The sequence below is a fragment of the Triturus cristatus genome, chromosome 4_1 (genome assembly GCF_964204655.1).
Source record: "Triturus cristatus chromosome 4_1, aTriCri1.1, whole genome shotgun sequence".
Taxonomy (NCBI): Eukaryota; Metazoa; Chordata; class Amphibia; order Caudata; family Salamandridae; genus Triturus; species Triturus cristatus.
The window spans coordinates 165,786,832-165,931,010 of record NC_140585.1 but is presented as its reverse complement, the minus strand read 5'-3'; the positions used below and the strand labels follow the sequence as shown (position 1 = coordinate 165,931,010).

The following is a 144,179-nucleotide window of genomic DNA, read 5'->3' as shown; positions in this document are numbered from 1 at the left end:
GTTATGTTAAGGAATTTTCTAAAGCGCGTATACCAGAGGGTGTCTTGGTGCTATCTGAGATGGCAGGCTTGAGGCAGTATCAGAGGTTAAATAGCTAAGGGGTCTATTAGAATGGCGGTCGGAAAATCACTCCGACCGTCATGGTAGCAGGTATAGACCGACCGCCAGGACCGCGGCATAACCGCCGATCCAATTAGTATGCTCCGCAGTCGAAATCCGACCACGGCGGTAACATCACGGCCTTTAACATTGCGGCGGTTGCTGCTGCCAGCAGCACCGCCGCGATGTCGAAATGAGTATGTCCTGCATATCCTTGCACTGCGTGGCAGGCACTGCACAGTGCCTGACACCTGGTACAGGGATATGTAGGGAGTACCATGGGTACCTCCCCAGTCCACCCACACCCCCCAACACATTGGGGGCCCGCAATGGGCCCCCAGAGACATTCTCCGCATGTCTTTCCATGGCAGTTCCACCGCCACGGAAAGGCTGGCTACCGCCGGCATCATAATCATGCCAGCGGAGCCTGGCCTAGCATCGGCTCCATCTTAGCGGTCCAGCTCTGCCCGCCAGGCAAGCGTGCTGATTGCTACCAGCGGAAAAGTGGAGTGCGGTCATCACCGCCATGCTAATTTTCCGGCCTTTTTCCTGGTTTCGATCGCGGATGGATGGCCGCGGCCAGCCCGGTGGTTACCACCGCCGGCATGGCGGCGGCAATCCATCCGCCATCCTAATAGATCTCTAAGTTTTATCTCCTTCCTAAATGCCATTAACGCATGGATGGCTCCGATATGCAATGTCAGACTATTTTAAAGTTTGGCCATTCTGTATATAATGCTTCTGTCACCCCATTGCATCTTTTTAAATTGAGGAACGGATAAGATGTTAGCATTAGCACAGCAGCAAGTTTAGTTTACGAAGTTCCTGGGAAATAGAGTGCAACTTATGGAGGTTAAGGATCATTCTAGCAGCAGCATTGTGAACCGACTGTAGTCACCTCATGTGTTTTTCTAGAATGTTTAGATACAGACTGTTGCAATGGTCCAATTTTAAATAGGACTAGTGCAGTACTCAGGGTTTCCTGTGCCTGTCAGGGATGAATGGCAGGATTTTCCTGATTAGTTTTAAGATATAATGAGCTGAGGACGTTATATCCGATACATATTGAGGTTGAGACATATTGAGGTTGTCGTCAATAATGACTCCCAAGTTCTTAGCTATAGTGACAGGAAGGGGAGGAAGAGGAATATTTTCCAGCCACCAATTAAGGGACCAAGCTGGAGAGGGATTCCAGAAAACAATAATCTCGGTTTTACCTGAATTAGGTTTCAGGCAGTGTCTACTCATCCAGCCACTAACCACCTTAATAGTGTCTGCATCTTAGAAGGCCCAACGTATCATTGTTAGCAACAGCAATTATCAATTGTGTATCATCGGCATACGATGTTACCTCCAAGTTGAAACTTTTATTAAGAGGGGCCAGCTTGGCTACAGAAACATTAAAGAGTGCTGGGCTCAATGATGATCCCTGAGGGACTCCACAAGGCAAGGATTTGAGAGGGTTAGAATTGAATTTCCATAGAGATACTGTTTGCGTTCTATCTCTAAGGAAAGAGGTGAATAAGTCCAATGCTGTACCCTTCACTCCTATTTCCTCTATGCAGTGGACGAGAGCAGTATGGTCTACTGTATCAAAGGCAGCCGATAAGTCGAAAAGAATCATTACAATCAAACTTTTCTCAAGAGTCACCTGCAGAACCTCTCACCTGTTGCTGGAAGGTGCCATGTTTCAGTGAACAGATGAAACTATTGATACTGCAGGGAAATCCAGAGAGCTAGTTCACACTAGATTGCACTGTGGGTCTAAAGTTGAACTTGTGACAAGCCTCCTGTGATTGAAAATCATAGGCTTGTATCAGAAGAACCAGCTCTGTAGAGTTGTGAATTTCTCCATTAAGCAGGGCCGGACTGGTAATTCCAGGCACCGGGCAATCCCCCGGTAGGCTGGATGGGGTGGGGGCAGTTTTTTTGACAGGAGGCTGTTTTTTTGACAGGTGGCCGGTTTTGTTTTTATAAAGTGATAAAAGCTGAGCACATCATATATTCCTTTACTCGCCATATCGAAGGCATGTGATCGGCAGCCACCTGCAGTTAGTAGGTTGCCGGTCCGGTGGTGATGTGTTAGACTCATTCAGAAGTTCTGCATTGTCCTCTGGCATGGCTGACGACTGTGGCCCTGGCTGGGGCGAGCGTGTATTTAGATTCTGGCCACCTTAAGTTTGCGGTTTATTTCTCAAAACTACTGGAGCTATGGGGGGGGTGAAATTTTAACAGGTTTCTGACAGGCTTTACTATGTTGTACGAGAGATTATTGAACCTGCCTTAGCCTGCGAGGATAATGCAAAATGGTGCTCAGCCTGTCCCTGTGTGAGTCAGCTGACTGACACAGTGTGACAGGCAGCTGAGATGCCTGGACCTGTGTGTAAATTGTCTTGTTCATGTTGGGTCCTCAAACATCCCTCCTGTTGGGCTGAGGTTCCTACATCATGTGGACAGACATAGGCCCTGGAGTCCTGATGCTCTCCTGATTGATTGCTGGCAGGGAAAGGGGCCAAAGACTGGCAATGATTTTTGGTGCTGTGCTGCAGTTTTAAGATTTTCAGTTGTTCAAATGTGTGTCATTTCTGAACTTTATGTTTCCCTCGTCTTCAATGCTTGATTTTGCTCGTGAGAAAGTGTCACTCATAGTCGTTGAAATGTCACTCATAATTCACTGAAATTATGAAAATGTCACACATAGGAATCTGAAACCTTGGCAGCTATGGTGATGTGACATGAGTCAGAGAGAGTCACAGACTAGTCTGACTGTCTGTCTGACCCAGCGGAGTTCAGACAGACTACTACTCTGTTGTGAAAAATCACAACTGAAGTTGTGCACCATCCGTGACCCGCTGCAGCCAGGTGAATTTAATAATTAGGAGGAGGTGCGGCAGCGAGATGTCTCCTCCGCCGCTGCGTTTACGCGCCACTCTTCAGTTCACCCTTAGGGTGGGGCGCGTGGGTCATGCCGCATGCACATTGGGGCTCGCGCAATTAAAAATGCACGTGACTGCTGAGGCATGCCAGAGACGACTGAGACAGAGACAGGGGCACCACCGTTGCGACCATAATTTAAATATTTCTAGCCCCCCTGGCTGTCTGCCGCCTGCAGCAGGTGAGTCAGGGATGTGGGCACTGGCAGTGGGTGGGTGTCACAACCGGGCTGGGCGGCTGACCCAGTTCTAATCTGCTCAGTAAATTGGGGATTTGATTGTGAGCAGCGGAGCGAGGTCAGGTGGCTTGAGTTGTGCACCATCGGGGGGGGGGGGCATGACTGGCTGCAGGCAATAAGTCAGAAATTTTAATTATGATGGTTGTCACCGTCAGCCCTGTGACAATCATCATGATTAAAACTTCGGATTTGGTGCGCGCAGCGCAACTGCATGGTGCGTGCCGCGATTAAAGTAGCCGGAGAAGGAAGGTAAATGCAGGCTGCTTCGTTCTCCTTCTTATGTAACTGGTACTCGCTACTGTGGCCATGACCCATTTCAGGGAGGGGTGTTATTATTTGTTATTTGGTGTCACTGTCTTCTTCCCATATCACGTGGTACGTAGTGGGCAATAAAAGTGACGGCTGAGCACTTGATACATGATGCCTACCTATGTATGTGCCTGAGTAATGTGCTAGTTGGAAGTAAAGTGCATTTCTTTGATGTTTATAATGTGTTTTAGCTTTTGTATTCAGATTAATGATCCAAATGTCTACATTTTTGTGGTATTTTACACATTATACAATTACCTTTTTAACAAACTCTGATCTTTTCTATGGCCTATATTCAGTGTTTTTTAAAGTGCATTGTTATCATTACCATTTGGTGTGAACTAAGCCTCGCTGCTTGTACCAAGCTACCAAGTGGCACATTGGTAAACCTCTCAGAACCCAGTCTGAGGCTAAGAGTGTTTAGTCTTAATACAACTGTGGTATTTCTCCCACATAATTGATTCCCCACAGCCTCTATCTGTTTGATTAACTCATGCAAAAATCAGTACTTTTTTTCAAATAGGTGTGGGGGGTTTGATTAGGCTACGTATACCACATGTGAGTCTTTTTAGTTTACTTCTCAAAGAACTTTGCATAAATTGAGCTAAACATGTTCTCAGTTTCCAATAACAACTCCTATAAGTATCCATAAAACTCTCAGAAATTCATCTTGTTACCATAGTCACTTTCATGGTCTCATAGAACCTGATCCTGAGTTTGTCGATGCAGGTATGACCCCGAAACCAGATGGGTGTTTTCTTCGAGTACTTGTTGATTATCTCCACTTGTCATGAATGGGACGAGGATAGGAGGGACCTGGGGGTAATGGTGGCTTCTCCATAGGCTTCCCACCTGCCTGATGAACATACTCCAGTGACTGTAGCAAGAGTGACCACAGAGACTCCAGTACCAACAAGCATTGGCTGTCTGTACACAATTTCATGGTCTTATGTTTGCTATAAACTTCTATCTAAATTCCATCCATTATTGACATTATTAGAAAAGACTTTACTTATTAATAAATGTAATGTTAATATTTCATTGTGGACATTTTATAGTTTTAGTATTACTTACTGAGGATTCTCTGCTTCAGATTAGTTACCATGTGTATGAAAAGCTTCTTGTGAGCCAACACTGGAGCAGGGGGAGGGATGGCAACCCAGTCTGAAATAATAATAATAATATTGAGTTACCTGTTGATTGTTCCTACACACAGAGAGGCAAGAGAGCCGTGTTGTGGTATTTTCATGCCATGCACTGACATCACAGCGCTAGCACGCGGCAAGGGGCAGGAGATCGCTTCTATGCCACCTGAAGCTTAAAGTGCCAGAGGCAGTTGTTACCGCACTTGGCGCAAGGGCCAGTGATTGAGACAGTGCATTTGAACTCTGTTGTCTGTCTCACATTCAACAAATGACACAAGTCAATTATCAGTGGTTGCTCTTCATTGAGGTCAAGATTATGTATTCTGAAGAGAAGGAATGGAAGTGTTTTCTGGTCTATACCCCAATAGCGTTCAGTAATCGTTCGTTTCCATGTGCACCTGCCTCTTGACCTCACGTTTCTCCTCCGGAGTGATAAATTGCATTGTTGTACCGTACCATAGATCACAGACTGACGTGGAAAAGAACGCAGTGGTGTTTGGGACATCTCTGCACCCAGAGCAATAACATCACAATGCCATACAGTTGACTGCCCTTTTGATGGCTTCTTCACGTGTCCTGTGCAAGAGGCTGCGATATGTTTTGGGGTCAATTTGTAGGCAGAGGGTACGGTCTTACGATTTATCACTGGCTTCTTAATAACTTCGAAATGACCTTTGACACCAGGCATGCAGTGCCACATGTGTGGGCGTTACACTTCTCAAACTTTAGGGAATTTTGACTGACCTGTATGAGAAACGCAGTGATGTTTTCACATGGGTAATTCTGTGAATGTCTTCAGGACGGGTGGTGTTTCGAGGATGTATATGATTGACCTATATTTGATACACTAGTGCTGTGAAGTGTCCACAGAGTCGTAAGTGATTTTATGCTCATGTGATATGGCCAGAGTGTCATCCTCCTTCCAAGGCAGCATTAAAAGCGGTGCCTTTAGACGGTGCTGGGGTACTGTGTATGTGCACATCTGGCTCACTGTGAGGCTGTCCAGATGGATTTTGCTTTAAACTAGAAGCAGGGCTGTGTTTCTCAATTAATGTGCTGTCAGTCATTTTGCGTGGGTTTCTGGGTGCCTTCTGTGTGCCCTTTTTACAGTGTGTTTGTGTGTGACATATATGGTCCGGTACGGCCTACCGCCCCCTCCTTCCCTCTGCTGTGACAGAAATCAACTTAAACCTTTGTTTGGAATAGGGGGTAGTAGACCCCCGATATTATTTATTAACAAAACACACATATTTGCAAACAAATATACAATTACGCAGAAATAACAAGACAGGATTCGGTACATTTGATTCATTCCTAGCTTTAACAAAACTCTAATACATATCCTAGTCTAAGCATATTGCTGACCACATTTCTGCGTATTCCTTTGGGCCTACGGCAAGGTCAACACGCTGGCCCCTCCCCCTTTAATCCAAATTGTCCCGCGCCCCCTAACCAAGGTGCGCATGCGCAGGGGGCCCAGCTGACCCGGAAGTACTTCCCACCAGGCAACCCCCATACGTTCAAGACTTACTCCATAAAGGGGCCATGCAACCGGTTGTAACTGCCCCTGGAGTCTGGTGAGAGCCACATGTCCCTCCCCTCTGGGCGCCCCACTTAATAAGGCGCCCCAAAAGATTAGTAAATTTAGTCTGTCCAACCGATGACCTTACCGCCTGACTCGAAATACTGCCTAAAACACGACCAAAAAAAGGCATTTATATTCACTACATTCAACTCATCTTCATAATTGACACCCTGTGGAAAAACACATTAACCATACTTTGCTTCAAAACAAACATCTATCTCAGGGATGGTGGGTGGGGAAAAAAGGTTAGAGATCCTCCCGAGGGAGGGGGCACACGCGACGGGTGTGCTACCGAGGGGAGCGGAGTGCAAAGAGACTGCACTTCGCGCTCCCCCCGGTTTTAAAGGATGGCCCAGCCACCAGCTGGAACTCGTTTACGGCAAAGGGTCACCCGCGACCCGGAAGTGATCCGATCACTTCCGGGGCGTGGAGGAGCCTTCCATGACCCGGAAGTGATCCAATCACCTCCGGGGTACGGACCCCAACCAATGCGGGGGCACCGGGATGGGTGAGAGATGGGGGCACGGCCGACCACCAAAATGGCGGCGGGGCCGATGCCGGCCCCACCTTTCTCTATGGTCCGGTACGGTCTACCGCCCCCTCCTCCCCTCTGCTGTGACAGAAATCAACTTAAACCTTTGTTTGGTCATAGACCCCCGATCGTATTTATTAACAAAACACACATATTTGCAAACAAATATACAATTACGCAGAAATGACAAGACAGGATTCGGTACATTTGATTCATTCCTAGCTTTAACAAAACTCTAATACATAATGTTCCTATCCTAGTCTAAGCATATTGCTGATCACATTTCTGCGTATTCCTTTGGGCCTACGGCAAGGTCAACACGCTGGCCCCCCCCCTTTAATCCAAATTGTCCCGCGCCCCCTAACCAGAGTGCGCATGCGCAGGGGTCCCAGCTGACCCGGAAGTACTTCCCACCAGGCAACCCCCATACGTTCAAGACTTACTCCATAAAGGGGCCATGCAGACAGCGCAGCTTACTTACTCCCGCATGCGGGGTGGCCAACCAGCCAATGAAAAGCGTAACCCCCCTTTGGCCCCGCACCGTTCCAACTAACCGGTTGTAACTGCCCCTGGAGACTGGTGAGAGCCACATGTCCCTCCCCTCTGGGCGCCCCACTTAATAAGGCGCCCCAAAAGATTAGTAAATTTAGTCGGTCCAACCGATGACCTTACCGCACAGGCCTTTATAGTAGACCGACTATCAGGCCCCCCCCAAAACCCAAGGTCATACTCACCATTGAAATTGGTCCAGCCAAGCTAAAATGTTGCCCAGGAATATCTCGTTCCCCAACCGAGAAAGGTGCACCCCATCTCGCAAGTAGCAGGCGTCCCCCTTTATGCACTCATGAGCAATAACTTGTAATCTGGGGGTCCTGAACAGCTTGTCTATTTTATTATTGATCCTCTGAACCGAGTGATTGAGAGCCCTCACTGATTCCCCTCCCCGCCACTGAAGCCTTGGTATCATGTGTGACCACACAATAACCGCACCTGGGCAGCGCCTGACCAGCCATGCTGACTCACCGTTTCAATCAGGATCCTCCTATTTAGGTGCACCAAGTCGTTACCACCAAGATGTAAAATGATAGCGTCGGGGGAAGTGCCTAAGGAAGCAAGCATGTGACCTATCCGTTCCCTGAACCTGTCGAAACGCAGCCCCCCGTGCCCAAAAAAGGAGACCCTGAAACCTAACCGCTTTGCGTGCGCTGCCCCATTTCCTGCAATAAAAAAGTTACTTAAACGAGAGACATACGAATGGCCGAAAATACACGCATGACGTTCCAACTTGGCGGCCGGAGAATTGACTTTTGTCTTGGTCGCGTCTTCTTGTTGGTGAGGTGTCGCTGTCTCTCTTCCTGCGTGACAGGCCGAGGGAACTGACAATAAAACAGGGAAAATAGTGCCATCAGTACCATCGTCATGGAATGTTATAACATATGCACTCGCACATAGCGCCTGAAACAGTTGGAGGACCACCGCCCAATCTTCTGTACCTCCCCTTCCCCAAGGCCCCGTGCGACTGCCTCGGTGGCGGCACCTATTCTGAAGGAATGTGTTCCAAAATCACTGGGATCCAGCCCCGCTCTGCCCACCGTCATATCCAAGACTCGTTTAAATTGAAATTTGGTCAGCAGGTCCCCCCCGTGTGCATTAACAGTGGGCCCCTCCTGTAACTTGGTCTGAATGGCAAAAACGCTTCCATACGTGACACCGGGCAGCAAGGGTTCCCCGGTGCCCGCCGCAGAACCACTACCTGCCCCCTCCCTTCCTGATCTGTCTTGGATCTCCGAATAGTAGCCTGCAAGGCATCGTTATGCAAGCGTATGTCATTGAGCTGCAGGCCTCCCCCCAGGTCCCGTTTATTCTTAGCCACCAATTCCCCTATCGTAAAGGCACCATAGAAAGCTAAGGTGAAAGCTGCCTTGAACAATAAACATTCCGTCACGGTAGTGCAGGTCTGCTCTAACACACCTAAAATTGATGCCAAGGTAGTAAGACCTATCAGGCATCTAGTGTCAGGTGCGGACCCCTGTAAGCGCTGCCAACCTTTCAATGCTTTGCGCACTATGAATGTCTGAGTAGGGTCCCACCTGCCGTTCATTTGTGCAAAAAAGGAAATGGCTGCCATGTGTCTCCTAGCTGACCCCACTGCCCACCCTTCATCGCGCAAGGTTTGCAAGTAAGCGCACACCCTAGCCGAATCCGCCCAATGCCCCTGGTCCTTTAAGAAATTGCAGTATGCCCCAAACGCCCCTTCATATGCCTTCCTTGTTCCTGGCGCTAGGCTAGCTGCCACCAAGTGGGGGCACCAATCTGCCAGAGCTGCTCGGGGAAAGGCGTTGGGTGTGATGCTGCTCCCGGGAGATGAGATCTGAAAACCTGCATCTTGAAACGAGACAATGCGTCAGCGGCGTGATTCAATACCCCCGGGACATGTTTTGCCCTAAACTGTAGATTTAACTGCATGCATTTCAAGACCATCTCCTTGATTAAATGGAGGATCATTTTACATTTTGCTGACTGACTGTTTATGCATTCCACCACCGACATGTTGTCGGACCAGAAAACAACAGCTTTGTTTCCAAGTTGTTCTGGCCAGACGAACAATGCCACCCAGATGGGGAACAATTCAAGGAAACCAATGTTCGCCGTGAGTCCAGCGTCAATCCACCATGCCGGCCAACGCTGCGCCACCCACTGCGTGCCCAGAATGGCGCCGAACACCTCACTGCCCGCGGAGCCTGTCATTAAACCCAACTCTGCACAGGAGGTGATTGGGCCGGGCCACAGGACAGAGCCATTGAAGTCCCGCAGAAATGCCAACCAAATACGCATATCCTGCTTGACCTCTTCGCTCAGTCGGGTGTGGTGGTGCTCCTGCTTCAGGCCAGACATTGCTTGCGCAATGGATTTTGAAAAATGGCGTGCCATTGGTATGATACGCAATGCAAAATTCAGTTGACCTACCATTTGCTGCAACTGATGCAACGTTACCCTTTTGGTTTCTAGACATTGCCTCAGTGAGTCTTCAAACCTTTTCACTTTGTCATTGGGAAGCTGTGAGCACCCCACGACTGAGTCTCGCTCGATCCCCAGGAACTCTATGACCGCAGCTGGTCCAACGGATTTTCCCTGTGCTAGTGGCACCCCAAAACTCTTCATCAGTGCACAAAATTGCTCCAGCGCCTGCCCACACACCGTGTTCCCTGGTGGCCCCAGAAAAAGGAAGTCATCAAGGTAATGCAGCACATGCCTATGCCCCGTCACCTGTCTGAAAGACCATTCTAGGAAAGTGCTAAACATTTCAAAAGATGCGCACGACACAGAACACCCCATAGGCATGCACATGTCCACGAAGAACTTGCCCTCGAACTGGAAACCAAGTAGGTGGAAATCGCTCGGGTGAACGGGCAGTAGCCTAAAAGCCGATTCTATGTCCGATTTAGCCATCAACGCCCCTGGGCCCAAACCCCTCAAGAGTTCAATTGCCTGATCAACAGATGCATAACGTACAGAGCAGAATCCCTCATCAATGGAGTCATTTACCGACTGCCCCTTTGGCGCTGATAAATCAGCCTGAATTCTCCTGGTTCCTTCTTTGGGACCACCCCCAGGGGAGAACACACAAAGTTATGCACAGGAATCTTGTCGAATGGCCCCGCCACTCTGCCCAATCTACATTCTTTCTCAATGTTGACCGCCGCCACCCTAGTGTTCTGCGTGACCGACAATTGGTTCCTGCAAAAGGGGGGACCCACAAAATCCGCCACTGGGATTCTAAACCCTTCCCTGAAACCTTCCACCAGCATCCTTGCCGTGGACGTGCATTTGTATCTGTTTAACCAGGGCATCATTGCGTGCAGAAGAATCGGGGACCTAGCTTTGCTGAAAACACCTTCAATCCAATTTTTTGGCCCCTCTATCCCTCTGTTTTTTAAGACATTTTGCCTCGGCATGCCCTGAGTTGCCACAGAAACTGCACGCGTGTTTAAATCTGCATGTCCCTGGTGGCCTATCGCAGGTGCGCCTATTGAAGTCCCAACAGCATCCCTTCTTCCCAGCCCCCCCACCTGGTGCAGATGAGGGGAATGACCGAAAGGGCTGCAGCCTTGGCGCATCCCTTGCAGGCTCTGCTGTCAGACCGCCCAAATGATCTAACCAAGCTATCCCCTCCACCTGATTCCATTTTAGAGTAGGATCGGATGCCCTGATGCGCCTGAATTTTTTGTCATATTCCAACCACCCCGTGCCCCCCTTCGTTGCCTGCGCCGTGCTGATCCTAGACAAATAACAAGACATTGCGGGCGCCTCCTCCGGGAAACTCTCCGTCATCACAGCCATGTAAATATTGAACGCCAGCATCCAATGCCTGATGTTCTCCTCCACCCTGTACTTCAGCATTTCATTCGCCCATTCACGCGCAGGCATATAATCTTTCTTCCTCCTCATCTCTTCCCTCTCAACCTCATCTATTAATAGTGAAAAAATGTCAATATACGTCCCCTTCCAAATTCTCTCCTTAACCTCCTGTGACAAATGGCGGGACAGAGATTCATACGATGTGCGCGATTCGCCCGCACCTAACAACGGCAATGTCTGCGGCTTACCATGCGAAAGTCCTGCAGTGTCTTTGGGGATCACGACCAATGGAACTTCTTTAAGCTTGCTTTGGTCGATTAGCTGCCTTGCCTTTTCCAGTGCGTCCGCCCTGGCAACACCGGCTGCACTCAAATTCAACCCCATGCCCCCAAGCCAGGGAAGCACGGCTGCTAGGCTGGAGACAAAATCAACCGGAAGTGTTGGTACCCCCCCAAGTGTGATTGGAACATTTAACGACACATTGGGCACCCCTGGCACTGGTACCCCCCCTGTGAGGCTAGGAGTTACTGGTGCTGGTGGCGAAACAGTATGCGTCTGGGGCACTGGAGGTAATGCAGGGACCACGGGACCTGGCATCCCTATCGGTTCTACGGGTGAAGGTGCGCTTGCCGGTGGGTTAGGGGACGCGGGCACTACAGGCAGAGCAGGGCCCCCCCCTCACCGCTTCCAGGGACAACCTGCGTTCCCTTCTTTGCCCTATTCTTTTTAGGCAGGGGCGGGAAAGCTTCTCTAGGGGGTAAAGCGTCCCTGCGTGACCTCCCCGAAGACCCCTCCTGTGCATCCAGCCTGTCCGCCAGCTGTGCCATGGTGCTATCCATCTCCCCAATCTTTCGCATCAGGGCGTCTAACACATTCCCGATATCTGGACGCCGTTCACCGTGCTTAACCGTTGGGGGCATGGCCACCTACTCTGACAACTTTTACCGCTTGTTGTTGGAGGAAAACACGACCGGCCACAGCACCCACGCTACCAGAGCCTCAATACTGGCTAGCCCAGCAAGGCAGGTGAGCAATCGGCTCCAACCCGCTTGGCTCCTAGCAGCGCCAGGATGCAGGTCCTGTACGTGTCCTCAGGCACCCTCAGTGACGGCAGGCCCTCTCGTCCTCGAGCGTCCCTCCCGATGCGTGCAAAAAACGGCAGTCCCTCCTTCGATAACTCCCGCCGAAATGAGATCTCTGACGCGCTGCTCCGTGCTCTCTCACGCTCGTCGCTGCCAGGAAACCAAATTGCACTGCGGAGACCGGCGAGACCGCAGCCGACAACACTGTATGGGAAACGAAGAAAAAAGGTTAGAGATCCTCCCGAGGGAGGGGGCACACGCGACGGGTGGGGAGCGGAGTGCAAAGAGACTGCACTTCGTGCCCCACCCTGGTTTTAAAGGATCGCCCAGCCACCAGCTGGAACTGGTTTCCGGCAAAGGGTCACCCGCGGAAGTGATCGGATCACTTCCTGGGCATGGAGGAGCCTTCCATGACCCGGAAGTGATCCAATCACCTCCGGGGCACGGCCCCCGACCAATGCGGGGGCACCGGGACGGGCGAGAGACGGGGGCACGGCCGACCACCATAATGGCGGCGGGGTCGATGCCGGCCCCACCTTCCTCTCTTCCAAGCAGAGTCTATTTTCGGCTGTGAATATAGCCACATGTGACTATGCACCAAGGTGTTATGGGTGTAGCTATGCTGAGTGTCTTGCATGTGTGGCTATGCTCAATGTTAACTTTCATTCGAGTTTGTCTGTGTTTTACATTCACTTTACATTTTCTTTTGACAGCGGGTAAAGAGTGTCCCTTGCATCCTTAGTCATAGGGTGGGGGGTCGTGGGTGGCTCCACAAAGATATCTGTGGGTTTGTGAATTAGTGCTGCAGGAGTACTACTTACATACTGACCAATGACCTTGTGAGTTAGCCCTGAAATGTCTACCTGCTTATTGGTAAAAGTGCAAAGAGGGCACAGTCCTTTCTCGTGTATCTTTGCATATAAACAGTGCTTTAAATGGGCCGGTACTCACCGGCACTGAGTACCGGCACCTCTTCATTTCCTCGGATTCAGTACCGGCACTTTTCCTTGAGTAAAGAGAGTACCGCTACTCACGAGGGCCTGGCTTTGAAGCAGGTGGCGCTCCGGTCATCCATCACCTCGGCAGCACCTTCTACTCTTAATCACAGTGGAAGGCTGGGATGGGCTCGTACAAGAGAACAGCTGCTCTTGTCACGCGTGCACAGTGATCTGCATGCCACACCTCTGCTCTGATGGCAGCCATCAGAGCAGAGGTGTGGCTGCAGGGAGGTTAGTTTATCCTCTGTTCTTCCACAGCGGGCGCAGACAGGAGGCTGTAAAACCTAATGGGCGAGGGTGTGAGAGGCATTGTTCATGGTAACACAGTGCTACAATGTCGCTTCTGTCGCAGGAAGAGCTATTTGTAAACTGCTGCCATTAGAAGTTTTTACACAGATTCGCAGTACATCTATCACAAGACAAGATGTTGAGCACTATGTAAAAGTCAAATACTTGATATTATGCATCGACAAAACACATAGAAAATGTTTTTCAAGTTGCTTTTGCCTGTGGTGGTATTTTCAAGAAGCCTGGACAGAACAAAAGGTTTGCGCTTGCTTTCACTGTATATAACTATTGTGTTACAACTAAATTACCTATTTGCATGTGTAAATAATATGGGATCTCGGTACCAAACTCACTGATCCCTGTGAAAAATGTGATATGCTCTTTGAACAGAGATGTTTGTAGCCAGCGCTAAACCATCTGGGCTTACATGCCACAAGGAAGTATACGGCTGTATTTTTATCAAATCCAATATATATAATGTATGACTAGGTAAGTGCATGTAACTCACACTCGTGGTTGCAATTTATTGCAGACTGTGATCGGACGGCAAAAGCAGGACAACTAAAATCGTTCCTCTATTTTGCACCTCAAGGTGGTCATTGGTACAATATATTTTGGTACAAGCACAGTCCCATCTCCTGACTGAGACTTCATGTCAGTAGCCATATTTTGATTCAGACAGACCCTCGTGCCATCTGTAACGAGATGTGAATGTCTGTTGCTTTTAAAAAAAATATTTATTTCATCAACATTTAAAAATGCAAGAATACATTTGACATTTACTGTAGTAAGTATATGAGGCAGATAATGTTATTATCTAAAATAACATACATGGGATTGCAATAAATACTGCAAAGTAATGTCAACAAAAGATTTTAAAGCAATTCAAATTATCCAACAGAGACGTTTTTTCAACATGTGTGCTGTTACATATATGGGTGTATATTTTAATTACACAGAGTATATTCAGAGAACCCAGTTAGATACCGTTATTTATCTAAAATCACATGTGCAACCTGTTTATTCTGTCCACCACTCCTTTTCAATCCCATAATGGAATGTTGAAATGTTGAGCCACCAGCAGCAACTTCACCAGTGTCTCTGTGTCAACATTTCTTATCCAGTGGCAGTGAGAGAGAGAATATGAAATGAAATACCAGTATTTGTAAAGCGCACAGTTACCTCCGAAGTGGTGTCCTGGCGCTGGGGACCCTCGGGAAGATTAAGCGAGCTATTGCCCAAAGTCACATGGTGCTGGGCTAACCTGCTGCCAGGGATCGAACCGTGAACCCCATAGTCCGTAGTCAGGCACCCTGGCCGATGCGCGACACCTCTTCCACATATGCTGCTTACTGAAGTTACACAAAGTATGTCCCTTGGAAAGCCACTCTGGTTTCCATTTTAGACAGAAATACCCACTAGTGCCGAGAATGAAAAGCGTGTCTGATGAATTACTCGCTTTTTTGCAGCTAAGCATTTACTAATCTTATGAAACAGGAAGCCAGTGCCTTTCTCTTAAGTAAGTAAGATTGGGGCACCATAAGTAGCAATAAAGTGGATAAACCTGGTGGTTAATGCACTTGTCAGAAAGATCTGTGTGCATTCTAATGCCTAGAGGGTCATTGTGCCTGCTGGAAAGCACAGCATGCAACATGTAGATCAGAGATTTGTTTTTGTTTTTATGTAGATAGCTCAGTTGGATACTGTTTTTGTTGCATAGATCCTAGTCTTCCCTGTGGGTCACAAGTTAAAATCCTTGGCATATATCTTAGATAATTATGCCCCTGCAGCAAGGACCTGCATGCAACAACAAGGCATATATATACAACCTTACTGTTTTTTTCTCAATCTTTTCACTTCTTAAGGTTGCTAAAAAAGGGTTACTTTGGGTAGTAATAAACACGTATTAGTAAGTGCTATATAAATGGTTATTAGTGTGAAAAATGAATGCATATTTCTTGCATAAAAACCTTTGAAAGGTCAAAAACATAGCCCCGCCCCTTGTTCCGCCTTTGGCACCGCCCTTATGCCCGCCCTAAGCTCCATCACCAGTCTATCCCTCCTTTTGATGAGTACCTGCACTTATTTTTGCCCATTTAAAGTACTGCATATAAATATTCCTTAACGATTCCCATTTTAGATATTTTGATGACAATTCTCAAAGGCATTTAAAAGGGGGCATCCTGTGCAGGCTTGGCTCTAGCGTTTGGGCCGGGTGGGCCGGGCCCACACACACATGAGCCTGACCCACTGAAGCATGGGCCTTGGCCCTCACAGTGACGCAGGGGCGTAACACAGGCCCCCGCAGCCCCCACGGTGCGGGGGGTGGGGGCCCCCTCAGCACAATACTCAGGCTCAAGAGCTCGGATTAGATCCAGAGTGGGGGCCCCTCCGTGTACGTGGCAGGGGGGCCCCCTCAACCTTTGTTACGCCACTGCAGTGACACCTGAAGGCCAATACAGAATCGCCACTTTAATTTATACGTTCCTCTGGACGTTGTTTTTCTTCTGGTTCTAGGAGTTGCGTGATTGGGCATGGGCTCTCTCACAGGCACTTCCAATCCTGCATCTCCTTTTAGAAAGGTGGGCTGATCCCCAGCCCACTCGTGCAGGTGCAATAGGGGCATCGGATTGGGACAAATCCTTTCTGTGGCACCGGGTAACCTTTGCCTACTGTCCTGCTGCGTGGACATCTCTTTTTATATTCAGCGCAGCTTGTTTATCCTGATTCACCTTTCCTGGCCCCTGCAGCTGCTTCTCAGATTGGGCTGTGACGAGGAACCAAGCAGGTAAGAGAATGTGAGGCTATTTGTTCCTATTTTTAAAATCGGAGAAGTCTCAGCAGGACACATACTTCGTGTATGCTTAATTTAAACAGTTTTTATCATTATCACGGCCAGCTCTGCCACTGATGCACAACAACAATAAAAGATGTCCAGATAACTCTGGTGATTTATAATCCTGCAGGAGAGCAATGCTTTGTCTGTTGGTAGCTTTTAAATGCAGATAAACTGTATTTTTATGTGGAAGCTCAGTGGGTTACTGCCTTTGTCACAGAGATCCTTGTGTTACTTGCAGTTCAGAAGTTACAATCCTAACACAGGACAGTGACCAATAAACTGTCATCAAAGAGCTGCATGCAAACCTAAATGGTATGGTTAGAACTTCACTTTTTTTTTACTTGTGATATAGTTAGAACTTCCCCAGTCTTTCATTATTCTAATGTTGCTAAAAAGATCTTATTTGGGCAGATATGCATTTTTATCAGTAAAGCCAACGCCCACCCTCTGGAGTACTCTTCAAATCCTGAGTTTGTGCTTCTCCAGACCAAACCCTCTTAAAATACACTGCCCACCAGTATGGATGACGTGATTCCTACACTTTGTAATCCTCATTGGCTTATGTGACATTCCCTGAAGACTGATTTACATACTTTTATGATTCATTGTCTCTGTTTAATGTGTGTGTGATGTAAAGTACTGTGACACCCTACACTGATATGAGTAGCGCTATACAACAAATGAAATGCATATGAGAGAGGGACTACGGAAAGATGAGGGGCACTGGTGGAGGATGGCAGTGAGGGAATCCGAGGAGGAGGTCATAGGGTGGGGGATCGAGCTACGGAGAGATGAGGCGCATTGGTGGAGCTTGGCAGTGAGGGCGTGTGAGGAGGAAGTCATAAGGGAGAAGGGTTATGGGAGATGAGGGGCGCTGTTGGAGGGTGGCAGTGAGGGAATCCGAGGAGGAGGTCAATAGTGGGAGAGGCTATGGAGAGATGAAGGACACTGTTGGAGGGTGGTAGTGAAGGTAATATGGAGAAAGAGGTTATTGGTGGGCAGCAAAAAAGGCTCTTGCACCAGCGCTAAAGCCGGCCCTGTCATGACCTCTCTGTTTGTTTTGTTTATTTAATGAGTAGTCTTGTCATTAGGGTAACTGTGGAACATACTTTAAAGTACGTGCTAATAACTTTACTGCTATATTCGATGTTTTAGGTTTAAAAATGATTTTACAAATGTTTTTCACCAGGAATAATGAAAGTGGAGCCAGATGGTGGCTGATATGGGGCTGGGGCCCAAGGTCAGCTGTGAGATAAGGTGCACTGGAGAGGGGTGGTAGAAAAGTGGATAATCAAGTCTGGAACGGAGAGCGTTGCAGAGTCCGGGGTCAGGTGGAGGTAGTAATGAAGAGGGATTCTCCCTGAAGGCTCGCACAGAGGGAACACGAGTAGTGTCACTTGCCTGATACTCCCACCTCAGAAACCACCTCGTCCCATCAAAGAGACATTACATTGAAAAAAACACTTATTGAGAGTGATAACATTCAGAAAGAGATTTTGAAATAGTGCAGTTTACTGGGCCTTGTAAGGCTGAAAAGAGATAAAAGAGGGCCCAGAAGCAGGCCTGGCTAGACATATAAGCGTCAAATAGGGTCCGCAGTGGCCCACGCGAATCCTCCCTTGGCCCACCCAAATAATAATTGCTGGAGCCAGGCCTGATCCTGGGTATGATGTCACAATAGATCTAAAGCCCCAGCTGACGTCAAACAAACAATCATTCTAGAATGCCACTTGTTGGTGATTGTCAGGGACACAGGCCTTGAAATAAGGGGGCTGTGTTTTTTCTCTTCACAGGATGCCCTTTGAAGAGTGCATTAAGTAGAACTACAGAAGTGCCATTTTACATACACATAAATTGAGAATCGGGCTGGCATGTGTAATTTGAGGGTGTGACATCCACCAATCCCTGGTCTCCTCATTCTCTGCATCATTGATCGGTGCCTGAGGCATATTTAACTCTATGTGAGAGTATGTAGCCTTCTGGCTAGAGTGGTCGACCTCGAAGCTGGGGAACCAGGTTCAAGTTTTGGCAACGACGCTCAACATCCTGTGATTCTTGGCAGATCACTTAATCTCCCTGTGCCAAACAAAAATGAATGTGTCCTTGTGTAACGAAACTGGTGCTCATGTAAAGCGCTCTGATACCCGATGTCTCGAGTCTAGTTCGTGCTATATAAAACTCTTCCATTCCATCTCCTTAGATAATTAACCAATAATGGTTTTGCAGTTTTTTGTTTTTTTTGTCTTTGTATTCCTCATATACCAATATGAGCATTCTAGATGGAGAATCCCGCCCACTCTCCTCTTCCCATGATGTTCCGACTCTGTTGTTTAGACCTGAGGAGAGATGGGAGGGAAAAATCCGTCTAGTAGCAACTGTTTTCTTACTCCACTCCATTCCGTTCAATCTACATGACTCTTCAAAGGTTTGGAGACAAAGAACCAACAGTGCCCAGGTGAAATCATTGGAATACTCTCATCTGTTCCGCCATGCCACAAGGGCCGCCCAGATTCTATCATAGCTTGTACTATCACAGGCCATATCAGATTCACTTATGTATATGAGATGTTTCAGACACTCTGAGAAATTAGGGGCATTCTAATTTTTCCAGGCCCTACATATTTCTCGCCTTGCCAGGATGATAACATAAAAAATAAATTTGGACGCAATATCGTTAAGATGGAGATCTATAGTTAATCCAAACAAAATCATCCCGGTAGTAACCACTATTTGTGTATCTAGTACCTCAGCCAAAAAATCTTGTATTTTAAACCAATAATTTTTTAACATTGGGCATTCTACAAACATGTGCAGAACATCGGCGGCCAGCAGTTTGCATCTCGGACAATGGTGTTCTAGACTTGAGATTTTTACTAATTTTTTTGGTGATATATACACTCTGTACATTGTGAAGAGGTGATTTCTCTTGAGAGGGGCAGACTTAACCACTGTATGGAGCATAGTAAAGGAGTCCGCCCACAGTTCCTTTAAATTGTTAAAGTCTGGATCAATAACATTACCCCACAGCCTTTGGAGTTCAGATTCTGTCACTCCCTCTACCTCAATCAAGGCCCAATACCAAAATGATAGCTCTTTTTTCCATCTGCCCTTTCTACTTACTAGATCTAACTTCGGATTGGAAATATTAGGATCCCATGATATGGTAGCCCACCATCATGAGAGCTGGTAATACTTAAATCTAGTAAGTGTTCCACCAGTCAGACTAGAAATGGATTTCCAATCTAAAAGTGCTGAATCCTTTTGCAAATCGCTCCAATGTGTTAATCCTGCTAATTTAAGGGGGCGTGAAAGCTGATCCTGAAGGCAATCTGGTGTCCCCGGGGAATCCCATATAGGGGCCTTGGGGGCATAGTAGGGAATTCCCAGCCTTTTCCTAATATACATCCAATTTTTCAGGGCCGTGCCTAAAATTTTTAATCTCACCCTTTTGTAGTACTTACAATCACCGTATTTAAACAAAAAGTATTACTGCCCTTGGGGGATACCATGAAGAAGTGCCTGGAACAGTAGACCTAAGGAGGAGGCGTCCGTCTTATCTGCCAAGAGTCTAAAGTTTTTGAAATGGAAGGAGTGGCAATATATAAATAAGTCCGGTAAAGCTAACCCTCCAGTTTTCAGATTTCTCCTCATTTTCTTCCAGGAAATTCTCGATGTCTTTGTATTCCATATACAAGAACCAATTTCCCCCTGAACTTTGGCTATATCAGATGGACTGAACATTAGTGGAATAGAATTAAGTAAGAAAGTAATTATAGGTACAATAATCATCTTAATTAAATTCACTCTCCCAAAGATGTTCAACGGGAGGCCTGACCAGCGTTGCAGAAGGCTACACACATCCTTATAGACTCTATTTAGGTTTACTTTGGGTATCTCTGAGATATCCTGAGCCAAATGTATTCCAAGGTACCTCATGCATAATTTTACCCCAGGAGCTGCCACCTCCTGATTCCATTGCATGATCTCAGTTTTTTCCTTATTTTTCTTGTAACCTGATATTTTCCTAAAAGACTCTGCCTGATCGAATAACCTGGGAATAGCTTCTTCTGGATTAGAGGTGAACATTAAGAGATCATCAGCATATAAAGCAAATTTTAAAGTAAGATCTGCTATCTTGAAGGATTTAATGACAGGGTCTGATCTTAACTGGCAAACCAAAGGTTCAATATATAAATTGAACAATAGCGGGGAAAGAGAACACCCCTGCCTTGTTCCATGTGAAATATGGACCCAGTCTGTAAGGAGACCATTTATCAGGATTTTTGCCCTAGGAGTGGAATAAAGTAATCTAACTGATGTTATAAAATTTTCTGGGATTCCAAAACCAGACAGTGCCAACCATAGATATATCCAATTGACTTGGTCGAAGGCCTTAGCTGCATCGATGGCTACAATAGTCAAAGGACATTTTTTATCGATAGCAACATCTATGGCAGCAATAACCTGAAAAGTTAATTCATTTAACTGCCTACCTGGAATAAAGCCTCTCTGGTCTCTGTGTACTATAGATTTTATAACTTTTACCAATCTCGCCGCCAGAACTCCAGCAAAGATCTTGTAGTCTGTGTTCAGCAGTGAGATTGGCCTATAAGACTCGATTGTTACGGGGTCCTTATCCGGTTTCAGGATCAGGGTAACTGTGGCTTCTGACCAAGTTTGTGGAGTTGTCTCGCCTGACATGTGTATCTTATTAAACAAAGTCGTAAGAACGGGGGCAACTTTATCTAGGCCGATTTGGTAGATCTCTGCAGGGAGTCCATCTGCACCAGCTGCCTTCCCTTTTGCCATTTTTTTTATCTGGTTATGGACTTCGCCCTCTTGTATTTCTGAGCTCAGGTAGTCTCTATCTGCCTCTGATAGCTGTGGTAGTTCGAGCTGATTTAACCATTCTTCTGCGCCTTGAATTGGAGGACCTATCTCTTCTGCATAGAGATCCTGCATGAATCGTTTTGCCTCCCCAGAGATCAGGGCATTGTCATGGGAAATGGCCCCTGTGTCACGCATAGTTAAACCCTTGATCAGATTTCTGGCCCTATCAGACCTAACCTTTCAGGCAAGTAGTCGTCCACATTTCTCCCCGTAGGAAAAGTTTTGCAGTTTACTTGCATCCCATCTATCTTTGACTATTTTATCAATATTGGCCTGATATTCGACTCTCAAGGAATCCAGCTCATTCTGTATAGTGGCTAGATTAGCCTGCTGATCTAACGAGGCCTTCTGCAGCTGTTGTTCTTTCTGTTTTATTTTAGTGAGGCGGTCTTCTTCCTCTCTTCTTCTCGCTTTATTTCTCCTGATCATTAAAGTGGTTAAATGCCCTCTCAGACAGGCCTTAAAGGCCTCCCATACCGTTTGATCCGTCGCAGTACCACTATTTATCCTGAAGAACTCAGCTACCTCAACCTCTAGGTCCACTTTCACTTCCTCTTTTAAGAGTATTGATCTATCCAGAGTCCACCTTCTTGATTGATCACCTTGCTTAAACTTGATCTTTAATTCCACTATAGAATGGTCCGAAAGTATGGCTGGGATATAGGATACGGTTTCCACCCCAGGAAGTAGTGTTTGGTCTAAAAGAAAAAAGTCTATTCTAGAATGATGTCTATATCTGCGACTATAGAAAGAATAATCTCTGCTGCTGCCATTTCTCACCCTCCAGATGTCAAGCAAGTTAAAATCTTTCATGATATTTTTTAGCTCAATTTGTGATTTACGTGGAGGGATAAATTTGGCCCTGGAAGTACGATCCAAAGTTTCATTAAAGATCAAGTTGAAGTCCCCTCCTATAATGATAGGTGTTTCATAGTTCAGGAGACTCATTTTTAGACTAAATAAAGCCCCTGGAGAGTCTAGATTAGGCCCGTAGTAAACTGTGCATGTAAATCGAGAGCTATCTAACGCTAAGGATGCAGTCAGCCATCTACCTGAACCATCGGTCTCAAACTTCTCTACCCTAATCCTGCTGTTTACCCGGACTATAATTGCCACTCCCCTGGTGTTTCCACTCTGATCAGAACAGAGAAGGGCCTGAATCCACTTTTGATTCCTGAATGCTCTCTTACATTCTTGTGGCTCCAAATGGGTTTCTTCGAGGAGACAGATGTCAGCCTTTGATTTATTTAGAAATTCGCAAATTCTAAAGAGTTTCCTACTTTCCCTTAATCCATTGACATTCCAGCATACAATTTTTATTTTATTAGCTGTACCTGTCATAAAGGAGGATACTCTGAGATAGGAAGCTCGAAGATGCCCCAGATCTTTTTTCTACAAAGGAGTTGCGTCATGTTTTTTTCAGCCTTTATGGTTACATGAGGAATATTTTTTTTCTTTATTATCTCCACCCCCCCTGCACCCACACCGCACCCTTGAGAAACATGCCCTTACAAGCCTTGGCGATCATGTTGCCCCTTGGGAGCCCTTCCCCCCGACTTGGGATTTGCCTCTGTGTCATAAGTGAATACAATGAAGCGTAGTACTAATTGAACCGCCTACTACCCCCTTTTGTTTATGTTTATTTATTTAACTTTTTTTTTTTCCTTTTCTTCTCGTTTTCTTCCTCCTCTCTTTCCCTTCCCTCTCTCCTTTCCTCCCTTTCTTCCCCCTTTATTTTCCCCCTCTTCCCCTTTCCTAACCTCTAACTACCCTATGTGTTCTATGTGTATTCTATATCCATGGTTAATCTATGACTTCCTATCATGCTGACTACCCCCAATTTTATCTCACTTTCTCCTCTTTCTCTTTTTAAAGAAACAATGGCCAGTAATGAAATAGGTACAGAAAAGGTACAAGATAACCAATATGTAATTCTAGCCTTGGGTCTCCTTCATACTGATTAAAAAAGTTTCAACCTCCTGAGGCGAGATAAAATTATATGTTCTGTTTCTCCAAACCACCCTCAATGATGCAGGGAATTTCATTAATACCTGAGCCCCTTGACTTCTTAAATCTGCCATTCGAGACTCCAACTCCCACTGCCTTTGTGCTGTAACTACCTACATCAGAGCGTATGAGGTATTTAGTGGAATCTATCTGCAAAGAAGGATCTACAAGGGCCCTACCCAGTATCTGCTCCTTTATAGCATAGGTATGGAAATTAACCAATATCTTTCAGGGAGCTTTTCTATCAGGGTGCTCTCTAAACGGGTCCCTGTGAGCCCGCTGTATTTCGCTCTCTATATCTATATCTGGTTTGTCTTTTAGCACTCCCTCTCTCAGTAATCTACATACCAGGGATTTTACATCTCCATTTTCAGCCCCTTCAGGTATTTTTAAGAATTTTAGATTGTTCCTCCTAGCATAGATCTCTAATCTTTCCATGTCCATTTGAAGTGATCTGTTCTGTAATTTTAGCTCCAATATATCTTTTGATTGGACCTGGGAGACTTGGGCAAGGGCAGCAACTTCCCCTTCCAAGACCTCTGTTCGTGAACATATATCGTCTAGTTTATTCTCCAAACTGGTGCACTTCTCATTGATCTCCTTCTGGTTGCCCTCCGAGATTTCAAATTTGGGCAGTAATTTAGAAAGAAGATCTTCACGTAGAGATTGGAGGAGTAACTCGAGCTGAGCTGGGACTGGTTAGTTCCCTTTTCCTTGTCTTGAGTCTCCCGAGAGACTGATGGAGAATTATCGGAGATGGAACCGGCTTCTAGCATTGGGCTATGCTCCAGCGATATCTGACGTATTGAGTCCTCCTCTTCCACTATCGTAGACTCAGGTTCCTCTGCACATAAGTCTGTTTCTGGCTCAGAGAGCAGTGGGGAATACCTATTGTCAAATATAACCGGAGCCTGAGAGGTTGAGGGGGGAGAACCTGCTTGCCCACCTTAGCCACCTTATCTACACTGGCGACAGGGTTAGGAGTGATATTAAGGGGAATCTTTGGGCAGTCATTTTTTCCATTATTTTGAAATAAGACTTCAGTGAGGGAGTGGGCTTAGCTGTGTTTAGGCAGATTTTAGATTTCTTCGCCTCCTCTATCTTACTTCTCTCTCTCCTCTCTCTCTTTTTCTGTCATGGAGTTAGGGGGGTAGGCCCCGCTACCTCGCCAGAGGGAGGAAAGAACTGCTCCTTCTCAGGCTGAGAGCGGAGGAGGTATCTATTCCTCGCTACTGGGGGAGCGGTTCGGGCTTGGGCTTGAGATATCTGTCTCCTACCTACCCTGCCTTCTTTCCGACCAGTCTCTTCTGTTTTTCTTCCCTGGTGGGTTTCCTGTTCTGCAGGGCACTCTTCAGAGAGGGTTATTTGGGACTGCTCTATCTCAAAGTCCATCCCTCTGCCACTCTCGCCCCCTCACATCCAAACCTTACAGTAACCTCGAACTGCCCTAAGGGTGACCCTCCACGGGGCCCACTAATTTCAAAGATGCTACCACCGCTGACACCCGCGGCACCAGCTAAGCAATACACATCTCTCCCCCAAGCGCCCGGCACCAACCTCGTGTCCGTAGTCAGCGTTCTAAACCGGCTTGCTGCGCAATGCAGAGGTCGAAAATTGACCCTTGCCACGACCATACGAGTTCTGCGCCAGAACCTTGCTCTTCGTCCACTGTGGGCGCCGGCTCCTAGACCCGCTCCAAGCCCATCCTCCTTTACCGACGTTGGCGTCAGCGTCTCTGCGCCCATCAGCCGCTCCCCCTTCGATCTTCCCCGGGTCTCGCAGGCAGGAATTGCCGAGAAGGAGAGTGGAAAGAAAAAGGAAATGTGGGGTAAATTTTCTTATGCTTTTTTTTTTTTTTTTTTTTGCGGCTCAGATTCTCTGCATTCTCACCGCTTCATAACGATTGTGCACCTCAAGGCAAACTCCGACAACAGGGCATCATCGAGTCAGGAACAGAGCTCCCGCAGCCGGCGTCAGCCCGCCGCCATGTTCCTCCACCTCATTCAACCAATGGTTTTGCAGTTTGACATTTATTAAACTACTAACATAAATCATTAGAGTTTAGAAAGCGGCAGAAAAAGTGACAGGTGCATGGTGTGCAGTAAGCAGAGATGTGCAGAGCACGTAATATATATAAATAACTACAAAGTAGCTAAAGAATTAGCATAAAGTGTAAAACGTACAAAAAATGAAACTCACCCAACACTGTCTCTCTGAAGCAGCCTCAAAATATCACAACAGTGAGGTACAACCGGAGAGTTACAGGGATTCAAGTGGCCTACGGGTGGTAATATTGACTAAACAGCAATATGGCCTTACGTAGGGGTGGTTCCTCCTCTGGCGCGTTGTGGCGTAGCCTCGCCCCCAGTGTGAGGCATTGTGCATGCCCATAATGCAAATATTAAGCATGACTCACTGCCGAGCCCCGTTCTGTTCAAGGACTGTGCCCCGCCCCCTGGCAGTGGTGCACAGAGATGGCTAATGCAGGTGATTGGCAATTCTGACAGTAGCACCAGCTGAAGCTTAAAACGCATGTCGGGTTGGACAGTGCTCTGACTCTGGCCAACCCTACATTTGCACTTCAGGCTTTGACCCAGCGCTCTGTTAGGATGCCAGGGAAACCCAGCACAGCCCCTTGGTCTACAGTGCAGCGCTGGCTTCACCTGTCTGCGCCAATCAGGGTTGGATTGGGATTAGCAATATGCCCGGGCACGCTAAAAAAAGTGGCCCACATTTGCATATTGCCTTTCCTCAAAACACTGCTTCGGCAAGACAAGTAAGGCCACTTGTGTTCAAGCCCCCTGGCACCGCTTATTTTGCACACATTTATTGGCCGGCCCAGCGAGATAAAGGGAGTGACACCTCTGCCCGTTGATAAAAGGGAGGTAATGGTTGCCCATCTGCCTTCAAAAAGGCCACTAAGGGCTCTGCTGGGTCGCTGGTGACATCTGAACACTCCAGACACAGCCCAAATCAGCACCCAGGCTGCCAAGAAAGCAGCCACAGCTGGATCTTTGATACAGGACCCTCGGCAATCGCCCGAATGCCCGCCTTACCAATACGACCCTGGCGCCAATCCTTGCTTTGCTTTCATGCCGCTTAATTATAAAAGTATGAGAGCAAAGGTTGGATTGGTTCTGGGCAGAGTAGCCTGTCCTTGAGGCGGCCCATGCATTCAAAGCAGCACTGGGCGAGATGAAAGCATACACATGACCAATGCCACGTGAGACGATGGGCACCCTTTCTCGCCTCATGCACCGCGCCTGGGGCAGCATAGTGCATGAGGAGAATGGAGAATGCAGTCGCCTTCAGCCTTTCACTCTGGTTGCATTCCAAGGCCAGCAGGGTGAAAAGAGCATTTAGTGAGTTTGCTGATCCTTCCTCAAGCTGTGCTGTGCCATACTGTACAGCACCAGTGACAGGCATGCTTCATGAAGGTTTGTATAGGCAAGCATGCCTGTAAGTGTGAGCGCACACACAGTTTTGAAGAAGTTTAGTCCAGGGTGCAGCTCCTCAACTCTGGTACTTCAGATAAATCATCAGCATACACAAAGTGCAGCGAGTGATAGTCTTTGCATAATCTTCAGCAGAGTAGGCCACACAACTGAGAACACAGTGAAGGAGGGCCCTGGCGGAGAGGGGGACTTTACTAGTGAGGGCCGACCTAATGGAGTTATCCGCAGGATCAGTAACGACAAATGCCTTTGGCAACAAATACTTATCACAGAGGGTCCCCATCCCGGCTGCTCTGCAGGGAAGGATGTGACACTCCTTCCGGTTGTTTTAATATCCTTATGTGGCGCTCTTACCGCCCTGTGCCTTCAAGGGGGTACAAAGCACATGTTCTCCTAGTTCGCGGGTGGGGGTGGGTAGTAAAGGATATGCTCTGTCACCTGATGCTTGACTTTGCCATTTGGCCCACAAGATGATTTATTTTTACTGAACTTTACCACCTCATGTTCTCATTGATACAGATGGGACTCAAACCAGTGAAATTGTTCTATTTAATATAAGGTTCTAGTAATGTTTCATTTCAGCATCACTATTTAAAGTGGTGAGTTGTTTGGTGTCGCCACACAAAACCATGTAGGAGAACACCTAGTGTATATGGTAAAGAGTACCTGCATGGTCCAGTGAGGAGATGCGTGCTTTTTAGGTCAAGCCTATAGCGGCGGCACCCATGCGCTGCACGCTTTGCGAGGCATATGGTAATGCAGTATGGAGTGGAAGCTCCGTGGAAGTTCCGCCCACTCTATGCCCATTTTTAGGTCTCGGACTAGGCAGCGCATGCGCTGTCTCGTCGAGTGATGCTGTATACAGTATAGTGGGGGAAGCTCCGCCACCTTTCCGTCCATGTTTTTCATTGGCTTCAATCAGAAATGCTGCATTCTGATTTGTTTCTGGCTTGTTTGTCCCTCCTCCTGATGGCCATGTCGTCATTTAAATCCTTACATGGCCATCAGCCCCTTTACTTTGCAAACTCTTTCGTTTCTCTGCCCCCCCTTCCCTCCCGCAGTCTGTAACTTCTTTGGCCACCCCACCCACCCCCCCACTCCCGATCATGCCGTCTTGGAGTCACGCACTTTTGGTTATAATGCACTAGGGCTCGCGTAATACGAGTCCTATTGCATTTAGAACTGCTTGTTTTCTCGTCTGATTGGCCGGCTGAGTCGCGCACTTTATTTTGCCTGACCTGTCCAGACAGCTAGATTGCGCATGCATCATCCAGCAGACGCTAAACAGACGCTCCTGCGCATGAAGCATTATTTTTTCTCGCTCCCCCGGCGCAAGACGGAACACACAGACTGGTAAGTTTTCAGAGTCCTCTTTAACAAGCACAAAGAGCAAGTTAGATTGTCAGATACTCGTTCTGAGGCACCGACATCTGTGCACAACAGCACCAACTCAAATACATGTGATGACATGACAATGTACAAGCTAAGACCAAAGTAACCAGTGACCTGTATCGACATACATACTTTTATGGACGACTCCAAATACCATATGAGCATTAGCAAAGGCATATTCCATATATGCATTGATTGCTGTCCTAATGAGTACATGCATGAAGGTGCAGTTACTCCCACAGACATGCATGCACTCATGCGCTTGAGCAGACATCTGAAGCTAACACATGGGAGAGACAGGGAAAGAAGAACACACGTGTGCAGACATGCCGCCAGGGTCCTGTTTGCCGCTCTGCCACTCCTTCTCAGGTGCACGCAGATAAATAACGCACACACAGGGCAGCCTGGACAGACCAGCTCAGGGACTCGCTTCACCGTACCTGAGGTAACCATGTCACAGAGCACTGTCATTGTGCATACCTGAGTCTAGCATTGCCTTGGTGGCTGCTCAGTGGACTTTGAATGAGTCAGAGATTTTCCACCCAGTCTGCCCTCGACGTACATGAAGTATATCTAAAGCGTGGTGCCCGGGTCGAGACAGGGATGAGGGGCTGCAAGCAGCGGGCTCCATTGTTGACTGTGTTGATTGATTTGGGCGAGCTGCACATAACAAAAGAAATGCGCAGCCGCCATTCTGGAACCTGACACATGCCTTGTGCTTGAAAAAATAACACAAAGCGTGTCTTAAATGAAGGTGCTTTAAGGAGAATATATTATGGCGTGAGCAGCGTTAATAGCGTGACCATCATTCTTGAATCAAAAAACATAACATAAGTTAAAGCGCGGCCGCGCAGCGTAAAAAATATACGCGGTTGCAGGAAAGCATGTTGCAGGATAGTTAAAGGAGGATAAATGAGTTTCTAATGCTGGCTACAGATTATCTTAGAGGTATTGGTGTATATTGGCACCCAAGAAGCAAGAGCAGCTGTAGTACATGTGTGCTAGAGGTAGCATAGCATGTTGCTCCTATGCGGGAGACTGTGACCTGCATTGGTGGTTGGGAGAAGTCTGTGGATGGCTGCTGCTGCTGCTTGGACAGAATCTTGAAACAGCTTCCACCAGAATGTAGCCTTCTCAGCCATCACCTGCCCTGTACACGGGCCCACTGGGCCAATGGAAGCCCCAAGGGGAGGCCCAACCTCTCTGTAGGTTGACAAAGTTATGTGACAAGAAAAGGCATTTGAGAAGGAAAGAAAACCAAACTGTGCAGTATATTATGAGATTAAGGGCAAACTACGCAATGTATAATGTCACATTATTGTTACACTATTTTCAGTTCTTCACAGACTGACACGTCGGTTTCTTACAACATCCATTCACATCTAGAAGAGCTTATTCACAATATAACTCACCAACAATTAGCAATGTAGGCTTTTGTGCAGGCGCAGAAACACTGCTCAATAGAGTGCATTCTACCTCTGGAGTGCGACAGATAGTGCAAATCCTATGCAAGAAGGCACTTGGTGGAAAACAAGCCTACATTTACGTGCTTACTGCAAATTTAAGAGGTGCCTTATTTATTCAGCCATCCCGCTTACATTCTAAAACCTGTCTTCAGGTTTGGGTTTAACATGTGTTTATGGTACAGGAAGTCTGGAGGCACCACTTTTCATAGCAGAATTCTGCATGCCAGATTAGCACGTTCGGGGCCGAACTTTAAAGCAAAATCAGCAATAACAAAAATGTTCAAAGCAGACACAGGCCGCAGGAGGACAGAAGTGTCTTGAATCAAGCCTTAGCTGGGAGAAGCTGACAAGCCTCACTTGCTGACCCCTGAACTGTAAAGTGCAGCCACGTTCTAGGAAATGTTGCACTGAGCAGAAATGGGGGAATGAGGTTTCGTCACGGTTGCTGCCCCCTTCAGCTGAGGGACCTAGGATTACAGCTCTTGCGACACACTTCTTCCCATCCATGACATGTGAACCTTGGAGGGCTCAACAAAACAAAGGGGGGGCGAAAAAGGGCTTTTGAAAGAAGGTCCAGCTAGATGTGCCCAATAATGTCAAACAAGAAATCAAAGCTGTTCCTTAAGGTTAATGAGACGGACCAAGAGAGTATGCAGGTGGCCGATGTGTGTAGTGTTTAGTCGGATATAGGAGCCCTCATACACCCGTCTTGGTGTCGTGAATCACGCACCCTTTGGGATGTGAAGCGTCATCATTGGGCTGCTCCTGCGTTGGGCCGGCTGGTGCAATGCTCAACGGGCTCTTTTGAGGAGCACTTTTATGGAGATCTTTTATCCGGTCAGCCGATAGGTGATTGAGGGTAGGGGGCTCTATTGTAATGTAGATGAAAGAGTAAGTGAGGACGTTAAAATAGGTAGAGGAGTGCCAACTTAATCAGTTTATTCTGGGGCCTTCTTACCTAATTAAAAACTGTGTGAGGTAGAGTGTGGGTGCCTAGAGTAATGTGCTAGGTGGTCAACACTGCCTCAAACAGGGCAGTGTTGACCACCTAGCACATTACTCTAGGCACCCACACTCTACCTCACACAGTTTTTAATTAGGTAAGAAGGCCCCAGAATAAACTGATTAAGTTGGCACTCCTCTACCTATTTTAACGTCCTCACTTACTCTTTCATCTACATTACAATAGAGCCCCCTACCCTCAATCACCTATCGGCTGACCGGATAAAAGATCTCCATAAAGGTGCTCCTCAAAAGAGCCCGTTGAGCATTGCACCAGCCGGCCCAACGCAGGAGCAGCCCGATGATGACGCTTCACATCCCAAAGGGTGCGTGATTCACGACACCAAGACGGGTGTATGAGGGCTCCTATATCCGACTAAACACTACACACATCGGCCACCTGCATACTCTCTTGGTCCGTCTCATTAACCTTAAGGAACAGCTTTGATTTCTTGTTTGACAACCTTGGAGGGCTCCAATACTTAATAAACAGCAAGCGGGTGCTGTGGGTGCTGTGCAGTGCTTAATTTGAGCCTGCGGTTTCCGGTGCTCAGCACCGGCACTTAATTGGTTTATGGTGCTCGGCACCAGCACTTAATTGATAACACCACACTTAGGACAGTCTGCCATATGGCTGCGGTGCTCATCTAATTTAGAGATAAGCAGAACAATGGCTGTTTATGGATAAAATATACATTAAAATGACTAATATCTGCCTCCTCCGCCATTCCTTTATCTTTGGGGACCCGGAATAATCGGAACTGTCGCACCTGAAGTAAGAGAGAGATGGTTAGTAGTTGCTTTGGCAGCGATGACAGGGGTTATGGGTGGTGCAAGCTGCAGTGGCCTCCTGGTCAGGGCCCTGGCACTTAATATTTTACAAATTAAGCACTGCTGTGAAAGGTTATTTTAGCATGCTCTTGAAGTCAGAAAATACGGTATGAACCTTAAAGACAACAAGTCTTTAGTGCTTCTACTACACACTAGGAAATGGTAGGTAGTTGGCTTCAAAGAGGAACATAATCTTATCCCACTTATAGCCCAGCATCCCACATCCTTTCATAAATAATTTTCCCAAATTGCATTTCTGGAAATCAAAATAGAGGTACGACGCTTCATTCTCTTTCATGTGCCACACTGCTAACTTCTATTTTGCAGTTGTTTGTCTTACGCAGTGAAATATAGGAGATTCTATTCATTTGATTTACTTGTAGAAGATTGAGGAACACGTTACTTCTGTTGGTGCTGTGATTGGTGTTTATCTGCAATGTTTCTGTCCCTGTGATCTGTTCACAGTGAATTCTCTGATTCCCTATGCTTTTAGCTGCGGTGCTCTGTGCACTCACTGGAGCAAGCTTTGCGCCTAATGAATTACTCTGCAGTGTGCTTGCTTTGTGTGACTCATACTCTTCACTGCAGCGTGTTTTATGCTGCACGGTGCTCCATAACCAATGCCTCCTATGCTTATTATAACAGGTGCAGGGTGGATATTTTTTTTCTAGTACACCTGAACGTCAGTTGCTAAGGTTTCAGATTGCTTACGTGAGACATTTTCATAATTTCAAAATTCTATGGGAGCATGTGGCTTGCAGTACTTTTCCTGAATGTTCTCAAGATTTCTGATGTGTGTTAGGAGCACCTGGATGATTTCTTGAAAATGACTGAAACATGGGGTAATTGGAAGTGAAATTTAGAAAGAGCCCTAAAAGCCTTTACAGGAACAGGTGTTGGTGGGAAAATGCTGCATTCACTAAAGAGTTAGATTAACTAAATCTAACAAAAATGCAATGCAGTGCCAGTCTCCTAGTACATGCCTTTTTGTTGTTGGAACATAATCTTTCTGGGACCACAATTGTGCATTCGCAGAGCCAATAGCTCTGGCTAAACACTCATAAGGTCCCAAAGGCGACGCTGGCACAAAACACATGATGACCCTTGGGCAGGAACTTTACATATTTCACTCCTTATATTAAAACTCCGTTGTAAACACGTTGCATGACATGCTTTCCTGCAACATTCAATGTGCCATGCATGCTTTTACTTTCCAATCAGCCTGGGAAAATGGTGGCCGCTTCATTGAAAGGAAATAGGCCTCGCATTTACAAGAGTTTGGCCTATTGACATTGTAAATGAAAATGCTTTTTATTTATGTATTAATTAAAAAAAAAAGGCATTGTCATTTACAATGCCAATAGCTTAAACTCTGATAAATCTGAGACCTATTGCATTGCAAATGCTTGTTTTCATTGGCTCGTGTCATTGTCTTTTGTAAATGCTGCCTTCTGATTGAATATGAGGCATGTTGGTCCCTACTTATTATGGCCATGTCGTCATTTGTACCCTCCCATGGCTACTGGCCCCTTTGCTTCAAGTGTTACACAGTACGGTACATGTTATTTAGACTGTGAGCACTACTTTGTCCGTGCCTTCTCGTCCCCTTCTTACTCCCTACCTCTGCACGCACTCCCATTGTCCATGCTCCCCCCCTTCCGTTGTCTGTGATGCAATGCAATAGGTCTCACGTAAATGCGAGTCCTATTGCATTGCAAATGCTTGTTCTTGAAAGGCACGATCAGAGCCAATCTTTAAAATACACACGAAGGCGGTGAGTTTATTTCAAACGCTCAAAAGAACATTTGATGTCAAAGGCGTGAATGTGGGCAAGATCTGACAAAGCCGTCAATATCGAGGGGAAACCGCTGTCTCCAAAGCCGAGACCACTGATGGACAAATATGCATTTCCGAGGTTTTTGAGAATAAACAAACCTAGAGTGGTTAGGTTGAAAACCACACGGCCATTATTGCCAGTTAAAAAAAAAAAAATTCTGGATTACATTCAAGTCAAATCTTTTCGCTTTCCTCCTCGAGTCAGGAGTCGTCAGGAAAGTACAACATTAGTATCAGCAAATTAGGCGGAATATTCAGATGTATTTATTTTTTCAACACAGATAATTATGCTGGTATTGAGAAAAGCACAATGTTGTGCATTTGCAGGGCCAAGACGTGCGTTCATCTTAGATTTCTCGCTGTCATCACAAAGCAGCGGCTTCCGGCTGTCAGCGGCCTTTCTGTCCTGTGCAGATGAGATAGAATTGGGATGGTTTTGGGCCTGTCAGGTAAAGGACTCGAGTTTCAGCTCAAGTGTCAGGGCAGGCGAGGAATCCATTATCCCAGCCATGTATCACTGCTCAATTCACAACTCCCACTCTTCTCAGCCACCTACATTCACAGCAGGCTACAATTTTCGTGGGCCTCATGTATGAGAAGTGGCACATCGCTGCGTGAAAGCAGCGATGCGCCACTTCTCAGTGCGCTCTCCTTGCAACACCAATGATGCGTCATATTTACAATATGACGCATCATGTCGTAAGGAAGGACAGATATGTCAGTATAACTGACGTATCTGTCAGCGCAAAAAGTGGCGCATTGCTGGAGTTGTGTCGGAGGCCCGACGCAACTCCAGCAATGTTCCTTTCACATGAGGCAAGCCCCATGTGAAACGGCCTGCGTCACTCTTACGCCTGCCATGAGGCAGGCGTAAGGTTGTGACACATTGGCGTCCTCGAAGTGGCGCAAAGAAATCTCATAGATTTCGCTGCGCCACTCCTACGACCCTTTCTTGCGGGGGTACGCCCACCCTGCATACATTATACCTGACGCAGGTATAATGTTGCGCAGGGGCTTACGAAGTGACACACCTGCCTAGATGCGTCACTTCGTAAATATGGCGTATTATTTACGCCACCACTGCGTCACTAAATGTGACGCAACGGCGGCGCAAATCTGGCGCAAGGGGCTCATAAATAAGCCCCTTCATGTTTTGTGCCCAAGTGCTTTGGAGAGGCTATGGCTGTGTGATTTTCTTACCCTATACTGTAGCATTAATCAACTGAATAGCAGTTTACTGTAATCTTTAATTAGTAACTTAGCAACAAGGCATCCTATGGAATGGCTATGAAATCGTTGAAGGCTACTAGTTTGTGCTGAGAAGTGGCAAAAGCAAGATGGAAGGCGCTAGTATTAGTTGCCCATGTTGAACATTGTTGACCCTCCCACACCACACCCAGTAGCGTAGCCACCGTGTCACGGGTCCAAGTGTAAAGAAGGGAAATGGGCCACTGCCTGCTACTTGAAGTATAAAATTCAGCAATACTTATGGTTTAGAGGGCCACAGTGGGTCCTGTTGCCACTGCACCTACTGCACCAATAGAAGTTACGTCCTTGCCCCCCCCGCCCATAAATGTGGTATTCCTACTTAAATAAATGCACCCTACCCACTTTAAAAAGGTATTTTTATATTGGGTGTGCTGTCATGTTTGTGTCCCTATATAGCTTTGTCAATAATGTGCCCTAAATGGCGCTGACTATATTGATCCCAGAAGGATAACCAGCTGTGGCGGCTCTGCCAGAATTTCACTATGTTATTTGAAGGCTGCACAAAGATCTTATCAGCAAACACTTAAGTCCCCAAACTAGTTGCTCAAGTTTGAAAAAACAACATAATGATGTTAGTGTGTACTGAAGCTAACCGGCTTTCCTTAAAGAATATAGATTTGGAAATGCAGATATATAATCAGTTTGACTGTACGGTTAACAACAATTAATAAAAAATTAATAAAAACATAATTAAATCTGATGAAGTTAGTGTCATTTCCACCACCTCTATACAAACATTGGCAAAGCCAATAGTTCTGGTATTCTGATATTGGTAAACCAGCAACTTTTGTATTTACGTTTTTTCAAACATATGCAATGCACATTAAAAGTGCAAAAGTAATAAAATCTTTAAACAAAAATGTCTTCCAGAGGTGGAGTGCTTATGTTTGCCCCCCAAAAAATATTGACTCATCACAAAAATAAATACATTGCTTGAAAACAGAGATTGGCCTACCAGTCTTGGCACCGAAGTAAAGTGCTTTCTTGGCAGACAATAGAAAGACCACAATTGCTTAAAGAGTGTTTAGTGTGTGGGGTGGGGTTGACGGAAGTGAGGGCTGAAGGGGGGGTTGGTATTACTTCTTGTATAGGATGACAAATCGAATGTCTATGTCATTAACGAGAGACTGGTATAGCAGTGGTTGTTTCCTGCACTTTTCTTTTTATCTAAGACCTAATAAATACATATATTGTTAGTAATGTTTATTATCTGGCCCTATACATCATAAATGTTTGCTCGAGCGTAGAAGTGAGTTTGCCTTCAAACTATGACAGAGATTTTTTTTGTCGGAATGCACTAAATGTGTTTTAATAAAGAGATGTTCACAAAATGACATGTATTACACAAAATATATTACCCCAATATCTAAAATAGCTTTTTTGTGATGTATACCTTGCACTGAAAAGTCGAGCAGAATAACAACTGTAGACTTATTTAAGGAGAAAAGTTCTTTCAGAAAGACATTTTCTACTCAAATAGATTTACAGCAAGCACAAATCACAAGAAATATCTTGTTATGGAAATAATGAAAAAGTTGCAAACTTCACATGATGTGAAAATCAGGAATCATGCTAGATTATATCAGTGTAACCAAAAATTGCACACACCTATTTCATAATCATATTTATCGTGTTTCCTGAAGTGAACATAGGCCCTAGGCTTCTCAGCGCTACCAGAAAGACACTATTGGAGGAATAATAGCACATTAGTGTGAGGATTGCCAAGTTTTAACTACATGCCAAACTGTGAAACAATACATTTTATTGACAACATACTTTCAGGGAGAATCATCCTTGAGAATTGTAAATAATTTAGATCATCGTTTTTTAGGTCAAGCATTCAAAACCTCTTGTATGTACTTTAGTATATACATACATGTGTATGTACTGTGTGGGCTCTGGAGATCATCCCTAGGACTTGTCTGCTTCCGCTTAGGGACTTTTTTCTGTTCTACAGTCTTTATTTAACTGTCTTGATAGAAAACGACCAGTAGAGGTCAGTAAAATACCAGAATTGCTTTCTGCTTGTGCAACTGCCTCTATTTAACTGTCTTGATAGAAAATGACCCGTAGAGATCAGTAAAATACTAGAATTGCTTTATGCTTGTTCAACTGCCTCTATTTCACTGTCTTGATAGAAAACGACCAGTTGAGGTCAGTAAAATACCAGAATTGCTTTATGCTTGTTCAACTGCCTCTATTTCACTGTCTTGATAGAAAACGACCAGCAGAGGTCAGTAAAATACCAGAATCACTTCAGCATTCTCGTGATTCCAGTCCATAGAAATTGTCCTCCATGAGCAAACGTAGACAGTAATCTTGTTTTCAAATCTTGTATTTTCAGTGATATGACCAGTGAAGACCCTGATTTTACATTACAAACAGAGCTTTGGGCTATACCATTTCCCGCTGAAAGGCAATATTTCTCTCCATGTGTTCCCATACCTGGCGTGTCTCGCAGTTTGGTGCTTACTTTCACTCCATGTTAAAGAGCAGTAGATGTTTCAGCACCCAGGCTTATGTGCTGCATAGCTAAATACATATAAGGTCCCAAAGGCGAGACCGATTGCATTGCAAATGCTTGTTTGTTATATGTTACTGTTTTGGACTCGGCAGAGGCGCTGTGTAACATCCATCCATTGAGGCAGCTGCCTGATAAATATTAATTGCAGAATGCCCCCTAGGCCATTTTCATTTATTATTCTGGGTCGTCAGTTATGCAGACTGAGTGCAGCACAGTACGTTGACTGTCACCTGTGTCAGAATAATATTATCGAATTACATCGAATTGTACGTGGTAAGAGGAAAATGCAGACAAAATGCTTAAAGTTGTCAGAAAATTTAGGCTGGTCGCAAGAGGAAAAGGCAGGTCTGATTGCACCAGAGGGGAAGATATAATTACTTTCCATTCATGAGTGACAATATTTATTTTGTATAATCAAAGCACTTCTCAAGTCTGAGAGCTTTCTAGTGGTACAGTGTTGCAACTGTTTGCATAGCTCACTCCCTAAAGAATCTCTCGGAGCTTCAGTGGTTACTACTTAACACAGACGTGTATGCGATTTTTGTATGGACTTCTGGATGATGGAATTCAAAGTCATCCCCGCAGATATCCGGATTTGGGGCCCGCAGTTTGAAATCAAAAGTGTGAAGTTGGGCCCAGGGCTTTAAGTGGGCCGGGTCTCTCCGGTACTGAGCCCAAGTAGTTTTTTAAAGGAAGCCTCGGAACGGGTCTCTATCGGTCAGCCGCGGTCGGTAGTAGGAGTAACTGCAGTGCGGTGACGTGGGGAGGGGGAGGGGGAGGGGCAGGGTGGGGGTTAGTAAACTATGGATTACGGAGGTTTACAGGTAAGTTACCATATAAATTCATAAAACGAATTTCGTTGCGTGCACTGCATCCCCAAATGCGATGCAGTGCACGCAACGAAATTAGTCCTGGAACTGGTCCTCCTCCTGCCCTTGGAGTAGGAATGACAAATACATAAGGTTGCAATATCATAGGGGTGATGTCACTCATGTTTAAATTACTCACTGAGTTCATAAGTGTGGCGATGAATTCCAATCCTGTATTCGCACTTCAAAAGCCAGCCACACTGCCCGTCTGTTTATCATTTTTTTTTTAAATCACCAAGCTTTGTATGTGATTCGCAATTCTTAAAATTAGAAAAAACATTTTGAAATAATTTTATAAAACGGTGTCAGTTGGTAATAATGTTTTGGAATTGTTGGAATAGACAAATACAACGTTCCGTGAAGATTTACCAAGGTTTTCTGCGGCGCGTGGAGCTGAACAAGAAGAAATGTAGCAGCGGTCTACCTTGTTTTATAAGCCTTCGGCTGCAGACAAAAAGAGCGTTGACGAAAACGTTAGGATATATATGTATATATACACACACACACTCATTTCCCTTATTAAACGAACATATATAATGATCAGTCCATGATGTACCAGTCGCCTATGTAAGAACGGCTTGCAGTGCAGCTGCCTGTCATGGTCCCTCTGGGTGAGTTCATGGAGAGTTGAGTTATTGTTCTCTAAAGGCACAGATCAGGCACTGAAAAGAAATGTTGAAACTGTGTGTTTTTTTTTCATCTCACCCTTTCCTCTGCTGTCAGTCGTGACTTCAGTTGGTGCCTTTCCTCACCAGTGCAGACAGAGAGAACCCCCCAGCCTGCATAGCTCCTCGAAGCATAGTCTTCACGATTACTAACAGTGGGACCTTCAGGCTACAGAGATGATGGCACCTTCTCCAAAACTGCAGTAAGTTTCAGGAGGGTACTCAGAGAACAGAAAGAATGTAGGCAGTCCTCTGTCTTCAAGATGCTGTAAAACTTCATATTATTTATTGTTATAGGGACATTAGACAGGAAATAGACTGGATGCTGCAACTATTAACTCATGCAAACTTGCCTGCTGCCTCGTGGGTGCTGGGCTAAACTCTGCTCTGAACTAGAAACCTCTCCTTCTGAAATACAGAATGAGTCACTACACTATACCCCCTTCGATGCTCTGAATTTATTGTATGTCTAGAGACCTGCCAATGTACTGTCTCTTAAGGTCTTACACCCCAGTGTGTCAGAATCGGGCCCTTTGGGTGCTGGGTGATGAAAGTTGCTAACACTTCATTAAGACACCCTGGGGAATGTGTCATCATCTCCCAGAGGCTGAATAGCATCAACGTTTTTGAATGGAGAAAAATGTGGACATATTTCCCTCAATTTCATATTATTTGAGCCCAACTATAGATGTATTAATGCAAGAGAAGGCACATAGTTCATTTTTATTATATAATTTTAACATCTTTCGCAAATCTATGTACTTAAGTCTTAAGATAATGATGCTGCTGTCTGAAAAATGCACTTCACTGGAAATATTTGAACAGGTTTCCAAACTATTTCAGATCCAATGTAGGTGTAATGGGGAGGATTGCTACATTGCACACGGTTCAGAATAAATATGCGGTGGTGCTCAGAATATTTGCAGATATTCAATTAGATTGTTGATACAAATAGATAGAATGGAGTGGGGGGAGGCAGACCTCCACACTACTCGGGTGGTGGAGGCCCAGCTTCCAACAGAAAGGCAGCAGTTAATCTATCAAAGCGAGAGCTTTGTCCATTGCTTGGTAAAGCATTCGTGATGAAAGAGCTTCCAAAGCATGGAGGTATAACTTTGGCGAAATTCCTATCAGTCGGAGCTACACGACGCATCAGCAGCTGGACCTCAGGCTTGTGGTCTGTTTCAACAAATAGTTTTGAAATATAGTTCGGTGTAGTGTCAATCAATCAATCAAACAGGATGTTGAAAGTGTAGATAATCACCTGATAGTGTATCTAGACGCTTGCAGGCCCCGGAGTCTTATTGGAACTGCCAGGTCTTGAGGGCCATTCGGATTTCCGGAAGTGAGGTGATGGTACGGACTTGCGTTGGAAGGCTGTTCCGGGTCTTTGCTGCAATATGGGAGGAGGAGAGTCCTCCACTTCTGCTTCTGTAGATGCGGGGAGTATGGGCAACTGAAAGGGAGAGGGAGCGTAGTCTTCTCAAAGGTTGGTGGAAGTTCAGGCATTGGATAATGTAGGCGGGTCCTTGATTGTGTAGAGCCTTTTGTGCATGGGTCAGCAGCTTGAATTGGCATCTCTTCTGTACCGGGAGCCTGGGGAGTTTCCTGAGGTGGGGTGTGATGTGGGTGTATCAGGGAAGGCTGAAGATGAGTCTTGCTGTGTCGTGAATATATTTTTTTATGAGGCGCAGTATTTGAACAGTCACTATTTCTTTTTACTGTGAACCAGTGTTTTTTGATTGAGATGTGTTCTGAGACCCATACTTAGGTGGTCGCAATACTTGAGGCTTGGTGCACTTCAGAGCAAGATGGAAGACTAGACATGTTCAGCATGTGCTCCGTTCAGCTAGCAACTAATATTTTCATAATCCTGACTCAATCAATCAAATATTTGTAAAGCACGCTACTCACCCGTGAGGGTCTCAAGGCACTGAGGGCAGGGGGGGAAGGGAGCAGCTACTGATCGAGCAACCAGATCTTGAGGAGTCTCCTGAAGGTAAGCAGGTCCTGGGTCTGTCGTAGGTGGATGGGGAGGGTAATCCATGTCTTGGTTGGGGGTGTAGAAGGTGAGTTGCTTGTTGAGGTATGCTGGTCCGGCGTTGTGGAGTGCTTTGTGAGCATGGGTGAGGAGCTTGAAGGTGATCCTCTGGTTGACGGGGAGCCAGTGCAGGTCCCTCAGGTGGGCAGTGCTGTGGCGGGGGATGTCGAGGATGAGGCGTACGGAGGCGTTCTGTATGTGTTGGAGTCTCTTCTGGAGTTTGGCTGTGGCACCCACGTAGAGGGCGTTGCCGTAGTCCAGCCTGATGGTGACGAGGGCCTGGGTGACCGTTCTTCTGGTTCCCGTGGGGATCCATTTGTAGATCTTGCAAAGCATACAGAGGGTGTTAAAGTAGGAGGAGGAGACGGCGTTGACTTGTTGGGTCATTGACAGAGAAGAGTCCAGGATGAAGCCCAGCTTGCGTGTGTGGTCGGTGGGTGTCGGTGTGGTTCCCAGGGAGGCCGGTCACCAGGAGTCATCCCAGGCGGAGGGGGTGGAGCCGAGGATGAGGACCTCCGTCTTGTCCGAGTTCAGTTTCAGCCGACTGCTGTTCATCCATCCAGCAACAGCCTTCATCCCTTTGTGGAAGTTGGTTTTGGCAGTGTCGGGGTCTTTGGTGAGGGATAGGATCAGCTGAGGTTGTGCGATCGGACGATGTTGGCGAGCGGTGTCATGTAGACATTCAAAAGGGTCGGGCTGAGGGATGATCCTTGGGGTACGCCGCAGGTGATCTTGGTGGCTTCGGATTGGAATGGAGGGAGGCGGACCTCTTGGATTCTGTTGTTGAGGAAGGAGGTGATCCAGTCCAGGGCTTTGTCGCAGATCCCTGCGTTGTAGAGGCATGTGCGGAGGATGTGGTGGCAGACGGTGTCGAAGGCGACTGAGAGGTCCAGGAGGATGAGGGCCATGGTTTCACCATTGTCCAGCAGGGCCCTGACGTCGGTGGCGGCGCTGAGGGCAGTTTCAGTGCTGTGGTTGCTGTGGAATCCGGATTGGGATGAGTCCAAGGTATTGTTTTCATCGAGGAATTGGGTCAGTTGTCTGTTGACGATCTTCTTGAGGTCTTTCGCTGGGAACCAGAGCAGGGAGATGGGCCGGAAGTTCTTGAGGTCCTTTGGGTCTGCCTTCGGTTTCTTGAGTAGGGCATTGATCTCTGCGTGTTTCCAGCTTTCTGGGAAGGTGGCGGTCTTGAATGAGCTGTTGAAGTTCTTAAGGAGTTGGGGGGCGATGATGGAGCTCGCTTTGTTGAAGATGTGATGGGGGCAGGGGTCTGATGGTGCGCCGGAGTGGATGGTATTCACAGTCTTGATAATGTCTTTGTCGTTGACTCGGATTCAGGAGATCAGGCGGCCGGTGTGACTGGGGGGTGGTGCGTCTGGGGTGACGGCGGCTGTTGGGGAGGTCTGGGAGTTGAAGCTCTCGTTGATGTCTGCGATCTTGTGGTGGAAGAAGGTTGCTAGAGAGTCGCAGAGGTCTTGTGATGGCGGGATGTCATTGGAGCTGGAGCTGGCGAGCTCCTTCACGATGGTGAAGAGTTCTTTTCTGTTGTGTGCGTTGTTGTCGATGCCTTCCTTGAAGAAGGTCATTTTGGCCGTTTAGATGAATTGGTGGTGTCTGCGGCTGGCGTTCTTGAGGGCTGCATGGTTGTTCGGTGTTTGTTCGTGGCACCATTTCCTCTCTAGTCTTCGGCAGGTCTGCTTGGACTCCTGGAGGTCGGCGGTATACCAAATGGCTCTTCTGTCGGTGCGTCTGTTTGAGGGTTTCTTGATTGGGGCGAGAGTGTTGGCACAGTCATCGATCCATTGCCTGAGGTTGCGGGCGGCTGTGTTGGTGTCAGTGTGGTCAGTTGGTGGGTCTCGGGCGATGGTGGTGATTAGCTGGTCTTCGGTGACCTCGTTCCAGCTGCGCTGGGGGGTTCTTTGCTGGTGGTTGTGTGCGGTGGTTTTCATAAAGGAGAAGTGGATGCAGTGGTGGTCGGTCCAGTGGAGTGAGGTGGTGTGGCTGACGGAGACATGGCTGCTGGCGGAGAAGATGGGGTCGAGCGTGTGTCTGGCGGAGTGGGTGGGTGTCGTGACGAGCTGTTTGAGGCCAAGGTTGGCGAGGTTGTCCAGCAGTGTGATGGAGTTGCTGTCGTTAGTGTTCTTGAGGAGGAAGTTCAGGTCGCCGAGGAGGTTGTAATCTGTGGAGGCCAGGGCGTGTGGGCTGACGGCATCTGTGATGTAGTCAATGAACTGTGCCCGGGGTCCGGGGGATCTGTACACGGGGGTTCCTCTGAGGGTGGTGTTGGGATCGATGTGAATCCGGAAGGGCACGTGTTCGGCGGGGTAGGGAGGTGGGAGTGGAGGCTGTCGGGGGCGGGGCCGCAGGGGGCAGTGGCGGGAAAAGTACAGGGAAAACAAAAAACAAAGTGCACAATCACAATAACAGTGGGGCAAAAGGAATAACGCAGGGACCAGGCAAGTAACAGTTGGGAGGAAGGGAAGTAAGCACAATCCAGAGCAGCAGAGGCAGGCAAGAAAAAACGGGAGAGCGACCTGGGGAGCGCTGCAGGCACAAACTCCTGCTGTAGAGGACTTTGAACCGGAGCGGAAGCGACTGCTGGCCTGAGCTGCTGGGAAATGCTGGCCTGGACCAGAGGTCAGGGCAAAACCAGCGCTGCCCTGCAGCGGTCAGCAATAAGTAGGGGAGGGGGGCGGGACCAGGGTAGGGAGGCAGGGGCAGAGGCTGTCGGGGGGCGGGGTCGCAGGGGAGCAGTGGCAGGAAAAGTACAGGGAAAACAAAAAACAAAGTGCACAATCACAATACCAGTGGGGCAAAAGGAATAACGCAGGGACCAGGCAAGTAACAGTTGGGAGGAAGGGGAGGAAGCACAATACAGAGCGGCAGAGGCAGGCAAGAAAAATGGGAGAGTGACCTGGGGAGCAATGCGGGCATGAACTCCTGCTGGAGAGCGCTTCGAGCTGGAGCCGGAGCGACTGCTGGCCTGAGCTGCTGGGGAGTGCTGGCCTGGACAAGAGGTCAGGGCCACTCCTCACATGCATCAACAAATAAGATACAGCAAACACAAGGAGATGATGGCCGGAGTGCTAACACTTTTCAGACACTCACCTCCAGTCACAGATCTGGGTTGAATCCATCATTGTTCTTTAGCTCACTTCACCACCCCAGATCAGACCCAGCTATATGCAATTCAGTCTTGACCCTGTGCCTCATGGGAACAGTCCCGCCCAAACAGCCAAGACAGGTCTTCACTGGACCGTAAACAAGCATACTGGTATCAGTTTCAGGGTAGCATCCCTCATCAGCCAGGCTGCTTGAATCCAGTGGCAAAGTGAGCAAAGGACCCACGGCTGGGCATACCCTACCAACCTATGGTGAACAAAGCAAACACAAGGAGATGATGGACGGAGTGCTAACACTTTTCAGACACTCACCTCCAGTCACAGATCTGGGTTGAATCCATCATCTTTCTTTAGCTCACTTCACCACCCCAGTTCAGACCCAGCTATATGCAAATCAGTCTTAGCCCTGTGCCTCATGGGAACAATCCAGCCCAAACTGCCAAGCCAGGTCTTCCCTGTACCGGAAACAAGCATCTTTGGACCGGTATCGGGGTAACACCCATCATCCGCCAGGCTACCTTGAAATCAGTGGCAAAGTAAGCAAGGGACCTACGTTTGGGCATACCCCATGATGCCAGATGGTCCAACATAACCCCTAATCAACCCTGGCCAGATATTGAAGTTCAAAATAAGAGGAACTCACAGTCCAAGAGACCCAAGATAGCAGCTGAGGCTCTGGCCTGGCTGCCTGGCTTACCTGGAGTGGCGTGTCAGGAGATGCCGGTGGGGAAGAGGCAACTGCCAGAGGAAGAGGACCACTGCTGGGGGCAGGGAACTGTATTTGGCACCAATGGTGCAGAGTGCTGGCGAGCGTTGTGGGAGCAAAACAGTGTACCCCAAAATTTGTACACCCCAAAATGCACGTCAATCAGACTTTCCATATTAACTGGATCGATGGCGGTGTTGAACCTCAGTTTAATGAGGCAATGTGACCCTGTCCATCAATTGTGTGTCATTTGCTTTCTTGCCCTTAGAGCGCCGGGTATGCCCAGACGTGGGTCCCGGGCTCGCTGTGCCACTGGATTCAAGCTATCCTGGCTGATGAGGGGTGAAACCCCGAGGTTGTTCCTAGGATGCTTGTTTTCGGTCCAGGGAGGACCTGGCTTGGCAGTTCGGGCCGGACTGTTCTCATGAGGCACAGGGTCAAGACTGATTTGTATATGGCCAGGTCTAACTGGGGTGGCATAGTGATCAAAAGAATGATGGATTTAACCCAGATCGCTTGACTGGGGGTGAATCTTTTGATTTGTTCTGCATTCCGTCCATCAATTATGTGTCTTTTGCTTTCTCACCCTTAGTCTGCCCGTGTTGCCCAGACGTGGGTCCTGGGCTCACTGTGCCACAGGATTCAAGCTACCCTGGCTGATGACGGATGAAACCCCAAGGCCAGTCCTAGGATGCATGTTTTCGGTCCAGGGAGGACCTGGCTTGGCAGTTCGGGCTGGACTGTTCCCATGAGGCACAGTGTCAAGACTGATTTACATATGGCCAGGTCTGAACTGGGGTGGCATAGTGAGCAAACAAATGATGGATTTAACCCAGATCTCTTGACTGGGGGTGAATGTTTTGATTTGTTCTGCATTCCGTCCATCAATTATGTGTCTTTTGCTTTCTCACCCTTAGTCTGCCTGGTATGCCCAGACGTGGGTCCTGGGCTCACTGTGCCACAGGATTCAAGCTATCCTGGCTGATGACGGATGAAACCCCAAGGCCAGTCCTAGGATGCTTGTTTCCGGTCCAAGGAGGACCTGGCTTGGCAGTTCGGGCTGGACTGTTCCCATGAGGCACAGGGTCAAGACTGATTTACATTTGGCCAGGTCTGAACTGGGGTGGCATAGTGAGCAAACGAATGATGGATTTAACCCAGATCTCTTGACTGGGGGTGAATGTTTTGATTTGTTCTGCATTCCGTCCATCAATTATGTGTCTTTTGCTTTCTCACCCTTAGTCTGCCCGTGTTGCCCAGACGTGGGTCCTGGGCTCACTGTGCCACAGGATTCAAGCTACCCTGGCTGATGACGGATGAAACCCCAAGGCCAGTCCTAGGATGCATGTTTTCGGTCCAGGGAGGACCTGGCTTGGCAGTTCGGGCTGGACTGTTCCCATGAGGCATAGGGTCAAGACTGATTTACATATGTCCAGGTCTGAACTGGGGTGGCATAGTGAGCAAACGAATGATGGATTTAACCCAGATCTCTTGACTGGGGGTGAATGTTTTGATTTGTTCTGCATTCCGTCCATCAATTATGTGTCTTTTGCTTTCTCACCCTTAGTCTGCCTGGTATGCCCAGACGTGGGTCCTGGGCTCACTGTGCCACAGGATTCAAGCTATCCTGGCTGATGACGGATGAAACCCCAAGGCCAGTCCTAGGATGCTTCTTTCCGGTCCAAGGAGGACCTGGCTTGGCAGTTCGGGCTGGACTGTCCCCATGAGGCACAGGGTCAAGACTGATTTGCATATGGCCAGGTCTGAACTGGAGTGGCATGTTGAGCAAAAGAATGATGGATTTAACCAAGCTCTCTTGACTGGGGTGAATGTTTTGATTTGTTCTGCTTTCCATCCATTAATTGTGTGTCTTTTACTTTCTTGTCCTTAGTGTGCCGGGTATGCCCAGACGTGGGTCCCGGGCTCGGTGTGCTACTTGATTCAAGCTATCCTGGCTGACAAGGGGTGAAATGCGAGGCCGTTCCTAGGATCCTTGTTTCCGGTCGAGGGAGGACCTGGCTTTACAGTTCGGGCTGGACTGTTCTCATCAGGTACAGGGTCAAGACTGATTTGAATATGGCCAGGTTTAAACTGGGGTGGCATGGTGAGCAAAAGAATGATGGATTTAACCCATATCTCTTGACTGGGGGTATATGGTTTGATTTGTTCTGCATTCCGTCCATCAATTGTGTGTCTTTTGTTTTCTCGCCTGTGTTAAGGCACCTCCTAAAACTACAAAAAAATCAGAAATACAATTCATTAAGTAAGTAGATTGGGCCCCCTCAATAACTGTGTTATGGATCAATGAAATGTTAAAGAGCTTTATGCCCAGAGGCTCTTGAATGCTATAAAGAATATACAAATATTAGACATTGTGCTATGTCAAAGTGAGAAGCAAAATGAAACAAGCATTTGCAATGCAATCGTTCTCGCATTTACACAAGTTTGAACTATTGGCATTGTAAATGACAATGCCTTTTATTTATGTGTTTTGAAAACATGCAAGCGGTGCGTTAACAAGCACCTTGTGCCTATAGTCCTTGCTTACGAGAAGCAAGGCTGGCAGTAATTGCGCCTGTTTTACTGACAGCCTTACTTCTCGTAAGCCAGGACTATAAGTACAAAGTGCGTGTTTACGCACCTCTTGCTGGTTTTCAAAACAAATAAATAAAAAGCATTGTCTTTTACAATGCCAATAGCACAAACTGTCCCAAATACGAGACCTATTGCATTGCAAATGCTTGTTGAGCTCTGAGGGCAATAGCGAGGGAATCACTGGTGGAAGTGGTCATTGTGGGGCGCCAACTAACATTGTGCACTGGGCGCCACCAGCGCTAAAGTCAGCCCAGGACACAGACAGTAGGCAACACTGCAGAGACACATTAGATTTGGCAATGTGTGTTTAATATGACACTTAACGCTACTGTTCAGCCTATTATAAAGTGCCCCGTTTTAGAAGACAATGACATTAGGGGCATGTACTTAAAAATGGTTCACCCAGAATCCTACAATACAAAGATTAAAGACTCATATCTGCTGTGTCAGCAGTCAGCAATTTACCCACTTATCTAAATCTAGGTTGAAGCACTGTTTGTCTAGTCATCTGACATGAGATTCTGTCAATTTCAAAATCTGTCATACATCTTGAAAATTATTTAGTGGCTGGATATTACTAAAGAGACTGTGATCTGTCAATACACTTGATTTTTTTTATATAGGGGCTGTAGTACCTCGCTTTGTGCTTTAGGAAGCTTTTGTAAGCCAATGTACTTCATAAGGTAGAGGATCTTCAAGGTAATTAGCAATATCTTATGTATAAAGTAGTAGAAAGTTTGAAGGTGATTTAGAAAGCTTTTTTCATGATTTAAACTTGTGTAAATTGAAAAAGAACGTGCACTTGAAACTAGTGCAAATTCACAAAATAAATTATTTCTTGCACAAAACGTATACTGAGGATAATTGTGCACATGCATCCGCCCCTACACAACTTCGTACTTGTGGTGAATGAAAGCATGTTGAAGTACACATCAACACACACTCCTCATTCACAGAGTGATGCACACCTTTATGCTCCCCGTTGCATTATGGGAGTCCTAACCTGCCTCGGGACTAACAGCAATGCATGCCTTAAAGGTCCTAGTACATTAATGTTCATGCAAGAGAAAGGCGATGATTTACAGGATTACATTCCCACTCTTAATGTAATGGTAGGTATTTGGTGCCAGCTGCTCAAATATCGGAGCACCCCGCCAGTGCACTTAATAAAGACTGCAATACCTGATCAGTTAGTTTAATTTATCACAAAGAAATTGAAAAAAATGCATTGTGTTTTATCTGAACACACAATACTAAACTTAATAACCAATAATTTCACTGTACTAACCACTAATCCTGTTAATTGCCGTAAAGCACATTAACACCTCCCTGGGGTACTTTTGTGCTATTTAAATGCAATTAAAATACAGAGCAATCCAATGGTTTCGCTACAGGCATGAAGCTATGTAACATCTCAACGTTATGGAAATTACGTACTATTTTACTTACGAAAATTACGTAAGCATTGATATTTAAGAAAATACAGTGTGCCTGTGAAGACAGTGCAGAGGAACGCAGTTATTAACAGTGTCTCCAAAGGCAGTTATTTTTGTCAGGGCCTCTCAGGAGCCGACCTCTTGTCATTCATCCTGCATCTCACTGTCCTGCCATTTCCTGCAGACAGAGGGAGAAGGTGAAACCACATGTTATGCGGGGTGAACGCAGGAAAACCCCAGCGTCGGAGTTATTGGCATTATCGATACCAATGTTTTTATCGAGCCATGCTGCAGGGTGCTATACCCTATGTGGCCGAAAGAGGTCCCACAACATGGCTGGGTAAAACACATTGACATTGATAATGCCAATAACTCCAAGTCCAACAAATGCAATACCTATTGCAGTTTTAATGCTTATTTACAATAGCTTGCATGTGACCCCGTACCCTGCATATCCCATCATCACATTTGGATATTTAACCAGAAGCACCTCGCATGCTTTTTTAAGCAGATTAGGTTGCTGCCTTGCTGGTTCTTATCAGAGGAAGGAAGTGACGAGCTCCCTGAGTTGTTTCCTACCGGAAGCAGCTGTCCATAACTGTGCTCTTAGTTTCCTTTCTCCAGTATGCCAAATTAGCATTGCTCTTAAGGGAATCAGACGTTTAAATTTCTAATTACACTAAAGTTCACCTCCTTCATAGTTCTTTCTGTAGGTTTTGCAGTCCCTCATGTTTTGCCAGCAGTACAGTACAACCAGCCTGGCGGGGCAGTAATTTGTTTAATTTGCATACCCGTAGTGCACCTGCCCTGAAATTGCTGTAATGCTGGTATTTTTCCATGTCCAGATGTTTTTTTTAAGAAGAAGGAGTAAGTAATGTTGAAGGGAAGCTACCACTAGCATAGTACTTACAGATATCTAGTATGGGCTGGCCACCCTTAGTAAGTAATTTTTTTAAATATAGACTTTATATACCTCCCCATTTAACGTTATGTTTGTGGTTGCTTCCTCCGCAGCATGCGAGAATGCAGATTGGTCTGGGCCGGAGGACAAAAGTAGTCTGTGCAGTATCCATGGAAGGACACAAATGATGACATTGCTCTCATAAGGAGGGACTAATACACCTACAACCTATCGGAATGCAGCATTTAAGACACAAGCCAATGGAAAGTGGGTGGAGCTTCCACATTATGCATGCCTTGTAAAGCAAGCAATGCATTCGCTCTGCGACGCTAGGCGAGACCTAAAAAGAAATGGACAGTTTTCTGTCTCACCCTCAAAATTTTCTGTCTCACCCTCAAAATTGAGTGTGCATTGCTTTCACATATGAAATTATAGAAAGCAAATCAGAACACATGAAATACAAACATCACATTGCCTTAACATCCTAGCACTACTAACCCACTACATAAACAATTATTACAATTCAGCTTCATTGCGTGTAGCAGAGTTTGCAAGGAGAGGCAGAGTTTGCAAGGAGAAAAGGATCGACAGGGGGAAAAAGCATGATGAGTGACAGAGATGACTTCCATTTTAAGCAAGATGGCGAACACATTAAAACGTGGCCTATATAACATATATCATAAAACCACACTTCTAGACATCATAGAAACTTTGTTCTAAAAAAATAGCACTTCACCAGTGTATAAAATCAAGTGTAAAAATGCATTCTGCACGTTGTTAATAATGCAAAAATATATACGGTTGTAAAAAATCTCTCACAAATCCCCCTGTGATTATTCTATAATTACTAAAAACACATGATTGATAAAAGCTAAACTAATCAGGAATTCTTAGTTCACTTTCTGTTTCTTTTTGGTTGACTGTTTCTTTCTGGTTGACTCCTCCAACACCTTATAACACGATTTCAATTTCTTCTTCTCTCTTTCATGCTCAAAATTGTTTTCATCCTTAAACCTATAATTGTTAAACAATAACCCAGAAAATGAGCACAAGAGAAACAAGACAATTGCATAAATCATTATTAAAGGGGTTAAAATAAGTCTCAATGTTCCCCCTCACAGATTATCAATAGACTCACCAACTGTTAGAATTTGGGTTACTGGTTGACAGTCAGGGTAAGGCACAAGCAAACCCCAAATTAACCTGTGCTCATACCCCAGGCTTAAATTAGTGTAACGTATTTGTGCAACACTTCAAACAGTAAAACGGTGACAACACTACACAACAATGTCCCACACCAGGTTGGAAAAAAGCGCTTAATTAAAAACATAAAACAAGACCAAAACAGCAAATATTCAATCAGGAGAACAAACTGGAGTTATACATTTTTAAAGAATAATCTGTAAAATAGCACCTGCAACGGACAAGGCACCAACCATGGCTTTCTGTTTGCTCTGAACCAGGTCAAATTCAAAAGTTCAGGCCAGCCGCGATGAAGCTTGAGTTGGATACAGTCCCAGATTAGTCCAGCTGAAGTTTTACCTTCTCAAGTTTTGTGCCAAGAGTCCTGTTCACATTGGAGAGGGTCTTGAGGAGCAAGGAAATTGTCACAGGCTGCAGTCAGCATGGGAAGAAGTGGTGGCAGGGTGCTGTGGATGGGCCAAAGCTTCACGCAGAGGGTCCCTCGTCGACTGTCACTGCTGATGAATGAACAGATGAGCAAGTTATGCGGTTCCAGGGCAAACTGGCCAGTTACTTGTTGTGAAGAGCCCAAAATGTTGATTTCAAGAACTTGGGGAGCCGCACCAAGAGTCCAGGACCTGAGATGCACCTCTTGGGTTCAGGAAGTCGATGAAGACAGGTCCAGGAGCTATTAGGGAGAATTGATGTCACTTAGAGCACAGATCCGAAGGCCAGCAGGCTTGCCCTTTGAGTTACTGTGGTTTCCTGGGAGAAAGATTACGTTTCAGGTTCAGTTCTTCCTCCCCGGGCCAGTGGGCAGCAGATCAGCACAGCAGGACAGCAATTCCTTCAGAGCAGCAGGGCAGCAATGGGGCAGTCCCTGTAGCAGCACAGCAGCCATTCTTCCTGGCAGAGTAGCCACAGGTTTGGTAGTGTAGTAAAGAGTTGGTGTCTGTGGTCCTTCCTTTATACACAGTTGTGCCTTTGAAGTAGAGAGAAGCTTCTAGAGACATGCCTTTGACATACACAGATGCCCTGCCTTCCCTGCCCTGGCTCCAGACTAACTATAAGGGGTATGTTCAGACAGGACACAGCCTGTTCAAGTGTAAGTTTAGTTGTCCACAGCTGCCCTCCTATCTTGCCAGCGATGGCCCATCCAAGCACACCTAAACTCCCTATTAAGTGTGGCTGTCTGGGAGGAATACACAAAGCCCAAATGTCACCCTCACCCAGTCATGTTACCCAGACACAGGTTGCAGGCATCAAATGGCTAAGGCAAGAAAATGCCAACTTACTGAAAGTGCCATTTTCAAAATTGCAATTTAAAATCCGACTACAACATACGTTAGGATTTCAAATTGTGATTCCAGAGACACCAAGCATGAACTGGTTATATCTTCTCATTTGGAAATTACACTTATAAAATATAATAAGGCAACTCCGATGTTATCCTATGAGAAAGAGGCCTTGCAGTAGTGAAAAACGAATATTAGAATTTTTCACTACCAGGACATGTAAAACTTAAAAGTACAGGTCTTACTTTTTAAATGCATTGTACCCAGCCCTCTGGGCTATCCAGGGCCTACGCTAGGGGTGACCTACATATGTAAAATGAAGGTTTAAGCCTGGCAAAATGTTTTTTCTGCCAACTCGAAATGGCAGTTTAAACTGCACACGTAGGCTCTGAAATGGCAGGCCTGAGGATGCTACATGTTTACCAGGCTATTTAATTTGGTGGCACAATTAGTGCTGCAGGCCCACGTGTAGAATTTATTTTACAGGCTGAACATATGTAGATCCACGTTATTAGGGACTTACAAGTAAATTAAATATGTATATTGGGTATAAGTCAATGTTACCATGTTTCAAGGAAAGAGCACAAACACCTAAAGCCAACAAAAATTAATTCAGCTAAAATGGAGGCGTGAAGGCAAAAAGTCTGGGGATGACCCTGCAGAAAGGGCTCAGTTCAATACCAACCTTTTAAAAAACATTCTCTGTTTCTCTAACCCAGGAACCTACTATTTACCACACACCATGGTCTTCTAACTCTTGGGCTTCAGGAGACTTATTAGTAAGGCTCTGTACATACACATTAATAACCCTACTGTAATCTGGTATGAAGGTGCAGCACACTTTCACCTTCAATACCTTGCAAACACTGCCTACCAACACACAAAGGATATCTAGTGCTATGCAGTTTTGCATAATGATCGCCGACATTTTAATGAGTCCAGAGTTAATTTAGGTTAGGGCTCTATCTGTTATGATCTGTCCAAATCCATGTGTCATATCTTCAAACTAACTGTATCATCTATTACACTCTTATGATGAAATGTAGGAAACACTAAAGCAAGGTAACAAGATCCAACTCAATGATGTGGCAAATTAAAATAAGCAGTCTTACCACATACTTAATTGATTCCTCTCAGAATTAGTGCTTCACCAATGAGAAAGTCACCATTTACGACATAACTTTTATATGTGGTGGAAGGTAAACTCTGCTCCTCCTCCGGAGTTCACAGAGTTTTGCTCACTTCGCGCTCCACTTGGCATAGTTTTTTTCATGCACTTGTCACCAACGGGGTCTATTAGTATGTCGGGCGGATCGCAACCACCCACATGGCGTTGGAAATCCGCCCGATATTTCCCACCACCCACATCCCATTTTCCCTGCCAGGGGGGGACCCTGGCGGACGGAAAGACCGTCCGCCAGTTTTCCGCCGGTCGACGAGTCAACCGGGCAGAAAAGGGGTAGTATATGGTGATGGTGTCTGCAAGACACTGCCATCCATATTACAATGCAGGTGGGAAAGTGCCTTTCCATGGCGACGTTGCCGCCATGGAAAGGCATGCAGTTCCTGACTGGGGGGCCTGTTGTGGGCCAGCAGGGTGTTGGGGGGTGGGGATGCACATGGGGGTACCTATGGTTCCCCCCGCACTTGCAGGCACAACGTGGCTGGCACCGTGCTGTGACTGCCACGTTGTGCATGCAACTGTACAAGGTGCATCCACAGCATTTTGGCAGGCGGTGCTGTGAGCACCCCCTGCCACAATGTTGTGAATGGGGATGCCACTAATTGCCGGTGCGGGACCGCCGCACCACTGGCGGCCGGTAAACAGACATAATATCGAATTAAAAATATCGACTGGACAGAATATCGAGTTTTTAATATAGAATGGACAGAATATCGAATTGCCAAAATATAGTGGTAAAGAATATCGAAAATCAGGTAAGAAATATCGATATAATAATATCGAAGTAAGTAATATCGACAGTCATAATATAGTTGTTAAAAATATCGATTTTTTTTATACTGTTTTAAGTGTTAGTATATGTGTTAAAAGTATGTATTAATTTTGGAATGTATGTTTGAATATTTTTAAAGTAATGAATTTTATGTTATTTAATTTTTGTGTAATTTAATTCCTTAGCGGGTTGTGGGTTTATACGGGATTAGGGTGGGAAGTCATTTAATTATAGTACATAAAATAATAATTTTTAGGAATTATTAATTATTTTTAATGTAATTTGGCGTTTTACTACTGTAGCGGGTTATGGGTTTATAGGGGAATAGGGTGGGAAGTAATGTAATTATTATGAGGTAATTATTAATTGGTATTGAAAATTAAATGGTTGATGATTAATTATTAATTGTTAAATAATTGGTATTAATTGGTAATTAATTTGTATTAATTGTTTAATTGATAATTATGTTAACTGTATTAAATCATTATTTGTAGCGGGTTGTGGGTTTATAGGGGAATATGGTGGGAAGTAAGTTAATTGTAAATAATTAATTATATAAATAATTTTTGTATATTGATAATTAAATTATTATTAATTAATTATTAATTGGTATTCATTGTATTTTTTAATTTTTTGTATTGAAAATTAATTGGTTGTTAATTAATTATTAATAGGCAATTAATTAAAAAAATTGTATTTATAAATAATTAATTATTAAATAGTGTGTAATTGGTAATTAAATGTAATACTTTTTTTTGGTGTTAATAATTAATTTATTTTTAATAAAATATTAAAATATTATTTTCCCTACTATTGCACTCACTGGAGTGGGAATAGTAATTTTTACCCCTACGGTATCCAACGCTTTCCCTACTATTGCACTCACTGGAGTGGGAATAATAATTCTTACCCCTACGCTATCCAACGCTTTCCCTACTGTTGCACTCATTGGAGTGGGAATAGTAATTTTTACCCCTACGCTATCCAACGCTTTCCCTACTGTTGCACTCTTTGGAGTGGGAATAGTCATTTTTACCCTTACGCTATCCAACGCTTTCTCTACTATTGCACTCACTGGAGTGGGAATAGTAATTTTTACCCCACCGCTATCCAACGCTTTCCCTACTATTGCACTCACTGGAGTGGTAATAATAATTTTTACCCCTACGCTATCCAACGTTTTCCCTACTGTTGCGCTCTTTGGAGTGGGAATAGTAATTTTTACCCCTAAGATATCCAACGTTTTCCCTACAGTTGCACTCACTGGAGTGGGAATAGTAAATTTTACCCTCCCGCTATCCAACGCTTTCCCTACTGTTGCACTCTCTGGAGTGGGAATAGTAATTTTTACCCCTACGCTATCCAACGCGTTCCCAACTGTTGCACTCTTTGGAGTGGGAATAGTAATTTTTACCCCTACGCTATCCAACGCTTTCCCTACTGTTTAACTCACTGGAGTGGGAATAGTAAATTTTACCCTCCCGCTATCCAATGCTTTCCCTACTGTTGCACTCTTGGGAATGGGAATAGTAATTTTTACCCCTACGCTATCCAATGCTTTCCCTATTATTGCACTCTCTTGAGTGGGAATAGTAATTTTTACCCTCCTGCTATACAACGCTTTCCCTACAGTTGCACTGTCTGGAGTGGAAATAGTAATTTTTACCCTCCCGCTATCCAATGCTTTCCCTACTATTGCACTTACTGGAGTGGTAATAGTAAATTTTACCCGCCCGCTATCCTACACAAAAAATATTGAATATTTGTAATTAATATGACGTTAATATATGTATTAATTTTTTTTTTTACTTACATTAATTATTTATTAATGTTAAAGTTATTTAAGTTTTTTAAGTGTGTTTCAGTTAATTATATGTATTATTTCATTAATTTTACATTACTTTTAAGACATTTAAAAAATTCGATATTTTGACTAACTATATTTTTTACAACGATATTTTGATTCGATATTTTAGTACTTACCTGTTTGGAGATAGGCATTCGATATTTTGGCATTCTATATTTTTTCTTCTATATTTTGGTAATGCGATATTCTCCTTCTCGATATTATGTCAGTGATCCCTGGCGGCCAGTCCCAGCACCGCTCCCGCCATCCTAATAGGCCCCTAAGTAGGGGAAGGCAGAAGTTGTGGAGTTTCACTCCACAGAGCTAAACACTGTGAGATTCTGTCGAGTTCCGCAAGCAGTGGAGTTGTGGTACGTCACACTGCTCGTGCTGGCTTCTAGTGCCAGGAGCTCGTCCTGTGCTGTAAAATCAGTGCAAACCTCACCAAATGGTGTGCAAGAGGGCGCTGCTTCTTTCAGCCACTTGAGTAGATTCTCACTTGAGCGGCAGCTTTATTACTGTGAGTGACAGCTTTCTCAATGTGAGCAGTAGCAACCTGCCACAACCGCCTGGATTGAGAAATCTTGCCGGGAGTCGGTCTAGTACTTTGTTATGTGCCGGAATTAGGCCCATGTAACAAAGCTGCTTATTTTCTTACATTGTCCTCTTTTTTGGCACAATAACATTATTACTGTGACCTTTTTTACATATTTGAGTGCATGACAATGTTGGATTTGTTTCTATAAAACTACTTTCTTAACACATCTAGCTTCACACAACATTACCGTGATGCCTCACACACTGAGTACAAACTCTTTTAGCAAAATGTACATATGTCATTCTATCTTCATTCATGGGGAGACAAGGCTATCTGCATATCCATAACCCTGCTAATCTATATGTGCATCACAAGGATGCTTTTCATTTAAAATAATAAGCATCTCAGGGGATTAGCAGAGGAGGCACTTCAACTGACACCAAGGGTCCCTGCATGCTGAGACTTCACCATGCAGAGCTCTGACCTCTCTATGAGGGGTGTCCAGTTTGTGACCAAGATGTCTGCCGACGGACTGACCCCCCAACAGTCTACAGTGAGTAATCATTCCTCCAGAGAAGCCTCCAACCACACACTTACAATGGAAAACTACAGGCCTGGGTCGAACATGAACAAAGATGCACAGTAGGATGAGCTACCAACTGCCAGATGGCTACATGTTATCTGCGATTCAAGGCTACGGCGCTGGGTCTCAGCGTCTCCTAACGTGGGAGCAGAAACTACACACTCGGGTAGGTATGCGAGGGCAGTATGGCCTATTCATTAGTGAGCCTGGAAGCAGCCTTGAACAAGAGAGAAAATAATAATGAAGAACAGTGTTGAGACAAGCAATACTTGCAATAGTTTGGGCACAGCCTAAGCAGTCTAATAGGGATTACGAAATAAAATATAAAATGGAACACACTCGCTAACTGAAGCGTTGCACTTTATGGGGATGACTCAGTGGGTTGCACAACATGAATACAAATGGCGTACATTTAGCCACACACTGCTAACCAAATATAACATGAAACGAGTGAGTTGCAGGGTTGGGATTTTCAAACCTAACAGACAGGTGGCCTTCACACCTGGAGAGAAAGACTGCTGTATCGTCAAAGTAAGCAGCACAGAATTCCTGCAACCCAGCCAGGACAGGGTTGGCCAAACTCCGTAAGGTGACAGAGACATTCTTTAATCAGAAGGACATCATCCAGAATTGGAAATACCTCTCTAGGGTAGAGAATGATGACCTCTCCTCACCATCCTCCATTAGGGCAATCAAATCAAAGGAACGGAAGAATTTGACAGAATGAGCTCATCAACTCAGGGTACTCGGTGTGCATCAGTCTTGTTGACTGAGCTGAGTTCCCTGTAATCCACACAGAACCACACTTTTGGGGTGCCTCAGGGTGGAGAATCCTTTGGTACCAAGACCACTGGGCTTGGCTAGGGATTAGTTGAGGGCTTAATCACCCTGAGGTCTAGCATGTTAGACACCTCATCTTTGATGCTGCCTCTCACTTTGTCTGACAACCTGTAGATTTTGTTTTGTACAGGCATGCTGTCTCCTCTATAAATGTCATGGGTCCGCATGTTGGTGAGCTCTGGGTCAGGAAGAATAGGGAGGTAAAATGTCCCAGCAACTGGAACAACAGACCATCCATTTGAGGAATTGGCTGGGAAGTTTGTGCAGAGAGGTTTTGACACTCGGCATCTGGGAAGCCAGATCATGGCCCCACAAAAGATCAAGATCTGCATTCCAAGACTTCATGTCAGACAGGACAGAAATTTAGGAGAGACATCTGTGGATCTAAGGAGAAACCTCTGAACCACCCTGACTCCAAAGGCACACAACAGTATAACTACTGGTGCCATACTTCAGCAAGTGGGACCAGAGATTCTGGACTGTGTGGTGGACCCTGCCAGAAGAATCTGTTTTGCACAATGAGGAGACTGCCATTGGAGGGCACGGTATACCCAACCTGAATAGTGGCTGACCTGGACTGACTACCTGAGCGGATTCACTGGTAGCGGGACTCAGCTTGGCCTGCTTCATGGTCTGTGCTGCATCTCTCTCATGCTGCACACTGACTGCATGCTTATTGTGTGCAGTTTCCAATTCACAAGTTGTGACCCTCGGTCGAAGGGTGAATATGAAGTAGTGCCTCATTCTACTTCATCTAGTACTACTGAATTTGCAATTGTGTGTGTGGGACTGGATTGTCTGTCGTATCATCGCACATCAGACATTGTGCCTCATTCCAGGGTGGTATGGAGAACCCGACTGTGGGTTGATCATAACTGGATTGTCTGGTGCGACTCGTATCATCCCTCATCAGGCATTGTACCTCACTCTGGGAAGGTATGGTGAACCCGACTGTGAGTTGCTTGCAACGGGATTGTCTGGTGCGTCTCATCTCATTGCCCATCAGAGATTGTGCCTCATTCCAAGGAGGTGCGGGGAACCCGACTGTGGGTAAAGTTGTGACTAGATTGTCTGGTGCAACTCAGAGCATCACAAACCAGATGTTGTGCCTCATTTCCAGGGAGGTAGGGAGAACCCGATTCTCGGTTAATTGCAACTAGATTGTCTGTTGCAACTCGGATTAATGTTCACCAGATGTTGTGTCACTTACCGTGGGGTGCAGGGACAGCTGCAACTCCATTCACTGAGTGTTCTGTCTTGTCCTCAACTGCCCTCTCCACATCCAGCCCAATGACTTAATGTTGGCAGGTAGTATTGCCTGGAATGGGCCTGGGTGATGAGAACTAATCACTGGGCTGAGGAACTCTTCCGAGAGCGATAGGTAGCAGGTCAAGAATGTGTGAACCTATGGTGCTTTGTATAACTGGGCTAAGGCGAATTGAGGGACCCCTTGATTCAACTGGGAGAGCCCCTAAACATTTCTGCTCAGCATTAAGTGGGTGAACCTCCTCCCATTTGTCAACTGTTGCCTTGTTACCCTGAGAGTGACTTCAGCTTTCTTCCCAAGCACCTGATTAAGGGACAGATTACGATCTTGTTAGGAAACTCTTCTGACAGAATCAGTTTTGGAATTGGTTCTGAACGAATTGGGTTCTGAGACTACGACTGACTGATTATGATGCATAAGGATGCTTCCGGATACGATTCAGTCAGATTCCCATTGACTTCAATGAGAGCATGTGTTCCGAACGAGAACACAGGCTCCCATTGAAAAAAGGGGTGGATGGGGAAAACCTTGCACCCCGTGGCGGGAACCCCATGGTGCCTGCCACATTGTGCATGGTTGGGAAAAGGGGTCCCCACTGGCCATAATCGGATGGCTCCAGGTGAAGGTGGGCCTGAAATGGGCACCCAAAGACAGATTCTGACAGCCGTTTTGTGTCAGGCAGAATGAATCAGAACAGCTGTCCAAATCGGTCATCGTAATCGCTCGTTCAGAAACCATGTCCAAAGAGTTGTATGATTCAGCTCCCAAAGACTCTGGTTGTCTAAATGCCTTTTGGAACTGAATGGTCTCTGGGCATCGTAATTGGTCATTGGAAAATGTGTACGATTTGTTCAGAAACAAGGGTTCCAATTCGGACTCTGCAATACCGGAGCCCATTCAGAGCTTTTCCGAACAACATTGTAATCACCCCCTAAGTATGATTCCAGCCTTAAACTGGTCTAGTGTGGAGTGAGAGTTCTTTTGACCCATGGGCAGAGTAGGGAGGGATTGTGTCAAGGGGTCTGCATTTCTATTATCAACTGGAATGTTGATATTTGGAATGTTTCGGTGCTGCATGCGTGTGTTTGCCAGGGTGCTTCATACAGGTTTGCAGATATCCTTGGCACCATGTTCCGGTGATGTGTGAGTGTGGGAGAGTGTGCTGTATGAGAGCAGCTGGCTGATAGTTGCATCGCACAGTACTGCTGTTTTACTTGTCTGTCTTATTATTATTATTTGTATTATTAATATTTGTACAGCGCTGCGAATCATCCCAGAGGGGATCTCTCGGCGCCTGTGTAGCAGGCAACATATTGAGAAGTGCTGATTAGAAGAGCCAAGGTTCTTAAACTGTGCTAGATTGTTGCCGGCTTGGATATCATCTGGCAGTAAATTCCAGTGGGCGGGGGCTAGGTGAGAGAATGAATGACCGCCCATTTTGGCTCTCCTTATTCTCCGGGTGCAGAGCAACTGTCGGCTGCTTGATCTCAGTTGGCACACAGGAATATAAGGTTTAAATTTCTTCCTTAGATAGACAGGGCCCATCCCCTGAAGTGTTTTAAACACTAAGCCCAAGAGCTTAAAGACTGCTCTTTTCCTGATGGGGAGCCAGTGCAGTTGTCGCAGAAGGAGTGATGACGGGGTTTGTGCAGGTTAGTACAGGGCAAGCCGGGCTGCTGTATTTTGGACAACTTGCAACCTAGACAATAAATCTTCCCTAATACCTACCAGTAGCGAATTTCCATAGTCTAGCCTATTGACTAGCAACGCCTGTATCAGGGATTTTCTAGCCGAAAGGGGAATCCAAGGGAAGATTTTTCTCAGCATTAGCATCATGCCAAAGCAGGTGCCCAAGATAGTTTTTACACGCTCCTCCATGGAAAGTTTGTCATCGATTATGATGCCAATGTTCTTCGTCAACTTCTTTGGTGTAGGAGCTTCCCCTAGTTCTACAGGCTACCAATCAGGGGCCCATAACTCCTCTGCATTCCCGAACAGGAAAATCTCCGTTTTATTGGAGTTTAGCTGTAGGAAGTTCTTACTCATCCATGTGGCTATTTGTAACATACAGTTCTTAAACTTTACTCTGGTCAAGGCGGGGTCCGACTCTATGGGGACTATCACTTGTGTATCATCCGCATACGAGATCGTATCAAACCCACATGATCTAATAATAGTGGCCAGCAAAGACACATAGATATTGAACAAGGTGGGGCTTAAAATGGATCCCTGAGGGACCCCCTTGTCCACTACCGTGGTCTGTGACACAAATGTGTCCAGTTGTACACATTGCGATCTGTCGGTCGGAAAGCTTTGTAGCCAGTTTAAGGCCATTCCTCTGACACAAATCTTTCGTAATTTGTCCAGAAGGATTCTATGAGAGATGGTGTCAAATGCTGCCGACAGATCAAGAAGAACTGACATCACAGGAGTCCCTTTGTCCAGTGCCAGCCTTATCGTGTCTGTCACTTCAGTCAGTGCAAACTCAGTCCTGTAACCCGCACGGAAACCTGACTGAGAAGGATCAAGTAGGTTGTTTTGTTCCAAATAGGATGAGAGCTGTTTATTAATCAAAGTCTACATAATTTTAGAGCAGCATGGGAGGAGAAAAATGGGTCTATAATTATGTGAATCTGAAGGATCGGCTAATGCTTTCTTCAGCAATGGCTTAATTTTCACCTTCTTCCACTAAGAAGGAAACGTGGCCATGGCTATTGATATGTTACAGATTTCCATGATCGAATGGGAGAGGGCTGGCGCAAGATCTGCGATTATGAAAGGAGGGGCCAGATCTAACGGGAGCCCGAGTTTGTATGCGCTAACAAGGGCAGAACTTGCTCAGAGGTGATGACTGAGAAGGACTCTAGGCTGTACGAGAGAGGGTCTTCCAATGGTCTTTGACATTGGTTTTACCCGTGTGGCTTTGGCCCATGGTGCTGGTGAAAAATATTTTAAATTCCTGTATGTACAAATTCCTGATAGCCGTGTGATCGGGGGTGCACCCTAGAAATATGTGGAATTGAATTGTGTTATTGACTACGGTGGTACCAGTTTATAATCATAATATTGTTTTTTATAAAGTGCATGATTACTCCATCTGGATCGTCGCCTCGCTAGGATTGCCCTTCAAGAGCCTAATAGAGAGCAGAAATTCACTACCTGAAATGGGAAAAAATGTATAGCTAAGAGACTAAGTTAAACATATCAGATGGGCCCAGCAAGTGTGACATTCTCTAGCAATGAAGCTTTAGATCAGTCTAAACAACCATGGTTTGAGATTCTTCTGGAAGGTTGTTTCTGAGAGTTCTTGTCTCAGATGAAGGGTCAGGGTGTTCCGTATCTTAGGGGCTTAAAAGCTTAAAGAACAGCCACCTATTCGTGTTCTTTTCATGATGTGGACCACAGGAAGTGTAGTGCCAGTCCACCTGAGTCTAAAAAGGTCTCACCAGAGGGAAGAGATAACGGGGACCTTTGGTATTTAACATTTTATGGCATAGGCACATGACTTTAAAGGATATTTTTTTGCTCAGCGACAGCCAGTGCAGTTTGGCATGGGTAGAGCAGGATGGCTTCCGTCTCAGAAAGTTCAACAACAAGTGTGCTGCTGCATTTTATACTCTCTGAAACTTTCTTTAAACTACCCTGCATAGCGAGAATGTAGAGTATATTGCAATAGTCCAGTCTAGACAGGACAAGAGCCTGAACTGTTGTTTCCCTGGCTGCTACAGGGAGAAGGCCAAAGATCGTTGTCAGAGTTTTGAGAATGCAGAAGTATTTCTCAGCTCAGCAAGCTATTTGACTGTCAAATGTTAAATTTGGGTCAAACCATATTCCTAGGTTCTTCATTTTTGGCTTTTGGGCTAATGTAGGACCTAATGCTTCTGGCCACCAGGTGAAAGACCAAACAGAGGGTTGCTTCCAAGAATAAGAAAATCTGTTTTACTGGCATTGAGCTTGAGGCAGCTCTTGTTCATCCATTCCGAAAGTAAATTGGGTTTCAGCCTCTGCCTCATCCTGAGATAGAGTAGTAATGAGCTGTGTGTCTTCGGTCTATGCACAATGGTAGCATTGTGTCACTCAATTACATCTGCTAGGGGGCGCATATACAGATTGAACAATCTGCAGAACCCTGAGGCTCCCCCTGAGGCAGAGATAGCACTTCACACGAGAAAGGACTATGAACTACCTGAAAGGTGCGGTTTTGGAAGAAGGAAGCAAGCTACCTCAGAGTTGTGCCCATGCCACTGTAGTTCCATGACCATTCTAACAGAAGGTCATGGGATACTCTGCCAAACGCTGTGCTAAGGTGAAACATTATTTACTTGGCTGTTTGGCCACCATCCAAAAGAGTGAGAGGCCAGCAGTAAAGCTTAAACTGTAATATACTGAGCCCGAAATCCAGATTGAGTCTCACAAAGCCAATTGTGGGTCTCTGTGAAGCTCATCAATTGAGCATTGACATGCTTTTCGGCTACTTCCGAGAAGAAAGGGGTCAGAGAAATTGCCCTAAAAGTTGAAACTTTTAGGGCAATTTCTCTGACCCCTTTCTAGTGGATCTAGTGTCATTTTTAGGAGAACAGGTATGTGTGCCTTCATGGGATTTATTTTAACCCCTTCAGTGCCCATGACGAGATAGTCTCGTCATGGAGCGCGGTTGCGCTGTGCCCATGACGAGACTATCTCGTCATGAACCCCGCCCGCTAATTCAACGCCCGGCACAGGGCGGGGAAAGGGCGGGGCACACAAGGGGTTAATGTTTAATTCAGTTATTTAGTATCTTTGTTGTGAGCAGGGTATAATAATTACCGGCCTGATGAGTTACTCAAAATTAGATTAACAGCAATTTTTTATATTTGATTTTAACTTCAATAGACATACAGTATATTTTGTATAAAAAAGCAGCAAAAACAGGTGTAAAAATAATCAAATTTTATCTTTGAAATTTCACAAAGGGTATTCAAAATAATACATACAATGAAAAAAGAAGGCCACAATTAAATAATTCAACCTTCACAATTCCAATTGTCAACACTTTCTCACAATCTAAGTATAAAATTAATTTGAAAAGGAAAAGTGTTTATGTCGACGTTTCGGTCTCTAGGCTTGCGTCGATGAGACCATCTTCAGGACTAAGATGTATTGATAATAGTTGACCCCTAGTAAAGTACGGAATAGACATTAATTACCATACAGTTCATTAAACAAATTCACTTTAACACCCATATATAAAAATTGTCTAAACTTCATTAAAAAAATTACATTTTATCATAACATGACATCTACAATCATGTATATTTATTGACATCTTATCACCATCTTTTTTGCTGCTAGAATTCCAATGGTTGGCATGTTTTACTCTATTCTGTGCGATTACATTCACAGTCAAATCATATAGACATACTACATTACTCCGAGTTTTAAATCTGACTTAAAGAACTTTTTAATCACTAATATGGCATTTGCAGTGATTCCTTCTAATTCTTTGCTATTGGTCACATTGAGATCGCTCATATTTTTAATGTCAATCGGTATACTGTAAAGATATCAGACCATCTCAATTAACAATACATACATTATTCATTCGATCGTTTTTTTTTAAAAAAAAGGGTAAAATCATCCATTAAGTTGAAGTCATGTTTCAAATCTCTTTAGTATACCTTATTTTCATACCAATATAGATTCATACATTGATTATTTGCCCAGGGATATTTTTTGGGAAGGAAGCTATTATTTTAAGTATATCTGAAGATTACTATCCCAGTCGTTATTCTATAGTGAAAAGAATTTGTTCGTTTTCATCAATATATACTCTGGTACTTTAATATTGTGTCTATTGTCATGGTACTTGATTTTAGTCACCTAGCATAACTCTAAAAGTAGACATAATGTCAAAAAGTACCTTGAGTCTGTGGTATGAACATATATTTCATAAGGATCTGTGACACTGTAACAACCTTGATTCAGGACCTACATACGGCGTATCTATTAAAGATAAATGCCTCCTAATCCTCTTAGATCTATCTTCCGCCTTCGGTACGGTCAATCATGAAAACTACTCGAACGCCTTAAACACAGGATGGGTTTGGACGGCGTTGTCCTTGAATGGTTCAGGTCCTTCCTCCATAACCGATCTCAGAGATTCCTCACTGACGGCAACCTATCAGCTCCCACCCCGGTCATGGTTGGAGTCCCCCAAGGCTCAACCCTGTCCCCTACTCTATTTAACCTTTATTTAGAGCCTCTCACTGAAGTTCTTCGCTCCGCCAATATCTCCTACCACATGCAAGCGGATGACACCCAAATTAACATCAATATCTCATTACTCGAGGAGGTCCTCGCCCTGAACGAAACCCTGAAACTAACTGTCCAGCGGCTTGCTACTAACCAACTAAAACTCAACGCTAAGAAAACTGCATTTCTCCTGATCTCCCCCTCTAAAATCAACCCGGAGATACATGTGTGGATCAAGGCCATCACAGCTTTAAATTGCCCACCGACCATTGTGGACTCCGCCAAGTCAATGGGCATATTTCTAGACTGCAACCTGAACATGCGAGACCACATTAATTCAATGGCCAAGGCAGCCAGATTCCACCTGAACTACCTCTGGAAACTAAAACTCTTCATCGATATTCCGGATTTCAAAATGGCAGTCCAAGCTCTAGTCATCTCCAGACTGGAATTTGGATGTCCCACCCTCACAGGATTACCCAAGCTCTCCTTGGCACCTCTAAAAACCTGTCTCAACGTGCCAGCCAGACTACACATTGGCACCAGAAAATTCGACCACATCTCTCCACACCTGAAAGCTCTAAACTGGCTCCCTCTAGAGGCCAGAATACAGCTGAAATTGGCATGCATTACACACAAGGCTTTATACGCAAACTCCCCTGCATACTTTACACAGAAACATGTGCTATCTGGAGGAAACAGGAACTCCCGATCCACCAAAAATCTCCTTCTCCGACCCGCCCATTTTCGTAAAAAAAGAACCTACAATAGGGCATTCTCCGGGGCAGCACCAAGAATCTGGAGCTCCTTCCCGCTCGATATCAGAAGAATCCCCTCTCTAGCACGCTTCAAGAAAGAGGCCAAAACCTTCCTCATGGGCAAATCCCTGAGCTAAGACCCCTTCTCAGCCACTATGACTTGCTGATTGAATCCAAGACTACTGCTTCTTCCACAGCTCTACAACCGGACACCATCGAGAACCCGGGGGGCCAGGGTTTCCACCAACCCTAGCTTGAACTGTAACCTCACATCTGTGTCCCCTTTGCCCCCTTGCTCCCCTCAACCCTCCCCCCTTTATATTTGTTTGTTTTTGAACCTTTGCTGTTTTTCTACTGTTTTCGTTTGTTAACCATGTAAAGCGCTCCGATACCCTCATGGGTCATGTTCGCGCTCTATAAAACATTAAAATAAATAAATAAATAAATACAATTATACTTTGTGCGTACTGTGCATAACTTACTTAACTGAATGATTCATATTAAATAAAATGTACCTTAAATTCGCAATGTTTATCGTACTGGTTTTTAAATATTTATTCCATTTGATATCGAGATCGTTTATTTCTTTCACATATAACTACGTGGTGGCACTTCAGAGTCTAAACAGAAAGGAAAAAAGTCAAATGTTGGACTATTAACTTCTCCAAATAATGATAGAAAGTAAACTGGTTTATATAGCAGGTCTTTTAAACATACCTCTGTTCTCCCTCGAAAATGATATTCCAACGGGGTAAACGTGCCGACATCAACTTCGTAATACGATGTAATACGGTGTCGATCACATTAACTTGTAACATACGCTCCGTTTAGTCTAATGAGCGTTTATTTCTTTTGTATTTGCCCACACTGTAGCGTTTCAAAGTCTAAAAAGTGATGGGACAACTAAGTATTGTGTTATTTGGGTCTCAAATTTATATTAATTAATGGCATATTTACATTGTTAATATTGTACATGTACCTCTGATTTCTCTGGTAAATTACCGGCTGAGGGGACAAGCGTTTCCGCATCAACCTGGTTGGGCTTGTTTTCCGATATTTGTATTGTTTAGAGCGCGAAAGAGGACTGGCCCATCAGTGTTAATGGCGGCCATCTTGAAGTGACTAAAGTGTTTGTTTCGACATAAATGTCAGTTATATTCAACAAAATAAGGTATTTGAGTCAAAGTAGGTTGATTTTTTCAACCTTCAGTAAAATCACAATCGTGAGTGGGTTATGTTAAAACGCATTTAAGGTTATTCCATATAAGGTGAATAATATTGGTCCCTGCTTCCTTGGTTTTGGCTCCCATGGTGTTGCAAGGAGGGAGCTATAAAAAGTGAAGTATCACTGGTTTTTCCAAGCGATGCGCCTCGTTTCATAACTGTAGCTCTGAATCTTCTTTCCACTTCCCCTGGGACTCTGGCCCGTCATCCTGGCTGTTGGGGGCTTGGGGGGTTGTTGATCTGTGCTACCCTTGGCCTGGCTGCTCCATTCTGCATTCTATTGGTTTTATTTCCTATTTTCCATTGGAGGTGGACTTATAGGCTACTTTGCCTCAAGAGGCAAAAAAAAGTCACATTGGGCTGACTACGTTTTTATTGCTCTAATGGGCCTTTTGTCACTTTTCTCTCACTAACGTCAACATTTTTATTTCCTTGACGCTAGTGTTAGCGGCAGTTTTCACTGCGGCTAGCTGTTACTATCACCATGTAGTGACAAATTGTAAGTATATTGCTAAAAGGGCGATAGTTTTTGGTGATAGGCAATGTTAAGAAAACTGCAGCTAACTAAGGCTAAAGCTATTTAGCAGCAGTTCTTGGAAATATCCACCTTTGGCTGAAAAGAAGCAGTTTATCGAATTACAGCTCTTGAGAGATGAAGTAGTTTGTGCAGATGCACAGTCCAAGGATGACAGGGATTTTACAATTGAAAACCTTAGGGGTTTATTCACAAGAATGTGTGATAACTACCTCAAGAGTAGTGTAACGCAACTTTCAATATCGCAGCCTATCGCGGGAAAATAACCCCATGCCAACGTGGAATTCACAACAAGACGGTAGCATGCGATAGTCACCAGATAACCCGCCAAATCTCCACGTGAAAATCAAAGCCACGCTGCTTAAATGCGATACGTGAATGTAAAAAAACATGCAATGAGGCCAACCGCGGTACAAAAAGTAGCAAAAACCCGCCACAGGCCTGCAAATCCCACACGTCTGGCGGAACAATGCACCATAAAAACCACAGAAAACATACACCAAAAACAAAATCGCGTAGCAACATGAATGCAACCTGACACAGCACAGGGGCCAGATCGAATCCCACAACCCCCACAGAGTACCCGCAAGGAACAACAGGGTCGGGGAAGGCCAAGGAGAAGAGGGAGAGGAAGATGGGGTGCAGACCGCAGGAAAACAAGACCAGCGTCATGGAGGTGACAGAACACTACCAGCAACTGACCCACTAGCAGACCACCTGGATTACAGTCGGAGTGCCCAGGAGGCCAATACAGGAGGCCAAGAGGCGTCGGCATGACGTGACTACCTAAACCAGGCACAAACCCGCTGCCAACAGGAAGGCAACAATGGCAACAGGAGGTGGCAGTCTAGCGCCACTGGAGGAGTTGAAGGAAACCCAGGCCACAGTCATCAGTGTGGAGCCAGTCCAAGGAGTAGGGAGTACGGACACAGCTCAAGAGGACCTGACACAACATCAACAAGGAGTGCAACGAACAGGGACTGGGGGGACGGGGGAGTGAGCACAATGGCATACATGCACAACAAGGTGTAGCACACTGCACACCCACAATCACCCAGGTCCATGGGCCCGATCCCCTTGGCACACTGCAGCACACACACATAGCATGAACAGCACACCCACATTGACGACAACGAGGAACAACGTGCATAGCCGACACTGCAGAACAGAGGAGACAACTGGCTCCACACATGCACAGAAACATGCCTACTACATCTGACAGAGCCGGAAACTGTGAAATGGAAATGTACGAGTACGACATCACATCCGTCATGTAGACCAAATGTACCCTGTCCCGCAGTAGAACCAGCACCCCTCAAACAGTCACAATGTACATTGCTATACAGTCTGCATGCAAACCTGCACAATGCACCAACATATATGTCAATGCAAAGTCAATACGCACCTCCGCTTCACATCGCAGAGGGGCACACAACACCTTCAGCAGAGCACAGAATACAACACATCAGTGATGCCGGAGAGGACAACCACACCGTTGAAACCGACGCCTTACAACAGCACATGGATATCCCATGCAACCCACCACCAGGACCCGGACAGCCAAGCTACTCAGAGGAGAACACCCAGCCTGCAACAGCCCACACAGCAGGAAGCACCCGCAAGCACAGCTGGCTCATGACACTTCACCCACCCATACATCGCACCCCAATGCCATGTTCCTGCACGCCAAAAGGAGGTGGCCCAACAGGTGTGGGTGGGGGCCAAACCCATGGAATGTGAACCAGGACACATACGTAGGTGTCCATCACCCATCAGGGGCCACCAACACCCCACTTGCCATAGAGACACATGCAGTTGCACATTCACAGTAGAGAACCATGGGCAGGGGTGCTCAAATTGCAGTCACACACCCATGTTGGCTCTGCGTACGACGGCCCTGGCCACTCCCCTTACAAATTGAGTGGGTGACGACAACGCTACATGTCCAAGCTCCAACCCGCTGCCTGCGGTGACACGTCTGCATCCGATGTACACAGCACAATGTAATGGCGTCAGGCCCAGGGCCCTCATGCATACAACAAGATACGCAGATATCATGTTGAACTGGCTACAGTCACATGCACACGGCCCCTTTATTGGCAGGGCCACATATACAGTGACGCCTGTGCTGGATATGTGTGGGGTGAGGTTAAGACATTCCGCACGGAATGTCTGGTGCTGGCAACCACTTGAACATTAGACACCAGTGCAACAGAAACTGAAAACACATGCATAAAAGAGTCAACTGCTGAGCAACATGGAGGGAGCCGAAGAAAGTCCAGAGGACAGCCGACATGCAAACAGAAGTGTCCATGAGTTGCAGTGCACTGGGGATGGGACATTAGAGAAGAGCACGCCCATGTGAAGAAAAAGTCTCGGATTGTGTCCCTCCGACAGACACCTTATGCCGATGCAGTGGGGTGTGTCATACCTGTATCATCTTCCCCATCAACGTCTCAGGGCCCCCACACTGTTTGAGGTGACATAGCTGCGCAACCTCTCCACAGCTCAAAACTCAATCAGTAACGGACAATGGCTTGCGGTGCACTGAGTCACTGGCACCTAGAGTGCTGAGCAGGATATCAGGCTGATGATGGCATCCACGACAGGTCTGAGCAACTCTGTAAGTCTGTCAGGACCACCGTTTTGACTCATGAATAAGCCCCCCTTGGCAGATGGCTGTTGGAGGTGGTCCTTGCGATGGTGGTGTGTGCCTCCTGTGGTGATGCCACGTCCGGGCCAGTCAGGACTCGATTTGGTGTGTGATCCCTGGTGGGACGATGTTGGGCCCGGAGGCTGCGGAGAGCACAGGGACACAGAGAAATGGCGTTGATGACCCCCAAGTCCAACGCTTCAGGGGCCATCCAATATCTCAGAAGAAGGGGTCCCGGACCTGACCAGCACAGAGTTAGTGGGCCCGGATGCACAGCGGCCAGCACTGGCACCCAGCCACGGAACGGTGACTTGCGGTGCAGTCAGATGGGCCATGCGACCTGAGCGTGTCACCATCAATGTCCGAGGTGTATGTTGCGGAGGGTACCGGGGGACAGTGGAAGGTGTCTCCAGGGCATGACGCCGAAAGTTTTGATTTTATCCGGAAGTAGCAAATGGAGGAGTGGAATGCCTCGTTGCCACCACCAATTAGGTATCAGCTAAATGAGGATGAAAACTGCCCCCTAGTCCATAGACTCAGACACCACCAAAGTTTGACCAGAGAGTGTCTATGATTGTCGGGGAACAGACTTAGTGGCACCGGGGCTGAGAGGGGATGCTCTCTGCGATGATGCCGGTATGCTGATATGAACTCAGCTATTGCAAAATGAAGAGTCTGTGACCTACTGGACCGCAGTGTAGGCCGGAGGCAGCGGTCAGCAGTGGCCCATAGCCATGTGTCGTTGGCTGACAAGGCACAGAGTTAGTGACGCAAGGGCAGTTGTCGCTAGTGTTCGATCACCTCTGTAAAGATGATCTTGTTCCCTCCGGAATGCAACGCGTCATCCTCTTACGCCTCTCCGTGCGTGCGATGACATGAAATCTGCTTTTTGAATAACCGATGTTCAGTTCCAAATCTGTGACCCACTCGTGCTCAGCGTAGGCCGAGGGCAGTAGTCCTCATAGGGCCACTTACACATGTCGTTGTGATGCCATGCACAGACTTGTTGACACTACATCGAAGTGAGTATAGTGACTTGTCCTATGCCTTAAATGCTGTTCACTGCCATGGTGTAATTAAGACTCAGTTCCAAATGAGTGACCTACCTGACAGTTGTGTAGGCCTGAGGCAGAGGTCAGCACGGGTATTCACCGAGTATCGCCGGTATAGGTTGGATGGCCACACCGTCCTGCATAGTTCAGGTTCAGTGGCACCACGTGTTAGGACACCTCTGTGTATGTGACCTGGGTTTCATCCGGACTGAGCCGCATCTTCCTCTTAATCCTCTTCATGCGACCACTGGTGTGGGCTCTGCCATTTGTGATTTGCGCCTACGTGCTGGATGTGGGACCTACTGATCCGCAGGGTAGTCCTGGTCCCACATCCACGTATCACCGGCTGGCATTGAACTTGGTTAGTGGCACTTCGTGTCACAGGCTGGCATTGAACAGGGTTATTGGCACCACGTGTCGCAGACTGGCGTTGAACAGCGTTAGTGGCGCAACGTGTCGCAATGCCTATATGGAACTATGCCTCACTGATCGAAGGGAGTCTGGTGCTGTTGCCGGTGGCCCAGATTTGGGGTCACTGCCATTCATGACTCTGGACACAGTTTCACACATGGGACCTACTGGGCCAAGGAGTAGGCCTGAGGCGGCAGTAGAGTACGTCAATGAAAAAGGACTAAAGCGGCCCATGTTGAGAAGGCTGTGATGGTCTGAGGAGGCTGCCAAAGTAGCGGGACTCAGGCCTGGAGCTTGATCTGAAACGTGGTGGGTCCTCCTTGACACATGCCGGTGTCGGCAGGTGACCAGTGAGGCCTGGCTGCGCAGGGGTGGGCCTGACGGGTTTGTGGTTCGGCAGGTGCACAGCGTCGCAGGCAACTCCGCTCACGGGACGGCGTCGGCCTCGTGGCATGGTGAGAGGTGCCGCCCTGGCAGAGATGTTGGTCTTTCTGGAAGAGGACCATGCCCAGGGCTACGTGCTACTTATTCACACCCCTATGCTGGCGTGGCGTATGCCGGGCCATCCCACTCCAGTCACACTTAGGGGGGGCGTAACAGACAAGATTTTGGCGAGGTCCCCCACTGGCTGTGGTGACATGGTTGCGTCCACTGTCCACAACACTCTGGACACCAGAGGTGTATGTCGCCATCGATATTGGTGTGTGCTGCATACTGCAGTCTGTCCAGCATATCTCCGTCACTCCTGGCATTGTGTACTTTCCCAATCATGGTACTACTGCATCCTTCACACATGCCTGCTTGCCACCTCTCCCCACATTCGGCTGTTGTGTGGCTGAGGTGCTATGCCGTTGACGGCTAATGTTCACGGCTTGGCCAGGTGACCATTGTGAGTTGTTCTGTCGTGTCTGGTGGGTGGGCATGTTGTTGTGCATGTTGGTCTTGATTTTGTGACTGGTGCATTGCCAGAGTTGTGATTTGCATGGTTGTGGAGTTGAGGTGAGTGGGGTGTTCATTTGGAACTTGCCAAGGGGCTGTGCATTTCCCCTGGTGCCATCCTGGGAACGCTGGTTGCTGATGGACTGTCGGAGGATGGAGGAATCATGCACACTGGCTGTGTATTTGAAGGCGACATTGTTGGAGGTTCCACGGTGCTCTGTTGTTGCCTGCACATTGGGGTGGGATGTATGCTTTCTGTTGCAGTGATTGTGTGCTGTGTCACTAGGGGGCACAGGTGGGACATGTGTGCTGTGGATTGCCCCAACTCATGCATGCATCCTGCTATGGCGTATGATCCTTGCTTGGTCTCCAGTGTGACCTGCGCATTGTGTTGGCTGTATGGGGACTGGGGTACCAGGGTGTTGGTGATGTCCAGGACAGGTGTGAGGGACTTGGATGTGGCTGGCAGTTGGACTCCTCCGACTCTGGTGGGTGTTGGTTTTTGGGGTGCCAGGGGTCAACAGGTGCAGCCAAACCAACAGCTTGGTGTGGAGTGGGATGTTGGTTGTCCGCTGTGTTGGTGCCGTAGGCCTGTTGGGCGATGATGGTCGGGATGCGTGGGATGGTTGTCCCTTTCAGTCTGTGGTGGATGGTGACATTGTCAGAGGTTGGGTCGGTGCGGCTGGTACGCTTCCTGGAGGGTCCGCTGTATTTGTCTGAGCTGCATCTGTGGTGGATTTGGGAAAAAGGGGGTGGTGATGGACAGAGTTTCTGAATGATGCAGAATACTCTTACCAAGTCAAGAGATCATGGTTTTAATCAATCACCGTTTGGTGTGGTGGTCCAGGGGGGTGTTCCGGGTGTGGGTTGTAGTCCTGGGGTGGGGCCGTGGGTGTTGTGGCCCTCTTGGGTGTCCGGGCCACATGATGGGTGGCTCCATGGCATCTGTTGCCCTTCCGATGTGGCCCTGGGCTGGTCTCCCTTTTGTGGTGCAGGCTGCTGTCCCACTTAACACCAGGTCAGAGCAGGTGTAGATTTCCTGGTGCTTAAGCGTCTTATCACCTGTTTTGTGTTTTTATCGCAGTTCTGACTGGTTGTTGAGAATGTTGAGGTGTGATGTTGTCGCGGCTTTTGGCACAGGAACGCCCACTCTGCTTCTCATTAACGATAGTTGCGCGGGTCCTCTGTGGCGGTGTTTTTTGCGGCTGCTATCACGGGTAAACTGGTGCTGTGGGCTGTTAACACCAGCTTGTGAATGGGGCGATGGATTTATTACAACTTTGGCTGCAATAAAGTGTTGTTGACTCAGCAATAGTTTCTTGTGAATATGCCCCTGAGTTTGTTGCGGAAGCTGAAGAATTTCATGGTCCTCAATAAGGATGGAGGCTAGGCAACAAGATTAATCTTTGAAATTTGAGTTGAGGTCACCTATCACTAACAGATTAGTATAAAGCAGTGAGAAAGAAGGTAGGATATCTCCTAACAAAGAAATTAACTCGAAAGCTAATTCAGGTGGGCGATAACTTAAGAACCCTGCTAGCGTGCACTTGTTGGAGATAGTCAGGGTAAAGACAGCAGCTTCACAATCTGCAATGTCAGATTCTGAGAAGGTGCAGCTTACAGTTTGTTTGAAAACTATCACAATCCCACCTCTCCTGTGGGACTTGCGTTCGCACCTGACTATTGCGTAACCAGGCGGGATAGTGGCAAGGAAATCTGGGTCAGAGTTTTCAGTAAGCTAGGTTTCAGATAGAAATAGATCATCAGATTGTAACAAATCTCAGTCTTGTGCTTGGAAAGGTATCACCAATTCATCGAGTAACAGCGGGCCAACTGAGTGCAGAGTTTGTTCATCAGTGGGAAACACTATAGCCGAAACCATTAAAGTGAAACTACACTTACCGTTGTCAGTTCTGATAACTTATTGCACCACATAAGGTTGCTGGGGTAAAATAGGACTTTTCCCAAATGTGCATATTACTGATGTGATTTTAATTCTTTTGGGCCTAGTACTGCTAGTAACATTTATAAGTGTGATTTATGCCCAGAAATACATCAAGTTCATGCTGTGCTGAATAATGTGTGTTGAATACAATCTCATTTTGAAGTCTCTTTTGTTATGCTCTCTGTATGTATTGTGTGAGCGTGCTGTGCCAATGCCTTACACAGTTGCCTCAGTGATAAGCCTGACTGCTCAGTGCCAAGCTACCAAAGGGTGAGTACAGGTTATACAGTGAGTGTAATCACTTAATCCTGATAGGAGTGGTAGGTTCTGCCTGGTTAGGGCAAAGACTCAGTCAGTAAGTCTCACAAGAAGAGAATGATAAATAACAGCTGTATAAGAAGGATAGCTAATGAACGGATACTATCCAAATGAATACAAACTCTGGGTGTGCATCATAGGGAGTTAACATAAAAGTGCAAGTGCTTGTGAATACCAGAAACTTAAGAGAAAACCCTGGGGATTCTTAAGACTGCCCTCACCCACTATGTAGTGGCTTGCTTCATTATAGGGCCACGACCAACACACTGGTGCAGACCAACACAAGGTGGAGTGCTGTTTTTTGTTTTAAACAAAAAAGAGAATAAGAGAGAAGGAGAAAGTACTCCACCGCCTCAGTCAGCCAGAAAGTACCAGCTCCAACACTCATCTTTCTCCTTGCAACACAGGGAATCTGGGAATGGATAATTTTCCTCTCCACCATCAATCACCACCTCCATGGTAATTTCAGACTTTTTAAATTTGGGTGTGAGTCTGTCAACATGCAGGACCTTCAAGGGGTTCCTGCAATTCTGCAGGTCCATCAAGTAGGTGACATCACTTTTCTTTTTTTCACCTTATAGTACCCAGTTCACCAGTCCTCGAGGGCTCAGGGTTCCAGAGGCTCCTTCATTCACAATATTGGTCAGGTTGATACTCTACCAGAGTGGACTGCTGGCCATATCACTGTTTAATCATCCCCTTGCATGTAATCAACCAAGTCTTGTGAAGGTTTCTTGGCTGCTTTCTCCCACCCCACTTTGAGAAGACTGAAAGGCCTCCCAAAGTTTGAAGGGGCTGAAAACCACTACCTTCTGTGTCACTTCCCTTTAAAAAAAAAAGAGGCATGGTAGTAAGACGTCCCTCTTGCCCCTTAATGGCTCATAAAGGCAGTTTATCATTCCTCTTAGGGTCATGTTGAACCTCTTAACAAGCTCATTGGTATGGGAATGAAATGGTGTGGAAAAGTGTAGGTAACCCCACCCTCATCCCACATGAATTTCATATATCCTGATGTAGCCAATGGATTTCGCCCATGTAATCCATTCAAATTTTTCAGTTTTGATCACCTGGGTTTTGGACCTTCAGTGTGGTGAGCCTCACTACAGGAATCTCACTCAAGATAATTGCATAGTAATGGGAATAAACATGCTTCCTGTCAGTGTCTGCTCTTTAAGATGTGTTCACAACGGCACATCTCAGGTAAGGGGCACTGGGCTGGTTACAGGTGAATAAGTGTGCATATATGTGTGCCCACGTGTGTGGGCCGAGCTTGTGAGACTACTATGATACACAGCCCATTCATTGTGCACAGGTAGTCTGGCATAGAAGGGACCCAGCCAGGTAAGATGCTGTCCTGAGGTGGGCCTTATAGTATTAGTTGCCATTTATTTATAGGTCAGTAGGGTTTACTGGAAAATATGTAGTTCTTCACTGTAATATACACAAAGGTGAACTCTGCATTAAAGTGAAGTCTTGCTCCACTTTGACCTACGCAGGTGAATGAGGTGTCATACTGGAGTGAAACATATACATCAAGTTTGAATATGAAAGTCCCAATAACATATGTGTAATCTTATTAGTCATCAAGAATTGTAATATTTTCCTGGCTCAGTTCATATTCAGATACTCATGCTGGGTCAAGAGAATTACTCTGATATGTAGCAGAGGGAACAAAGGCCTTCCCAAACAAAGAGAGCAATCAATGATTGACTCAGTTGTAGGGGTCGGAAAAATGTTTCATTAATATGCCTGCAGAGTTGGCAGAATTTGGTGATTCCCTGTTAATCTTGCAATGTGGAGTTCTGGTCAAAGCCTACCAATTGCCGAGTGGTGGACATTTTTCCAGTGGGACTCCAGAAATAAGAGCACTAACAAGATTTGGTGTCCCCGTGCATTTTTCTCTAATGCGGGTGATCACGGGGGTTAGAGCGTTGCGTCTCAAGTAGATTCGCTGCTGGCCGAGTAGATTTTCTACCTGTTTTTGCTGACTCCATTTTTGCTGGCCTTAGAACTTTGCACACTTTACCACTGCTAACCAGTGCTAAAGGGCTTGTGCTCTCTCCTTCAAACATGGACAATTGGCTTACACCCAACTGGAACATTTAATTTATTTGTAAGTCACACGAAAGTGGTACTACATGTACAGATGACCTGTAAATTAAATGCTACTAGTGGGCCTGCACCACTTATTGTGCCAACCACTTAAGTAGCTCTTTAAACAGGCCCCAGACCTGCAATTGCAGTCTTTGTGTACAATGTAAACTAGCCTTTTTGATCTGGCAAAACCTTTTGCTTGGTGTAAACCTTCTTTTTTAATACATATAAATCACCTCACAGGTGGGCCCTAAGCAACCCATAAAGTAGGACACAGTGTATTAAAAAAGTGGGACATGTACCGTTAAGTTTTAAATGTCCTGGTAGTGAAAAACTCCTACATATATTTTTCACTACTGTAAAGATTGCCTCTCCCATAGGATAATATTGGGTTAACGTATTACATTTAGTAAGTGATAACCGGTCCTAGGATTGGTGTTTCCAGCTCAGGGAGGACCTGGCCTGGCAGTTCAGGCTGGACTGTTCCCATGGGGAAATGGGTCAAGACTGATTTGCATATGACTTGGTCTAAACTGGAATGGCATGCCACTGGAGTCAAGCTAGCCTGGCTGATGAGGAGTGATATCCAGAAACCGGTCCTAGGATGCTTGTTTCCAGTCCAGGGAGGACATGGCCTGGCAGTTCGGGCTGGACTGTTACCATGGGGAACAGGGTAATGACTAATTTGCATATGGCTGTGTCTAAACTGGTATGGTATGGGGAGCAAAAAAACAATGTATTTATGCCAATATCCCAGTACTGGGGTGAATGTATGACATTGTTCAGCATTCTGTCCATCAATTGTTCTTTTTGCATTTGGAACCCAGAGTGAGACGGTATGCCCAGACGTGGGTCCCGTGCTATCCTTGCCACTGGAGTCAGGTTAGCCTGGCTCATGGGGGGTGATACCCAGAAACCGGTCCTAGGATGCTTGTTTCCATTCCAGGGAGGACCTGGCCTGGCAGTTGGGGCTGGACTGTTCCCATGGGGAACAAGGTCAAGACTGATTTGCAAATGACTGGGTCTAAACTGGAATTGCAAGGGGACCAAAAAAAGCAATGGATTTCAACCCAGATTTTTTATGTTTTCATTTAAGTCTTCATTTCGATAGTATCCTTCTTCATCTCCTAGCAACATAGTTCTACTGTTGGAATCCAGGCTGTGGAAGCCAGGAGAGGAGCTTGGCTGTGCATCTGAGAGGTTGGCTGCTGCGATCATTGTACCTAACTTCAATAAACACCTCTAAATCTATGAGCAGTATCCTGTTATCCCAAAATTGGCAACGAGGGTGGGATGCACCAGAAGAGGATAAGCACGTTTCTAAGAAAAAGATTCTGTGTTAGAGAAAAGAAGAACTGAAGGTGTTGACAGCGTTTAAGGAAATTGACAGCTGGACATCTGCGACCCCCAGGTGTGTTGCTGTGTGCCACGATTGAACTCTTCTCACAAATCTGAGGTGAGATTTACGGATTTGACTAGTGATAGACCGTGGTGGCAAGCACATTTTAAAGACAGTGTGAGGTTACGGTTTGAGTTCAATTATATACAACTCACCGTTTGTATTCTGTTGCACGGCAACCCTGTTGGAGGAGTGGAAATTTTCACAAGTCTTGTAGCGTATAGTGCATGGCTGGTTGCCTGTGTCTTAGTGACGACATGAAGTTCTTGTCCTGCGTTTGTTGAGGTGTGGATCCTACGGTGCCACGTATGCTGCGTGTGCACGATGACGTGGTTGCTGAGAGACGAGAAGACTCCTTGCGTGCCGCCATCTTTAATGTAGTGTCGGCACTCATATTCCTGCGCTGAACACCGGTGATGGGCACACTGTTCGTTGGATTTTGTTGAGCAGGGACAGAGGAAGTCGACATTTAGGTTGACATCCACAATTATTGACGCCCACAATTATCTGCAGTGAGGCATCTGTGACAGGCATACTTCATGTCATAGATTTCGTGACTAGAGTTTGTGATTTTGCAACTTTGAATGTGGGCAATAACAGGCCTGAAATTTCTGTAATCTTGTGAACCTAGTGTGTATTGCATAATTGTATTAGACTTGTCTAACAAACTTGTGGTTTAGTACAGTACTAAAGACAAACGTTAGGTAAGTTAGGATATTATTTTATCTTTTATTATTTTTGAAGTTCTCGGTGCTATGACTTCACAGTGAAATTTATGGGGAAAAATTGAGCATAGAGATAGAGAGACACATGTTTTTCTCATGTGCTCAAATCCAAGGTGAAAAAATAGAGTAATATGTAGCTGCTTTGAGGAGATTGGCAGTAACGTGCAGGTTCAAGGAACTCAGGGATGAGATCATTAGATATCAATTCATAAATAGAACAAACAACTTAAAGATTCAAGAAAAAATATTAGATTTTAAGGAACCCACATTAGACAAATCTATTGAAACACCTAGACATATAGAAAATACATCTCAATTCGGTTAGGAAAAAGCTGGACCAGGGTTTAAGATTGAAAGTGACCAGAACAAAGTGTATGCAGTAAATTATACTAAGAAATATGTATGAGTTATAGGGTAAAACAACAAGAATTGTTTCAAGAGGCAAGATGGGGGATACAAATGGTCATGCTTTAGGTGTGGGAGTATAAGGCACACTGCTGAAGCTAGTCATTGTCCCGCTACCAAGAGTAGGTGCTACAAGTGTAAAAAATGTTGGCCATTTCTTGAGAGTATGCAAAGCGGATGAGCTCTCAAGACAATAGAAGTCAGTAAATATGATAAATAATTCTGTGGCTTCGAAATTCAGAAGACAAAATGCATAGAAGGAATGAAATGGATGTAGAAGTGTTGGTTTTTAGCAATGTTGACACACTATGCAAGCAGTCCACAAATGGATATAGTCCCTCCAAATGTGTTGTAAACATCAACAATGTCAAGGTACATATGTGGGCTGACTCTTGTCCTCTTTTACATTAATTGATAAACAGAAATGGGAAGGGTTAGGAGCCACAGAATTGAATCCTACTGATGTAGAACCACAAGGTTATTGTGACAAGGAGTTACCCATTTTGGGATATTTCAATACTATAGTGGATTTACAAAAGTGAAGGGCATCTGGAAAAATATATGTGGTGGAGGAAGGAAGATAGTTATTGGGTTGGAAAGAACAAAACGAGTTAGGCATTGTTCTTAATCCCAACCATCTCTTACAAGTTTTGTTAACTGATCCTCATGATGATTATGAATAGATTAAAAATGTCCCAATTTATTCAAAGACGAACTAGGATGTCTCTAAAATTTTGAACATTGAATTGTTCTTAAGAAGGATGTCATACTCAAGGTGCACAAAGTGTGCAATGTTCCAATGGCTCTAAGAGGTAGATTGAAAGATGAGTTACAAAGATTATGTAGGAAAGATTATAATAGCACAAAAAACAAATGGAAAAATCCGCATATGTATGGATTTGAAAGACTTGAACGAGTGTATCTGGGTTGATCGACATCCTTTGCCTCGTATAAATGAAATGCTGACCAGCGTGGCTGTTGGAAGGTGTTTTACTACGTTGGATTTGTCTAGAGTTTACCACTAGGTGCGATCACAACCAGAATTTGGGGGCATATGTATCAAGCGAATTTTTAGTCGCAAACGCTGCGATTCGCAAAATACAGCGTTTGCGATTAAAAATTCGCAAAACGGGATGTATTAGGCAAATTCCCAACGCAAATTTAAGGAATCGCTAATTTAGCGATTTCTTAAGTTTGCGTAAGCATTTAAGAAATCGCAAATTGCGATTTCTTAAATGAAATGTAACACTCACCAAAGGATTGCGATTAATCCTTAAGAAATCGCAAATTACCACCAACTACTAGTTGGTGTTAATTTGCGATTTCTTTTAAAAATGCACGTTTTGTAATTTTACAAAGTGCCACGTGACGCACATACATGCCCTTAGGGCATGTATGTGCGCCATATGACCACACATGCTAATTTCAGGGGTGTATCAGGGTGTCATCTTGACACCCTTGCACCTTTGAAATTATTCTCAAATTGCGATTAGCAAATTGCGATTCGCAATTTGAGAATTACTTCCCATACATTCCTATGGGTCTCCTGGCCCATAGGAATGAATGGGCAGGTATTCCTTAATTGCGATTTCGCAATTTGCTAATCGCAATTAAGGAATTTTAAGAAATCGCAAAAAGTTTGCAATTTTTTAAATACATCCCGTTTTGCAATTCTCAAATAGCGATTCCTTAAAAATCGCTATTTGAGAATCGCAAATGGTGATGTTGATACATATGCCCCTAAGACACTTAACATCTTTCACACCAGAAGGGGTGTTCTACTTTATTTGAATGCCTTTTGGTCTTGCTTCAGCACCTGACATATTTCAAAGAGTAATGCAAACAATTTTGAAGGACATGTGCAATTTGTTAGTATTCCAAGACGATGTTTGGATTTGAGGAGAAGACAAAAATAAGCATGATAGTATTTTACAGGAAAAACCGGCCCAATTGGAAGAAGCGGGGCTCACCATCAATCTGCAGAAGTGTAAGTTCTGTAAACAGGAAGTTGAATACCTGGGGCACCCAATATCACACAATGGTATCAAGCCTAAATTAGATTTGATGGACGACTTGGAAAAAGCCCACCGCGCAACAAAGATCAACTAAGATTCGAGCACTACGCCAAATTTGTGCATTATTTTTCTGAAAAAGTACATCATTTGCAGGAACTAATGAAGAAAGGTGTGGTATTTCAGGGGACGGAAGAGTGTCAACTAGCTGTAAAGAAAGCTGTAGCGAACGCCACTGCTTTGAGACCTTATGATTCCAAACATAGAACCATAATAGTAACAGATGCAGTGGCTATGGTGTTGGAGCTATATTGGTGCAAGAGCACGAGGGTAAAGAGGGTCGTAGCTTTTGCATCACACACTCTCAGAGGGGCTGAAAGCACATACTCTACCATGGAAAAGGAAGCTTTAGCCTGTTGGTGGGGTATGCAGCATTTTTGTGTTTTTGTGTGGGGTACAAAATTAGAATTACGCACTGATCACAGGCCTTTGATTGATATATTGTCCACGGCAGGAGCGAGTAGAACCACTCCACGCATTGCGAAATGGTTGTACCAATTGTAAGAATTTTCATTTGTTTTGAAACATGTGCCTGGAACAAGAAATGGGAATGTGGATTGCTTGTCTCATTTACAGGTTGAGGAGAAAAAAGAAGGGTGTAATGTGGAAGACAAGTGGGTGGTAGAGAACATTATAGATGTATGCCAAGCTATCAGTGAAGAGGAATGGAAAGAAGCCATTTCGGCTAATGTTATTTTAGTGAAGGTAATACAAAACACTACCTGTGGTGGGGGGTTGGAAACTGGATGAAGAGGTCTTGTCATACAAGGATGTGTGGGAAGAATTGTCGGTGGTCAGAGGTTGGCTGCTGTGGTCGTTATGCCTAACTTCAATAAACACCTCTAAATTTATGAGCAGTGTCCTTATATCTCAAAACAGATCTCTATACTGGGGTAAATGTATGACATTGTTCAGCATTCTTTCCATCAATTGTTCTTTTTTCATTTGTCACCCCAAGTGGGACAGGTATGCCCAGACGTAGATCCGGGGCTCCTCATTTTACTGGAGTCAAACTAGCCTAAATGATGAGGGGTGATACCCTTAAACCGGTCCTAGAATGCTTGTTTCCAGTCCAAGGGTGAATGTTTTGATTTGTTCTGCATTCCGTCCATCAATTATGTGTCTTTTGCTTTCTCACCCTTAGTCTGCCCGGTATGCCCAGACGTAGGTCCTGGGCTCACTGTGCCACAGGATTCAAGCTATCCTGGCTGATGACGGATGAAACCCCAAGGCCAGTCCTAGGATGCTTGTTTCCGGTCCAGGGAGGACCTGGCATGGCAGTTCGGGCTGGACTGTTCCCATGGGGAACAGGGTCAAGACTGATTTAATATGGCTGGGTCTAAACTGGAATGGTATGAGGTGAAAAAAAACTATGGATTTTGGCCCAGATCGCTGTACTGGGGTGAGTGTATGACATTGTTCAGCATTTTGTCTATCAATTGTTCTTTTTGCTAATTTCAATTTGAAGCAGGTACGAATGTTGAGTTTGGTATCTAAAGAATTGTTATTTAAAATCTTCTTTCAATTTAATGTTGTATTTTAAGTATATTGTCGCTCCCTTAGTTGGCGTCCAGTGCTACGGGACTTCTAAGATTTCGGGAACCCCCTTGATTGCATTCTTATCATGGAGTGACACTATGAAATATCAAATAGACATATTCTCAGATGCATTGTTTCGGTCCATACTCACCTTATGTTGAACATCTCTTTAATTCGGAGTGTCGTATTTATGAACCTTTCTTGCACATGGGACTACTTACATTGCATTTTTACTGCCGAAGGTCATAAAGCTGTCTTTTTGCCCTGAAGAAGTTCTTGTGTAGAATGAAACGCGTTGGCTGAGTTTTATCTTTTTGAACTACAAGAATAAAAGAAATATCAAGGATATCTATTGGGACTTGGACTTACTGGTGCACCTTCCTTTTTTGTATCTATCTTCTTCATTTGTATTTAAGTTAGAATTCTGAAAATGCTGCAGTTAGAAAGTTTTGGTGTCTAGGTGCTGACATCTATTAACTAAATTTAACTGTAGGAACTACATTTTCAATATAAAAGCCCTAGTGATTTATTTCACAATCAATTCTCTGTTTGAAAAACAATTAAAAACATTTATCACGTCTTTTTTCGAAGGGGAACTTTTTTTCTCTTTTTTCATATAACCATTTTACATCAGTGATTAAACATACTCAAACAATAACATTTAAATGGAAAAGAAAAAGAAAAAACCAACACAATTGTGAAAAAGACCAGTCCTTCAATATAAGAACAAGACACCTGGCGGATTACTCATTTTTCAATTATGCACCCTGCCGTTGTATGCTAGTGGGGTTTTGGTATTACAGGAACAGGCAGTTATGCCGTATTTCCTAATTTCAGATTATTAGTTAAAAGATTATCTTCCCCCAAAAAGCGGGGTCAACGCGTTTCGAACCCGTTGTAATTTCTTGGGTTCTCCTCAGGACCAGGACTGGGTCAATGCTGTAAAAATGTGACATAAAACATGGTTTTAGAATTTTAATCTAATCCCAATTTTCTCCCCTATAAAGTCATGAATATTGGGGTCTGTACCTTATTCGTAGATGATAATAAGTGGAGTCTGCAACGGTTATGTTCAATATGTTTAAAACTTTAACTATTTTGTCTGTGTTTGAGCCAATACCTAGAAGAAAATTATATCTGGGATTTAGCTGTTTTAGTGTTGCACATAAGCATACTGCTTTTCTAAGAGAATTCTCACACTGAACACGGTGGTATGATCTAATATTGCCAAGTTCGAGCGAGAGTTGCCTGCGAATTATTGTTCGTCCGTATATTTCGGTTGTTGGACGTAGTGTTTTCGAAGACCGGCGTATCTGTAACATTAAAACAAAGTATATTTCCTGAATGCCTTTGTGAGTGTTGCAACGTTCAGCTGCACACACTCAAACCACAACTTCACTTGCCTTTCAATGCGGATAGCTTATATCCTTTCCGCGGTGTGACTCCTGTTGTTTAAAAAAACAGCACGTCTGAAATAATTGAAACAATGTATCATCCCTGGTTGTGTTCATGAATGTTATAAAGACGAGCCACTCGCATTCATATTGCAGCGAATTGCATACTTGCCATACGGGATTAGTCATGTCTGTGTCATTTCTCCTTTCCTTTCCTTCACAGTTGACCAGTGACATTCACCGAACGCAGAAGTGGCAGTGAGTAATGTAGATCATTCGGGCATTTCTAAACCATGGCAAATGGTTTGCCTTGACCCGTTGCATGCTGGTATCAATAGTCAGTTTCTTAATCAGATTTTGCTCCGTGTCGGATGCGTGGAATCTTCTTGTGATCTTACAGGCATTTCTGAACTGCAGAGTGTAGATTGCAGTGCTCCGTTGTACACTGTGGTCAGTGGTCAGCTTCTTTGACACAGATATGCTTTCAATCAGTGTCGGATTGGTCCGTTGTCTGGTCTCTTATTGTGACCCTTTTGGTTGACTGTCATAATCTATTGATCTCTGTCATTTCATTCAAGCCACAAGCCGCAGTTATTAAATACGCTTCTCTTCTGGTTAATAAAATTTCAGGATCACCACCTCTCAAGTTTTGCTTTATGGCACTGAGGAATGTCCGAATGAGCTCCTTCTCATTGTGATTCATTTCTTGGAAGTGTCTCACTAAGGGTGCACTCAGAACTTTGTTCTTTATTCTGGAGCGAAGTTGTGATATTCTTTATCTGACTTCCTGGGTGGTTTTGCCTATGTACATTTTGGAACATGGTCAGATGATTGCGTAAACTACGTTCCTGGTTTTATAGTTTGAAAACTCGTTATGTTTCCATAGTTTTAGGCCATTTGTGTAAACCGATCCCTCAATGATCATACCACTAAATCTAGACTAGACCAATGGTTTCAGGGTGGTAAACCACAATTCTCTTGTGGTAAATACACACTCAGAGAAATAAGCTTGCATACCACCACTGGCACATTGGCCACCATTGAATGTAAACAAAATGTCTTCAGCAATCCCATTTCCACAAAAACCATTATCTAAAAATGTAATAATAGATTCAGAAGAAGAGTTTACCTACAATCTTTACTAAAGGCCAATTGGAAAAGTAATCAATTATTAAATGCCAAAAGCCTCTTCCATGGACACACCTGCAAATCGACCAATTACATTCATGCATCCATACATCTATGACAAAATAAAAATTGAGGATAATGTAGAGAATAAGGAATGGAAAATACTTGATGATGATGTGTCTATCACCAATAAGAAAGCAGCTGGAAATATGTCAAAGTAGTGAAAACACGCGTGCCTTTATGATGTCTCAGGGCCTGGAATTATTAGGTCCTGAGTTTCTGTACTCAACAGATAATTCTCAGACCCAGAGAGAGTGTGAAATTGCAGGCGGTGGATTTTCACCTGGAGTTAACTTGATGAAATTGTGCCATTTATAATAAGGGCCAAATATTTGCACTTTACATCTGAATAATACTTTCATGTAAAATAAAATATAGTAAGATATCCAAAAAAGAACCCCCAAAAAGCTGCTCTGTTGACGGTATTTACTCTCTTTGACCTTGAGGATAAGATGTTTCATTATGTTGTTGTTTTGTACCCTTGCTCTTATTTCTTCATTTCCTATAAACATCAGATTTTATTGATACAGGTATGGGCACTTGTATATAATTCATCATCATCAAATACCTTTATTTTCGATTACAAGAATCTTGCAAAGTGCGTAGTGCAACAATAGTTAAAAAAGTACAAGATTAAAAATCATCGTTCAAGTAGTGAGCCAGGATTTGATGTGTTGGGTCTGTAAAAGTAAAAAAAAATGCTCATATAATACATTTAAAATGTTTGATCCATAAAGCATGCCAGAATCTGGCGAGACCAAAGACTACTACCCTGTGGGCGTCAGTGGCTAAAATTCTCAAAATCTCGAGATAATAGCCAGGACCAATCATTTTACACTGGAACAATCCACTTGCACCTCAAAATTCTGTAGTGGGGGCAAAAAAAAATGCAAGTGGACTATAGATTCGGGACTAGCTTTGCACGCTGTACACTGATCATTAGAGGGGGCCTTACTACACCACTTTTTGCAAAACAGTTTATTCGGTGAGGTTTTAAAACGGAATTGCATAAATAGTTTACCTGCCAAGGGTGGAACAATTTCATTGATCGGTTCCTCAGAAAATGGGGCGAATTTAAAACTCATATAATCCTGTGCCAATGTACCCACTGGTTTGGGCGTCTTCTTCACTCTAATAGTATCCCAGTATATCTCCTTGACCCTACATTTTGAAATGTGGGACAGTCTTTCAGGAGTAAACCAATATTGCTCCATCCCAGGTCTCTTAAGAAGGCTTTTCTACCTGGGGTCACTTCAGGAGATCAGTCGCTACTGCTCTGTAGGGGGATGGGTTCATTAACCGACCACAGACGGTGCAAAAAACACATTAGCTGCTTATAGGCCAGCTTGTGAACTAATACTTTTTGACCCAAATCCAAAAACATAGAAGCCAAGGGAGTACTGCTAGGAAGGTTTAAAAGTGATTAAAACAATTTTCTACATGGATAAGATTATTTTTATTCCCTATGCCCCACAATTTGGGCCCATAGAGAGCCCCATAAAGAGCCCCTCCTGATATTTTAGTATTAGATTTCCAGAGCTGGGGCCACTTTCCTAGACACATTTATTTTTGTGAGTTTTACTTAGATGACCAGTTTGCTGGATTAGTGATGCTGGGCTTTTTCGATGTGTGATGCCCAATTTAGCTTAGGGGTTAAATGGATACCCAGATAATCCAATGCAGAAACTTGCTCTAAGGGGCTCCTTCCTATATACATGGGCCTTTTGGATGGTTTGATGTTCTCCTTAGAGAAGATCATATATTTTGTTTTAGCCTCATTTAGTACCAGGCCATAATCCCTCCGGGAACCCAGTAAAATAATTTAATAATTATTGCAGTCCAAGGGGGGATTTAGAGACTAATAGGGTGACTTCCACAAAGAGTAGGGCCGGGACTCTTCTCTCCCCTACTTTCCGGGCATCACATCCATCCCTGTCCAGATAATCAATCACCCCATTTATAAAGAGGAAGAATAGCGTGGGCATTAAAATGCACTGTTGTCTCACTCCACATTAAACTGGGAATTGCTTAGTTAGTTGATTGTTTCCCCCCAATTGATTTGGGCTGTATTTGAAGAATGCAACAGAATTAAGATTTCTAGTAGATTATGGGCCAGGCCCATTTCTGCCACCACTCTTCACAACTTGGCTCTCGGTACAGGATCGAATGCGGTGGGTGAGTCGACAAAAGCAAAATATAACTTGCACCCTCTGATACTTTTAAATTTTGGGGGGGAGTTTTATATAGCACAAACTATACCCGAAGATATCCGAGTGCTTTACACGAGCACCCGTTTTGTTATAGATAGACACATTCATTTTTTGTTAGGCACAGAGAGATTAAGTGATTTGCCCAGAATCACAGGATGTGGAGCGTCGTTGCCAAGACTCAAACCCGGTTTCCCAGCTTTGAGGTCGACCGCTCTAGCCGTAAGGCTACATCCTCTCCCCTAACTAGGTCGGCTTTGGTTTTCCTGCAGTCCTGATTGTACCAGCCTGCTTGGGGTTCTTGCTTAGGCTGCATCCGGATATACTCCGATTTCTGGTCTCTATGTGCTTTGGCAAACAAATGCCTAATCCCATTGAATAGAGTTTCATGCCTGGTAATCAGTTTCTAAACTATTGTATCATTAGGGATTTTTGACATCTCTTCCACATCCAGGCGTACTTTATCTTTAACTATTTCCAGAGCTTCTGGGTGTACCTCCACCCAATCCCATCTAATAGCTCTCAGGTTGTTCCTAATGGCCAGATCTCCCAGATCCTTCTTTCACCTATTGTGCATTCAGGTTGTGATGTCACCCTGTTTAATTAGGGAAAGTATCAGGGTGTTGTGGGAGCTATCTAGACGATTGCCCACTGCCATATCATCAACCAATGGCCAAAGACTAAGAGCAACCAGGCAATAATCGTTCCAGCTGGCATAGCCAGGTCTATTAAAAGTATGCTCCCATTAGTGGCTCTCAGGTCATGTTGCAATGTAAGGGCCAACACCTGGCTACCTCTCTTTGTCCACATAAGTGGGGGGAGATCTAGCTGTGGGACCTGACATGCACTGTCCCACTCCTCAGTCAGGTCTCGGGGGTCAGGGCATACGGTTTGAATGTACTATTAAAATACCCCGCTACTAGAACTGGGGCAGTATCAATGGATTCAGATAATGCATGATCTAAAATTTTGGTTGTGTTGGTGTCTTCAAAGCCTCAAACTACTTTGTTGTAAACATTACAGATCCTGATTTTCAAGTAGCTAGATGATTCCAGATCTATAGCTAAGATATTGGGGGAATCTACGTGGACCAACTTTATTTTTAGGCCAAGAGCATTTTTTACCCAAATCGCCAGGCCTCCTGATGGTCTCCCTTTCTCTTTCCTTGTGGCATTTAGGCCATATGTGGAAAACCCACTCCTATGGGGGTGTGCAGACTTCACATTTCTTGGAAGAGTATTACATTGTGTAAGTCCACAAAAGAACTCCAGTCTGGGTCAGCTAAATGTTTGGTAATCTCTGCCACATTCCATACCAGAACTCTTAGATATTGAGGATGGACAATGGTATGGATGTGATTAATACTACTCTCAACAGATACTTCCCCTTGCTTAATATTGGGGAGACCGCTGGCCCCCTCTTCTCCTAGGTCCACTGTCAGGTGATCGCAATTTTCCCTAACGTTTACACACAGCTCCATTTCTATGGGTACTTGCGTTGGGGACCCGATATGTTCTTGGTCAGGAGGGGTTACATTTTCATCTAATGGTTGCAAGGATAGCAATCGTCTTCTCTGCAGTCTTACCTGGGCTCGTGCTACACTTATTTTAGTGGGAGGCCCACTTCTCATTATAGACCTGGTGGCTTTAGTAGCTCTTTGTCTATTCCTGCCGGGGTCTATATCTAATTGTAATGGAGGTTTTAGCAGTGAGGTGGTGCAAGAATCAATTGACATATAGGGGCCGATTCCGAGTCGTGTCGGACAGCTCTCCGAGAGCTGTTCATAGCCTTACCTTGCGACCGACTCGTACCCGGAGCCGGTCCGTCCGGGCGATGAAGTACGAAGAGCATAACTGACAATAATCCGACTGACATGTAGGCTGTGATTCAAGCTTCATTCTCCTTCCGAGCCGTACCTCCGAATGCCGAACCGAGTCGCCCGGAAGCAGTATCCATAGCAGTTTCCGGCTGGACAAGTGCGATGCGCAAATCAAATGTGCCGGACGGGTCGCCACGTACGGCACGTCACAGCATCCGGAAAAGAAGCATATCAGGTACGATTCGCGCCAGAACACAATCCACGGCTACGAGACGGACCAGCTTGCAATGGGTACGAGACGGAGCAACAAGCAGCGTGTATGAGACGAACACATCATGAATCCCATCGCGCAGGTTATACCAGTACTGTACATCTATGACCGGATCAGGAACCGACGAGGACGGTGCAGACGGTAAGTCAGACACCCACCACACAAACAAACAACACGTACTGGCAAAATGTCACACACACACAGGGGATCCATATCCTGGCCACTAGCAACAGGCCATCATAGGGGTTGCATGGCCAGCACCACTACCACCCACACTCATAGGGCTTATGTTGCCCATCACTCCTGCCAACCCCACCCACAGGGACTATGTTGCCCAGCACTCCTGCAACCCCCACTCATAGGATTTATGTTGCCTATCACTCCTGCCACCCCCACCCATAGGGGACCTGTTGACCATCACTCCTGCCACCCCCACCCATAGGGACTATGTTGCCCAGCTCTCCTGCCACACCCACTCATAGGGCTAATGCTGCCCATCACTCCTGCCAACCCCACTCATAGGAGACCTGTTGCCCATCACTCCTGCCACCCCCACTCATAGGGGACCTTTTGCCCATCACTCCTGCCACCCCCACCCATAGGGCTTATGTTGCCCATCACTCCTGCCACCCCCACCCATAGGGGACCTGTTGCCCATCACTCCTGCCACCCCCACCCATAGGGACTATGTTGCCCATCACTACTGCCACCCCACTCATAGGGGGTATGTTGCCCATCACTCCTGCCACCCCCACCCATAGGGGCCCTGTTGCCCATCACTCCTGTCACCTCCACCCATAGAGACTATGTTGCCCAGCACTCCTGCCACCCCCACTCATAGGGCTTATGCTGCCCATCACTCCTGCCACCCCCACTCATAGGGGACCTGTTGCCCATCACTCCTGCCACCCCCACTCATAGGGGACCTTTTGCCCATCACTCCTGCCACCCCCACCCATAGGGCTTATGTTGCCCATCACTCCTGCCACCCCCACCCATAGGGGACCTGTTGCCCATCACTCCTGCCACCCCCACCCATAGGGCTTATGTTGCCCATCACTACTGCCACCCCACTCATAGGGGGTATGTTGCCCATCACTCCTGCCACCCTCACCCATAGGGGCCCTGTTGCCCATCACTCCTGTCACCTCCACCCATAGGGACTATGTTGCCCAGCACTCCTGCCACCCCCATTCATAGGGCTTATGTTACCCACCCCAACCCATAGTGCTTAAGTTGCCCAGCACTACTGCCACCCCCACCCATAGGGCTATGTTGCCCATCACTCCTGCCACCCCCACCCATAGGGGACCTGTTGCCCATCACTCCTGCCACCCCCACCCATAGAGCTTATGTTGCCCATCACTACTGCCACCCCCACTCATAGGGGGTATGTTGCCCATCACTCCTGCCACCCCCACTCATAGGGGACCTGTTGCCCATCACTCCTGCCACCCCCACTCATAGGGCTTATGTTGCCCATCACTCCTGCCACCCCCACCCATATTTAGTTTTTTAAATGCGTTTTATATAGCGTGGACATTACCCGAAGGTGTCAGAGCGCTTCACAATAGGAACAGTAATGATACATAAGGAGAAGAATTACAAGTGAGCATGTTACAAAAGCAAACGTTACGTTACATGAGGCAATAGTGACAATTGTGCAAGTATCAAGAGCAAGCAAAATACAAGAGGTAGCAAACGATACGTTACAAATGGAAAAAGTGACGTGTGCAGGTTACAAGAGCATACAAAGTACACGTAGAGGTAAAAAATTGCAATAAATGGCAGACACTCAAAACACTAAAACAAAAGTTATGTTACATGAGGCAGTGGTGGCCGTTGTGCATGTATCAAAAGCAAACAAAATACAAGAGGTAGCAAACGCTCCGTTACAAAAGGAAAGGTGACATGTGTGCATGTTACAAAAGAGTACAAAGTGCAAGTAGAGGTATAATACTGCACTAAATGGCAGACACTCAAAACACAAAAACACACTGGGAAGGAACTTCTATGGGCATGGAGAATAGAATTTCCTATAATGGAAGGACTTCCTTCAGAAAATAGAGGGCGTGAATTAAATTTGGAAGTGTCTTTGGAGGAGGAGAGCTTTGAGGTCAGTTTTGAAGGCCTGGGAAGAGGTGGTGGTCCGGAGCTGAGGCGGAAGTGAGTTCCAGATTCTCACCGCGTTGCCTGAAAAGGATTGGGCCATCGATCTTTCCTTCTTGAAAGTGGGAGGTTCAAGCAATACATTTTCTGCATTACGTGATGGTCTGGAGCCTCCAGAGAGTTTCAGTTTATTCGCCAGGTAGCGAGGGGAGGAGGAGTGCAAGGCTTTGTGGGTGATACAGGCAGTCTTCTAGATAGATCTTGCCTCTATGGGAAGCCAACGGAGGGTGGATAAAATGGGTGTGATGTGGTCGCTTCTTTTGGCCCCATATATGAAACGAGCTGCTGAATGGAGAACAGACTTCAGGGGGGACAGGTGGGATTTGGGGAGGCCAGTAAGAAGAGAATTGCAGTAGTCCAATCTGGAGAGAACCATCGATTGGACCAGGGTTTTACGGTCGTGCTCCGGGAAGAAGCAACAAATCCCCCAAAGAAGGCGCAGTTGGTATCGAGCAGACTTTGCAATGCAATCAATGTGGGAGAGTAGATTGAGTTTTTTGTCGAGTATGACACCAAGGGATTTTGCACTGTCGACAATGATGGGTTTATTGTTTAGTAGATTCATCTGATCCATAGATGATTGCACTGGGGGAGGAGAAAGTGAGAAGGAGAGGAGGAGGAATTCAGTTTTGGAGGGATTCAGGATCAGTTGATGAGTTAACATCCAGTTTTGAATGGAGTCGAGAGTAGAGCTTAGGAAGGAGAGATCATTAGTGGAGGCCCCCTTAAGGTAGATTTGAGTGTCGTCCACATATAGATGATAGTGGATCCCGGATTTACTCAGGAGATTTCCCAACGGTTCTAAATAGAGATTGAACAATGTGGGTGCAAGTATAGAGCCTTGAGGAACACCTTGACCGACCGCCAAAGAGATGAAAGACTGTTCGCTATTTTGATCATTTGGGATCTATCAGAGAGGAAGGAGGCAAACCATTTAAGCACAGTGCCCTCCATGCCCATTCTCTGTTGAAGAGTGTTAAGGAGAGTGTTGTGATTGACAGTGTCAAAGGCTGCAGAAAGGTCAAGGAGGATTATAAGACAAGACTCTCCCAAATCGAGTATCCGCAGCGCGTCATCAATCACTAGCAGCAGGGCTGTTTCAGTGCTGCGGTTTTGCATGAAGCCGGACTGGAAATTGTCAAGAAGATCATTGTCCTTGATATGACGAGAGAGTTGTTTCGCTACACATTTTTCTGTGATTTTCGCAAGAAAGGGTAGGTTAGTGATGGGGCGGTAGTTGTTGAGGTCATTCTCATCAGCGGTGGGTTTTTTAAGCAGAGGGGTGACCTGCCCAGTTTTGAAGAAAACAGGAAGGGAGCCTTGACTGAGGGAGAGGTTGACCAGTGTGGTCTAATAGAAAAGAGAATGGGTATAGAAGTCAATGGCAATGACACTAGGGATGGGGTCAAGAGAATGGTTAGAGGGCTTTGTATCGAGGATGCATTTAAGGAGGGCATCATCAGAGATGCGTTCAAAGTTTTGCCAAATGGTTAAGGATTTGCGCTCCTCTATAGGGGTAGGATGAATGACCTGATCTACAAGTGATTTCACCTTTTTGTCAAAGAATATAGCGAATTCCGCTGCTTTCTTAGTAGAATCCTCCAACTTGGAGGTTGGGGGAGAGCTGTTTGGGTTCTTGATGAGGTCGAATAGTTGTTTGGGTCTATTTTTGGCTGAGTCAAGGAGGGATTTGAAGTGCGATGCTTTTCCAAGGAAGATGTGCTTGTGGTACTTGGATCTTGCTGAACGAAACGTGGCCAAATTTTCAGTGGAGCGTGCTTGTCTCCATTGTTTCTCAAGGACTCTTAGGTACTTCCTTTCTTCATAGAGGGATTTGTTGAACCAAGGTGCTGAGGGAGTGGGCCTTTTCTTTTTGCTTTGGAGAGGAGCGACATTATTGATTTCGACTGCAAGGACTGTGAGGCATTGGGTGGTGAGTTCGTTAACATCTAGGTCCGGGTCTAGCCTTGGAAGTGATAGCAAAGTAGAATCACAGAGGGTACAGAGGTCAATATTTTTAGTGTCACGGAACCAGGAAGTAGCCCTCTTAGGCTGGCCGAGAGTTATAGAGTGTGATAGGTGAAGAGAGAATGGGATGAGGAGGTGGTCAGACCAGTCTACATGAATAGGGGTAGCGATGGTCAGCAAGCCTGCTTTAGAAATAACAAGGTCCAGGATTGAGCCCTTAGAGTGTGTTGTTTCAGTGCAGTGTTGGATAAGATCGTTTGCAGAGATGAAGGTGACCAGCAAATTCGCATAGGTTTCTTGAGGCGAGCCCCAGTGGACATTAAAGTCACCCACGAAGATCTGATTGTCACTTTGCGAGTATTGGTCGCTGATGCAGTCCGTGAGTTCCTCCATAAACGAAGGGCTGCTACCAGGCGGGTGGTAAATAGCATGGAATCTGAGAGGTGAGCGGTGGTGCAATTGAAGCTCAAGAGATAGGCATTCAAAAGTGTGGAAGGAGCTGTTAGGAAGAGCCTTAAGTTGAAGGGAGTTTCTAAAGATGACTGCAACACCTCCCCCAACTTTGTCAAGTCTGTCATTTATAAGTATAGAATAGCCTGTGGGTACAAGGAGATCAAACATAGAGTGAGAGGTATCGTTGAACCAGGTCTCTGTGAGGAAGAGCATGTCAATATTGTGCAAGTTGATGGAATCGGAGATTTCAAGTTTGTGTTTTATTGCAGATCTGCATTTGTGGAGCATACAGCGCAGCTCTGTCGTGACTGTTTTGGTGACGGGCACTTGGGCTATGAGGAGAGATGGGGATATTGTACTTATATGAGGATGCTCGGGAGGGTTTAGGTGGATGAGTGGTTCTGACAGAGGAGATGGTCGGAATAGTGTAGATAGCAGGGTTACTGGGAAGTGAAAGTGGAAGAAGGGTGGCGTTCGAGTGCTTGTGTGAATTTGCAGACGACAGGCTATGCTTAGCTATTATGGGGTGCGGGGACGAGGTGCATCTCGTGGGAGGGTGAGTGTTTTCCAAAGGAATTGAGGTGTATGGAAAAGTCGAGATCTTGGTGCTTAAAACTAAAATGGTAGCTTCAAGTTCGGAGATGGAGGTGATTAGAGAGCCTAGCTTATTTTCCAGAGAGAGTAAGGCAGAGCATGGCATGTTGGGTGGCTTGATGGAAACAGGAGGGGGTGCACTTGGCGGTGGAAGGCAGGGAGAGGTGGGGGAACGGGAGGGGAGTAGGGGTATAGGGTTCAGAAGTGGGGAAAGGTGTTGGACGAGAGCAGGAGTTGGTGCACCAGGGGTGGAAGGAGAGTTGTCTTTGTTGGCGTTGCAAGAAGGATAGGAATTAAGGACAAAATTAGGGGGCGATAGGAGAGGAGCGAGGCGGTGGGGCGGAAGGAGAGAGGAGGATAGTTTAGTTTAGTTTAGTTTATTGTACAATTAATAAAAATTCACAATATAAAAACTTCAAAAAGAATACGTTTAAGCCTTATTTACATTTGTAGTGTGAGTTTAAGAAAATAAAATATTTGTTCTCTTATAAGATCATGAAAGTCTCAGTTGCTTTTAGGTATTGACCATTTTATAAAGTCAAGGTGCCTTAGTTTGCCAGGCGAAGCTGTAACTTGGCAAGTGACTTAACGCGCTGTCCTTTATTGGGTTGAGGTGCTGTTGCTTGCTGTTCATTAGATGAGCCGTGTGGCTAGGTCTGGAGTCTTCTAGCCACTGTATCAAAGTACTTTGTCAGTCTGCAGTTTAGCTGAGTCTCATCGGGATTAAAGCACAGCATCACAGCCTGTCTGCAACTTGTTATGCCCTTTTGATTCCATGAAGCTCGAAATAAAGAGCGCCTTATGTCTGTCAAAATTGGGCAGATGCAGATTATGTGTATAAGGTCCTCTTTCCCTGCTCTACAAAGTCGGCAAAGATGGTCTTCTGTTCCCCTTTTCCAAGGTGCCAAGTGGGGTAGTATTGGTAAGATGCCTAGGCGCAAGTTTAAAAATGTATTTTTTGTCGCCTGCGTAAGGCCCGTTTTCAGGTATTCCTGCGGTTTCAGAGCGTTATAGTCTTTCAGCACAGACCATCCATGGGCCCTCTTGGCCAGAGTTTCTTTGTCGTCTATGGATGATATCATTTTGGTTACTTTTGTGACCACATTTTTAAAGCTTTTGATGTCTGTAGATGACTCCCAGAGATTTATTAATCCCAGGGTCTCCAGTGATTCATTTAGATATTTCCTAGCGGGGGAGTTCTCTCGGGTGGAGAGTTCGGTCCAAAGATGGGCGTTTAAGGATCCTTGCTCGGCGCCTCTGATTTTTTGCCAGCTTTTGATGTAGGTGCCTCTTCTCTCCTCCGTTTGTCTCTGGAGTCCGAATTCGAGTCGAATTTGGGCAGAGGAGACGTAGATAGGCAGATGGAAAATTGCCCTGTATGTTTGACTGATAGATTTGTCTAGAACCGTGGCGTCTTTCCCTTGCATTGATTCGCTGCCGTATGTGAGCATAGGCTGTAAACGTGCTCTAATCACCTGTAAAAGGGGATCCAGTGACCGGTCAGGGAGGACTTCCTTCAAGGGCTTCATTGAGAGGTGAAATGTTGTGCCCTTCCGTCGAATAGCCTCTAGTTGGTATTTGAATGAACCTCTGCTTTCTAGAAGTACGCCTAGGTATTTGTAAGTGGTTACACGGTCTAGTCTCTGTCCGTCCAGAAACCATTCGTGTTTCTTTGTTTTGTTATAGTTTACTGACATGACTTTAGATTTTTTTAGGTTAATCTTTAATGCATTGTTTGTTGAAAATGTATTAGTGGTGTCCAGAAGATGCTGAAGTCCAATGGGGGACCGACTAATAAGGACCAGATCGTCTGCGTATAAGAGATTTGAAAGCGTGATATCTCCCAGCCGCGGGGCATGCAATTTGGTTTTCTCCAATTCTCCTGGGAGATCTGCGAGAAAAAGATTAAACAACATAGGGGCTAGGACGCATCCTTGTTTTAAACCTTTGGTGGTATTGATTTGCCTTGAGAGGTGCATACCAGAGCCCAATTTGATCTTGACCCAAGTGTTGGTATGTAGTAATATCAGCTGTTGTAGCAGTGGCCCGGGAATCCCCCATTTTTCCAGCTTCTGCAGAGTTTGCTGTGGTCTACGTGGTCAAACGCAGCGCTATAGTCTATAAAACATAGGAATAGCGAGCTCTTGGCTGTTTTTGCAGCATTTGTCAGAAGGGTTAGCGCCATGATGTTGGTTATTGTACCCTGGCCTCTACAGAATCCGGTTTGATTAATTGGGATGATGTGCTTGAGGGTTTCCCAGGATGTTAATTCCTCCAAGATAAGTCCAGCGTAGTACTTTGCTTCTGTGTCGATTAGAGCAATAAGTCGGTATTTGCTTGGGTTGCTCCTGTCGCCCTGTTTGTAGATTGGACTTATTATTGATCCTCTCCAGGATAATGGACTTATTGCTGTTTCCCTGATTTCCTGGAAGACTGGCGCCAGGGTGTCGCTCCAAAAATCGACGTCTTGTTTGTACATTATTGGTGGGATTCTGTTGGGGCCGGGATTGGTGGGATTCCGTTGGGGCCGGGAGCACCCTCTAATCTCCCTTTTGAAATTTGTGACTTGATCCTGGCCACTGTTACAGCGTGGGTTTTTTCCTTTCTGTTTAAAGTTGGTTTGAGGCTTATTGTTGCTGGCTGATCCGGATTTGCAGTTTTACGCGGGGCGCTGTCGTGGTGTGGTCATCATATACTTCGTCTTTGTGTTTTCCAGTTTTGTGGGTGCTTGAATTCATTTCAATTATCCAGGTTCTACCACTAAGTGGATCCCCTTTGGGTTTTTATCATTCAAGTGATTCAGTATTTGATGTGCCCATTTGGGTTCTGATATGTGTGAGTTAATTCCTTTGTGGCCTATACTTTGGAGGCTATGGATTGTTTTCCAGAATCTAGCACTGTTCTTCTGTTTTGAGTCGTGTACGATTTTTACCCAGAATTCCTTGTTCAATTGCCTTTTCCTTTCCCATTTCTTCTTCTTTAGTTGTGTTTAGGGTTCGCAGCTCTTTTTGCAGGGGTTCGTTGTTTGATTGTTTGCGGAGCTGTCTAAGGATCTGGTTTATTTGCAGTTTTAGACTTTTTATCTCTGGTGTGGTTACCTTACCGAGTATGTTATGTTCTCTTTTCGGGTTTTTTGCTCTGTGGCGTGTGTTATCCCGAGTGCTGTTACGAATTCTTCCCAAACCTCTAGTGGATTCTTTGTCAGGCTTGTTATCTGGTGGAGGATTATTTTTGCATTAGTTGTTAATTCTTCTGCTTTGTCAGTCTTGCACCGTATTCGTCTATAATTGCTGGTGTATTCTGTGCCAATACTTCTCCTTGCTTCCGTATCGTTACCACTGGCGACACCCAGTATCGCTTCTAAAGGCAGGTGGTCACTTTGGCCATTCTCTCCAACCTTGAATGAACTTATTATTTCAAACAGTGGCAATGTTGCGAGGGTGAAGTCGAGATGAGAAGAAGTGGTTGAGGAAAAATATGTTGTTGCTGGTGGTGTATCCTCCTTAAAATCGTCCATTTAGTACTCTCAGGTTTAACTGCTCAAGGTCTTTCAGTAATTGATTTGAGCATCTTGTTTGCTTGTTTAGATAGGCTGTAGATTGGTTTGGTATTCCCCACGCAATGTCCATGTCCAGTGATATTTCATCATCTGATTTCTCTCCGAAGAGGTGAAGGTTAAAATCGCCTGCTAGAAGTATGTTCTCCATATCTCTTTCCTCCATAAGTCTTGCTATTTCCCTAACTAATTCTCTTGCCCCTGTTTGTCTATGCTTGGGGTGTATGTATATGTTTATAATGTAAAGTAGTTGAGCCACCTGATTTTTTTCAATTGTTATTGCTAATGCCTGTATCGCCCCTGGGGGGGTGATTTTTACATTAATTCCTTCCATTATACCGATTGTTAGTATTGAAGCGAATGACACCAAGCCTCCTGAACTGTGACCGTAGGAGGAACCTCTGGTTGCTGGGTGAGTTTGAGTTGTGTATCTTTGCAGGGGTATCCCTTTCTCTTTCCAGGTTTCTTGGAGTAAAATCAAATCAAATGATTTTAAGTAATTTGATGTTTCTGGGTCTTCCAATTTATCAGAAAGACCGTTAATGTTCCAGATGCATATTTTAATATTGGGAATTTCCGCTTCCGTAAATGTCTGGCCTGTTACCCTTTGTCACTTTGTGTCTTCTTTGATTATTGTCCGTCGTATGGTTACCTTATTTAAGTCTGATTGCTGAGTTGCAAAGGAATCTAAGTGTGGGAGGTTACTGTTTGGTCCTGGGGAATGGCTACGTGCTCCTTTTAAAATTGATTTAACTATTTGCAAGCGTTCTTTTTTCTTCTTGGAGTGGGGTGGGGTAGGCTGGTCTTTTTCCTGCTTCTAGCTTTATTCCCCATTGAGAAAATCTGAGCGTTTGTCCTAGGATTTGATCTGCTGCGTCATTAGTATTCCATGTTGTCTTTGTCGTTTCATGACCTTGTGAGTCTGGGGAAGGGAGAAATTCTATTGCAAGCAAGTCTGTTGTGTTGATGTGTTTTATTTGTTCGATTGAGTGGATAAGCCTTAGTATATTACCCCTGTTTAGGGTGTCCACTCTTCCTCTGGATTTGAATTCTGGAATTATTAAAATAGTGTCTGTCTCTGTTTTTCCGGGGGTCGATATTCGGGGGAGTGTTAATGCCTCTTTTTGTTTGACCCCGTGTTGAAACTGGGTTTTGTTTGTTATGTCATTGCATTCTATGTTGACTCCATGAGGGTCCTCTATAGCCTGTTCGATGGCAGGCTTATTCGTGCTGTGTGTACTTGCATTCATCTTTTGTCCTTGGATGGTAGTTTCCTTGCAGTGAATAGTACTGTTTGTAGGTAAGGCGATGTTTGTGATTTCCATGTTGATTGGGGAGGGCTCACCAAGGGCTTGCTCTGTGACCGCCGTGCTAGAATGTATTTGTGCTGCTGGCAGTTTTTCTACGATGGTCCCTCTTTAATTTTGCATTTCGGTCGCCTGTTCTGATAGGTTGCTAGGTTGATTATTTTTGGCTTGACCGAGGTGCTTCTGGTCTGTCTGTGTACTTATTTTCTATTTAAAGAGTGTCAGTGTGGCGGTCTCTCCTGCATTTAAAGTTTTTATGTCTAATGATTTTTTGTCTAGCGGTGATGTTTTTCTACTATCCATATGCTTCGTGGTGTGCTTTGTGGTGTGTCATGTTTGCTCCTTTCCCCAAGATATGGTCATTAGCTGATTCTCGTCGGTACTATCTGCTCCTATCGACTTTCTGTTCCTGCCCTTACTCTTTTGTTTGCGGCGGGATCGCGCATTCGTAAGTGTCTCTAGGCCGGCCCTTTCTTTGGTGGGAGTGTTCGGAGGGGACGCTTTTAATGTACTTTTAGATTTTAAAGATAAGTCCCTTTGCTTGATAGCTATGTGGTTATCGTAGATGGTTCCTAATGAATTGTCGCAGAAAGTTATGCTGCCGGGCTTGTTCTCCATTGTGGGGTGCATTAATATATTTTGTTTTAGGTCCCCCAGGAGGTTCCCCAACATCGTAGGTAGTGTAGATAGTTTGTCTACTATTGGGGAGCAGGCGCAGTCTGTTCTTTCTATTTGGAATAATTTTGCTGCTTCTTGTCCTCTTTTTATGAGGCCGTTGAGGTCCGCGAGTTTCCTATCTATCCCAGAGGTAGCTTCTGCTAGCGTTTGGAGGACTGTCAGCTGTAAATCTAATTTGTCGGATTGGTACTGTAGTGCTGTTGATGACAGCTGAATTGTGTTGAGTAAAGTTACCCAAAAAGCTTCAGTAGGACCTCTACTCCCTTTGGTGTAGAGATAGGAGCACTCTTCGGTGATGCTGTTGAGGGGTGATTTGACATTATAGGATGCCACTAGGTCTTCCCACTCTTGTGACGCCAGAAAGGTCATTTCACTATCTATAATGCACGAGTCCTCGTGTGGTGAGTATGGAGGGAGGTTTACGGGGCCCATTTTCATTTGATGTTTGTCAATTATTAGAGTGTCGCCTTGTGTTGTCTGTTGCGCATGTGGAGGGCTGATTGTTACATGTGGTGTTGCTATCTTGTCATCATATTTGAGCTGTGTGTGCTGATAGGATGGTGGGGTGTAGGTGAGGGATGGCTGGCCGCTTAAATCATTGGGACTTTGATGCTCCGGGAAGCTTCCTGATTTTGCGGCCAGTTTGCTGACGTTCTCCTTCTCGGGCACTAGCCCCCTGGGTTTTTTTCTGTGGGTTGTTTTGACTAATGTCTCCTTCTGTTATTCCTATGGTGTCGTCAGCCTGCACCCATTGGGCTCCGGCCCCCGTTGTGCTTCTTAAGGAGACCGTAGACTCCTTTGAAGGCTTATGTATTTCTGCGGTTGTTGTGCTTGATTTTTGGGGCAAGGAGCTGACTGCGTCAGCGGGTCGTAGTGGGGATTGTAAACCAATTATGGTGTCAAGGTTTGAATAAATTGCTTTACCGGGGACTTTTAGAAATGAAAATTTCGTATGCATTTTTGGCTGAAAGTAGTTTGTAATCTTCCTTGGAGGTTGCCCTTGTATTTTTATAAGTTCTTTCGGATTTTTTCTTTGTCCTGATTGAACGTGTCATTTGACTGAGTAACGTTGTTTTGCTCTATTGTCGAAGTTGGACTGGTTCCTTTATTGGTTATCGGGCGTTCAATTGAGCTCGTTTTTTTGTCTTTGAGCTCCCCTTCACTTGTGTTAATTCTTTTATTGTCCTTAATGTCATTGTTGCTGTTTTCTCTCAAGTTATCGTTTTCTGGGATCTCTTTGCATCCGCCGACGTTCTTTCTTTTCCGTTTGGGTGATGGCCTTGTTGTAGGTTTTCTTACTCTTCCAGACCTCATGACGATCCCACTCACCCCTTTCCTATGTTGCTCTGGGGCAATGGGGGCCACAAGAGTGAGGAGGAGAATTAATGATTAAATAATTGAATGTGTTGACTCTTGGCTGCTGGTTGCTGCTTCCTTGTTGACCGTTAGTTACTTGTCTGTGCTGCCCATGTTGGGTTCTAAGGTACTGGGGTGAATAGAATCAGGGTCAGCGGAGGGGTGTAGGCAGCTATGGGGACCCGGGTCGTCCCTTGATGGAAGGATGGTTGAAAGATGATAGTGTCTAGAAAATGGAGCCAGCTCGTTGTGGAAAGGCATTTGTGCAGTTCCAGCTGCTTTATCCTATTTTGTGCGCTGACTCAGTTGAGGTTAGGTACCTGTGGAGGGTGGCCAGAAGGGGTTTGAGGGGGTCAAGAGAGAAGGGACCATGCTAGACCAGGCTGGAGACCGGGACGGGCCGGGCTAAACCCCAATGGTGCTGTCCAGGTTACTAGCCTCTGGCAACCCTCTCTCCCTACCGTCCCACTGACCTCCCACTCCTCTTGCCTACCCAGTGCTGGTTGCAGGTATGCCCTAGGGAGGCCAGTGGTGCTGCGGGGGGCTGGAGATAAGGGGGGCCCAACCCCTTACTCTCTGGTTAATCAGTCTGTCTTATCTCCCGTCTTCCTTTAGGCAATTACACAGGCCGAAAACACAGGTGGAAGACACAGGACGACTCAGGGCGACAGGAAGAGGCCCGGGGCCACTGACTGTGTCTGCCGGCTCCGGGCTCCAGCGCCCACCACAGTAGGAATAAAAATCACTGGCTGCTCCTACCGTGCCTTGAGGGTAGCACTCGCGGCTGCTGCTGTGCCCGGAATCACTCGCGGCGCGTTCGGGAGATCGGGAGATCTCTCGCGGCCCCTGCTGCGGCGTTAGTCCAGCCGCGTCCCGCGTCCCGCCTCCTGATGGTCTCCTACGAGTCTCCTGCGGCCCCTGCTGTGTCAACAGCTTTCGCGGGTCTCGCGGCTCGGCTTGGCTCCCGCCGTGTCAACAAGCCCTCGCGGCTCGGCTCCCGCCGCGTCGACAAGCTCTTGCAGCTCTCTCGCAGCTCTTGCGGTGAATGCGGCACAGGAAGCAACAGCCAGTTCAGTCTCAGGAGAGAGGAGGAGTGTGTGGAGTCATAGGGATGAAGGAGGTTTGGGAGGAAGAGAGGGGAGGGGGTTGGAGAGGTCCTGGCAGCTAGTTGAGATGGCTGTGATGGAGCGGGTATCTGGCAGAGTTGGGGGGTTGGGAGATAGGGAAGTTGAAGAAAGGAAGTGGTTCTGCTCGGCCCGAGGGAGGGAAAGGGTTTCCAGGGGGGGGAAGGGGGTAGCACAGCATTGCTGGAGGAGTGTGGGGAAGGAGAGAGATGGAATGTATTTGTGGAGAAATCGGGGTACATAGTGAGGGGAGGAGGGGGAGGAAAAGCAGAGAGGAAGAGGGAATAAGGGGAACGTAAGGAAAGTTAACTAGGGGAGAAGGCTGGAGGAGAGGTGGTCTAAAGAGGGGGGTGGCAGGTAGGGATAGGGGGGAGGACATGAGAATGGAGTGCCGGGACAGTGCAGAATGGACGAGGAGCGTGTTAGCTAGAGGTAAGGCTGAAGTGATGAGGGGGGGCATACTGTGAGGGGGGAAGAATGGGAGGGGAGGGCAGAGGGGAGGGTAGAGTGTCGACCTGTGCCTCCCAAGGGTGCAGCCTATTGGAGAGTGGGGGGGTCAGGGGAGGCGATAGGGAGTAATGGGTGGAGCTAGATGAAGAGTCAAGGGATAACCCGGTCGCAGGGAGGGGAGAAGGGAAGGGAAGCGGTGGTCAAAGAGAGATAGACAGGTGTCTTTGGCTTGGATCATGACCGTACCGTTGTTATAGAGTGAAATAGTGAGGGAGCCATTGAAACACGCAGAGGGGGAACTTTTTAGCTGTTTCCCATGAGGGATAGAGGAGGAGGATGTGACGTTAAGGGAATTGTAAAAACTGGTGGACCAAGAGGGGATGTCGTGCGTGAAAAAAATGAGATTGTTTTTGAGTCTCCCATAACAACCATTGTAAAACTGATGAACAAAAAGGGAATCAGGGAAACATTCAATGGTGTTATGCTTGAAACGTGTTGCTGCAGCTTTAGTCAGGTTAGAAGGGTAAATGATTTTGTAGCAATTAATTCCAGACTTAAGTCGAGTGGTGGCCATGTTGGGAAACTGAGGGCTTCTGTTGCCCATCACTACTGCCACCCCCACTCATAGGGCTTATGTTGCCCATCACTCCTGCCACCCCTACCCATAGGGTTTATGTTGCCCAGCACTACTGCCACCCCCACCCATAGGGGACCTGTTGCCCATCACTACTGCCACCCCCACTCATAGGGCTTATGTTGCCCATCACCCCTACCTCCCCCACCCATAGGATGGGTGATGCGCCACACATCCATCATACACCAACATTAGGTATGTAAGCAAAATACATCCCCGCTAACATCATGACAACAGTGTGTAGTCTGTGACAAATGCCCACAACAGTGATTATGACTTCGAACATACAATGTAACTTCCATCACATGTGTGACCAAAAACTGAGTGTGGCCTACACAAGGCAAGCATCACTATAGCACTGTGTCAATGTAAAACTAACACCCCCTCACTGGGTAGAACAAGAGTTAAGTGTGTGGTTCCAAACTGCAGCAAATGTTGAGCATTGTGGTGATGGGGTCCAAACCCCCCCTCATCACAGTGACCAAAAGGTAAGTGTCATCATGGTCAAAGCTGCAAATGCCAAACAGCATGTATGATTCCTGGTCCCAACACATGAAACACTTTAGGCGCAAAGTAGTGGTTGTGTCCCATACCCACAGTGCTGTGAAGCCCTAACATACTCTCGGCCATGTGCAGACAAGCACCACACATGGGGGCTGACAATGCATACAGTGTACAATGACACAAAAGCAGAAGTGACCATCACAAAGCATACACACATCTTGAAAATAGACACACAAATCAAAACCTCCTGTGTAGACTGTAGGTGTCAGGTCACAAACTCCCATTCCATGCCAGCAATGGGACCTAACAACCAGGATGCATGTGCAGAATGATGTGAAATGACTCACAGGGACAGCAGGGTAAATCACAAAAACAACATCCAGACAATGGCCCACAACAGCAATACCAATGCACTGGTGCAGATGCACAAACACAAACAGGCAACCTCACACTGCACATCTGACACAACATGTGTCTCTGTGTGTGTCTCAGTATCCCCAGGCAACTACACAACACATGAGGGTGGCTGGACCACAGTGAGACAGATGTGGACACAGTGCCAAACAAAAGTATACCATCAATGGGTCCCCCTTAGTGGGCAATCGGGCATTGTGAGATGAGAGGGAGCACAACAGACACATGTGACACAAGCTGGAATGAACAGCAACTAACACAGCAAGAGACTGACACGCAACAGCACTAGCCCCAGGGACCAGACATTAGGGTGACACAAGCATGCATGATACGTCCACTGTGATGACAAAGGTAGATGTCATACAGACTGTGAAACCCAGACATGTGTCCTGTGCCACAAACGTACATCACACCTACACAAACACAAATCACTCAGCATGGCCCGTCATCCATGGACAAACGGGAGCTAGGGGCCCATCCATGCAAACATTTACATCAGTCCACCCTCAACACCACATACCCTGAACTGCACCAATGTGCATCTGTTAAGCCCACATGGACAGGTGACATTGCATATGCACCCATGACAAACACAGTAATGTTTGGAGGAGCTAAGGTGCACAGTCTACAACCCTGGTGAATGACAGACGTACTGCACAGAATGCGGTACATGGTCATGACGTCAAAGCTCCGGTAACCTTCGGAATAACTGCCAAAGTCCCAGGACAGCCACAGTCCCAGGACAATGCAGAAGCCAAGGAGAACCACAAGGCACACATGCTGATTGCTGACACCTGCCAACATTGCAGCCCTGAACCGAACAAGTGGGAGCAGTCACACACACATACACATGTCTCAATCACTGAAAGGTACCACCTAAGGACAACTACATGACATTGCGAACAAACAAGTGCCTTGGAGACCCCTGACTGTGTCCCATCTGCGTCTGACCACATCATCACCACTCAGAGTTGACAAATCCCAATGATGAAACACCAATTAACAGTAGTGTGTCATGCACCCCAACATTTGGTAGCCCATGTCAAACTTGTGGGATGAACACAGCACAACTCAGCAAGCATCAGCAACAGGAACATATCAAGGGAACACTCCCTGTGTATGAAAAGGGATGTGGACACACATACACATGCTCACACAACACACACCATGGGCCCAGGCAATGTCACAGAACAACACGCTTACTTGAGGGGACTCAACTCCTGTAGAAACTCAGCTGTGCCAAACATAGCCCCAGCAGGTCTCAGTCATGTCAGCAGAACACTTGGTCAGTCAGCCATCAGTTACCACACAATATAGGCTCTGGTCACAACAGCCTGTGGACGGGAGTGTCCCTTAAGTCATCTGCACATACTAAATACATATGTCCAGCAAGTTGCACAGAGGACCCAGTTGCTCCTACACCAATGATGCCCACACTTACATGTCCAGTGGAGATGCTCCCACAGTCAGGGAAATAGACAAATTGGACAATGGGAAGCACATCATATGTGCATGTGTGCAAGCCACAGATGTGACCATGCAAATGAAATGTTTACAGAGATGTTCACAAATTGTTAATCATGACACACCCAGTTAGCTGCAAAGGATGATATGGATAACGACCAGAATAGGATACATATCTCATGGACAAAATGGAGTACCTCACATCAACACCTCAGTATTCAACATTGGAAATCCAGCATTACAACTGCAAGTTCATGCTAAACATCATCAACATAATGTACAGCTAAATCAAATTCACAAGGATAAAGAAAAATGCTTTATTCAGCATTTTTTAAATGCAAAGTCCTTTCAAAACAAAGGCCAATGGCCAGTCCATATCCAAATGACAAAAGGTTAACTTGAGTGACAACTGTCACACGTTGCTTGCCTGCACTGGTAAGGACAGGGGACATCCCCTCGGAGGGGCATACATGGGGGCAGGCCAGACACCGCAGGGACAGGATCAGACCGCAGCAGAAGGAAGCAGTGAAGGGGTGGTGGAGGCAGGAGAGTCACTGGCAAATACAGTGGAGCTGACTGAAGTAGTGGGTGCAGTCACAACTGTGGGGCACAAGTCAGATGGGGTGGGTGCCGGCACAACTGCAGTGGGCAGGTCAGATGGGGTGGTTGTGGACTCCACTGCAGTGCCTAACTCAATGGGAGCAGAATGGGGTTCAGGTGAGGTCGGCAGGACACAGGGGGGGACACGGTCCACACATCAGTGGCACAAACTGTCTGACCAGGGGTGGTGGGGATGGAAGAGCAAGTGGTAGGGAGGAGGGCCTCAGCATTTTGGGGATGGTGTATCTGTGGGTGGGGGAACCTGGGGCAGGGTGTGGCGGAGGAACCTGTGGAGTGGTGGCCTGGGGGATGGAGGACGGAGACTTCGTCGTGGAGCTGCGGGGCGGGGGTGGGGTCGTGCTCTTCCGGCTCCGGGGGGACTTGCGGGCGGAGGCCTCAGTCTGACTGCGCCTGGGAGAGGGTGTCCGGGTGTGAGCGGCACTTCCCTCTGTGTGTGGGGACTTCCTCTTCCCCGTGCAAGCTGGATCTGCTGGGTCGGTGGGGAAGAGGCCAAGGTCACAGAGGAAGAGCTTCTGTGGAGATGGGGTTGCAGGTGAGGCAAGGGAAGGGGGCTGGGAGGGAGAGGAATCGGAGGACTGCGGAGTGGTTGTGGATGACTGTGTGTGTGTCTGCAAACCATCCCCTGTGAGTGTGGTGTCAGTCTCCTGCGCTTGCTTGTGTGTACGTCTATCCCTTGGATTGGGTGTTTGTGTGCTGCTTGTGTCTGTGGGTTTGTGAGAATGTGCTGGTGTGTGTGTGCTTGGGACAGGTAGGGTGCTAGGAATCGTGGGTGGTACAGGGGTAGGAGGGGTGCGGGACTGTTGGAGGAGGGACACTGCTGCCATCAGGGAGGAGGCCACGGACTGATTGGTCCTCTGTAGGGCAGACATGCCCGATGAAATGCCCTCCATGAACGATACCAGTTGTGTCAACAGACTGGTGTGTGCATGGAGGACACTCAGCATTGATGTCTGCCCTACATGGATCTGTAAAAGCAAGTCCACAGACTCCTCCCTCAGGGCAGCAGGGGACACAGGGGCAGGGGGTGCGGTGCCTGGCACAAACGAGACATGCTCCTGAACACGGAGCCTCCACGGATCTCTGGGGTGGGAGGGTAGTGATGGTGGTGGTGGGGGCGGTGGCGGGACAGCCTTACTAGCTGGGGTTTAGTGGCTGCTTACACCCGCCTCCACAAGGGAGTCATCCTCCAAGCTGCTGTGGCCCTCAGCTGGGGTGGATGTTGCCGAGGACTCCTCTGTGTGGCTTCACTCACCCTCCTTGCCACTGGGTCCCTCTGACTCCTCGCCTTCTGTCCCAGTCAGGCTCTGTGGCTCCTCCTGGTCCGTAGAGCTGTCCCCTCCTGTGGCCGTGGATGTATCTGGATAGAATTAGGAAAAAAGAGAACAACATCAGTCACCTGCACTGACCGCACACACCACAGTGAGGCAAGCCCTGGCATCATCAGCTGAACACTGCTCAAAGTGCTTACACTGTTTAGAATAAGACAATTGTCAGTCCACCTACACATTTGTTGGATATACAAGTGAACATGTAGGAGTATGTCAATATACACACATCACATCTCTTGCCACTGACTCAGTACAGGTGTCAGGATGAAGGGATGGGTAGAGTCTGATTTCACATGCTTGTGATGCATGCTAGCAACACACACTATGATGTTGGTGCATGGAGCACATTTGAACACAATGCAGGATCACTCATAGCAAGTTAAATGCCATGGCACTGGCATGCTTGGAAAGTCAGTCAACACTGTCTCCTGTCACAGGGGCAGGGCATCCAGACAACAACAGTATGCACAGTGTCACAATCATAGCTCATGGGTAAAGCAAACTCTGCAGCTGACAAGTGCACTTGCCCATCCCCTGCAAACAACATATCCCAGACCCAGAAGACCCCACATCATACAAAACAGACATATGAGTCTCTGTGAACACAACTCCCTGTACATGAGCACATCACAGTCTGCTGTGCATGTAAAACAGCTGCCTGAAGTGCACAGTTGCATATACCATTGTGCACTGTCAAGTGATCACACACCTATATGTCAAACAGGTATTGTCTCTCATAGTCACATCTCAGATGTCCTGCTGACCCTCAAACTCATAAACACCCCAGTTGTAGGGAAAATGAATCCACACCACAATGACACAGAGGCAGACACCTGAAGGCACATGTCACTAAGCACAACCTGTAAGTTGATACACAGGAGTGGGATTACAGAGTGTTTCTAAATGCCCTTGAGTAGGCATGACTGCCAAGGTCTACCTGAAACAGTGTTTAGCCCTGGACAGTAGTCAGGTGGCCAAGCAAGTGTGACACACTTGATATACATACTCCTGAGGCACACAAATTGAAGTCCCCTGCTGCATGTGTTTGTTTGAAATACCCCAGCCACATGTGGCGAGTCAGACCAGCAATTGTAACACATATCAAGGGCACACACGGATCACATGTCAGATCTCAGGCATTGTGTAAACAATTGACCCACCCATGAAACCCACAACAGAGTCACGGTAACAGATGCTGTCCGGAAGCTGAAGCATAGCTGACTGCAGGGGCACAGTGCCCTAGTGACACAAGCACCAGACTGTAGGGTCCACACCTGTGGATCAGATGAGGAGGGTGCATCACACAATTGAGGTACATGAGTATTGGACTACAAGACAATGTGGGAGTGTGACTAGGCCAAAAGACTGCAATTAGCATGTCAGACATAGTACACAGATTAGGCATGGACTTACCCCCTCCTTGCTGCTGTCTGGCCTTCAGCTTCCCATCCAGGTCTGGGAAGACCACCACCAGGATCCTGAGCATGTGGGGTGTCAGGGTCCGGTGTCCGTCCCCCTACGAGGAGGCGACAGCTTCAGCTGGACCCTTGCGAGCATCCGGGTCCAGCCCCAAAGGCCCTGCCACCTCTTCTGGCAGTTGCGGATCCGGGGCTTGTAGACCCCCACCGATCGAACTGCCTGGGCGATGGTCAGCCATATCTCCTGTTTCTGGTGGGCATTAACCTGTGAGGATGACAAAGCTAAAAGTCCATTAACACACATGGCCCATATTTGTGCTTTACACAGTTGGATATACATTAAGGGTGAGCGTAGTTCGCGAAGTAGCGCTTCGCGAAGCTACGCAAAGTGAAGTTCGCACTACGCGAGCTACGCGTAGCACTTCGCGAACTGCGTAGTAACATGTTCGCACTGTGCAAGATGTTGTTTTCAATGATTGCACAGTGCGGACAAGCAACCGGCACTGTGCAATCATTGAAAATGGCATCTTGCACAGTGCGAGCTGTAGTTTTCTGCTGCTCGAGTAGATTTTTACTCGAGCTGCAGCTTTCTCAACGCGAACTGGTAGTTTCTCATCGCGAGCGGTCGCGAGCATACGCGACCCCTCGCAATGAGAAACCTGACCTCCTCGCGTTGGGAATCTCACCGGGAGGTTTATTTTCCATGCTCGCGATCGCGAACAAGGAAAAATTCTCACCAGGATGTCATTTTGCTTGCTCGCGGTCGCCAACTTGACGTTGAGGACCGCGAGCAAGCAAAAAATGACCGCAGCACTACGCAACACTACGCTACGCGTGTTCGCACTGTGCTACGTGCAGTTCGCGTAGTGCGAAGTAGCGCGAACTTCGCAAACTACGCGAGCGTAGCGTAGTGCTTCGCCCAGGCCTAATATACATGTCGCCATCACAAAGGAAAATTAGTTACACAGGTAGTGCACACATGGCCCTGCATGTCTGACATGTTAACAATGCCTGGGAAGTTTAAGCTTGCACAAATGCACTTTAGCTGCAGAACACCTGTTCATTACATGTACCTACACATTTTGGGGGATGAAAGTACTCAGTGAGTATGCTTGCCACTGGTGTACACACTGCTAGTACTGCTAGTCAGACAACCTGCACAATTAGGAAGGCAGTGGAGTGCACACTCACCTACTCCCCTGGTTTCCCATACAGCTTGCTGTACTGTGGAAGGAGCCCGTCCAGCAGGGCCTGGTTCTCCTCCTCAGTGAAGGCTGGGGCCCTCTCCAGAGTACGTGCCATAGCAGTCACCAGAGGATGCAGAGACAGCAGCAGTGGTAGCAGGGATGTGGTCCAGTAGCATGTAGTGCAGGCAAGTGAGCTCTCTGGGGGCCAGCCAGCCTTATATCTGTGCTGCAGAGGCAGAATCTGGGCCATGTGTCCCAAATGATAGGTCCAACACGGTTGCATTCTATGAATCTGGCCAATCCATGGAAATGTACGACTCGTACACGTCTTCCGCATCGTTCAAATCTTCACCTTCATAAAACCCTAGGAATTGCAACATTGTTGTAGGCATCCAACTGAATTTCCATCGCACGACTCGTACAAGTTTTGAATCTGCATCCGTCTCCATGACAGTACGCATAGTCACCCGCATCGGTCCTCATTGCAGTCAATGGCTAAGCGTACGCATGGCTCGGTCCTGAACTATACAATTCGTACGCATAGTCATCTGCATCGGTTCTCATTGCAGTTAATGGCTAAGCGTACGCACGGCTCGGTCCTGAACTGTGCAATGCGTACGCATAGTCACCCACGTCGGTCCTCATTATAGTCAATGGCGAAGCGTACGCACGGCTCAGTCCTGAACTGTGCAATGCGTACGCATTGTCACTCGCGCCGGTCCTCATTGCAATCAATGGCTAAGTGTACGCACGGCTCGGTCCTGAACTGGGCAATGCGTACGCATAGTCCCCCGCGTCGGTCCTCATTACAGTCAATGGCTAAGCGTACGCACGGCTCAGTCCTGAACTGTGCAATTCGTACGCATAGTCACCCACGTCAGTTCTCATTGACGACTTCCACAGACATTTACTTGCCAGGGACTCAGGTGCACACCTACCACACTACAGCATGTGCCACACTGTGTCCCATGGCATGTAAGGCTGCATTCCCTGTGTGTTTGGGGGGGGCAACATTTGGTTTGTTGTGTGGCACTTTTGTGCAGCCACTCCCAGGCTGTGCATATGTTCCTGGGGACAGAATCCTTTGTGTGTTGTGCACATTACCATTGTTATGTGCAACTGAACAGTTATGGGCATGAGTCATGGACACAGTTTCAGGTTGGATACGTTTAGGACATGTCACATACACCCTGAGTCCTGGGGGTGATGGTATGTACATCACAGTGAGACCTATAGCCCCAATTCTGATGTACACACACAGTCTGTGTGCATGTTGTGTCTCAGATGTGTCTGATCAAATGTGCCCAATGGGAGACAGTCTCAACATCCATGTGGTTTGTGCATCAACATTGATGTTGTGTGTGTGTCTACGAGACGTACATGTAGGGCCTGCAGAGACAACAGTGGCCACTACCTGTGGGACTCACGGTTGTCTTGTGGCGTGTACATGATACGCCATGTCATGCCAGTCTCCATGTGGCAATACAGGGACCCTGGGTATCTGCATGGCAAAGATCTGTGATGCCTGGGAGACATCAGGCCTCACTTGTCACTGTGGTGTGTGTTTGTAAAGTGACAGCAGTACATAGGTACTGTGACACAGCCCAATATATGTCCATGCCCAACAGCACACACCTCAGTACATTGTGTATTGTCATGATGTATCATGTGATATTTTGCTTGGTCATAGCTACATGGGTGGAAGAATCGACAATCTCCCTTTGTTCATCTCTGTACTGCAGGGCACCAGCTGTCCATAGACCGTTCCCAGACCTTGAAACCCTGCAGGAACGCGACTGCATCCGATGGTACCGCTTCACCAGGCCACTGATTGTGCAGTTGGCGGAGCAGTTGGCGCCACATCTGCTACCTGGCCGGACATACCCTACAGCACTGACCCTAGAGGTGAAGGTGATGGCAGCCCTGCACTTCTTTGCTACTGGTACCTTCCAGTACACTGTGGCTACTGCTGGTGGTATGTCGCAAACTATGTTCAGTCGTTTGCTATGCGATGTCTTGGAGGGGATGATGCATTTCCTTGACCTGTACATCAAGTTTCCTAGCCCAGGTCCACTCACTGAAATTAAGGATGTTTTTTATACACTGGGGAGGATGCCGAACGTCATCAAATCTATTGATTACACATGTGGCCCTAGTACCACCACAGGCACATGAGCAGGCATACCGGAACAGGAAACATTTCCACTCCATCAATGCTCTGGTGCGATGTCTTGCAGACATGTGTATCAAACATGTGTGTGCACGTTTCCCCGGTTCTGCGCACGATGCCTACATCATGAGGACTAGGCATTGCAACGATGATGTCACAGATGCCAGACCAGCATGCCTAACTTGTCGTTGTGTACTGACTGTTTACCATTGTGTGTGTTTGGCAATGTTGTATTCCACCCTCTTTCAAAACTCAGCTAATTGTTCAATTGTTTGTATGTAAGTCACTCCGGATACCCCAACATGCCGTGGTTGGTGACACCCCTCAGGAACCCTGTGACACCAGCCGAGATGCGCTACAATGAGGCACATGGAGGGTGATTGAGCGGACATTTGGTCTCATGAAAAGCCGCTTCCGCTGCCTGGAAAAGACCGGAGGGGCCCTCCCATATGACCCTGCAAAGGTGTGCAAAAATTATCCTTGTATGCTGCATGCTACACAACATGGCAGTGCGTAAGAAGTTGCCTCTCATCAAGGATGACGATGACCTACCTCCACCACCTGTGGAGGATCCAGGTCTGGGCCACGATGCCAGTGATGATGAGGGTGACGTCCGCACACAGCTCATCAACAACTTCTTCACCTGAATGTGAGTTTACAGGGTTGTTATGTCAATGCATTGAGTTAGCCTGAAATGTGTTGGGGCTGCTCTGTTGCTGTTTGAGTGTGTCTGTGTGCCACTTGACTGGATACATGCAGTGATGTGTCCTTTCATGTGGTCTGTACTCCACAATAGTGTCGAACTGTTAACTTGTTTCTGTGTAGGTTTCTTTTGACATGTTTTGTGCATGTGTATTGTATTTCTCTCCTGTTCTGCTGTACTTTTGACTGTGTCTTGTGTCTGTCCTTCCCAGGGTACTTTGCCTGTTGTTTGGTCAACACTGACCCCCAACACCCAGAATCCAACACCAGTGTGGAAGTTGTCAATTCCCATCAAGTGATGTGCCACACACCCCTGGACTTCAATTCTACGACACTTTGTGACCGTGTGTCCACTGTAACGTACAATTACCTTGCAACTATTGTGGAATAAACATGTTGCTGATGTGTAATGAACCTGTGCTACGCTTTGTAATGTGCGTTGTCTGTCTTCCACATTGACCGACATTTGCTTACCTCACCTGTAGGCTTCTTGCCACTGACTGTGGATAGGTGTGGTGTCTGTGCATACCAATGTATTTCAGGTGAACATCATTGTGTGTGATGAGTAACATGGCCATGGTGAGTATGTGTTGTGGTGCCATAGTGGTGTGTCTCCCTCACATGTGTCACATCACCATGACTCACATAAAGGTGGTCACATTGTTGTAATATTTGGCATGCACTGTGTTGTTTAACAGATCAACATCTCCATGACACATGGCAAGTTGGAATCACAACAGAGGCAAGTATGGTGTACTGGTGAATGTATTTACAAACATGTGTGAGGAGAGTGCACAGGATGGTGTGTGCTGTACATTGGGTTTTGAATCCAAAGTTCACAGTAGAGTTGGAAGTGTTGGTAGCTGAAATGTCCAGAGTAAAGTCCACAGTCATCTGCTACATTGGACCAACATTAACCCTCCATGTCATGTAGGCGAGTTGTGTCAGATACGACAAGGTGAATGGGTTGCGCACAAAGAACATTGTCTAAAACAGGTTTAGAGGCCCTGGGGGATGTGCAGGGACATCTGCATCTCTCTTGTCCTTCTTTGGACGACCCCTCTTCTTCTTCGGGGGGGGGATCCTCAGGTGCAGGCGTCTGCGGTGCAGGGGACTCTCTGCCAGAGTCATCCTCCCTCACTGTGGCACTGGCAGATGGAGTGGCAACAGATGTTGTGGCCACACAGGGAGGTGTGGACATGCTTGTGCTTATCTGGTGGACGCATTGGAGAATGTCCGATGCACCGCAGTAAGTGCATCCCACTTTGCCTCCATGCGGGCATTGTGGGCAGACTCCTCCTGTAGAATGTCCTTGAGGATCCCCACTACCTGGCCGAATCCTCCGGTGCTATCCTGGTACGCATATATGATGCATGCCAGTTGGGGGTCATCATGCAGTCCAGACCCCTCTGCAAGGCGCACCCTCTGCCTACCACCCCTCCCAGCACCCCTATCCACACGGGCAGGACCTGCGACGGCACGCACAGGTGACACTGGGCCCCCTTGGGTGTTGTTGCTGGTGGTGTTGTCCGTAGCTTCCTGGGGGTCCCGTGTCCCTGTGCTGTCGGTGTTCTGTGGCATTGGTCTGTCCGTGTTGGCGGGGTTGCCCTGTCTGTTGCCAGATGCTAGAGGCGTGGGTACAGGGGGTGCATATGTTGGTACTGCTGGTGATGCATGATGACTCACACCGGAGGTGCCAGGTTGTTCGTCATCATCTGAAGAGGACAGAGACAGATCCACACCAGAGAGTTGAGGGTCCACCAGTCTGGGACAGGGACTCCTCTTCATTTGGTGCTGTGTCCCCAGCACCACCTGTGTTGGAAGAGACACACAATGTAAATTATGTTTCTACAGGCATCAATGATTCATGTACATGACATTTTCTACTGTACGTCAGGATGCATGCCTGTAAACTGCTTTGTCCAAGGTTGTCATGGACAGATGTTGATATTGTTGTGGCACATTGCCCAGCCAAAATGAAACATTTCAAAGTGCATGTCGAAGTATGTGCATGCCCAGCTCATGTATAGATTTGGCTGTACATGGCCATTACTACTCAAGGGCCATCACGTTGCTGACACAGGTGTGTCATCCCTGTACACATTTGACCTTTAACAAGGATATACGTGCAATTCCACTGAGGAGATGTTCTAAGATTAGGGCATGTGTGGTAGCAGATTTTGCTAGTCTTTGTGTGTCACATTGGTGTATTGGTACGACATGGTCACAGTCTGGTATGCCTGTGATCTCTTTGGAGAAAGTGTTTTTTTACAGTGTCCCTAGTTCCTATCTCATTTCATACAAGTGATGATGTCACCATCGTTAATGAGTCTGGTGCTGAGTTTTGTACGTGCATATGTGATTTGACTTGTGAATATTCTCCATGGTGACATGGATTGGGCAAGGTAGCACTCTGGCTTTTCAATGCTCATGACAGTGAGAGCTGGTGCTGTGTGTGTTGCAGTTTGGCTGCTGTGAGTAGCATGTCGCCTCCAATGCAGTCCAGGTTAGACCTTGTGTCTACAGTGTCTATGTCAGTGAGTGGTGTGTTGTGTGAAGGATGCATATGTTGCAGCACGATGTAGGAGTTGAATGCAGCTCACAACAGCACCAAGTGTGAATGAGACCATGCTATGGTGTCAGCTATATTGGTGTGTCCATTCCATTCACTGTCAGATGTCCCCTGTCAATGATGTATATGTGAGTTCCTGTGTGTTGTATGCAATGTACTATATATGGCTCTCCACACTTGTCATCTGCAAGACACACCTCCCCAGCCAGGCCAGGCGGCACCCCTGGACACTGTATCCCCAGAGAGTGAGTTTGAACATATGGTTGCAATGGCTGTGTGTGACCGTGTTTTTTTTGGCCAGTGCATATGTGTGATTTTTAGCCACATAATTTCTCAGGCCCACGTGTCAGACATCTTGCCCGGGCATCATCTTTGTGAGTGACTGGTACCACGTGTGCAATGTGTTTTAGCATAGAAGGTGTGTGTATGGCCAGCATCGGTGTTATTTGTTTTCAAGTCAGGGCCTCCTTCTGCCCCAGGCCAGCTATCCCATCATGAAGTGTGCCTCCATTGCAGTGGGTTCAGGTTAACTTTCAGGATGTCAGTCAGTGCAGTCCTGGTGTTTGTTGTTGCCCAGTTCCCAGCATGGCCTTGTGCTCCCCGCAACAGAGCCCAGTGTCAGACATCTTTTCAGTCCATTCCCACTCCCTGTGAGGCGAGCATGGTTCAGTGTGAGCTTGCTGGGCCATGTGGGTGGGTGGTGAATGTCTGTGACTGCAACTCCCATCATGCTCTTGGCTACACCCACCTTCCCAGCATGCCCATACTTCCTTCCTTTTGACTCTGCTTCCCTGTGAGGGGGTGTGACAGCAATGGCAAGATGGCTGTCTGTGCAGTCCTGGTGTTTGTTGGTGCCCAGTTTCCAGCATGGCCTTGTGCTCCCCACAACATAGCCCAGTGTCAGACATATTATCAGTCCATTCCCACTCCCTGTGTGGCGAGCATGGTTCAGTGTGAGCTTGCTGAGCCATGTGGGTGGGTGGGGAATGTCTGTGACTGTAACTCCCCTCATGCTCTTGGCTACACCCCCTTCCAAGCATGCCCATACTTCCTTCCTTTTGACTCTGCTTCCCTGTGAGGGGGTGTAACAGCAATGGCAAGATGGCTGACTGTGCAGTCCTGGTGTTTGTTGGTACCCAGTTCCCAGCATGACCTTGTGCTCCCCACAACAGAGCCCAGTGTCAGACACCTTGTCAGTCCATTCCCACTCCCTCTCCCTGAGAGGCAAGCATGGCTCAGTGTGAGCTTGCTGGGCCATGTGGGTGGGTGGGGAATGTCTGTGACTGCAACTCCCATCATGCTCTTGGCTACACCCACCTTCCCAGCATGCCCATACTTCCTTCCTTTTGACTCTGCTTTTCTGTGAGGGGGTGTGACAGCAATGGCAAGATGGCTGTCTGTGCAGTCCTGGTGTTTGTTGGTGCCCAGTTTCCAGCATGGCCTTGTGCTCCCCACAACACAGCCCAGTGTCAGACATATTATCAGTCCATTCCCACTCCCTGTGTGGCGAGCATGGTTCAGTGTGAGCTAGCTGAGCCATGTGGGTGGGTAGGGAATGTCTGTGACTGTAACTCCCCTCATGCTCTTGGCTACACCCCCTTCCAAGCATGCCCATACTTCCTTCCTTTTGACTCTGCTTCCCTGTGAGGGGGTGTAACAGCAATGGCAAGATGGCTGACTGTGCAGTCCTGGTGTTTGTTGGTACCCAGTTCCCAGCATGACCTTGTGCTCCCCACAACAGAGCCCAGTGTCAGACACCTTGTCAGTCCATTCCCACTCCCTGAGAGGCAAGCATGGTTCAGTGTGAGCTTGCTGGGCCATGTCGGTGGGTGGGGAATGTCTGTGACTGCAACTCCCATCATGCTCTTGGCTACACCCACCTCCCCAGCATTCCCATACTTCCTTCCTTTTGACTTAGCTTCCCTGTGAGGGAGTGTGACAGCAATGGAAAGATGGCTGACTGTGAAGTCCTGGGGTTTGTTTGGCTACAAGTCCAAAGAGAGACCCTGTGCTTCACACAGCAGCACCCAGTGCAGTGTATCTTTGGGTGATATTTCACTACAGTGTGAGTCAATGCATTCTACCCGGTGAGTTGTGTGGAGTTTGTGTTGAGGGGTGTGTGTGTCGCCACATGCTGATAAGTATGGTCAGAACTGTCAGTCCTCCTTCCCACCTGGGCAGACATCCCACCATGAAACGTGCTTCCATTGGAGGGCATGCAAGTTGTCTTTCAGGATGTCAGTCAGTGGTGTCCTGCTTCTGATTTGCGCACAACCCCTACCAGGGCCTTGTGCTCCCCACAGCAGGGCCCAGTGTCAGGTATCTTGTCATTCATTTTCCACTCCCTGTGATGTGGGCATGGTTCAGAGAGGTCTTGATGGGCCAATTTGGAGGGGGAGCATTATCTGTGACTACAAACCCCATCATGCTTTTGGATAGACTCACTCCACCTGCATACCCACTATTCCTTCCTATCAGTCAGCTGCACTGTGAGGTAGTGTGTTTGTGGTGGCAAACTGTCTGACAGTGTTTATTTGACTTTGTGCCACTGCCTTGCTCTATTTTTTGGTAGGTTTGTACATGTCATGACATAGTTACAAGTCACTATGAGATGGCAGGTATTGTGTTTGTCTGACTAGCATACACATCTTGGGATGATTATCTATTGGTTACTGTGGCTTTGCTAACGGTGCATGGTTTCACTGTCCCCTTGCCACACAATTTTGAGTATGTTGGTTGTGTACTCACCAGGCTCTGGTATGTCTGCTAGACCATGGACGCTCTCTGGTGGTAGGATGTCCCGCAACTTCTCCTCCCAGGACCTGAAGTATACTGGTTTGGCAGGAGGGCCACTGCCAGTGTGCTGACTCAAGGCATGATCTTTCTCAATGAGTTTCTTGATCCTCCTGCGCACGTCATACCACCTGTTCTGGATATCGTCCTTTGTGCGCAATGTTGGTGCTTGTGCGTTCACCTTGTCCACAATCCTCGCCCACATCTTTGCTTTCTGTGACATGGGGGTCCTTTGGACCAATGTACCAAACAAATGTGGCTCTACTCTGATGATCTAGTCTACCAGCACTTCTAATTCACTATCTGTGAACTTTGGATTCTTCTTTTGGGGCATGGTGTTTTTGGGTAGTGGTGGTGAGTGATGTGTGTGTGAGGGTGCAAGTGAGGGTGGGTGAGTGTTGGTCTTGCTAGCTGTATGTGTGGGTGCTTTTGGTGAGGTGCTAATGGTGTGAAAGTTGTGTGATGGTTGAGTTGTGAGTGTGTCTTTGGTTGCTGTGTGATGGTGTTTTCTGCTGGCTGTTGTCTTCTATTTGCAAAGGATCATGGTAGTGATTGATGTCCTTTATATAGGTGCAGTTGTGGGTGTGTCTTTCTTCAAAGTTTTTTTTTATATTTATTGGCTTTGTCATTGCTTGTTTAGTCCTTTTTTTGAATTTTTTCCTTTGGGTTTTCAAGGCATGAAGGAGACGTTCTTCTGACCGAGAAGGACGCTGATGTTGGCTCGTGCGGGATCCTCCGGGTCTTTCACGCTGACTTTCTTCTGTGTTTTATATGCGTCGGTCACGGAGGTCTCTATTGCTTCAGGTCCCTGTTTTCTGTGCATGTCAGTCAAGCGGCTTGGGCTCCGTGCGAGTCGGTCTGGGTTTACACGCATTGCATCGTATTGCGTGGATCGGACATCACGGGTACGTGTCGATCGGGTTCATTCCTGGTACGTGTTGGTCGGTGCTACTCGCGTCCGTTTTCCAGGCGAATCAATGTTTTCCCTATGGTTCAGTCGTACGGCTTGTATTCCGTACGTGTTGGTTGTAAATCACACGCGTTGCATCGTACTGCACGGGTCATACGGTGCCGGTCCGTGTTGGTCGGTCTCCGTTCCGGGTCCGTGTCGGTCGGTACATTTTACGGCTCCTTAGCCATCAACAATGGCCATACAAAAGTACAAGACTTTAATTACATCCATCGGCGACTCCAGAACTGTTACTCGTTCAGCATACTCGATATCGTCTCTTATGTTTCAGTAGTAGTTCCGGGTGTCCTGAACCAGTAGGTAACTTCATTTTTGAAAGAGTCGCAGTCTTTATAACCATCCTTTGGGAGTTTGAGTACCACTGTCATATATACTACTGAGTTAGTATCCTAGGGCTGGGATCAAAAATAAACTCCATCTATTATTGTCCCCTTCCCCAGTGAGCCACCAAACCCAAACATAGTAGATCAACCTTCTAGTGAAACGGTTTTACCCTCAACTGTCACCCCTCCTCCCCCCTTCACTGGAATATGCACTGGGGGGCCATCTACTTATTTGAATACGCATTGCTTCCAAGGCAATTTTTCGAGCAGATAGGGAGATTTGGAATGGTCCGGGGGGGAATAGTGGATTGTATTTACGCTTGGAAAGGCAAATCTGCCTCCCTCCAACCCTGATGACCCTCGGCATAAAGATGCGGGGCTCTTAATGACAGTAGATGGGAGGTCAATGCCGGCCTCAAGGGCACTGCACTTGTTCATCTTACCCCTCCCTCTTATAGTTCTTTGACTTCCATCCTCAGAAGGGCTACCTCGTGTCTCAGGGACTCAATAGTTGTTTTTAAAGTCTGCAGTAAACCAACCAGCACATTTTTTCCATCACCTTGGCCAACCAACCACCCACCATTTCTCTATTAGCCGCCGCGGTAAGGATCTCAAATCTGTTGTGACACTCTATTTGGGGTACATACACATCCTCACTGGAATCCTGCGAGACACAGGTGGATGTCGTTGAATTTAATTGAGTAATAGGGCCTGGTGAAATGCTTCTAGCCCTCTTCTTTCTGGGGATTCTTAAAAATGGAAGGACTTTGTATGGCCGACTTTTTTATGGGACGAGGGATGGAAGGTGGTTCCTGTAGTCCTTCCGGATTGGTGTCAAAACTAATAGAATTTAGTAGCAGGGATTTTCTGAACTAGCTATCTCATGGCATTCAGTGAAAAGGGACTCAATCCTGTCTACAGACTGCACCAGTACCCCTCTTTTTAAAGTGGGGCACGCCCTGAGCTTTGTCCTGGCCCTTCCTTTTGCCCATAGCCTTATAAACCCTCTGGGGACACCACTTATTACAACAAAGGGGAGATGAAGGTGAGTAGCAGAAAAAAAACAACACTTCCTATATGTACCCACTACACACAGTACACACAGAATCACAATATCTTAATGTGTACCCCTATAGTACTTATATCCTCCCTCTACAAGTTCCTCTGTTGCTCCACAAGTGCCAATTTCTAATCATATGAACAGCAGGAGTGGGCAAAGTGAAAATAAGTGCTTAGATGGGGAACAATCGGCCAATAGCAGACTCTTCAAGTATAAAACAGTACCTTGTTAACACTCGACTCTTCAAGGTAGTGGTAAAAATGATTAAGTTCCATGACAGCCAAGCAGTGTGGCCCTGCCCTGCCTCCTCCTGGCTCTGACGGGTGCTTTGCCCGGGCATGTCCACACAGGTCCAATCCTGTTGCAGCCCCAAGCTGCTTTTCAAGTGCCTCCTGACGCACTAACCAAAACGTTTGTGGAGTAAGAGTCGCAAGAAAGGCTGGGGGTTGTGGTTTCCAACTAACCCCTATCGACAATGACGGGCTCCCCTGTATATAATTATCAATTTATAAGAATAAGTATCAATCTTTTGCATTGGCAAAAGCTGTCTGGGTGTGCATTCAGCTCCTGCATTGCACAAGAGCTTAAAGTTAGATTTGGAAAATATATTCCTTGATGAACAACATGTTGAGTAAATTATGGCTTATAATGCACAGAAAGTATTAACTAACCAGACACATTTCAGTTTTTTAAGTGCTTCAGTTGAGAATACATTTTATAGCACTTTCGTTATCACATTTAAAAATAATTGGCACACACATGCTCACCAATAGATTTTCTGTGGTCTTCCTCCCGACAGTGAAGGTAATACACAGGCAATCAAGGCCAAACCAACTGTAGAATAGCAAAACCCTTCCTCTCACACCCAGAAATGAATTCTTCCTAATTTTAAGCTCTCCAAGATGTCCTTCAGATGGAAAGTTGATTTGTGGGTGGTCCATCTCAGATTAGAATTAATGTATGGATACTAAGAAAAAGTATAACATAAACTAGTGTAACAGAAGTGATAGTAAACAGTATCCTCCATCTTATAAATTGAAATACATGTACATGTATAGAAACGTGTAATGTTACCATGGTTTAGTATACATTTGTACTGGTTTTGGCCATTCGAAGATTTCAAAATATTCTGTTGCTTAACATTCCATGTTGAAACATAATTGAAAATACTAAGAATCCATACATCTGGCACATGAAAATGAAATGAAATAAAATGAAAAACACATCATTTAGAATGCAGAGATTCATATCTATGACCAGTGAATCCGTTCTGCTTATCAATAAGACATAGCGATGCAGTTACCTTTTCTCTTGGTCCATATTCATCAATATATGAGTATCTAAACTCATCAATATTCATCAATATCTGAGTATGTCAATACGTTATGTTCTATCACTTTATGTGCTATTCTATACTTGCTTTTGATCACTTACAGTTCCTGTCCTGACATCTAACTTTTAAAATCGAAGACATCTTAGTAATTTGTATGATGCGCATGTGCTCCCAATTGGCACACTTTCATTGGCCTATTTCTTACTTGGACCCACTTTAAAAACGTATTATATTTGCAAAAATGTACAATACATGTTTTAAAGCACCATAATGTATCATTGAACACAAGACACAGTACATAAATTAAGACATTTATTGGATGTAAAACTAAAAATAATAGATGTATTCAGTCAGTGTGTGGTGTCAATAGTATATGGCACCATTTATATCAAGGGAGTTCTAAAACTTCTGGCTTATTGGTAGTTCTCTGAACAACACTCTGAAAGTGAGAAGAAACTAACCCAGGAGAGCTGATATTGACTGCTGCAGGTGATCCAGACAGGTGATCCAGACTTGAAGACAACTTTGTGGGGTTTTCATAGACTGTTCTCTTACAGAAGATGCATGATAGTACAGTTTTCTCTAACAGGACAAAGTTGTAGGCTACAACAGTTTCACAATATTGTATGAGCTCTCCAAGTGCTTGCATTATTGGATTATTTTTTATACTGAACGGCAACAGGCACTGCTTGTGGTTTTACAGTCTCTAATATGTATTCATCCAGGTGGAGTTTCTGTTAGTGATATTAAAGAAGCAAATTGGTTGCCCTTGTGCCAAAATATTTGAGATAGTTTCTTCAGTTTTCCCGACACAATGCATTTGAGCCAGAATTTCTTTGCCGGTTAATCCCAGAATCTTCTTGAGATTAACTCATGCATTTCCTTCCTTCAAGTATAGATTGGCAAAGCATCAAGCTGTCAAACTCTGTACTTCAGAGCTTTCTAGCATGTGATACACTCAACAAATTTCAATGTAGGAAACTTTTATGAAATTGTCAAAGTTTTGCAAATATCTTTCCAGAATTTAGATGTGAAACGTCCCTCATTTTTAACCCTACTGTTTTATGTTCTATAATATGTAATGGTAGCACTCATTACTAAAAATTAGTTTTCTGATATAATAGATTTTTTAGAGCCTCTTTAACCTCATTGTTTCTCAGAGGATTCAGGGCAGAAAGTATGACAGAGGGGATCACAGCTATGACTTTCTACTGTTTCTACTGTTTTTCTGAAGAGCTTCAGTTGGGGAGTTTCTCCGTGAAGAAACAGCTACCACAGATGAGAAAGACTGAGGTGAAGTGAGAAATGCAGGTGGAAACAGCCCTATGTCTTTGTGCTGTGGTGCGGATCCCGAGTATTGTAGTGGCAATGTAGGAGTAGGACACAACAATAAAAAAGAGGCAGCTTGCAGCTACTTAATACAAAGTGTACCAAGTCATTTATTGAGATGTCAGTGCAGGATAGTTTCCTCAGCAAAGGGTAATCTCAACCAAAATAGTTAATGACATCAGGACCACAAAAAGACAACAAAAATAAACATCCCACATGAATCAGAGCATGCAGAAAGCCACCTATTTATCATCCGGCAATAAAGGGCACACAGAGACATTTGTTCATGATTATTGCATGTAGAAATGTGCTACATATTGCCACATACTGGTCATAGGCCATGACCGCCAAGAGGAAAATCTTGGTGCTGACATAAGTAGCAAAGAAGTACACTTGAGTGAAGCAGCCATATATACAAATTGTTTTCTTCCTACTAAGGAGATCAGCCAAAACATTGTGTGAGAAAATATTAGAGAATGAGATATTCAAGAAAGAGAGCTGAGCGAGAAAGAAGTACATGATGTTTGCAGATGAGACCAGCACCAAACAATGACCAGGATTCTGAAATTGCCCAGAAAGGTGAATATATAGAGTGATAGGAACATATTGAAGAGAAGTACTTGGAAGTATGGATCATCTGAGACTCCTAGCAGGATGGACTCTGTTACACCACTTCTGTTTACAAAATCCATGATTATAGACTATAACTTTGATCCTAAGAAGAGAAAAAGAGCGATGTTCTGTGAAAGCAGCCAACAAAAAATGTCAAATTATTTAGGAATATGTAAATGATTAACATATTTGCTGGTATGAGTGCTAGATGGTCTAGTATAGGGGTGGGCAGAATTTGCGAAATTAACTTTCGCAAATTATCGCGAAAATGTTTAAAATTATCGCAAACAAGCGGAAATATCGCGAAGATGCAGAAGTTTTTTTCCGGCATGTTCGCGAGATTTTATGCATGGTTGCGGGTCGCCAACTTACCCATGTGGTTGCTTGCGGGCGTGGCCATCTTGTTTTGAGTTGTCTCGCGGTGCATGATCGCGAGAAGAAAGACGTGATCACGCGACGCCTGACGTCACTGCGGGCGCGAACTGTCGCGAGACAGCGCAAATGTCTAAAAACAATACAACATCTCATGGAGAATGCGACCGGATCAAGAAAACTTGTCGGCGAACGCAGGGATTCAGGTAAGGCGATCGCACGCGTGCGAGAATGTATTATTTTACAGCGCGAGCAGGAAACAAATTATCGCCAAGCTGCGGAAACCGGAATTTTTGACATTTTCGCGCTCTCCGCGGAACACGAAAATGTCAAATTATCGCAATTTCCGCGAACGGAACAAAATTTTTGCCCAGGCCTAGTCTAGTAGTGTGCTTTGTAGGTTGTGTTTAATGCTGTCTTATACCTTCCAGTTTACTTACTTTAGAAGACATTTATAATCCCCAGCACACTCTGGAGATAAATTAAAAGAGTGCACAAGCAGACTTCTGGCACTTTTTTCTGTTTCTTCAATGCCAGAAGCTTGTTATCACTGTGGTCCTGTCAAAGAGACACAAGCCTTGTTGATAAGTCTTCTAAAGGATGTGTTTCATATGACTGACGTAATATACAGAGACCCAGGGAGAGCTGCATAAAAAGAAACAGCCAGTACCAGCATTACCATTCTACAACCCACCTTGTCCATTCCCCATGCATCAAACTCCCTGACAATACTCACATATGCACACACACACACACAGATACACACACACACATACACTCTCTCGCTCTCGCTCTCGCTCTCGCTCTATCTCTGTCTCATCACCCATGGAGCATGTTGTTGCATGACAGCCCCAATTCTGATATTTTGGGAGTTGCACTGTAAAACTGCACTCCCACAATGTTCCTGTATCATACCAGTCCAAATGTATCTGAGGTTTGTGTATTGTAGAAAACATTGATAATCCTTTCAACCTTTGAGTTTCTGGATATTATTTGTTTTGTCCAATACCACTTTTCCAATGTTCTCATTCACGTCCTTACTGGGATCATGTGTGAGGAATAGGTTACATCAAGGGGCAGATTTAACAACAATTTCCATTGAGTTTGCATTGTGGATTTGACATTTATTTTCCAGAGCAAAACCTTATTTTCACTGGAAAATGGATCCTAAAGTAACAGAAAGTAGTGCTATGTGCTGCTTTGTATCAGGAGGGAGTAGCAAAGGTGTCACATAGGTTACATAGGTGTTCCCATGCAATCACCAGTGCCTTTTGAAGCAAAAACCTTTCTAATAACTTTAATATTCAAGGCTTTGTGTAACTGCTGTTAACTTGGAGAGTGGTTATTACTTCTAACATTTCCAGCTTTGCATGTGTGCCGTACTGTACAGCACATATACACAGTAAGAAAGTGTTAAGGTATGTCTAACTATAGTATTTTTAAAGTTATGGACACCCTTACAAAGCAAGACCACACACACAACCTTGCACTATTGCGCACACGTGTGTGCATTGGCGAAGACAGCCTAAAATGCCCCACTGCAATTAGAGTTGAAAACAGTGCTATTTCTTAGTAGATATTGCACTGTTCTGCTCTCTCCCTTTCATGCAACACAATGCAGAAATTTAGGTTGTATGAACAGTTAGTAAACCTGACCCCAAGTGTCATTTAATTTTAACATTCACTGCTTGGCTAAAGGCAGTTATCCTGGAACTACACATGAATCTGCATCTGCCTGATATCCTGAGAGAGAAGATCATTACTGAAGCTGGTTGGTGTTCCTCTAAACCACTATTCCCTTGTATTTTAAATTTATTGTTTTTAAATTTGTTTAATACTTGCTTTGTACTGTTCTGTAACAATAACATTCTTGATCAGGGTTTTCTTATTTGTGCTTTGTACAGAGACCAAAACCATGTTGATTTCACCATGTTCTGTTCTTTGCTGTAACTTTTCACTTCTGCATGTAGCTATCAGCCTGAGCATTTGTTATAAACAAATACAAATATCTAAAATCATCTTTTATCAGCCCTTAGGCCATTATATGCGTTGGATCAGCTCTTTCTGCAGTTTCTTGGTTTGTCAATAACACTGTGGACCAGCCTACAAGACTTAGTACTTTTTATTGTATAGTTAATAAAATCCATTAAAAATATCCTAGATATAAAAATCCTCCTTTACTATCATGCTGCTTTGTGATTCAGTGGTGGTTGTATCATTATGTTGAAAGTGGCGAAGTCATCTATGCACTTACTAGATCAGGGGCTGGCCATGACTTTCTGAATTTAAAAAAAAAAAAACTTTAACGTCAACAATCACCCTCTCTTGACGTCCACCTTCCATCTTCTCAGAGAATGATTTGGTAATACTGTGAGTTTGCCTGCATTAACTCAGGCTTCCGTTTCTTCCCCAATCAAAGCTAAAATAGAAGACAGTGTTCAACGTGGAAACATTTTACAAATATTTATGATACTTGAGTATTGCTGTGTTTAAAAAAATGGCCACACTTATACAAAAAGATGCTTGAGGTGGCCTGTGTTATTGGTCAGGCAGTTTGCATTTTTTGTGCTCAAACTATCAATAAAGTTTCGAAAGCAACAGAAAATCTTTACAGCCTGCATACTGAGAAGGGGTGCACCGTACATGTAATATATACAGATAAACACATGGGGCCTCATGTATGGCATTTTGTTGTTGCCCTGCGCCAAATAAGGGCAGGAATGCAACGTATATAAGTGAATGTCTGTCCTTTCTGCCTGTGTGGGAGCAGTTTTGGTAGCCTAGCACCAATGCAGGCACACATGCTCAATGGTGCAAGTTGCCTCTGTTGCAAGCAGGATTGTTTTTGTGCCGGAAAGGGCAATTTCCAGCACACAAGCAATCCTACGAGGTGTTTTCCACTTTCTGGATAATGCAGCACACATGGAAAGGAGAAAAAAATGGGGAAAAACGTACTCCACACATCAGGAGGGCTACAGATTTGGTGCTGCTCTAGGTTTACATCACTTTGTAAATCTGGAGCAGCGTCAAATTTCAGGGGTGTTGCATATGAAAAATCCCTCCAGTGCTCATGGAAAGCCTCCCAGGCACACAGTAAGGCAACAAAGGGGTTTGCACAGTCTGACTGTACTTATAATTTATGAGGCCAATCTAAGCCGCGCAGGGTGGCTTTGCATGGCTTTATAAATCTTTAGGAGAACCCTGCGTCACGCATGTACCACTTTAGGTGGTGCAAAAGTGACACAGGGCTCTCATAAACAAGCTAATTGTAGCCTGATACACAAAGGAAAACTACACTATGTTTGTTTTGGAATTCACAAAACTGTCTGCCTTTTAATAGTAAGTTTACAAGTGCGTGATTTGTAAGTTTACCTTTGTAAATCAGACCTAAAATAGATAATCATTAGCATAAACACCAAAACGTGCAACAATGAAACTCATCTTTTACTGCATCTTTACACATGCACCTATCAGAAGCTGGTCCCATTGAGCTCTTTCCTGTGTTTGAGTGGGCATCAATCTCCAGGTGCTTTTCTTTCCAAAGACATTTCTCTCTAGTCTGGATTTTTCATTCACATTCAGCTAATTTTTGTAGTCACACAATTTAATAAATTTGTGCCTCGTGTGTGTATTATTGAGTGCTCAATACTGTGGGTAGAACAGTATAATACAAATGTTAACAAAATTATTAGAAATTCACATTCTTAAGAAATATATGGTATGGGGGTGACTTGGACACCAGTGGGAATGGGTGCTCGTCTGTGCGCTCTGAGGCAGCGAGGGAGGTTTTAGCCTCCTCCTACAGAAGGACCTACTTTTATGGTGTGGAAAGGAAATGCATCGAAAGATGAAGCTATCAGCATCAGTTTTCCTCAGTTAATGCAACCTTTGCGGTAAGTGGGAAACCTAATTTTACATCTCTTCAAGCCTAAGCGATTTCCTCAGAGCTGGTGTCAGCCATTTTGTTTTTTTTACAACAAGGATGTTTCTCCTCAAAATAAATAGCAACATGCCCATTTTACCATAGGACACTAATGTGTTGTTACTTTCCTGGATGTTTTAATGGATGAGTGCATTTCTTGCACTGAAGTGTTCAGTTCTATCCTCCTCAGTGGTCTAGAGGTATTTTATAATATTTCTGGATTCCTCCTGGTGCTTTCAGATATTGCCTTACTTAGGGGTCTATTAGGATGGCGGGCGGATCGCCACCGCCGACATAGCGCTGGCGATCCGCCTGCCATTTCTGTCCGCCTGCCTTACATTTCCCCATCGGCATATTACGATGGCGGTGGGGACCCAGGCGGACGTAAAGACCGTCTGGCAGTTTTCCGCCAGTAGGCAATCCGCCCGATTGCCTACCGGGCAGAAAAGACATGCAATATGGTGGCGGTGCCTTCCAAGCACCGCCATCCATATTACGATGATGGCTGTCTCACGCCTTTCCATTGCCGAGACTCCGCCATGGAAAGGCATGCGGAGAATGCCTTTGGGGGCTGGTTGCGGGCCCCCAGGGAGCTGGGGCAGTGGGTGGCTGCATTTGGGGGGTACCCATGTTACCCCCGATATTTGCATGCACAAGGTGACAGGCACCACGCGGTGCCTGTCACGTTGTGCATGCAAATGCACAACATGCCCTTTTAACATTGTGGTGGGTGCTGAATACAGCACCGCCCGCCACAATGTTAAATATACAGGATGTGACCGCCATGGTGGTGGTTGCATCCTAATTGGCACAGCGGGATCGCCGCACCACGGACTGGAATCCGCCCGCCATCCTAATAGGCCCCTTTGTCTTCCCTGTGACTGAAATTCCTTGAACACAAGGTGAATACTATTATTTAAGCCGTATTACTGTGCACCCCGTCAGGCTCTCTTCTCGTTTTGGCTGCTCGCTGCTTCTGTGCTATCTGTGTATGGGGGGAACAAAGCCTGCTCATCGTTCTGTCACCACTTCCTCCCCAACTGTGATTGACCCTAATCCTTTTTACGTTCTCCAAGACAACATGGTGGATACAGAGCAAGGTGTATTAACAGGTGTCCCGGCATCAAGTATACTACTTCCTACCTCCAAAATTGCATCTAAGCTATCTGGCACATCAGTGCTTTCATCTGGGAAAAGAGACAAAAAAAGACCCGCCTGAAACTCCACCACTGAACATTCAGAGGGCTCATGGCTTAGGTCATGTTTCCCCGACTGCGTCTTCATTGAGTAAATCGAGAGGAGTTATTTTGTATTTTTAGAATACACAGATCTGTTGAAAGTCTTATAAGCAGTCAAGGTCAAAGGTAGATTCTTCTGGAATGGGTCTTCTCTTTTCTTTTTCCAAGACTATGCTAAGGCAACAGCAGATAGAAGTAAGAATTTTTTGGATATGTGGCCAGGGATACATAATATCAATGCGAGATTTTTCTTATTCATCCCTTCCCGTTTAAGGTTACTTATAAGAATAAGACCACTTCTTATGAGAATCCTTGTATTTTTCAGCGAGTTTTGGACAATTGTAGACTACAGGATATGGAAATTACTAGATCCACTGTTTAATTTATTTTAGTAACTCTCGCCAGTATTTAATACAGTCCTAGTTATGCGTTTCATGTATTGTCTTTGTTAACGTGTATAACTTGTTTCTCCTTCTTTTATTAGGTACTGCCTTGTTCATAAGTCATACATGTGACTCTTCGTACGTTTGGTAATGTACCTCCTTCCTCCCATATCCATTCCGAGATCTTCCCTTATGTGGCTCCACCACCCTCCAATTTGGTGTGCTTTTTCTGGTATGTCGTCTTTTGTATATTAGTATGGTTTTTGTCTTTTTCTTCCTTTATTGCCTTATTTTCTTCATTTATTCTCCTTCTATTTTCTCTCTTTGGAAGGTTATCATCAGGTTCTTATATCTCTTTATTCATATTTCCCACCCTTCTTATGTTTTTCAACTAATCTATTATTGTGTCTCTGTCTTCTAGTCTCCCTTCCTCTCTTTCTCTTTCTCTAACTTCAATTTTTGCTATATATGCAATCTATTTTGATGTGTTACTACACTTTCAGGGTTACGTTTTACTAGATTTATATTGTTTTCACAAAATAGTTTTTATTATTGCTTGCTTTAATATTTCTGAATGTAATATTTTATTATAGATGGCTTTAAGACTTATCTCATAGAATGTTAAAGGTTTAGGCTTTCCTATAAAATGGCAAACGGGTTTGTCTCAAAATTCCAACAGGGTGATATTGGTTTGCTGCAGGAAATACATTTTTCAGACAAAGAAGTATCTAAACTTAAAAGAGAATGGGTTGGTTATGTCTTTGCTTCTCCGGGCTCAGGAAAACGTGATGGGGTAGCAATTTTATGTCATAAGCGTCTCACTATACAAACTCTTGCCCAAGATGTTGATTGTGAAGGCAGATGGGTTTCAGTTTCCTTATTCATTGATAAAATTCCTTTAACTATTGTTATTCTTTATGAACCTACTAATCCGGATAGTTCTGTTTGGCCGAGAATATTTTCTAAGTGGATGACTTATACTGATGATTATTTGATTGTTGGTGGTGATTGTAACATTGTTTTTGATCCCATTATAGACAGGGGCGCCAAAACTAAATTTATACCTTTACAAATACATTCCCAGTTTAAATTAACAATATAACAACGATCTCTTGTTGATGCATGGAGATTGTGCAATCTATCAGTTCAAGAGTACACTTTCTTTTCCCCTGTCATTTTTCCCAATCTCAAATAGATTATATGTTTATTTATAATGCTCTTGTTCAACATGTTATCAATTCTGATATAGGATCCATATTGATTTCTGATCACGCACCAGTCACCTTGGATGTAGAACTCCGTCCAACTATTCAGGGAACTAAACTGTGGAGATTTAAGAATTCTCTTCTGTTAGATCTACAGTTTACACAAAATATGCTAACACATTTTTTAAAGAAACTGAATCTCCTGATCTGTCTCCTCTTTTTGTTTGGGATGCTTTCAAGGCTGCTTCCAGAGATTTTAAAATCAATTTTAATTCCCAGAAACGGAAATCAGCTTCCAATAAATTCAAAGTACTTAACTCATGTATGAAGCATCTAGAACACTCTTTTTATAATTCCCACTCTAAACACATTTTAAGTGATCTAGTGACTGCTAAATTTCAATTTAATACACTTTCTACAGAAAATGACAACTCTTATCTACTCAAATCCAATGCGAAATATTATGGGGTCAGAATAAAGTGGGAAAACTTCTTGTCAATTATCTTAAAATAAAAAAAGAATGTACTAAAATTGATTCTATTTAAACTTCCATGAATTAGAATATACATACAAAATTAAGATATACTTTGGAATATACAAAGTTTTATCATGCCCTTTATACCCTGGAATCTCAATCTGATCCCCCAGGATCCTCTTCATTATTTATCATCTATTCCTTAAAATCATGACATTGATTATTCTAAATTGGAAGAGGATATTCAAATTCACGATATCTCTAATGCTATCTGTTTCATTAAACGTGGCAAATCTTCGGGACCTGATGGTTTTACCATTTAATTTTATTCATATTTTTCTTCACTTCTCCTGCCCAAATTACACCAACTTTTTCTCTTATCGCCCAATTTCTTTAATTAACTTAGACTATAAAATCTTCGCGAACATTTTAGCTCTTTGTTTGGATAAGTTATTAGCCCAATTAATTGGGAGAGAACAATGTGGGTTTATTGGAGGTAAGCATCTTTCGGACAATATTTGATGATTTTTTAGTTATGTTATGTTATGTTATGTTATATGGCTCTTATAGAGCTCTTATCACCACTGGTCTCTAAGCGCTAAACAGGCGACCCACAAACATCATGCCCCTCCCAACCATCTGCCAATACCCAATTAAGCCGAAAATGTTACCGTGCCAAACAAGAATGTCTTCAATTTTTTCCTGAAGGAAAGAAGGTTGAATTCTTCCTTCAGGCTCGGAGGAAGGTCATTCCAAAGTTGAGGAATGAGCACTGAGAAAGCCCTACCTCCTTTCGTTTTTAAATTGAATCTAGGTTGAGCCAAATTTGGGACAGAACCAGAACGCAGTGACCTACCAGGAACATACTTCCTTAGTCGCTGTTTAATATATTCCGGGGCATTGCCAAATAGTGCTTTATGGGCCATACAGAGGCCTTTGAAATGGACCCTAAGCTTCACAGGAAGCCAATGCAGTTTGCGAAGGAGAGTGGATGCATGTGCACTTCTAGGAAGAGAAAAGACCAATCTGGCAGCGTCGTTTTGCACGACTTGCAATTTCCTCATCAGCTTCTGTGACAGGCCCAGGTACAGAACGTTGCCATAATCTAGCCTCGAGATGACGGTAGCGGAGACAACAGTCTGCAGCGTGGAGGCAGAGAGAATGGCAGTAAGTTTACGCAGCTGCCGCATCACGGCAGTACAGGAACCTACCACTGCCGACACTTGGGGGGCCATAGAGAGAGCCGCATCGATCTTTAGGCCAAGACTCTTCACTACTGTCCCCGGACTCGGAGTTTTGCCGAGTTCTGGGGGCCAATACAGGTCATCCCAGGGATTGGCAATGTTGGTCACCACCAGAACCTCCGTTTTGTCTGCATTAACTTTAAGGAAGTTGTTAGTCATCCAGTTGACCGTGAATAGTGTTATTAGTAAATACAAATCTTATAATTCTTCTTAGGCAGCTGTTTCTTTAGACACAGAAAAAGCGTTGGACAGAGTTAGCTGGTCTTTTTTTTTCTCTGCACTTTCCTGCGTTTGGTTTTGGTCCAAAATGTATTAACTATGTTTCTCCGTTATACTCTTCTCCCAAATCCTCTATTTGAGTTAATGGCCTTACATCTCCATTTTTCCCTCTTTCTAGTGGCGTTCGACAAAGTTGTCCACTCTCTCCTTTATTATTTATACTTGCTTTGGAACACTTTTTAATAAAGATTCAATCTAATCCACAAATTACAGGTTTTCCTTATGGGACACTCAGCTTAAACTTTCCGTTTATGCTGACGATATTTTGCATTTCATTTCTCATCCACAGCCATCTTTACCAGTTTTTTTATTTGAAGTATATAACTTTGCGTCTATCTCAGGCTATAAATTAAATGCAGATTAGTGTGAAATTCTTGCCCTAAATAATTTATGTTTTTATGCTGATTTCAGTTCATCTTCTTCTCATTGGAATCAAGATAAGATTAAATATCTTGGCCTGTGGTTCTCTGATACTGTTAAAGATTCATAGTCCTGCTCGCACTTACATCTCATTGGAATCCTTTATTTTTATCTTGGTGGGGTCGTCTCAATACTATAAAAATGATGCTTGTACGTGTTATATTATTCTATTTTTCAAATATGCCTGTTAATATTCCCTAATCTCAATAAAGAAAGTTATATTCCATTTTATCTAATTTCTTTTGGAATAGTAAAAAATCCAGGATGTCGCTTCATAAACTTATAAAACCAAAGCATATGCGGGGGTCATCTTTCCAGACTTCCATAATTATCACTTAGCCTTTTGCCTTAAACAAGCCTCTCTTTTACTACAAGGCAATGATTCTGTTCTCTCTCCCTTATAGACAGATCTTGAGAAATCCTTTTTGGATCCTTTTACTCTGATGCAGTATTTGTACTTTTACTTCTAGGCCCTCATCCCTATCTCTTCCGATTTTTAAGAACAAATGCAAGATTCTTTTCCCTATTTTGATTTCTTATAAAACTTCTAAGGATCAATTTTTAAACTCATCACTTTGGTACAACCCTTCTATTTAAATAAATAGTAAAATCATTTTTGGGAACGATTGGTACTCTAGGGGTTTTAAATGGATTAATCAGTTTTGTCAAAGCAGTACTTGCCTGCCCTTCTCGGTAGTACAGTTGCTTTTTTCCTTCCCGGTTTCGTATGAGGTCACTAACTCAATCCTCTTATCACAAATTCTCTCCTGATCATGTATTTTCTTCCTCACCTTCTCATATTTATAATTTATTAGATGTATTTCCATCTGCATCCCAATTATATTAGCATATATCACTTATTCCTGAAGAAAGAGATAAAACAGAGGTAGAACATCTTTGGGAACTCGATTTGCAAACTACTTTTTCAACTTGTTTTTGGAATAAAATTTGGAACAAAATAAGGAAAGCTTCTAGAGCAACTGAAATGAGTTTTTTTTATCTATAACAGACTTTTGATCACTCCTGTAACATTACATAAAATAGATTCTTCTGTTCTTTTAAATTGCTGGTCTTGTTCTCAACCCACAGCAGATCTTAAACACATGTTATTTGAATGTCCTCTTATTTATGAATTTTAGTTCAGGGTTTGGCAACAGACAAATACTATTTTTAAAACACAAGTCCCATTTCATTGTATTTACATTTTTCTAGATATTACTTCTGACCATTGGTAATCTCAGTCCAAAGATTTTTATATAGTAGATTTATTTCTCGCGGTTGCTTTTCAACAAATTACAAAATCTTGGAAGGATACATCTCGAGTTTCTTTTCAAGTGTGGTGGTATGGAGTTTGTTATAACCACAGACTTGATGGAGCATATGTTTATTCAGTTACACATGATATTAAAAGAGATCTCTTATGGCTACCCATAATTACTTTTTTACATAGGTCTGCCCATAAATCACAAGTACACATTCTTTGAATAAAAGAAGTGCCTAAGCCTCCATGAATTGTTCTTTATTAATAATATTTGTTTTATTTGTTTTATGCCTTTAGATCTTTTTATAGAATGTTCTTATATGGTTATATAATTATTATGTTTCTCAAACCTGAGATTATATGCTCAATTAATTATTTTTTGTATTATAATTGCATATTTATCTCAATAAAATTCTAGTGCATTTTTTACAAAGTCATAAATGTTTACAAAGTTATAAACAACAATTTTGTTTTTTGTAGATCACAGAATTTTAATAGTTCACATGGAGAAAAAGAAGTTAGCGAAGAGTCTAAAACCGATGTTGGAAAGCCTTGTTTCGTATTTTATTGCTACAGTGCATCAGTAACGCCCTGAACGTCTCAGGATCGTTTAACAGACACGATAATGAGGACGCAACCACTTGTGAAGGGTTAGTTATTTTAATGAAGGCAAAAACAATACAACGAATAAACAAAAGTTATAGTCACTGGAATCCTCTAGGCTAAGTACGTTACCAGCCCACAGCACGGATGGTCCTAACCGTCCTCTGCATATACGCCGATCCCGGCGTATGCCAACAGAGGGCAGAAATGAAATGGCCGACAATGCCAATCGGTAGGCTGTGAGGGGCACGAAGAGTGTTGGGGAGAATCGAGGAGTCAGGGAAACACCCAGCCGGGGTCTCTACCTGAAGGGAGCAGCCGCTCAACCTCTTCCTCAGACTGCACCGGGACGCGGAGTCACCTCCTGGTGATGCGTCACCGATACCCCAATCAAAAGCAAGAAGACTGAACCGAGAGCAGCCGCTCGATCGATCCTGTGGACTTCCGAGTCTGTAACGCGGCAAACACCTCCTGGTGTGCGTTACAGCTGGCAGTCCCTGTATCTCTGGTCGGGCTGGGAGTTACGACTCCAACCAGCAAAAGCGCCACTGCGCTTTGACTCCGCCGAGTCAAAAAGCGAAGCTCAATGGTTGACCGGTAGAGCTTCCGGGTCCTTCACAGGTGACGATGGGGCAAGACACGGCCCAGGGAGTAACGACTCGACCTACCTCCGTTCTTGCCTTACTGGAGCACTACTCCGGAACACTGCTCTTCACGAAGCAGGTACGTCGGTGTAAACACAATATCCGACAGCGTTGTACCTCCCGGTTCCTCCCTTTATAGGGCGTGTTTTCCTTGAGTTATGTAACAGCTCTCCTGTTTACATAAGGGCGTGTTTTCCTTGAGTTATGTAACAGCTCTCCTGTTTACATAAGGGCGTGTTTTCCTTGAGTTATGTAACATCTCTCCTGTTTACATAAGGGCGTGTTTTCCTTGAGTTATGTAACAGCTCTCCTGTTTACATAACCTCTCAACCGCTAAGCATCCTGGGAGATGTAGTCCGTTTACGCTGGTTACCGTTTTCCTCCCCTCGCATGACAGGAATTCTTGACAGTATCATTATATTTTCAGCAGGTTTCTATTCTTGGATCTTGTTGTATCTTTTCAGAGAGCAGTTGTCAGTTTCTACAAGGCTGGGTTGTAATGTGGAGGAGATAATACTGTGTGTAATAGTAGTTCTGCTTTCCATAGTGTTTCCCAATGGGTGCATAAAGTGGAACTGCATGGTTCATGACCCAGATATGCAAACAAATCATGCAATGTAGTGCATCTAATAAAGTTACTGTGCTGCATTGCATGAAAGGGAGAGAGCAAAACTGCACCATATCTACTAAAGTATGGCACTGTTTCCTCTCTCACTGCGGTGGCGCCCTTAAAGCTGCATGCATTCGAACACACACCATTGCACCCTAGTGCAAGGGTATGTGCCTTTTGACAGGAATAGTTTTTGCACTGGAAAATGACAATTTCTGTACAAAAACTATCTTTTAATGCTGTTCCTCTTTTGTATGTGTGCTGTACAATGCCGTAAACATGCAAAGTAGGCAAATTGAGGAGAATTGAAAACATTTCTCCTTGTTTTGCCTGCCTCAAGAAGGTGTAATGCTTTGATACAAATCCCTGTCTACGAATGCTTGTTCATAGGGACTTTCATCAAAATCCACTGATGGTGTCATAGGAAAGCCCGAATGCAAACCATGGAGCACACACTGTGCAAAAACGCAATTTTTGCATTACATTGTGAAACTATCCAAAGCAAGTCCTGATTTGCATTTTTTAGTCAATCCCAGCAAAACGCTTTGCGTTGGGGTTGTGTAACAAAAGTAACACAAACTAGATGCAAAGCATTAGTAAAAATGGGCCCAGGTGTCTTCCTTCACAGACAAGTTTGGCGCATAGCTTTGAACAACATTGCTATGAGTAATCTATGCAGCCGCTGCCTGTGCATGTAAGAGCAGTGGGGCCAGGTGGGGGGATGTCGATGGAAGATAATGAGGTAAAATGAAATAAATACTTAATTTTCCCTCATTGCCGTCTGTCGAAATCCACCCCATCCGGCCCCACAGTCCCACTGCTTTTACCTGCATGGGACGCGGCTTAATCTATGGGTGTTTGTAGAAACCAAGGCCCAGGTTTATTATTCTTTGATGCAAGGCTACTGCCTTCAGCAAGAGTTAGGCAGCTCAAGTGGGGTGGTGGCAAAATACCATAAAGTAATGAGTAGAAGGTACAGGTCCTTTTACCTATGTCACTAGAGGGAGGTGTACAGGCTCACACATCTACATTTCCACTGTTGTATGCTTAACTTACTCCTGGCCTACATCGATTTGGTGCATACTGCAGCACAGTGCATATGTGGTCTACATGTGCTGGGTGTTGGTGTGCCTGTGAGAATTACAAAACAGGGATATTGCTGTACTGTAAAGTGAGTGTTTGCTATATACTAGGTGTATGTGTACCTCTGAGTGGTACAAAACATACAGGATGTAGTGCTGTGCAGTTTGTTTTGCACGCACATTATGTACATGAGCTGGGTGAATGTGTGCCTCTGATTGATACAACACAGTGCATAATATAAACACACAGCAGTACTGTGCAGTGTGTTGATGTTAATTGCACATGCTGGGTGTATTTGTGCCGATGAGATGTCCAATACAAGAAGGATGTAGTGCTGTGCAGTGCATGCATTCTGTAAGCATGTGCTGGGTGGATCTGTGCCTGTGAATGGTGCAATATATAGAAGACTCTTTGCTCCATTTTGGGATAGCCAGCGCAGCATGGTGAAACATGAGAAGAGGAGTTAGAGGGATACCCCAGGAGAGATTTGTGTATTGTTGCATTCCTGCAAGCTGGGTGGTACACACTGTAGGAAGGTAGAGCCAGTGTTTCCAGTACATTCTTATTGGTGTTCTTTGATTCATAGAAAGATCACAAGGAAGGGCCTCAGCAGATCTCAGGGCCCATGGGAAGAGCAGCAGAACTTACCCAGCTTGGAGGGGCAACAAGAACCCCCGGCCGTTGCATGACAGTGTGTGAAGAACTCGAGGGCATCCAATCACAGTCCACAGAGGCCACAGGTGAAACACTTACTGAAGACAGCCACTGCAACTCTAGGGCCCGTGGAGGGGGGGGCGTGCTCAGAGACGCCATTCACTATGATCCTGATGGCACAGGTAAGACTGATTTTGGGCCAGTTAGTACTGGGTGAATTTGCTGGCTAGATTGCGCTGCAACATTGGAACACTTTTGACTTTAAAAACACTTTTGACTTTAATGCAGAGTCGAGTTCAGACTCTTGAGACTCAGACTACTAGTGAGGCTTTGCCTGGATATTATATGCTCAATTAATATTTTGGGTTTTTTTTGTATTATAATTGCATATTTATCTCAATAAAAGTCTAGTGCATTTTTTACAAAGTCATATCAAAGACTTTTCACAAATCTACAAAACAGGTGTGAAACAATTGGCCTGCCTTTAGTGTGTTATGAAAAAGATAGGAGAGGGCAATGATATTCTCCATCATGCCACTGTTTGCATTATAGCCGCTTTGGTAGCAGGAAAGCATATTGTATTATTGCCCAGTCACAGAAATCTGCTAATATCAATAAAGCATAGTAGTCGACCTCTACGTCTAGGATGGCAATACATCTATAGCTAGATTATTTTTATTGATTGACCTCGTTTTATGTAGGGTAGATATCAAATACTTGCAGTAAAGACGAAATTGAAATGGAGTGGTAACAGGTACTAAAAACCCCAGCATCCTTTATGGTATTATGCACCTAAGGGTTCCAGTGGATTGTTATCCACATTCTGTGAGTGGTGGGTCAATACTGGCCTGTATTAAATATATCAAGCTTCCAGAAAAAGCCTATTTCGCATTGCGTGGGGTGGAGTTTTCAAGTAGCTATACATTTTCGTAAAATTTGACTACGCTATTTGTCTTGCAGTTTGTGCAATAATGCATACTTTTTTCCATTGGTCAATCATTTTACTTCCCATATAGGTTTTTTAAATTGCTTCAGTTGAAGTATTACCTTTTTCTTACAAAATTAGTTTCTTTATTAGGTCTCGCCTAGCATTGCAGCGCGAATGCGCTGCCATCGCTTTGCAAGGCATGCAGTATACTCTATTGTGTGGAAGCTTTGTTGAAGCTCCGCCCACTCTCTGGCCCATCTTCCTCATTGGCTTTGGTTCTAAATGCTGCCTATTGATTGGTTTTAAGCTTGTTAGTCCCTCCCCATAACAGCCATGTCAGTCATTCGTGCCCTTTCACGGCTACTGGCCCCTTCACAGCACAACCTACTTTCTTCTTCTTAGGTCTCGCCTAGCGTTGCAGTGCGACGGCACTGCCATCGCTTTGTGGGACATGCAGTATACACTATAGTGTGGAAGCTTTGTGGAAGCTCTGCCCACTCTCCGGCCCATCTTCTTCAGAGGCTTTGGTTCTAAATGCTGCCTTCTGATTGGTTTTAAGCTTATTAGTCCCTCCCCATAACAGCCTTGTCAGTCATTTGAGGCTTTCCACGGCAACTGGCCCCTTCACAGCACAGACTACTTTCTTCCTGTGCCCCCCCTCCTGCAGTCCAATGCCTTCTTGCCGTCACCCCCCTCGTGCCTTGTCGCCCGCACGCATTTCTATTTGCAATGCAATAGGCCTCGCGTAAATGCGAGTCCTATTTCATTGCCAATGCTTGTTTTTAGATGGTTGTGCCTGTCCGATGGTTCTTTGGTTCTCAGGTTGAGAGTATAACATGAGTTGTAGCTGTGGATGATTTCGCTTTGCTATTTAGGTTATCTGCACAGAGAACATTTTCCAGTTCTTCCAGGGTTTCAGTTCAATGTTTTATTACACTACAGCTTCCAGCCTCTGTTGCAGTTTAGCAGCAGGCCAGTGGATCTTCAATTTTAGCATTTATCTACTCACCGGGTGCTTTCTCCACTCCTGCCGACCATACATTGTGCCCTGCTTCATTTTCTGTAATGTCCGAGCTGGTGTTGTTAATTTTTTACTGAAAAATAGGTTGATGCACTGCACCTTTTTGGGAAGTGTGGGATATGAGGGCCAGGCAGGGGGTTGATGTAGTGTTTAATTGTCTTGAAGAGCATTCTGCTTCTGTTGATGACTTCATTGGCAATGTTGGTATTGTAATTTGCATTTGCTAATGTGATGATGAGTCTGCATGTTCAGTTCCAGTAGGCATTTGAAAATTGAGAATCTGAGACCTGTGAATCCAGTAACTGTTACAGCCTGTAAAATGAAATCTGAACCAAAATGCTCAAACAGATTAGACGATTCGTATACCTAGTCTAGATGCCATGGACAATCATGGTCTACTGGGCTATCTTCTTGCAGGTCAAGACATCAATTGCCAGGAAAAAAACATTGCTGACCACAATAAAGAACATTTTAGGAAAAAGAAACAAAATCTTCTACAGAGCAATCCTAAAGAAAACGGGGAGGAAAGCTGCTGAACAGAAGTAGCAACGAAGACATTGGCACTCCAACAGGACATGAAATTACACAAACAAAATGGTGCCAAATTAACTTGCATATAGGACACTTTCTATATGGTAAGCAAACATATTGCTCACATCCACCACCTTTTCTAACCTGGGGCAACTTATTGGAGTCTTCTCATGGACAAAATTAGGTGTCCTTAATAGTGTGCTAAAATCACACTAAATATAACAGTAGCAAGTGAATACGGTAGCCTACAAAAGGGTATTAATAAGATCATATTCAAGGGCAACAGTACCAAAGCAAAATAATTTCACCCCAATCTTAATAGAAGGTACATCACTGGCCTAGAATGTGGTATAGGTGTTATGGAAAGTGACACTACGTTTTTGGGGACAGGAGGGCACACATATAAATCACTGGCCTGCCTAGAATTTGGTCTAGGTGTTATGGAAAGAAGCACCAAGTTGTGAGAGGTGCAAGGGCACATATAAAAGTGCTTCAACACCTTGTCAGGTGAAGCAAGCAGTAAATAAATGCAAATCTTTTTTCCCTCATCTGCCCCTCCAGTATCCGTTTCAATCCAAATTACTGACTAACATATCCACTGCTCAAATTACTTTCATATTTCACTACACTAATTAACCACTAATCCTTAAAATGTTGTGGAGTAGCAGGGGTAGTAAATGCTATGTGAATGCAATTACAATATATAGTTTGATCCACTAACCCTATTTGGATATGCCATTTTCTTTTTTTCTAGCCTCATCTTCTCCATATTCTTTGTATTGGGCCCCATATTGCATTCCATGTTCCTCTATTTATTTTGTAAATACCAAAAAATTGCAGTTGAATGCAGAAAAAACAAGTAAAAACATACTAGCTCTGCAACTGGGATATGAAGCTGCTTCCCTTTGATGGGTGATGTGCTGACTGTGAATGAATAACAATCAATACTCAAAGGACAGAATTCTGTCTCCTCAATTTTCAAGCTCCTAAGGGACACATTATTACTAATAGTGAGTCTAAATTAATGCACCAAAGAAGTATATATTATCCAATTTTGAAATTGGCTTGAGCAGATGCAAAGGAAAGATAAATCTGCTTTAGGGAGAGTAGGGTATATATTTTTAACCAGAGAGCAGCAAACCTCTTCCAATGAGCAATCCATGCCTCATGCATGCAATGGGCAGCAGCGTAGACACTGCACAGTCTATGCAGTGTCTGTCTGAGCAGGAGTAATATATATTATGATGCCAGAATCAAGTCAGTTGTGATCTGATCTGCAGAAGACCCTCTCAGTATTGTACTCTATGTCATTGGTCATTCTCTACATTAGGTCACTGCAGTGTTTTTGCAGTCACGAGCAATGCTGTAATACATTCGGAGATATCAAGGCAGGGTTTTCCACATCTGAGAAGACAACACCAATGAATGCAATCTAACAACAAGGAAGGAAGGTAAGATAGAGGAAAAACAGCAAATAATGTAAATGAATAACTAAATAAATACATTGACATATACATTTTGTTTGTTTGTATTTATGTGATTCATGCGATTAAGATATGTACATGGTGTTACATCAGTTCCCCATAAATCCATTTGAGAGAAAAGCACATGAAGCATCACAGCAAGCTGTTCTTCCTAGTTGCGAATAGTTTCTACTACTTTTCAGTAGTCTGTAAAAAATATTAGTTTGTAACTGTAATTTGATAGCAAAATATTTATACATACCACTGTGATTCCGTATTTGGAAGCAATGTCCTAAACACACCTCTTAAAAAAAATACTGAATCTTAAAACCAAAGTGCGATTCAGTAACAAGTTCCCAGAGAACAATTTGGGTCTTGCATATTTCAAAATGCTTCTTTGGAGCTGCAAACAACTTTTGTGACCTCCAAAATTGTTTTGTATAAGAGGGTCCAAGTTCTCACTTGGAATAGCTTTTGAGAGATGAGTTAGGCAGGAATGTGTCATCACACCCTTCCCATTTGCTATTTAACTCATAATACATGGGATTCTGTATTCCCATAAAAGGCAGTCTCTGATTTCTTTATAATCAGCGACTTGTGAAGCACCCAGTCACCTATTATAAAGAAGGGAACTTGACTATAATACTCTATTAC

General features: G+C 45.3%; 1 long non-coding RNA gene across 1 annotated transcript; it reads left to right on the top strand.

Moving 5' to 3' along the window:
• Positions 1–28,098: 28,098 nt before the first annotated feature.
• Positions 28,099–139,764, top strand: LOC146853800 (uncharacterized). The gene is made up of 4 exons (XR_014980722.1): positions 28,099–28,113; positions 46,375–46,534; positions 131,206–131,336; positions 139,515–139,764. It is a non-coding gene; the product is annotated as an uncharacterized LOC146853800 (long non-coding RNA).
• The last annotated feature ends 4,415 nt before the right edge of the window (positions 139,765–144,179 follow it).